The 122,746-nt window shown below is 40.2% G+C and overlaps 1 protein-coding gene across 2 annotated transcripts; it reads right to left on the bottom strand.

The window, feature by feature from the left end:
* Positions 1-8,717: 8,717 nt before the first annotated feature.
* Positions 8,718-88,737, bottom strand: LOC139447299 (anosmin-1-like). 2 transcript variants are annotated; one of them, XM_071228595.1, is made up of 16 exons: positions 88,545-88,737; positions 37,768-37,839; positions 31,064-31,147; positions 29,650-29,866; positions 28,619-28,785; positions 28,185-28,305; positions 27,646-27,776; positions 27,245-27,322; positions 26,448-26,504; positions 25,296-25,392; positions 24,530-24,649; positions 22,862-22,965; positions 21,421-21,592; positions 19,588-19,796; positions 18,183-18,348; positions 8,718-16,618 (listed from the first exon to the last, which is right to left on the bottom strand). In XM_071228595.1, the coding sequence occupies exons 1-16, from the start codon at positions 88,671-88,673 to the stop codon at positions 16,443-16,445; spliced, it is 2,100 nt and encodes a 699-aa protein (XP_071084696.1). In that variant the 5' UTR covers positions 88,674-88,737; the 3' UTR covers positions 8,718-16,442. The 2 variants fall into 2 exon arrangements, with proteins under 2 accessions (XP_071084696.1, XP_071084697.1); XM_071228596.1 differs by having other exon boundaries at positions 31,076-31,147.
* Positions 88,738-122,746: the final 34,009 nt, after the last annotated feature.

The raw sequence follows: 122,746 nt of genomic DNA, 5'->3' as shown, positions 1-122,746 counted from the left end.
TTTGTTTGTTTTGTGTTTCGAGCGAGCTCATCGTGTGAGAAGTCAATATGACAGAAACCCAGAATTGTGAAGTTCCTGTCATACAATTGGTTTGTTTGTTGTTTAACGCCGCACTCGGCAATCTTCCAGCTATATGACGGCGGTCTGTGGATAATCGAGTCTGGACCAGACAATCCAGTGATTGATATCATGAGCATCGATCCACGCAATTGGGATCGATGACATGCATCAACCAATTCAGCGAGCCTGACCACCCGATCCTGTTAGTCGCCTTTTACGACAAGCATAGTCACCTTTTACGGCAAGCATGGGTTGCTGAAGATCTATTCTACCCCGGAATCTCACTGAACTGTAATTAATCGAATCTGTACCAGACAATCCAAGTTGTTACATGTAACGAACGATTATACAGAGAGAGTCAGAACGATAAGAACGGGGCTTATCTCTGATATGTTGGATGCACATAAAAATGCTTAGCTCTCCTCTAACAAGGTAGTGATAAATGGCGAAGTCTATATATGTCCTTGAAAACGATGACCTCAGAAATCTCAGTAATCGACTCCAGGAACAGATGCTTGTCGTGAGATGCGGCTAACGGGATCGGGTGGTCAGGCTCTTTGACTTGGTGGATTCCAATTTGCAGATCAATGCTCGTGATGTCAATCACCGGATTCTCTGGTCCAAATTGCTACGCACGCAACATCCAAGGAATACATTCCCATCTACAAGACTAAGCCTTCATGACTATTCCCAGAATGTCAAAATGGTGTATTTTTTAAAGTTAAGGATAATTTCATCATTGGGTTTCTACACATGCTCCCTGAAAAATCCCCCACATACGTGGACCCTGAAACTGATGGTATTGAAGAGTTGGATACTAAAATATCAGCCATTACGCTATGGTAGTGATACACCTATCCCATATTATTAGGGGATCTCAATGGCATAGTTGGGTCGAATGATGATTTTATGATTTTAGTAAGACGACCATGACTCTAATTACCTTCTACTAACCGATCTGTATGTAGCTGATGACTTTAGGCTTTAAAAAATACGAGAATTGGTTCTCGGGCAATGTTTTTTGAAAATATAGTGCGGGCGGGCAGTGTCTTTTTTTATTGTAGATCAAACAAGTATGTAACCAATAAACAGTTATCAATAAGCAATTGTGTACTATCAACCTGGGAAAGGGCCTCCCTACATAAATGTATTCTTTGATGAGTAAAATAATGGAATACAGTATTTGACCACCGTTGGACTTGGAATATTTGAGGATTTTTTTTTTGATTTTTTTAAATGGAAATAAAAACGAAACGTGCGGCGAACTTTCTGTTGATGCGAGCCCTGCCTGAGAACCAAGACTATTTTTTAGCCTTAACGAGAAGAGAGCAATACAAGACCTTGCAGTGAATAAGTATGGTTTAACACTCTCGTGGAATTATGCAAGTTGTGGTGATTACACATTGTAAGTGGTAAGAGAAAAGGTTCAGTCACGTGTATTTACTAGTAATGGTTCAAGCCTAGTTGAGTGTGTACCAGCAACTGCTAACTGTTTTCAATCTGTTTTTGATATCGTTGTACATTCCAGAACAGACTCAGACCATCTTACAGTATATTGTATTTTACAAGTTAAATTAAATTCAAGTGTTGTTAATGTTGTAAATGATGGCGGTGTGTGGAAATATAATTGGTTTAATGATAAATGATTTAGACAATTCAATGAAGCTAAAAATTCTGAAGAATCAAATATCATCGAATGATTTTCTGCTATTAGTACATTTCAATGTTAATGCTGCCACTGAGAAGCTAGTGGAGCTCTTGCAACATATGGGGAGTCATCTTAACAGTCGACAGTCTTAAAGGGGCACTGATCTAACGCAATTCCCCGGGACTGGTTGTTGCCTTTGTTATTGTTTTTTCCCAGTGAGTACCCGGATGTATAGCAGAAATCTGGACTAGTTCGCGACTTCTGCTGCGCCATTCGTAAGCGCATTAGTCACTTTTATGGGTAGTAATGAGGGCGTATGGTCACATTGATCAACAAAATGAAATACAGTTTTCGAGATAATAAGGAAATGTAGGTATCTTTGTGGGTAGCATCGGTAATGGTGACGAAGTTTTGATGTCACTTGCTTGGTAATTTTGCGATTTTCGTTTACACTATTTAGACTTGCAACACAAAGTAAATATTTCACCTGATCACTGCTTTTTATATAGTGTGTATATTTTTTTACTGTCAAAATGTGTAACAAATTTATTAAACGTCTAAATATTCAGTTATTTTACAAAGTGACTGAAATACATTTCCATCTGTATTATTATAATAACGAATTCCAAACATTTTGATGTTTAATGTCATCACCAAGAGACTGAAAATGTTACGTTGAAAAGTACATTTCTATGTTGTTTGGCTTCTAATCCTACATAATAATCTTTTGTGATGTTTGTAGGCCCTTTTGATCGTCTTAATCAATCCGGACAGATTATGTAGTCAAAATGACTGAAATATTTACACATTTTATAAATTGCCTGAGTGAATCCCACTTTACAAATTGACGGTGATATATACACCATGAAACCATGAAATATATCTTTCACCTGTTTTTTCCCCACCATAATGATATTTAAATAAGAGACCCCTATTTCTAATTTCGAGGGCGCCTGGGCGCTTATTACGTCGAATACGATCATCTCCTTTACAAGTGATCTAGGTCTAAGAATTGCTCGTGTTCAAATATTAGAAAACGTTTGAAAAACCCCTCTAAAATAAGACTTGTTGACGCAATGTGTCCTTATTAATGCACGGAGATTCGTACCCAACGAAAATAACTCGGGGATTTGCCCATTTTAAGTGACTTGACTGATTTCTTAATCTCATCTCTGGTAATACGTTCCTACAGATTATCCATACTGTTACAATAAGTATATTCATCATCACCATGTGTCATATAATCATTGACAGTTGCATCAAACCCATCGCTGCTGTCGGATTCAGTAAATCTTTAAAATATATAAACCACTTCTCTGACGAGATGTGCATCTTCTCATTACGTTCGCGATTGCATTGTTGAAATGTTGGCACGTCTCTTAGTCTGAATATACCCAGTCAAACTATGATGTGTTCGACATCTACCAAACGTATTAGACGACAATATTTGGTTCTTTTTTCGAGCTCACATTCATGATCAAACCGTTTAGGTTGTACACGCTTTAAACCCTGTCAACTGTTACAGTAAACTGTTAAAGGGGCACTGATCTAACGCCATTCCCCGGACTGGTTGTTGCCTTTGTTATTGTTTTTTGCCCCGTGAGTACCCGGATGATACGCAACGCATCTGAGCGTGACCAGAGACTGGGCTACCGTCTGCAAGGACAGCTAAATATACTTGGAGGCTGGAGGCAATATTTGTTTTACGCATTTTTGCATAAACACTGATTGGTTAAGTGTGATCTATAAAGATTTCGACAAAAGGCGCATGTTAATTAATTTCTTCTGCCTAAACAAACAGACAGAAAGAACGGCGGAGCTCATCGGAAGCGTTATTTGGAAATACCCCAAATGGTTATAGTTTAAAGGGGCACTGATCTAACGCAATTCCCCGGGACTGGTTGTTGCCTTTGTTATTGTTTTTTCCCAGTGAGTACCCAATTCGTAAGCGCATTAGTCACTTTTATGGATACCGGTAGTAATAAGAGCGTATGGTCACATTGATCAACAAAATGAAATACAGTTTTCGAGATAATAAGGAAATGTAGGTATCTTTGAGGGTAGCATCGGTAATGGTGACGAAGTTTTGATAAGTCACTTGCTTGGTAATTTTGCGATTTTCGTTTACACTATTTAGACTTGCAACACAAAGTAAATATTTCACCTGAGCATTGCTTTTTTTATAGTGTGTATATTTTTTTACTGTCAAAATGTGTAACATATTTATTAAACGTCTAAATATTCAGTTATTTTACAAAGTGACTGAAAAACATTTCCATCTGTATTATTATAATAACGAATTCCAAACATTTTGATGTTTAATGTCATCACCAAGAGACTGAAAATGTTACGTTGAAAAGTACATTTCTATGTTGTTTGGCTTCTAATCCTACATAATAATCTTTTGTGATGTTTGTAGGCCCTTTTGATCGTCTTAATCAATCCGGACAGATTATGTAGTCAAAATGACTGAAATATTTACACATTTTATAAATTGCCTGAGTGAATCCCACTTTACAAATTGACGGTGATATATACACGCTTACAAAGGAAAAGACCCGTGAAAACAATGTCTATCGCGCATTGAAGAATTTCCCAACCAAGACGTAGAGAAACAAGAACGAATCGGTTCAAATGAAGGAAAACAAAATGCAAATACCATAATTACAACTTACCAAATTTATGTGTATAAATTTTAGGCAGCTTCCTTGTTCGAGGAATGTATCCGTGAATATCCACACAAAGGAACAATATCCCACTCGTCTGCAGCTGTACAAAGAAACTTATTCGATGTCACGTATCTCTGTAACAATCAAATATTTTAAAAGATATATATCGTTTCGGGATATTCTAACCAGCGTTCGTTTCTCAACTGATCACTTGGATTGTTTCAGGTGTTTCACATAGGTGTCAAGTCTCAAAGGTCGGCTGAGAAAGCCCCTGTGACAACTATTTTCATAACGTCCACGGTTCCTAAAAAATCCATTGAGTTTGATAACAATGATCAACCAATCAACGTATTATCAGTTAACCCTTTGAACAAAGTATGTTGTTTTTACATCGGCACTTCACGCCATGATATGAGTGTATTCCCTTTGTTTTAGTAAACCTAGACATGTAAACACTCACTTTTGACATATCCACTGTGCAAGATAACAGTAATTGATCAATCAACGTATTTTCTGTTAATCCTTTGAAGACTAGGAACGATCCGTTGATTTACAAAAAAAGTAAATCAACTGATCATTCATCTCTTGCTGGGCTGCCACGTGCATATTACATAACACACATTTCACCTCACTTGAAATCTGGATTTAGATTGAATAATTACCCCAGACACAATAAATGCCAAATGGGAACCTTTGTCAGGTAATCTAAGTGGTGCTACCACTAATTGTACCTGTAATAAATTCATTAACTGAGCATCAAGTGAATGACGACAAATACACAAGTGTAGGGTTATACGAGAAAACGTGGATGACAACAAGGGAGTATTAATTGTATTATCGACGCAATCCGAAATCCGAAAATGCTTTCACTGCATGGATACTTTTTTTAGTATTAAAGGGGCACTGATCTAACGCAATTCCCCGGACTGGTTGTTGCCTTTGTTATTGTTTTTTCCCCCGTGAGTACCCGGATGATACGCAACGCATCTGAGCGTGACCAGAGACTGGGCTACCGTCTGCAAGGACAGCTAAATATACTTGGAGGCTGGAGGCAATATTTGTTTTACGCATTTTTGCATAAACACTGATTGGTTAACTGTGATCTATAAAGATTCGACAAAGGGCGCATGTTAAGTAATTTCTTCAGCCTAAACAAACAGACAAAAAGAACGGCGGAGCTCATCGGAAGTCGTCATTTGGAAATACCCCAGATGGTTATAGTTTAATACTAAAAAAAGTATCCATGCAGTGAAAGCATTTTCGGATTTCGGATTGTGTAATACGATTACTACTCCCTTGTTGTCATCCACGTTTTCTGGTATAACCCTACACTTGTGTATTTGTCGTAATTCACTTGATGCTCAGTTAATGAATTTATTACAGGTACAATTAGTGGTAGCACCACTTAGATTACCTGACAAAGGTTCTCTTTTGGGATTTATTGTGTTTGGGGTAATTATTCAATCTAATTCCAGGTTTGAAGTGAGGTGAAATGTGCCTTATGTAATATGCACGTGGCAGCCCAGCAAGAGATGAATGATCAGTTGATTTACTTTTTTTTGTTGTAAATCAACGGATCGTTTCTAGTCATCAAAGGATTAACAGAAAATACGTTGATTGATTAATCACTGTTATCTTGCACAGTTGATATGTCAAGAGTGAGTGTTTACATGTCTAGGTTTACTAAAACAAAGGGAATACACTCATATCATGGCGTGAAGTGCCGATGTAAAAACAACATACTTTGTTCAAAGGGTTAACTGATAATACGTTGATTGGTTGCTCATTGTTATCAAACTCAATGGATTTTTTAGGAACCGTGGACGTAATGAAAATAGTTGTCACGTGGCCTTTCTCAGCCGACCCTTGAGACTTGACACCTATGTGAAACACTTGAAACAATCCAAGTGATCAGTTGAGAAACGAACACTGGTTATAATATATCCCGAAACGATATATATCTTTTAGAATATTTGATAGTTACAGAGACACGTGACATCGAATAAGTTATTTTGTATAGCTGCAGACGAGTGGGATATTATTCCTTTGTGTGGATATTCACGGATACATTCCTCGAATAAGGAAGCTGCCTATTTATACACATAAATTTGGTAAGTTGTAATTATGGTATTTGCATTTTGTTTTCCTTCATTTGAACCGATTCGTTCTTGTTTCTCTACGTCTTGGTTGGGAAATTCTTCAATGTGCGATAGACGTTGTTTTCACAGGTCATTTCCTTTGTAAGCGTGTATAGATTACCGTCAATTTGTAAAATGTGATTCTCTCAGGCAATTTATAAAATGTGTAAATATTTCAGTCATTTTGACTCAAAAATCTGTCCAGATTGATTAAGACGATCAAAAGGGCCTACAAACATCACAAAAGATTATTATGTAGGATTAGAAGCCAAACAACATAGAAATGTACTTTTCAACGTAACATTTTCAGTCTCTTGGTGATGACATTAAACATCAAAATGTTTGGAATTCGTTATTATAATAATACAGATGGAAATGTTTTTCAGTCACTTTGTAAAATAACTGAATATTTAGACGTTTAATAAATATGTTACACATTTTGACAGTAAAAAAATATACACACTATAAAAAAAGCAATGCTCAGGTGAAATATTTACTTTGTGTTGCAAGTCAAAATAGTGTAAACGAAAATCGCAAAATTACCAAGCAAGTGACTTATCAAAACTTCGTCACCATTACCGATGCTACCCTCAAAGATACCTACATTTCCTTATTATCTCGAAAACTGTATTTCATTTTGTTGATCAATGTGACCATACGCTCTTATTACTACCGGTATCCATAAAAGTGACTAATGCGCTTACGAATTGGGTACTCACTGGGAAAAAACAATAACAAAGGCAACAACCAGTCCCGGGGAATTGCGTTAGATCAGTGCCCCTTTAAACTATAACCATTTGGGGTATTTCCAAATAACGCTTCCGATGAGCTCCGCCGTTCTTTCTGTCTGTTTGTTTAGGCAGAAGAAATTAATTAACATGCGCCTTTTGTCGAAATCTTTATAGATCACACTTAACCAATCAGTGTTTATGCAAAAATGCGTAAAACAAATATTGCCTCCAGCCTCCAAGTATATTTAGCTGTCCTTGCAGACGGTAGCCCAGTCTCTGGTCACGCTCAGATGCGTTGCGTATCATCCGGGTACTCACGGGGCAAAAAACAATAACAAAGGCAACAACCAGTCCGGGGAAAGGCGTTAGATCAGTGCCCCTTTAACAGTTTACTGTAACAGTTGACAGGGTTTAAAGCGTGTACAACCTAAACGGTTTGATCATGAATGTGAGCTCGAAAAAAGAACCAAATATTGTCGTCTAATACGTTTGGTAGATGTCGAACACATCATAGTTTGACTGGGTATATTCAGACTAAGAGACGTGCCAACATTTCAACAATGCAATCGCGAACGTAATGAGAAGATGCACATCTCGTCAGAGAAGTGGTTTATATATTTTAAAGATTTACTGAATCCGACAGCAGCGATGGGTTTGATGCAACTGTCAATGATTATATGACACATGGTGATGATGAATATACTTATTGTAACAGTATGGATAATCTGTAGGAACGTATTACCAGAGATGAGATTAAGAAATCAGTCAAGTCACTTAAAATGGGCAAATCCCCGAGTTATTTTCGTTGGGTACGAATCTCCGTGCATTAATAAGGACACATTGCGTCAACAAGTCTTATTTTAGAGGGGTTTTTCAAACGTTTTCTAATATTTGAACACGAGCAATTCTTAGACCTAGATCACTTGTAAAGGAGATGATCGTATTCGACGTAATAAGCGCCCAGGCGCCCTCGAAATTAGAAATAGGGGTCTCTTATTTAAATATCATTATGGTGGGGAAAAAACAGGTGAAAGATATATTTCATGGTTTATGCTAACAGCCTGAAATGTTTATGTAGGACAAATATATTTTTCCAGCATTTGATTGCCCATAATTAAGGGTGCATATAACACACGAGTGCGTATTATACGCGAATAAATGTCTTTTGTACATTGATCAAACGGAAGGCGTGCTAATTGGATATGTTCACTAGCCAATGTATTAGCAAATATCGCCGTGGGCGCTTATTAGAGAGGGGCGTTCATTACGTTGAATACGGTAACACAGTTCAAATATATGATAAAACATCATGCTTGGTTACGGACTTGCGTGTACATGTACTTAGAATTCCATTTGAAAAATCGGCCTTTTCAATCATTCTAGATATACATATGTATTTGATCACGTCAGATATGTGTGTGCGTGCGCACGGGCGCGTTTCATAAACAAAAAACAACTGTTTTCTGCTTAAAGCTTTCTTTTATTTCATGTACAAAATATTAACATATTAACAACAATATTATTATTTACAGAGCACTTGATTTGAATGATATCAACATATGAGGATGGAGACTAAGTCATTCATGTGATATGAGTGATGTTACCATGACAACAGTTACACAATGTCACCATGGTAACCAACTTTGTAGTCATAGTAACAAAGTGTTACTTTCTTCACTGCCATTAACAGGGTTAAAGAGCAGCTCTGTAAATGAAAAGCCTGGCTCTGAGTAGTAAACACCTCCTCCTAAAAGCATTTGTGAAGTTAATCTCGTAAACTGAATTCCTATTTTCCTATCAGTGAAACTACAACCGTAACAGAATAATAACAATGATGGAAAAGCAACCCTGAGATACTAAATCAGCAAAATACATAAACATCACATAATATTCTCAATTAAACAACCACACAAAAAGTTTTAAAACAATCACAATTTTAAGATTCAGTTTCAATACTGTTCATATTTGAGCTTGATTCCTTTTAAGTCCTTGTACACTCTGTCATTGAGCTTATTAATTACTAGTATTTGATATTTTCTTTTCTCAGATTCCAATTGAGGTTGGTACATTACAAAAATACTGTTACATCATATTGGTTTGAATTTTTTGCATGGTTAATTAAAGCAAATTGTAAAATAAAATATGTGACCTTAAACTCTTCTTCCCAAAGTTGGCTATTTTAAAGAGCAATGTCTCCCTTGAAGACATCCTTTAGGTAAAGCTCACAAATCGCTGGGCAAAAGAAGGTATCCACCCATATTTAATGGTGGCTAAATAGGAAATAAACAAAAAATAGTTATTTGATGGTGATTATTTGACACTGGAAACATAGTTGTGTATTGGACCCTAGACTTGCAGTGTTTTGGCAACTGTTTTCAGCCATGAAACATGTTTATAAGGTTTGTAATATTTGGTCAAATCCAATTTCCAAGTCCATACCTTTTTTGTCCAGCAGTCAATTAAGTAACACATATACGAGTAATCTTGTTAATAAGGTTGTCAACACTGTGGAAATCATACACATATGACACACTCTGCTTGGGTAATGATCCCTTCTCAAATTCTACAGCAAGGGACCGACTATTTGACATTCTGTTGGGAGGCCTGGGACTTTGTATTGAGATAAGATATTTTTTTAGCTACAGCTACAAAACCAGATACATGTATGTTTTCATCTAAAACTATCAGCTTGAATTCCATTAAACAAATATACCTTGCAACGATGTAATTTTTGTGGCAGGCAATTTTATTTATCAACAATCTGAAGCATAAATCTTTTAAAGAATTTTCGGGGATAATTTATGTTTTCCGATAAAATCCCAGGCCTCTCTCCAGAATATGCAATGGTCAGTGCCTAACACTGGGCAAACACAAACAATAACATCCCAGACAGACATCAATGTAGTACAAACATGATGTAAGACATGGCTTTATCTCAATCTCATTAAAATCAGATCTTAGTTCTCGCTCTCGCTAATTCTCGGTAGCGAAAACTAAGATCTGATTTTTATGAGATTGGGCTTTATCTAGGTTACCAAACCACGTGTCCTTGACACTAATATCATCACTTTCTTCAAAATTGAGTTTTAAATACAAGCCATTAGTTAGCTGGAAAATAGTTTTATCTAGTTTGCAAATCTTAACTGATATTTGCTGCAGATATGGGTGCAGACTATAGGCCTCAGAGCAGGCCTAGGTATAAATCCCTGTTTGAGATTAGCAGTTTTGTGTCTCATGAAAAATACCACACTGTGAAGCAAAGATGATGAATTGGTTCAGTGGTGCCTGTTGGCACAAATCACAAACTGTATAAGAAAATAAGAAATGACTAGCATAGCATCAGAAAATAAACACACATTTATCATGTTGTTTATCAATACAGGTATGTATTATATTACTAAGCATAAAACATGAAAATTGGAGGACAACCATATTTCGCATGAGTTGATCACACTCACACCTCCAGTTGTTAAAATCTCATCGATCAACCAGATCGGTGAAGATTACTGTGTGCTACTACATACAGCATGAAGACCAGTGAATAAGTTATGGGTAATGGACGGCACCAATACTTAATTGACAGCAATATGTGTTAGTAGCTCCTTGTCAACTTGTATGGTCAGCTGCAATATACAATGTAATGTACATCTATGTACATGCGTATACTATAATGTTAAAATGCCATTTGTAATTATTAAAGCTACATAATGTTCATGATGTACTTGTAATTTTATGACAGACATCATACTTGGTATTGTGTACAACACTAGGTAAAATAAATACACCTTTTTGTCCTATTAAGCCTTAATGAGTATGTACATTGATGTAAATATATATATTTATTTTGATTGTTTGTGAAAATATGAATGAAACAGTTTTATCATACAATTATCTAACATTTTGTTATAGTTATAAAGGGAATATCATGAAAAGTACAGTACAGGATGAAAGGAAGACATTTTACCTTTAAAAAAAAATATCAGAAAATAACGTAATTTCATTTTAATTACCTATTCATATTTTCATCATTGAATTGAATGTAAATTAATTGTTTCAGTTTCATAATTGTGGTAAACTGTAACCAAATCCTCCTGCAATTAACAGTCACAGATATGTTGGAAGTATTTCTTTTACGTGTTGCGAGTTTCCGGAGTGCAGTAAAACCTCCTTAATCTTGTACCTATCCCGGTGACTTTGTCCGCACTAAAACATTCCAGGTTGGCAAATCATGAGTGCAGGAAATGTTGCTGTAAACACATACTGACATTCTCATCAATATCCACTGGAATGTGCGGTTTTCCATAGTAACGTTTTTTCACTGAATGGAAAGAAAACACCCTGCCTTTGTGGCCGGGGTGGGTGAGACTATGGCTGAAATTCATCTAAAAAACTCATGAAACCTGTTTAGCTGAAATTCATCTAAAAAACTCATGAGACCTGTTTAGCTGAAATTCATCTAAAAAACACATGAGACCTGTTTAGCTGAAATTCATCTAAAAAACTCATGAGACCTGTTTAGCTGAAATTCATCTAAAAAACTCATGAAACCAGTTTAGCTGAAATTCATCTAAAAAAAACATGAAACCAGTTTAGCTGAAATTCATCTAAAAAACTCATGAAACCAATTTAGCTGAAATTCATCTAAAAAACTCATGAAACCAGTTTTGCTGAAATTCATCAAAACAACTCATGAAATCAATTTAGCTGAAATTTATCTTAAAAAGCTCATGAAATCAGTTTAGCTGAAATTCATCTAAAAAACTCATGAAACCAGTTTAGCTGAAATTTATCTTAAAAAGCTCATGAAATCAGTTTAACTGAAATTGATCTTTAAAAATTCATGAAACCAATTTAGCTGAAATTCACCTTTAAAAAGTTCATGAAATCAGTTTAGCTGAAGTTCATCTTAAAAAACTCATGATGTTCTTTATATTCTAAATATGAAACACACAGCGGGAAACCATTTTTGGAATGGAAAATGAAAAGACATTTTGGAAAAGCCTTCAGTTGGAAACAACTTTGTCAGTCAATCAATGTCGGGTCTAAACTAATCAGATACGAAACTACTTCATAGCGGTACAAAACCTTGTCAGCAGACCACGCCTATCTACGTTCCAAGCTCTTGCTTACCCTGAAGTGCAGGTAGGTTATAGCTAATTTAATCATATTTAGGTTTCACATCAAACAATTACAGAGTCAGGGAATGAATCTGTTAAGGTGACAGCTGTCTCAATTATTGTATCTTAGAGTAAGAAGCCAATCAAGGCGAGTCATTCTGGTACGAACAGAGGTAGATGTATCTACAGATATAAAATATTAAAACATTTCAAATGCAGTTTGTAGAGTCATAATTGTCAGAAACCTGGGGAAAACATCACGATTTTCAATCTGTTTATTGCTTACAATCCTACCCTTATATATAGTTCGAAAGAATAGTCAACCTTATTTGTAGAAAGATATTCTGTTTCGTATTCTTGTTTTTTGTATGCATCTGCTCTCACTATGGCAAAGCTTATATTTGTTTCTCTTAAAATCAAGGAATTTCAAGGTTAACTTCACATTTTGATGAATAATCAACAGAGCTTTTCAAAATGAAATCAATCTTAGAATTAGTCTTTGCAAAAAAAATTTTTTTCAGTCTTTCAATAACTATACCTTCTGTATGTTGTCAGAGTCGCTGGAATAACCACGATCCAAGACCTAAACATGACCTAGCCTTATGATGAAAACATTGATGTTGGTGATAATTGGTTATGTCCTATTCTCCTCTTTGGACATAACAAACTCAGATACCGTATTTCCTCTATTAGACGCCGGGCCTCTAATAGAAGCCGGTTCAATTGTTCAGTGCAAAAAATAGAAGCCAGGCCTCTTATAGATGCCGGGTCGATCAATTGATACAATGGGGGTATTAATGGGGGCATTAATAGAAGCCGGGCATCCAATAGACGCCGGGCCTCTAATTGATGCCGGGTCAAAGGCTTGTCTGAAATAAATAGAAGCCTGAGCGTCTAATAGAGGAAATATGGTACCTTGCACAATATCCAACAGTCTGTTACGAAAGGCGAATTATCACGTTGTGGAACAACATGGCTTCATACCTTTTTAAGGCATTTTGCAAGGCAATGATCACATTTATTAAGGGTAAACTTAAGAACCAAGTGTGCTCCAAACAGCTGATTTGGAAATTCTTACTTTATTTCATTGTCAGAACAGCTCCATTCATAAATACCCTTTAAACGATTTTGGTTCACACACAAGTGATATTAATTTTTCAATTACAGACTAATCTTATGCTACATGATATCATCCCATATTATAAGAGATAAAGATAAGTGCAAAAACAGATCTCAGTTAACCATGATCCCCAAATTCAAGTCCTTCTCAAGGTATTGTATAAAAGTATAAGGCCTCTTCAATGCAGATTAAAATGTAAGGCCTTTCTCAGACCCAACTGCCAATTGAACACCTTTTTAGGTGTGTGCGCATCTAGAAGAATAAGATACAACAGTATCTTTGTCATTTGTAGTATCCAGTCATGATAACATACCCTACCATATTTCCCCCAATAAAAACTGCATCTTGTATTGAAAAAGTAAAACGTATTTAGATGATATTAAAATATTGAAACTTCAAACTGCAAATTGGAATTAACCTGATAAGATAGACATAAATAGATGCTATTACTCAATTATGTACTTATTCTTAAGGAATAACAAACCCTGAATAAACAAGCCTGAGAGGGGGTTGAAAAAAGTCAGCACATGGGGGCAATTATTAGTTGAAATAAGGTACTTGTACTTTCATGTCCAGATTTGTACCTACATTATTAGTGAGTGAGTTGGGTTTAACGCCTCTTTTAACAGTATTCCAGTTATATCTCGGCCAACCTACATTATTGGGTGATGATGAACACTATATACATGATGGCACATGATTAATGATTCTTACATTCACTCTGGGATGTTGAAGGGTCAACTTTCATTCATAACCTGGTAGAAATATAAGAGTATTGTCAATCTCAAAGAGCTCTCCCTCCATTGGAGCTACAGTTGTGATACCCATTGCATTGGTAGGTCAAGTCAGTGGGAAAACTAACACTGCGTCAACATTCACAATGTGTCAACGTTGGCCACATTGGCCACAACAAATTACTTTCTGAGTGAGTGAGTGAGTTTGATTTTACACTGCTTTTAGCAATATTACAGCAATATCACGGTGGGGGACACCAGAAATGGACATAACACATTGTACCCATGTCGGGAATCGAACCCGGGTTTTCAGTGCGAAGAGCGAACACTTTAACCACTAGGCTACCGACCGCCCCTCTTATTCTTTGAATTTTTTTTTTTTTCTGAAATGTTTCATTTCATCCCGAACAGGTAAATATACATCTGAAGGTATTTACCTATCTTGTCAATGGTCGAATAAAAATCTCTGCTTAGGTACAGAAGACGTACAAAATATCCAAACCTAAAACAATAGTCACTCATCCATTTCATTTCATATAAACTGCAAAAACAAGTCAAATTTTGTACAAGAATTCCAAAAAAATAACAAAAGTTTTTGTGGCCTTATCAGAAGGGCTGATCTCTGATCTGCAGTTAATATAGATGTACTGACATTAAGTGTCAATATGACTTGACACTAGTTCAGTACCACAGCATGTATTGCAGTGATGTTGTGTACCCGTACACATATGGACAGACCACTCAACATTACTGAGTATCTGTAAGAAAGTTGCATTGTAAAAGCTTCAGTCAGACTTACCGTATTTGACGTAATAAGCGCCCAGGGCGCTCTCAAAATTAGAAATGGGGGCTCTTATTAGAATATAATTTTTGTGAAAGAGTCGAAAGATTGTAAATTTTATGGTTTCTGCTGACAGCCGGAAATGATACAAAAGAAAAGTCTGTGCGTATTATACACGACAGATATATTTTTCCAGAATTTAATTGCCCGTAATTAAGGGTGCATATAACACACGAGTGCGTATTATACACGAATAAATGTACACAAATTCTGTACATTGATCAGTCGGAAGGGTGCTATTTGGGATTGTTCACTAGCCAATATATTGGCAAAAATCGCCGTGGGCGCTTATTAGAGCAGGGCGCTTATTACATCGAATATGGTATTTGTTATTATTTCAGTGAATCACTCGAATATTTTTTGTTTGGGGAAGCAGGTGTGAGTTCAGTTCATCTATACATTATATTCTATCTTGCAATATATTAATGTTTATACTAGTATACTTATGTTGTACTGTAATATATTGCAATACAAAACATTTGTTATGGGTTTCCACTTATCTTCAGCAGAAATGCTTGATTAGATTCACTGTCATAAGGTAGAATTTATGTGAAAATGTCATTTACTGATATTATATGTGTTCAGTGAATCAGGAACCGATGCAAACATCTTGATGATGTTACACAAAAAACCTCACACAGAAAAATCACAATGTCGAAAGAGAATTGAAAACTTATTTGGAATTTCCAGACATGGTCCTTCATGATACAAACATAATGTGGTTATTGCTGATGATCATCAATAGTTATCGTCACACACTACGACATTTCCCCAACAGTCTGTGATCAGCCCTCCAAATACTACTTTCCATAAAACTGTTTTTATGTTATTATGTGAAATAAGTTGCTGCCATTGGCACATTGTGACATATTCCAGTGTTAGGTACTCCTGTATATCTATATCTGTCTGTGTTAAGTCTTTGGCAAGTGAGATGAGGTGAGGCAATTTAACCTGATTATGTCATTCAATGACATTCATTTCACGAAATACAGGGACTTTTGTACGAGGCAAATTGTTCACATCATATTACATTCTAATACTTGTAAACAATTCAACATTTTTTCAAAACATTAATTGTGTTAATGTTCTAGTTTTGTCCAACTAATGCTCATTTTACCTAATACCGAATTTCAATTCCATGAAAACACTAAATCCCCCTATATTGAACAGAACAATGGCACAAAAATGGCATCATCAGGTTGTACATAAATATCTAATGAACAGCAGCACCAGTGGCAATAATGGCAAATGTTTATCCTGCTTTGTTGCTATGGAAACATCCCTAAAGACATATGAAATTGAAAATATTATAAATCATCCTTTGAAACCTTCTGATGTTATTACATAACAAATGAAGAGGACGTTTCCATAACAACAGTTGTATTTATAGCAGCATAAATGACAAGATCAGTGACAGGACAAAGCTCCAGCCAATGAGAGCCCTGCTTCCAGAGCATGTTGGAAGCGATGACTCTCTTGCTGTCGTTCCCGCTGGACGACAGGCTACTGCTGCATGTGTGGGATTTTTGGTTTCTCTGCTGGGTACTGTAGTAGTGGAGTCTGTGAAAACAAGAAAACATTCAATATAATGAAAACTCTAAAATATTCTAAAGTCGTACAATACAACTTTTTACTCCACCTTTAGCATGAAGAAGCAAATTTTGTTTGTTTGCTTCCTTGTTGTTTAACGCCCAATTCCAGCTATATGATGGCTGTCTGTACATAATCTAGTCCGAACCAGACAATCTACGAGCAGTGATATGCACAATGGGATACCATGACATGCATCAACCAAGTTTGCGAGCCTGGACACTCGATCCTGCTAGTTGCCTCTTACAAGGGTGGGTTGCTGAAGACAAGTTCTAGCCCAGATCTTTACTGGTTTAAAGGGCAAGTAAAGTCAGATTTTAATACTTCAGGAAAAAGCACAAATCACACAATAAAAAACCCAAAATCGTCCCCCAATTGAAAACCTCCAAGACTGGGAATCTCCCTACTGGAGATTAAAACGGGTTCTCAATGTTGGACGCTCTGTGCAATTTCAAGGCTCATGATGATCGGTCCGACGAACAGTCTGACTGTTTCTACCTCGGATTTTTGTGTCTTTTTTTCTGTCTGCTCATGCATTCGATTACCTTTCCACAACTTATGTCACCCTCGTAACAACACTTAAGATGCCTTCAGTTGTTTACTCAGGGGATTAATCCCTGACAGGCATGTATTGCGTAGAATAGGGAAGAAGGCAGCTGGTGTTTTATTACCCAACAGGATGTTAGAAATAAAACTCTTATTACTGATCTTTAATTATCTTACTTATTCACAATGTCAAGATCGAGGGTTGTTTCATTTCAAACATTCAACAATGTAGGCAATTTTGTTATTGTTGTAGGATGAACAGAAATAGTAGAACAGTATGTATGTATAACGGCTACAAATCACAAGATAGATAAACGCGGCAAACAGCCATTGAAACCAGTTGTCACCGCTGCACGGGAAGCTTTAGGCCACGCACCGAACATGTGATTTCAGCACTTTCACTTGGACAATGAAATACTCTCTACGAATATTATAAATGTCCGAGACCTGCATCACTTCGAGCTTTCCTCCCACATTAAGCTGACATGCCGCGATATAACTGGAATACTGTAAAAAGCGGCGTTAAACTCATCTCACTCACTCACTCTACCAATGTTATGAATTTTTGCCTCCCAGACATTGACTAAATTTATCTTGGAAAATTCATTCGTTTCACTTAACTTGCCCTTTAAGAGCCAAATAACTGGGTGGTTACAATGTGTGATCTGACTGACTTTGAGTGAGTGAGTGAGTGAGTTTGGTTTAACACCGCTTTTAACAGTATTCCAGTTATATAACGCCGTGTCAGCTTAATGTGGAAGGAAAGCCTGAAGTGATGCAGGTCTCAGACGTTTACCACTTCGGTGAAACCCACAAGCATGGGTATGGTGCTGACAAACCTAGAAACATAATCGGGGCGAACCGGGATTCGAACCCACAATCATAGGTTTCTGGCGTGCCCAAGGGACGCAACTCTGCACAGCGAATCGCGGCGCTTTAGACGACTGGGCCACCCGTGCCCCCTGACTGACTTTGATGTCCAACTGACCTGTGTGTGTAGCTTGTGTTGATGTGTGCATGCAGTATTCGTCTTTGCGTAGTGTAGTGAAGTGCTTGACAGATTTATCCCCCTCCTTGCTGCTGCTGCGGGCGCTGATCTGAACACTGTAGTGTCTCTCCTCATTCAGGCCAGTCAATATCAACTCTGTTATATTCTGAAACACACAACATTAGAACTACTTAGCATTGAAATCAAGACCTTTCAGAAAGTCTTATCAGCCTCTTTCTCAACTAAGGATGCTGGGTGAGTGTTTTGGTGCTCATACCGAAGACCAAGGTCTAGAATCCCCTCATGGTACAAAGTGTCAAGCCTCTTCTTGGTGTCCCCAGCCATATACATGCTGTAAATCTTAAAGGAGGGTAAAACCATTCGCTCACTCACTCACACACTTCCTGTCTCACTCACTCACTGACACTCACTCACTCACTCTCTATTCTCTGTTTCGTTTGTTGTTTAACACCGCACTCAGCAATATTCCAGCTATATGACGGCGGTCTGTAAATAAACAAGTCTGGACCAGGCAATCATGAACATCCATCCACGCAATTGGAATCGATGACATGCATCAACCAAGTCAGCGAGCCTGACCACCCGATCCTGTTAGTCGCCTCTTACGACAAGCATAGTTGCCTTTTACGGCAAGCATAGGCTGCTGAAGACCTATTCCACCCCGGATCTTCTCTCTCACTAGATCTGAAGAAAACATATAAGGGTTTCTTTGATTCACTATGAACAGATTCAGGGATTCAACATAACACATGATCTGGAAAACAAGAACACCAGAATCATGGGCTTCACACACTGTACCAACATATGGAATCACCCCAGACCTTTGGCATGACATGCAAATACTTCCGCCATTAGGCTACTCCACAGCCACCATTATTACATTGATAACATTGATTGATTATGACCTTAAAACAAAATTTCACAAAACCAGGCATACCCAAACCAGTTGAATCTTAAACATTTGTTAACATAATTTTCCATTCTTCAGTACTTTTTCAAGACTTTGAAGTTTGAACTATTGTTAATGCCACTGATGATTAAACAGCCTCCTTCAACAGGGGTTTATCTAGACTTGCTCAAAGGCCATTATTCCGCCCCAAGTCTGGGGCTGAGTTCCTGATACTTTGGTATGTTATATGATAAGAGGTAACTTGAGGATCAGTGACAAAAGGACTTAATTTTACATATCGCACAGGGGGAAATGTTAAATTACCTTGGAATTTAAGAAAGAATATTTTTTCAATGCAATATTTTAACAAAATAATGATTTTTTCCCCAATTTGCTTGCCTAGAATCCTAGATAAATCCCTGTTCAAGCAGGTGGAAGACGCACAGAGAGTGTGAAGAGCTGACTATGTTTGCTGACATGAAGACATTAGCTTACCCCTGAGATGATTCTTTCCTCTGGATTTTTGCTATATACAACTTGTCGTGATGTCGGGGGAACAACCTGACTCTTCCCCCACAACACTGTGTACCCCGTGGTGACCCCACTCCACACCGGCTGCTGCCACACAATCTCAACATCTACGCTGCAGCGGTAAACAAGGTGATGGATCTGGATGTCTGGCGGCCGGCCAGGCAGTATGGTAACTGAAATAAACAAACATCACACAATGTCTAGAAGATTGTTCATCCCAGGGCTCCAGAAATTAGGTACAGTAAACTACGGTTATAACGAACTAGAAGGGACCACAAATTTTAGTTCGTAATAACCGTAGTTCGTTATAGGCATATATACAGCATTTATACAACAAATGGCCGGGACTAAAAAATAAGTTTGTTATATCGGTCAGTTCATTATAAGCGTGTTCATTATAAACGTAGTTTACTGTATTTAGTTTCGGGTACAACATTCGCACAGGTGGTGAAGTCCTCTAAGGACATCCAATTCACTGTCACAGAGTGTTATTGTAACTCACTTACTCCAGCTCCAGCGTTATTCGCAGGACTATTCTAGCCTGCATGTAAAATGCCAAAATCAAGCTGAAAACGGTAGTCTACTTTAGGCTAAAAAAAAAAATAATCTTGGTTCTCAGGCACCACCCGCATCATCAGAAAGTCTGCTGCCCGTTTTGTTTTTATTTCCATTTAAAAAAATTTAAAAAATCCTTATATATTCCAGGCCCAACAGAAGTAAATTCTGTATTCCCAGGTTGATTGTACACAGCTTTATATTTGGTTACGCAACTGTTTATTTGGTTACATACTTGTTTGAACAACCCCCAAAAAAGAAGACACCGCCCGCCCACACTATATTTTCAAAAACCATTGCCTGAAAACCAATTCTTTCATTTTATTAAGCCTTATCTCTAACAAAATTCCACCCCCCCACCCCCAGTATTCAATGTTCTGTCCTTAGGCCTTAATGTTTTGTCCTTAGGCCTTAATGTTTTGTCCTTAGGCCTTAATGTTTTGTCCTTAGGCCTTAATGTTTTGTCCTTAGGCCTTAATGTTCTGTCCTTAGGCCTTAATGTTTTGTCCTTAATAAGTACTACCATATTCGCTGCACCCTGAGTGTTTAGAAAATTTATAAAGTTTAATTTTCTGTTGGAGCTTCTGCAATAGAGGACAAACTTGGCTCAAATATCGATGAAACCCAACATTTTTGTAATATAGTTGTTACATGTTGTTTCTGTAAAACCTGTGCAATATAAACACGAAAATATGGACTGTTATGTAAATAAACGAGCTCAGTGCCGGGTGCTTAAAAAGATTACTTACAGATTGATGTAGACATTTATCAGGGGTGTTTATTGGAAAGAAGTGCTCAATACAGTGATACTGTACCCCCAACATTGTGGGACCACCTCCGTGGTCTAGTGGTAGAGCGTCCGACGGAATGTCCCGGGTTTGATCCCGGCCGCGTCATACCAAAAGACGTAAAAAGATGGTACTTGTTGTTACCCTGTCTGGCGCTCGGCATTAAGGGGCTAAAACAAGGACTGGTCAGCTCGGAGTCAGTATACTGTGTCTGAGTGGGGTATTCATGTTAAACTGCGGCATGGTATCTCAGTGTGCTAGCACTATAAATCGGCATCAGTCCGATTGTACAAGCAGCGACACACAGACACACGTGCATGCACGTCGCTATATAAGTGCAATAATCTTGGACGCGACGTTAAATCCAATTTCACCTCACCTCACCCAACATTGTGATACTCTAGCATAAGCACCCTTATCTGAGATGCCACAACACTGTGTGATTAGAATGTACCTTTCCTGGGGCACTCCGGCCTGATCTTGCCCCTGACTTTGATATCTACACAGTGAGGGGTAGAGAAGCTGGCAACTGATGCAGCAAGCTCCTCCCCGAAAGCGTTGATGGGCCGGACTTGGACGGTGTAGTTGCAGCTGTAGTGAAGGTTGTACAGGTTGAACTCCTGATCCTGGAAACACACAGCATGACTGTACTGGGGTATCACCAGATTGAAAAATGGCCGCGACATAATGAATCTAATGTAGCTCTACATCTGAAATTAAGTAATACAGTCTAGGCTACGTCCGCACCAAATTTCATGCTTCTATCACTAACAGCCCAATTTTGATATAATATATTGAACACATCCACTGGATTATTTATAGTAGCATCTTTAAGTATTTTAGTTGATAGGTAAACAGCTCCTTGTCCCTCAAATATATTTTTTAGATCGTAATTTTTAACAAGTCTAAGGTATGAGGAGTGTAAATTTGCAATATGAGTCCTACTGTCCCCAAATATCAGTGAATGAAACATTATTATTTGTTGGATCACGAATCAACAGACCATTTCTCTTCTTGTTCTTCTGCTTCTTCTTATTATTACTTAATTATTTTAGCCAACACATCACAAATGGAATAAGAGGACAAAGTCATTGATTTCCCCCTGCGATGTTAAATACTTATCGTGAATATGCCAACCAGTTATAAAAATATATAGAAAATTTTGTTGCGAAGGAAACTCGAAAGATTAATTTTTCAAAAGTCTCAAACCATCAAAAGGCACCTATCTGTATGCCAATTTAGGTGAAGAAACATTGTATGGTTTTCAAGATCTACTCCGGATCTACTACCCATCAAGTCAAAGTCGTTGCCATGGAAACTCCAAAGCAAAATTCAAAAAAATCCCAAATTATCAAAAGGCACCAGTTTACCACTGGACCTTACTATGTGCTAAGTTCGGTGACGAAATCTTAATTTCCATAGAAAAGCCAACATTGTGCATGTGCATACAGTTCACAAATCAAAGGTACAGGAAAGTCTGGTACCTTTTCCCCAATTGGGTGGATCGATGCTCATGATATTAATCACTGAATTGTCTGGTCCAGACTCTATTAATCACAGACTGCCATCATATAGCTGGAATATTGCTGAGTGTGGCATTAAACAACAAACAAACCAACCCCTCTCCAGAGACTTCTGACTTAGGCTGAAAAAATCTGTGATCCAACAAATGAAAACCTAATGTCCATTCAGTGAGTGAGTGAGTGAGTATGGTTTTACGCCGCTTTTAGCAATATTCCAGCAATATCACGGCAGGGGACACCAGAAATGGGCTTCACACATTTTACCCATGTCAGGATTCGAACTCGGATCTTCGGCGTGACGAGCGAACGCTTTAACCACTAGGCCACCCGACCGCCCCTGTCCATGTCAGACATCAAGTACCAGGTACATACATGTGTGGTAGCACTCAACTCGGCAGGGCGGAACTTCCTCCTGTCTCCAACATGGTCACAGCTCACGGCCCGCCAAAACACTATGTACTTCTCCAGTCTCTCCTCTGAAAACCAAATACTCATTTACAGGCAGGGAAATGTTTAGTCTGTCTTACAGACCCTGATACAAATATATATCAAATACAGCCCATGCAAGTCTATAATGTTTGGCTAGTCTAGATCACTGCAGTATCTGAAAATAAAGAGAGTCACTGGGCTCCTTTTTATTATATTTTTATTAAGATAACTGAACAACTGTTTTTTTATGTACGATATGTTCATTTCAGAGACTAGATGTTAGTCTAGGAAATGTTAGCCCTATACTACGCTGTGTTGTGAGCATACAGTGTGAGTACCACCAAGTCATACCAATGGACTTATTCTAGTCTATACAATAGCTACGGGATAAATCACAAAGAACAACAAAGAACACAGTATAGTTTATTTCAGGATAAAACATTATTCTACCATGACATCATTTCTGGAGATTCGAACATGTCCTTGCAACTTGGTGATGTATATAAGACAATGTTATTTTTGAGTGTCTCGTGATTTATATCAAACAATTTGTCTAGTGAGTTTTTTCCCATAGATGTAACTGGGCAATTTGAAACTGAGCAACGCAGATAAACGCGATAGCCCGAATGATCGCATTCAAAAGCGGGAGAGATGTGACCTTTGGTATTTGGAGAAAACATACAGGTAATCGATGTGAGCATTGTGATAATATGCAGGAAATAGCCAACTTAACCCCCTGTTCATAAAATGGACTTGTCCGACACTACTGAGGTTGGATTCTGTTCAGGGAGTCATCATTATTTAAATACGGGTAAATATTTTTAAAGCTTGTACATTTTATCAACATCCTTAAAGAGGCTGTACATAATGTTGATACCTCATGTAAGAAATATTCGCCTCATGGTCGTTGTTTATCGTACAAGAAAAAACTGCAGGGGAATAAACAACTCGAGGATGCATCCCTCATGGTTTATTCTCCCTTCAGTGTTTTATTATACGATAAACAATTCCCACTCATGCTTTATTTCTTAATTATTAATACCAACACCATTCCCCTCAGTAGTATTGAGTGTTATTCTTTAGTGTGTAAGAAGCAATACTTTTTTACCTAATATTTTTTTTGTCTTCATTCAACACTGTTTCTCTTGATATATTGACTGGAAATGATTTTCTTGATTGTGAATGACAGTGCTGTATGTATTTTGAACTAATGTATACCATTAATACCCACATACCATTTTTTTATATAAAATTTTGGTTAATTAGGATAACCATATTTTTAGCAATAAAGCAATAGCAATAGCAATACTTTTTTACCTAATATTTTTTTTGTCTTCATTCAACACTGTTTCTCTTGATATATTGACTGGAAATGATTTTCTTGATTGTGAATGACAGTGCTGTATTTATTTTGAACTAATGTATACCATTAATACCCACATACCATTTTTTTATATAAAATTTTGGTTAATTAGGATAACCATATTTTTTCTATCAAAGATGTTAGATATTTGAGTTCTGATAGAGGGTTTGAAAGATGCATCTCCTGATGGTTGGTAAAGGTCAGCCCTGACTGAGATGCTCTTTGTGAAGATGAAGCTTCAGACCCACCTGTGACAGTCCTCCACTCGATCCTGGTCTTCAGGACACCGCTGTGGTAGAAACTCTGGTCCACTGTGATGTTGTATACAACAGAGTTGTCAGATATCCACGGCTTCTGTGTCACATGGTCTGCCAGAAGAGAACATTGCTTAGCAATTATGATATCACACACACATCAGTTTATTGTTACTACATAATAACTTGCAAGGAATGTGTCCCAAAGAAATATTTGTATTTTCTGTTTGTTAAGGAATCGACTGACCAGATCAGAAAATAAAAGATACTTGAATAATATGTTAATATTCCTGACTGCTCTATCCATAAATGATAAGACAATAATACATCTACCAGTTCAAAATCTAACAATAAGCAACTTTTGGGGGGGCAGTCGGGTAGCTTTGTGGTTAAAGCGTTCGCTCGTCACACCGAAGACCCGGGTTCGATTCCCAACATTGTGTGAAGCCCATCTCTGCTGCCCCCCGCCGTTATATTGCTGGAATATTGCTAAAAGTGGCGTAAAACCATACTCACTCACTCACTCAACTTGTTGGACAACACACCAAAGGTCATATGAAGTCAACATTGCAAGGGGAACAAAACCTTCTCCAACAGAAGTAAATAAAAATATAAACATCTTGCACTTTAAACAGAATTAACATTATTTTCCCCCACGAAACCAACCACCCCACACAACCTAATGATACATGAAAACAAACAGTAAGAGTAATGTAACTTCATTTCGACCTAACAAAGCAAAGTTATGAAATCTACTGACCACAACATGCTTGCGTTGGGGGAGAGTATGTGACGATGTACATGGAGGCCATTCTTCCCTTCTGTATCCTGTTGCGCCAGCGCACAGTGGCGTATACCTGCAACAGAGTGTAGATTGACAGAAAACAATGGGATGATGCGTCTTAAGGGTTCTCATGAAGCACTGTATCATGAGGCGAGGTGAGGTGAAATGGGGTTTAATGTCGCGTCCAAGATTATTGCACTTATATAGCCTTCTCAATCTCCAGGGGGGCACGGGTGGCCCAGTCGTCTCAGGCGCCGCGATTCGCTGTGCAGAGTTGCGTCCCTTGGGCACGCCAGAAACCTATGATTGTGGGTTCGAACCCCGGTTCGCCCGATTATGTTTCTAGGTTTGTCAGCACCATACCCGTGCTCGTGGGTTTCACCGAAGTGGTATACGTCTTAGACCTGCATCACTTCGGGCTTTCCTCCCACATTAAGCTGTCAGGCCGTGATATAACTGGAATACTGTTAAAAGCGGCGTTAAACCCAACTCACTCTCAATCTCCACTTACGTCTATTTTCAACTGCCATTTTTCTTTGAATAAAAACTTAAGTTACCATGCAGGCTAACTTTGAGAAGTTAGCATTTTGCAGAGTTTTCTCAAATTTGAGTAAGAACTCAGACTCAAGTCAGCTTCTGAACTTAAGTTTGTTTCGAGAAATTGGGGCCAGGTTACAGGTAGGAATTGTGAATCAAATCAGCATGAATCAGCCAAATCAAGTACATACCTATTGCTAATCACCCATGAGCGCCAATCATCTGTTGGCTTCCCTTGTTAGTTTCTACCCCTTGTTATTTCCACCTCTTGTTATTTTTTTAATTTGGTTGTCCTTACATGTACATATATATGCTCTCTGCCTCATGGCATTCATTCACCTGATGAAGGAGTATGCATATATAATATCCATATATTCTCTTCCTTATGTGTATCACTTCTAAATGCCTTTCAAAGTCGTCAGCACCATACCCGTGCTCGTGGGTTTCACTGAAGTGGTAAATGTCTGAGACCTGCATCACTTCAGGCTCTCCTCCCACATTAAGCTGACACACCGTGATATAACTGGAAATATTGTTAAAAGCAGCGTTAAACCCAACTCACTCACTCACCTTTCAAAGACAAGTACCTACCTGTACAAAGTATCTACTTCCTGGTTGGAGGTTTCTCAGCACAAACTTGTGTTTATTCTGCAAGAACATCATTGCACATTGATGAAACGCTGAAATCTTCATTAAAAAAAATACACATTATCTGTCATAGACGAAATGGATGATGAAAAGAATTTTAAAAATTCCACCAAAGTTACCTGTATTGCTAAACTCATATCAGGTGATATATTGTTTAATATAAACCTTCCACTCCTAAACAAATGTACAATATATGCATGCATTTTGTGAGTTCACATAATTATTGTCTGTTCCCAGTTTCGGGCATCTATTCCATACAATGTCTCAAGGTAGGACAGATGTACATAAGCATGATAGCATACTGAATTCAGAATGACAAACATTTCCACACTGTATTGCCATGACAACATAGGATGTCGGTTCTGTCTACTACTGTCAACAGCTTCATAGTTGCTAATTTCAATGGATGCTTGCTAATTTTACTTGCTACATGACCCATGAAGATCCGGGGTAGAATAGGTTTTCAGCAACCCATGCTTACCGTAAAAGGCGACTATGCTTGTCGTAAGAGGCGACTAAAGGGATCAGGTGGTCAGGCTCGCTGACTTGGTTAATGCATGTCATCGATCCCAATTGCGTGGATCGATGCTCATGTCAATCACTGGATTGTCTGGTCCAGACTCGATTATTTACAGAACGCCGTCATATAGCTGGAATAATGCTGAGTGCGGCGTAAAACAACAAACCAACCAACAACAAACTTGCTAAATATTGCACGAGGTCAAATCAGTCCAACTTACCGATTGTAACTTGTATTTTAACATATTAACTCTTTGATAATTAGCACTGTATTGGGGCAGTCCTTCACTACGCATCACCTGAGGGAAGAAAGAAATAGTGAATCAGCCCTTACCAATACATTTCTGAAACTTTAATTTTTGCAACATTAAAAAAAATATATAGCTGTGTTTCCTTGCAAATGTTGTGAATATTTTTTTGAGACTTTAGATCCAACCTCAAAGAACCCTGATAAATGTTTACTTTTTTTTGCCTGCTGCCTGTTAGCATATTGAACAAGTCAACTCCTGAAACATGACATTTTGGGCCCTGTGGCCAAATGACTTCAAGGCATTGTTGAAAGGTTTGTACCTTGTGACTTCAAGCAGAGTGAGCTAGCTGTACAGTGGTGAGGTCAACTTACAATATATCTGTCGACAGGAAGTCCATCCAGCTGACGGGGTGGCTGCCACATTATCTCGACATCTACCTTTCCATCGTGCACGGTGGAAGATCCTTCCTCAAAATTGGCTGGAGGGGAAGGCTTCATAAATTCTGTTAAATAATATTTGGCACATTCATTACACTAATCATTTCGCATGATCTAAAAATTCTTTTAGAATTTATTATCTTGTTATCTTACCTTCAGTATAAAAGAAACCTGACTATACATAGTGAAGAGAAACATTAAATGAAAGGGAGGTAACTCAGATAAGACTAACACAGAGTGGTTTCAGCTCAATGGTGTTTCAAACAAGGCATACCATAGTTCAAATCAAACACATTTAAAAAAAAAAAAATCTGACATTTAATATTTTAATATGTGACAGTAGACTATGACAGTCCATATTTTCACAACTTGGACATTTTCTAAATTATGCACATAGACGCACAGGAGAAAACTCATAGCATTGTAATGTAGATGCAGGCCACATATGAATGGTGGTTACGTTCTTGTCTTACCTTTGGTATGTTTGGAAACTGAAGTGAACCCCTTGGAGCCATGTATGTTGACTGCTGCTACTATGACATTCAGTGTACTGGCAGGGACGATTCCACGCAGCTTCAGGAACTTCCTGTCAGTCTGGATAAAAAGGGCAGGAGTGAGTGAGGGAGGTTTTTGTTTTTAGCGTTAATCCATATCCCAGCAAAACAAGTTTGAAACACAAACAAGAAAAGGACTCAACACATTGTGGGGAATTGAACTTGTATGTTTTAACCTCAAGGTTATGTGAATGCCAAACAAAGCATCTCATTTGTGTTTCTCGCATCAATCATAAGATTGCAAGATCGCTTTGGTTGAACAGAACAAAGTACAGAAGCTGTCTGCTCGGCATCGACCACAGAGACATGCTATAGAAGCTCAACATCCCTGACATCGTGCCGACTGGACTCACCACTTTGAAGTTGACTCCTTTGCCTGACAGAGTCCGCCACCGAACCACATAGACAAAGGGGCGAGCAGCATGTCGCATCCATTTGCCTCCGGGCAGATCCCAGCTGATCACAACTCCACCATCTTTCCGGGTTTCAAATGTGATGTTGCTTGGCTTCTTGGGCAAACCTGCAATATGTATTCACATAGTCACAACCTTGTTTAGAGGCATACTTTCTGACCAGGACTAAGAATGTTATGATGTCAATTATGAGTACTTCCTTTGACCTGAACAAAACATGCTTGTCCAATAATTCGTACTGTTTACGCCAGACTATGCTTCCTCAATTTCTGAAACACCTAATCATTGCATAATACTTCAGTAACAATAAATCAATGATGCCCTGAAACCTATCTAATTAATGAAAGAGGTACCAAACCTCGGCCTCGAAAATTGTATCAGACAGGAATAACAACCAACCCTCTGCAAGATGAGCGGAGGGATGAACCACTGAGATATCCTTATCCTTGGAAATATATTGTGGGGTGGATCCAGGATTAAAAAAAAGGGGAGCTTCCACAGGGTTTGGGGGAGGAGAAGACTAACATCTAGTCTGTGAAATGAACATATTTTCCAGAAAATACAGTTGTCAAGTTATAGTTATGAATTACAATAAAAAGGAGCCCAGAGACTTTCTTCATATTCAGATACTGCAGTAATCTAGACTTGCCAAACATTATAGACTTGCATGTGCTGTATTGGATATATTTGTTTCTGTATGACAGACTAGGGGAGGAGGGGTCCACCCGAAAAATCACAAGATATGTAAACCATTATTAATTTTAGTTAAACAACCAAGTCAATATGTTATCATGGTCGGTAACATTTTTGGGTGGTGGTGGGTGAGATTTTTTTTTTATGTTTAAAAAAGGGTGTGTGGCTTTCAATGCCCAGACCACCACCACCCCCTCCCGGATCCGCAACTGATATTCCATGCATTGCTTCACACTAGGCCACCATCTTTCAACGGCAAACAGCACGATAACACTGACCTCGATCATTTCTGGGTCCCTGACAGGTGAAGCCGCATCCATTGTCACAGCACTTGTTGCTGCCAGCACAGTCGGCGTCGTGGGTGCACTCCGGTACACATGCTGCCTTGAAGCCTGACATGGTCTTCTTGCTGGGGCATGTCCCCACCTTGGACTGGGCTGCCCTGGCCAGGAACCTACAGCTCCTCCTGCAGCTGGCATAGTTGGGGTACTTCTCCTGAAACACCACATTCCAGCTCTTACGAAAATCATTTATCCAGAGTTTTACAGTTTATTAAATAAAATGGCATGCTTATATTTCAGAACATCAAGTGAAGGAGTGCTTTGTCAGAAAATTACAAGAGCATGGTTCAATTAAAACCTTTGTTGTGTGACTGTCAACTCACATTTTATGATGCTCATTAATATATCATTTATGCTATATTACATAGAGACATTATGTTTAAGTTTGCCTCAGGTCACTAATGAGAATATCTAGTTTTGACTGGAAATATACCCCAGATCATGAAGGTGAGATGAGGTGAAATGGGGTTTAAGGTCGCGTACAATATTATTGCACTTATAAAGCGACGTGCAGGTGTGTGTGCCTGCTTGTACTCGTCCGGACTGATGCCGATTTTATACTGCTAGCCCACTGAGATACCATGCCACAGTTTAACATGAATACCCCACTCAGACATAGTATACTGACTCCGGGCTGACCAGTCCTTGTTTTAGCCCTTTAATGCCGAGCGCCAAATAGGGTAACAACAAGTGCCATCTTTTAACGTCTTTTGGTATGACGCGGCTGGGGATCGAACCCTGGACCTTCCGCTCTACCACTAGAACACAGAGGCGGTCAGATCATGAAGGATAGCCCCCCTTTAAAGCTGGTATACACAAATTCCATTACTGTAGTGAAAACATTGATCTAACTTGAGTGTGATACCTCTATTTGTAGTAGACAGAAACATATTGAACTTATCCATATTTAGGTTACGATAATATTACATTGTTTTTCAGGGTAGCTTTAAGAGATTACGTAATTTCAAAACACATGTTTCATCACATAACATCCAAACTTCTTAAAATTGTGTATCAATAGAAATACTTCTACGAGAGTCAAGGAGAAAAAACAGCCAAAAAAATCAAAACGACATAAAGGCCAAATGTGAACAGAGCTTGTAAATCATGGAAAAGAGGAATGCTACAAAATGTGCAAGGTTGCACAATATAGTGCTGGTTGTGGTTTTAAGAATAACTCAACATGCAATCTGCCGAAAAGGAACAAATGATGTGTCTGTTCCACACACTACTTAATTGCTATGATGACTTATACCCATCAATCACTGACCAGTAGAAGGTTCAACATAAACAAGAGCACAAGGTTGAAACTGAAACTCTAAAGAAGGAAAGCTGTGGGTGGAATACTTACTCCAATACTTACATCACAGTCATGTCTACAGCTCTCATTGGAGGTGTAATTGTTGCCAGGTGATCGATCACATACAAACAGACACTGAAACATACACAACAACACTACATAAGACACCAGTTACAACAACAATGTTGCCTTCTGCATCATGAGTGAGTGAGTGAGTTTGGTTTTACGCCGCTTTTAGCAATATTCCAGCAATATCACAGCGGGGGACACCAGAAATGGGCTTCACACATTGTACCCATGTCGGGAATCAAACCCGGGTCTTCGGCGTGATGAGCGAACACTTTAACCACTAGGCTACCCGACCGCCCCTCTGAAGTTCCTACCAACATGATAACATGGAAATAAGGAGAAAGCAGGCTGAAACTTTCAATAAATGATGAAAACTATATTTGTTAAATTCAAACACTGCACTAAGTTCAATTTCATTTTCAATATAGTTTGCTCAAATTGCTTTAAGATTACCAAATAATGATACTGTAGTTTTTTCTAAGATTATAAAAAAACATACAGCTAAAGGAGATGGAATGAAGACAAATTACATATAGGTACACGCAGTCACATCTTCTCGAGGCAAGGGAGTTAACTGACTGTAAAAGTCCAGTTTCCACCCTTGCCGAATTAGGATGGAATTCTAGAGTTACATTTAGGCTGGACTAACGAGTCTATACATATTTCAATCAAAATCGAGCAACGAGGTAGACATCTGGTTAAAAAGCAACATTGATTTCAAGGTGCAGATTTCGATTGACTGCAGGATTTGCAAAGCATGTGTATCGTTAACTGGGCGTTAACAGATATTTTACAAATCTTTTCATGTTCTTAATCAAGGTGCTCAAATCATTTGATGCACTTCACAAAGGTAAGACCCAATTATTACAACATAGATCTTGATTATCGATGATGGAGACTCCGTATGTGGATACCAGATCCTAGTCATGTTTCAACACATGCACTATTTCCCTTGCCATGGGCAGAGATACGCCAAGGTCCACTGTCAAGTCAAGTCAAAGAAGTTTATTGTACAAAAGGCCACCGGCCCATATACAAGAAGGAGTTACGCATGTAGATACAATTATATATGTTACACATTGGGATATACACGTTGTTTGATTAATTCATTTCTTTTGGCTAATGCAAGCTTAATATAAAGAGAAAGATTTAATATATTTGATTCGTCCTTTGTCGTCAGCATAACTACAAAGGCGTTTATCGGTGACATTGCTATTAAATAATCTTTTATATATTTCTTTCGGAGATCATTGTAAAATGGACAGACAAACACAAAATTAATTTCATTTTCTATCTCTAGATTACACAATGGACAAATTCTTTTCATTTTTTCAATGGACAGTTTTCTTCCTTCATTTACAAATAGGTCTAGCAAACCAAGTCGATATCTAATTAACTGTTTTCTTAAGTTTTCCGTAGTGAGTACTGATAAATATATTTCTGGTTGAAGTAAAGTCTTGAAAGTTTTGTAATATTCATAACGTGAACTATGCTCTAAAGTGGAGTGACATTCTTGGTAGAACATATTAATATTAATGTGTACAAATAAACCCTTGGTCCTTCTCTCCATGACTACAGAAATCTGGGGGTATACAGTTTTCACCAATATGAATCACTGTCATTAAAATTCCACAAATAGAAAAGACATGTGGTGTGCCATGAGTGATTCAATTTATCATTCCTACAAGGATAGACACTATGAGCTAGTCAACTGCTCATTTGAGACTACAGTGATCCCTCGCTACAACGCTACCTTTGGGGTCAAAATTATTGATGAGCGTTATAGATGATCAGCGGTTTAACGAAGGTCGAGTCGTAGGTGGTAGATGACGAACAAAACAGTGCATGCTCTGCTTACCTAACACGATCTATGTTGCACGTTTCAGAGTTTAAAAAAAAGATTAAAATAGAAGTTGTTTATGATTCATAGTGTAAAAAAAGATTTATCGAGTATTAATATGGTCTTTCAAAGAAACACATCGTATTCCTTCAGCGAATTCAGGGGAATAAACAGGTATAACAATCTTGGTCAATAAAAGTATGAAATTTGATATAAAACATCACTAGACATAATGATTTACCATTTAAAATGTATTTCCTGCTCTCCAAGGCATTGTTTTATATGCAGAGATTAAGATTAAGATGTAGTAATTAATGTATCTGTATTTGGGGAGAAAACTAGTTGGCTCACGACTAACCAACTAGCGATGGGGTCTATGGGGTCATCAATGTAAACACTACAGGATACCCACAATCCTGCATCCTTGGTGCATCGCTGAAAGGGAGGTATTCTATCACATGCACTTGAGTACATTTGCAAACATAAAAACTTCTCAGCAAGGGACTTCACAACATTTTTTCGGGCGGTGTTCTTGCTTGATAACAATGGTATTCCAAGTGATCATGTTTAATCTACAGATACAGCAAGCTATAATGTTCTGACTGTTTGAAAAAAATCTAAATATTCAAGGTTTCGGGTGGTGTTCTTGCTTGATAACAATGGTATTCCAAGTGATCATGTTTAATCTACAGATACAGCAAGCTATCATGTTCTGACTATTTGAAAAAAATCTTAATATTCAAGGACAACTGTTTTATCAAATACCTGTAGCATTGCACGTAAGAAATGTAGCAATGGGTCCGAGAGACAGGCACTCAAATCATGGGGTTTGGGAATTTATTGAGCGCATATTATACTACTGACCAATATCTGTTAATGACAGTTTAAAACAATTATTGTAAATTTTACTTTCATATGGTCTTGAAATAAGCACAATTTAGGCATAATATTACTCTCTTGTTTACTATATTAACTATGTTGCATTACAGGTTTGAATTATGTGTTTGAGTAATTCGGGAAATTTATTCTCAGTTTGAATTATTTTTATATTTGTATTAACAACATAGTTTTGATTTATTGTGAATGTAGTTGATTTCTTCTGTATTTTTGGTCCAAAATGGCAGGCACATACAAAGCTTTTTATGCTATTATATTGACAACCTTTTAACATTAGTCAAAATAATTTATCTTAAAGTACTGAACAGTTCACGATTTAAAAAATCTTCAAATTCTTTCATGGGTTAATACTCTCCTAATGATCCCAAATATTGCTGGCTATGTGGATTGATTGAGCTCAGTGACAGGTCAAAGCTGTTCAGGAAAGACTTAAATGACACAACATTGGATTTAATACACGGTTTGTGAGAGTGATTAACATTACTTATATTTTTGAACCCCTGAAGAAAAGTTTAGACAAACTTACTACCAGAAAAGGGACCTAATAGCCATTACATTAATAGATATACATTAATTTGACCTGACATGCTACCATTTGCTCTTGAAGAACAATTTTGAACAATCTTGATCAGTCTCATATGCTAAGGTCTTTAGTACTCAATGACCCTGGAGGGGCAGTCGGGTAGCCTAGTGGTTAAAGCGTTTGCTCGTCATGCCGAAGACCCGTGTTCGATTCCCGACATGGGTACAATGTGTGAAGCCCATTTCTGGTGTCCCCCGCCGTGATATTGCTGGAATATTGCTAAAAGCGGCTTAAAACCTAACTCACTCACTCACTCAATGCCCCTGGACCAAGTTGGCGTGTCAGCCCCTGGACTCCTACCCCAAGCAGGTGCTAAAGTACATCCTAAGTCATAAATGTTAAGTATCTTTATTTACACCCACAATTTATTGTTATTTTGTCTGAGCTGTTCTTTGTTTCAGAAGAGAAAAACCTGACTCATCTACTAACGACCATCCATAAATCTATTCCAGCTTCTATCACGACTGGGGTGAATCATCTGAGAAAATATGCATAAATCTCCAGGCCAAGATCCTGGCTCCTGTACAGTTTCAAATATAGGCCCATTGTAGAAAAACTTGGATGAGACAGGTATGCCATAATACACCTAACATACAAGACTGACATAACATGTGATACATATTGTCATATTTGAGTCAAGATATGATACATATTGCAACACTGATTTTGCCTGCTGACAAGAGGTCATTGCTATCAACAAGTTTGTTAAAGTCCTACAACTGGTAAATTTTTGCTTGTTCTAATTCAATTGTCCGATCAGATTTAGCATACATTTTCATGACAGGCGGAAAGCAAACATTAGTCTTAGCAGTTATCGGGCCGGTTATTGCAAAACATGAAAAACATCCTTTTAGAAAAGTGATAGTAAACTAAAACCAGGACTGATACATGAGTTTCCCAATCTCATTAAAATCAGATCTTAGTCCTCGATATCGCTAAACAAAGATCTGAGGACATCCCATTATGGGTCACGTCAGAACGACCTTTCATCCAACCAATCAGGGCGTTGCTCACCAGATCATGAAAGTGACAGTCGGAATGTGTTTTCTCATCATGCAACCATGGGGTATTCCGAACAACAGTTACGGGTTTTATGATTATATCCATACAATCTAGGCCATCTATAAGCCATTCCAGAATGTTCTTCTTATCAGTTTTAATTTTTTTAATCGAGAATACGTCAAAATATGTTTGGAAGTGTAGCCGCCAGTTTGAAACTAGTGTCGCAAAGCTCGAGAAAGCTGCCTTCTGATTGGCTAATGTCGATTTCTTGTCAGTCATTTCATTGGTCGGTAAAAAAATTCGCGAAAGGTCGTTGACTTGACCCGTAATGGGATGTCCTCAGATCTTTGTTTAGTGGTAGCGAAAACTGAGATCTGATTTTAATGAGATTGTAGGCATGCCATGTATGATATCTTCAGGCATTGATTGGTAATGCAACGATACATCATTAATAAACACCAAGAAACTTAAGCATTAGTTTCTTGTAGGCTTACCAGGTATTGTGAATCCACTGCAAACAGGAATGTTACTGACAGATTGTCAGGCTTAGTAAGTTTGATTCAATTCAAATGAACACCAGTTTCAGTGTTTGTATGCTATACAAAAGTTATGATGTATCACATTATGTACTAGGGCTGGGACGGGTAATTCGGGTACTTCAGGTACTTCGGTCGGGTGGATACTGAGTTGGACTCGGGTACCCAGAGGACTACCCTGACCCGTGGTAAGTCACGTGATATATTGTTTAATAACAAAAATTATCTAGAACTGTATGTTTAAACTACAATTAAGGCACGAAAGTTCGCAGTTCTTTCTGACTATGCACCCATTTCTTCTGACTTTTATATGTTTGAATAAAAATAAAACTTCAGTCAACTTCAGTGTATGCATGACCAGACCGTTTTATACGTGTATCTAAATACATTTTGCCAGGGCTACGGTCGAACTTTTCCGAATCAGACAGTTTGTACCTATCTCTTGAGACCTACAGTTGGTTCCCCGTAGGGGTTGGGCAATAGGGGGATGGGTACCAGGGTAGTAACTTTGGTCTTGTCCCAGCCCTATTATGTACATCAGATTACCCTAGGAATTGTTTCAATGTTACACATGGTACATGTGAAGACATCTAGTCGGAGACTGGAGGCATCAGAACATGGGGCATCGTATACCTTTAACAATAATGTGTATGTCTCCCTGAGTGGGGATAGAACAGATGAACATTTCTAGACCTCATTATCCTGAAGAATCACAAACAGCCAAATGTTGCTGTTATTGCATGTTTGTAGCAAGAAACAAATAATATTCAGGAGAGATTTCTTAAAATGTTCTCCATAAAAGGCCAGATATCCAATCCCATGTCACTGCCATTGTAAATGTAAGTGACAAAACCATTTCCATTATAATAAGAAATCTCTGCCCAAAACAGAGTCCATTACACGATTCCAACTATATCCCGTGTTGATGAATCACTATCAAATAGTGATGACACAAGGTGTTCGGGAAAAGCTGAGCATATCTTGTCTCACCAGAAGTACCCACCACAAACACATGCAAGTGAAATACGGATGGCATTTATATTTTGTTTTTGTCGCTAAACACTTCAATTCCGTAGGACACTCAACCAGAGACCTACACTATCAAATCATACAACAGCTCAAAACAGACCCTGAGTCAGCTCAGAGCACGGCCAGACGCCGGTCCATTGAACTAAAATGGATATTTGATCTGAAAACCATCCATCCGCTAGGCATGAATGACAAGATCTAATCCTGGAATTCCCAAACCCACTTACCTATATTCAGGCATGGTATAGTAATTTCAGTGAATATGGAAGATACTGTTTTGTAAAGAAAACAAAATTATTACGAATATCAAGTTCTTGTTTAAACAATCTTTCATAATGCTTATTGGGGATATGCACAAACTAAGTATGTGGAATTAACTGTTTTGAAAGAAAACAAACTCCAATTACTGATGTGAGGTACATGCTGCGCTAGACTGAATCACTTCCCAATTCAAAAATGGATGATACTGTATTGTTTTGTCTTATTTCTTTCATTCCAAAAGCACGGGGTACTGCCAAGAGTTCTCCATTTGTGTCTTACTATGAACTCCATGCTTCGGTACTGAAGAGTAAGACATAATGAAAATATGGTTGTTTTTGCTTTTGCACATTGATCATGTTTCTGCAGTCATTCCTTGCAGCCTGATTCTGTCAGGTACAAAACAGTGTTACACAAACCATTCCCTCCATAACTTGAATGCTGGCAAGGACATCTAGTATAGGACCACAGGCACCATCTAGCATCAAGAACCTTGTTAAGCACAGGGTCTACTGTCTCTATTGTTGATAGCATCACTTACTGTTTTGCAGTCTCTGATTTTCTGACATTTTCTTATCAAATTGAAAGATCCATCCTTTGCAGTGTCTGAAGACTGAAACAGAAATTAAAACACTTAAAAACGTCAAAGTCAACACATTAAATAAAAAACCCTGTAAAGGTACATGTTCAGCAAGTCAAATTAGCAAAAGATGTCAAGGACTTTAAGAGCATGGATAGGTTTGAATTCATAAGAAAAAGGAAATAATAGTGCAGTCTATAAAATGGTCAGATTGACCAAAGATATTGAAAAGATATTCAATTGTATGATTGCAAAGCAATGATCCTTACATAGTAAAGATTTGGATGACTGGTTGTCAATGAAACAATATATGTGAGAAAAGGACCTTACTGGTGCAAGGATACAATTGTGCTATAACGTCATAAGACATTTAACGTCAACTTTCTTCAGTCAAGATCATCGCCATGGACTGGACAAAAAATATCTTATAATAAAAGCATTATTTCAAAACCTTTCAGCATACATGTCTACTTTCAATTCATCAGACGTACATTATGTCTAAATACTGCTAATATGACATCAACAGTTATAAGTCGGAAAATGAGTCCAAATGTTTGATGTAATGTATCTCTGTAATAAATATGAATTGACGCTTGTGAATTGTATTTTTGTGTTCTGAAGATGCTGCAGTTTTAAAATATAATGAAAAGTCAAAATGTGAAGTTTCCCCCATAAGATTCCTTATCTCATAGTTGGTCACATATATATACTTACACACTAAATAACTACATAGAAAAAACATGAAAACTCAATTGACAACAAGGCTGCCTAAAATTGACCACAGATAAAATGAAGGAATCTATTTCAAATGGTGTTAAAATGACCATCAAAAACCATTGACACTGATATTCACAAAACCGTCACTTTTATTCCCAGTTCAGCAGTGTTAACTGACTTCAAGTCAATCAGCTTATATCTACACATATGTGGAATGTACATTCAACACACAAAAAAGATAAAAAGATGAAAGATAACCCATCTCCTAGCCATATTGCCTGTACCTTATAACTATTCAAATGGCTATGTTTGAAAAAGTAAACTAGATCATGTCAAGAACACACTTTGCAAAGAGCCTTCTGAAATCCCTAAATACACCACCAATCTGCCACAAGCATAACCTCAAGTGCTTGTAATCAAAAATCTATGACACTTGTGCATTAGCAAAGAAAAAAATCTGTATGTTTGTAGTGCATAAAGACGAAGTATACACTGGTGTGTTGTCCTGATTGTATATTTGACAGAGCTGTGGCAAACAACGCTAGAAGTGTCACCAACAACCTCCTCTAGATACAAACAAGACTCTCACCCTTACGTCTCCTGCCGAGTAACAGATGGATGACACACACATGCAGTAATCACTGGACAGCTTCCTAAAGTTCTTGGACACTCTTTCTTCAAGTTGTTATGATATACAGGACACTATACACAGTTTGTTCTAGAACTTCAAGAAGTATGTATGAAAACCCTAGTCATTTAGTTGTAGTTTACAAAGTTATTCTCAAAACTGAGTGAGTGTTTCGTTATGTGTCAGGCAGCAGGGAAAATGGCCACTATTGGAGCTGACATATGGGCATTTTGTTCTAGAACTTCAAGAAGTATGTATGAAAACCCTAGTGATTTAGTTGAAGGAACGTTTACAAAGTTATTCTCAAAACTGAGTGAGTGTTTCATTATGTGTCAGGCAGCAGGGAAAATGGCCAGTATTGCAGCTGATATATGGGCATTTTAAACAGGCTTCATTGATCACTGAAACATTTGGTGTTGAAGCCTGTGGTTGGGCAGAATACTCTCACTGGCAAGGATTCCTCCCACAGTGAATCCTCTGAGAGAAACTCAAACAGTGTAGATATTACTCAACCTGTTTGTCATAACCACAATAGAATCAAACCTTGAATATTGTACCAGAATGATAATATTATCATGATCTATCACTGCACGATACAGTTACTATTTCTAAGTGAGCTACAGGACACTCACTAAGATGCTAAGGTATATGTTTTTGGATGCAAGCATGCCAACAAGAATGATACTTTTCAATGAAACAAAGAAATCAGTTATTCAAAACTCATTAAGCATGACAAAGTAGAGATAATTTATGGACAACAACTTCTTTATTTACTGTTGTCATGCATAAATTATCTCTACTTTGTCATCCATAAACTTCTAAGTAATGCTATCAAACAACTTATTAAGCATGTACATCATTTACCACTTGTGTTCCTGTGCACATGCAAGTACTTTTACCATGTGTTGTCCAGTGTACATGTGCACATGCAAGTGTTTTTACCATGTGTTGTCCAGTGTACATGTGTACATGCAAGTGTTTTTACCATGTGTTGTCCAGTGTACATGTGTACATGCAAGTATTTTTACCATGTGTTGTCCAGTGTACATGTGTACATGCAAGTACTTTTACCATGTGTTGTCCAGTGTACATGTGCACATGCAAGTATTTTTACCATGTGTTGTCCAGTGTACATGTGCACATGCAAGTACTTTTACCATGTGTTGTCCAGTGTACATGTGCACATGCAAGTGTTTTTACCATGTGTTGTCCAGTGTACATGTGTACATGCAAGTGTTTTTACCATGTGTTGTCCAGTGTACATGTGCACATGCAAGAACATTCATCCCTTGCTTCACATAAAAAACAACATCACAAAGACAAAAAGTATTCGTATTACAAAATGTTACTTCTGAGGTCGCCGTAAATAAGGCACCAGGAACTTATTTAAACCATGCCATCATGATTTCAAACATGTCATTGGCATTATATCATACTGTTCCCGTAAGAGCACATATCTGAGATGAAGTTGAGCCTCCAATACAAGACAACATGACAGACTGAAGCTATAAATGCCAGAGCTGCTTACACAACCTGCACCACAATATGGACAAGGGGAAGTGATTTCCTTTTTCTATTTTCATACCAACAGTGCATAAAAGAGGTAACAAAGTGATAAATCTGCCTCTAATAGCTGCTAAATGTCAATTAAACCAGGGATGAACACGTGAAATCTAGCATTGTGGATCTCTGGCAAAGGAAATATCCTCTTCCATGAAACACTTCACAAACAAGGCGTTTAAAAATCTGCATACAAAGAGAGGCAATGACTGGCAGATTTTTGAACAAAACACAATAAATTCTTTCTTTTCACTGCATTTTCACCAGATAAACATGCAACCATACATCACTGTACCTGAAGAAGAATGTGAAGGCGTCCCGATTATGATCTATCATAGGGGTTTATTGTGTCTTCTCTATGGTCCATATACCAAGCACACTGAACACAGAGCGTAACTGACACCTAAGAAGTTAAGAAGAAAGTTCTATTTATTCAACAAAATTGGGAAACAGGTGAAAGCGTTTTCCACCACCTTCATAAATTTACATTAAAGAGTTACAGTGAAATGGACAAGCTTATTCACATGACAACACCCAGAGAGTTACACTGTAGTTGAATGCAACTGCAAACTGCAAGTCATCTCATCGCATTGTGTTGTTTTAAGTACATATTTTCCGAAATCTTACACCATCACCAATCACCCTCCCTATACATTCCTAGACTGTGCAGCTTCTGACGCAAAACACATTAACTCTTCTGACAGTTGGATATGATTTATCTCTTAGCTATTTACGCACATGAATATAAACACAATTTGTAAATCCCTCTCATCTTCAATCAATATTTATTTAAAGCGTGTCTCTGTTGCCACAAGCCCCGGGCATATCAAGGATGGTACATACTCGCGATAAACACTGCAGTTGTGAAGCGATACTTGAGCAGTTCACTGACACGGACAAGTGTTCCATGACGAGGCAAATATGGCAGGCTGATGAAGTGTGAATGTTGCCCTTTACCTCATCACATCCAGCAGGTGTCAGGGGTAGAAAAGGTCCGAGGAACACATGTATGATGCCCTCTGCCCCCATTACACCCTGCAGGTGTCAAGATACATGTAGATAGATTCTGTGATAGAATACTTCCAAGGAACCCATGTATGTTGCCCTCTACTCATCACATCCAGCAAGTGTTGGGGTCAGGATAGATTCTAGGAACCCATTACGTTGCCCTCTACTCATCACATCCAGCAAGTGTTGGGGTCAGGATAGATTCTAGGAACCCATGTATGTTGCCCTCTACTCATCACATCCAGCAGGTGTTGGGGTCAGGATAGATTCTAGGAACCCATTACGTTGCCCTCTACTCATCACATCCAGCAAGTGTTGGGGTCAGGATAGATTCTAGGAACTCATTACGTTGCCCTCTACTCATCACATCCAGCAAGTGTTGGGGTCAGGATAGATTCTAGGAACTCATTACGTTGCCCTCTACTCATCACATTCAGCAAGTGTTGGGGTCAGGATAGATTCTAGGAACTCATTACGTTGCCCTCTACTCATCACATCCAGCAAGTGTTGGGGTCAGGATAGGTTCTAGGAACTCATTACGTTGCCCTCTACTCATCACATCCAGCAAGTGTTGGGGTCAGGATAGATTCTAGGAACTCATAACGTTGCCCTCTACTCATCACATCCAGAAGGTGTTGGGGTCAGGATAGATTCTAGGAACCCATGTATGTTGCCCTCTACTCATCACATCCAGCAAGTGTTGGGGTCAGGATAGATTCTAGGAACTCATAACGTTGCCCTCTACTCATCACATCCAGAAGGTGTTGGGGTCAGGATAGATTCTAGGAACCCATGTATGTTGCCCTCTACTCATCACATCCAGCAAGTGTTGGGGTCAGGATAGATTCTAGGAACCCATGTATGTTGCCCTCTTCTCATCACATCCAGCAAGTGTTGGGGTCAGGATAGGTTCTAGGAACCCATGTATGTTGCTCTCTACTCATCACATCCAGCAAGTGTTGGGGTCAGGATAGATTCTAGGAACCCATTACGTTGCCCTCTACTCATCACATCCAGCAAGTGTTGGGGTCAGGATAGATTCTAGGAACTCATTACGTTGCCCTCTACTCATCACATCCAGCAAGTGTTGGGGTCAGGATAGATTCTAGGAACTCATTACGTTGCCCTCTACTCATCACATCCAGCAAGTGTTGGGGTCAGGATAGATTCTAGGAACTCATTACGTTGCCCTCTACTCATCACATCCAGCAAGTGTTGGGGTCAGGATAGGTTCTAGGAACTCATTACGTTGCCCTCTACTCATCACATCCAGCAAGTGTTGGGGTCAGGATAGATTCTAGGAACTCATAACGTTGCCCTCTACTCATCACATCCAGAAGGTGTTGGGGTCAGGATAGATTCTAGGAACCCATGTATGTTGCCCTCTACTCATCACATCCAGCAAGTGTTGGGGTCAGGATAGATTCTAGGAACTCATAACGTTGCCCTCTACTCATCACATCCAGAAGGTGTTGGGGTCAGGATAGATTCTAGGAACCCATGTATGTTGCCCTCTACTCATCACATCCAGCAAGTGTTGGGGTCAGGATAGATTCTAGGAACCCATGTATGTTGCCCTCTTCTCATCACATCCAGCAAGTGTTGGGGTCAGGATAGGTTCTAGGAACCCATGTATGTTGCTCTCTACTCATCACATCCAGCAAGTGTTGGGGTCAGGATAGATTCTAGGAACTCATTACGTTGCCCTCTACTCATCACATCCAGCAAGTGTTGGGGTCAGGATAGATTCTAGGAACTCATTACGTTGCCCTCTACTCATCACATCCAGCATGTGTTGGGGTCAGGATAGATTCTAGGAACTCATTACGTTGCCCTCTACTCATCACATCCAGCAAGTGTTGGGGTCAGGATAGGTTCTAGGAACTCATTACGTTGCCCTCTACTCATCACATCCAGCAAGTGTTGGGGTCAGGATAGATTCTAGGAACTCATAACGTTGCCCTCTACTCATCACATCCAGAAGGTGTTGGGGTCAGGATAGATTCTAGGAACCCATGTATGTTGCCCTCTACTCATCACATCCAGCAAGTGTTGGGGTCAGGATAGATTCTAGGAACTCATAACGTTGCCCTCTACTCATCACATCCAGAAGGTGTTGGGGTCAGGATAGATTCTAGGAACCCATGTATGTTGCCCTCTACTCATCACATCCAGCAAGTGTTGGGGTCAGGATAGATTCTAGGAACCCATGTATGTTGCCCTCTTCTCATCACATCCAGCAAGTGTTGGGGTCAGGATAGGTTCTAGGAACCCATGTATGTTGCTCTCTACTCATCACATCCAGCAAGTGTTGGGGTCAGGATAGATTCTAGGAACCCATGTATGTTGCTCTCTACTCATCACATCCAGCAAGTGTTGGGGTCAGGATAGATTCTAGGAACCCATGTATGTTGCCCTCTACTCATCACATCCAGCAAGTGTTGGGGTCAGGATAGATTCTAGGAACCCATGTATGTTGCCCTCTACTCATCACATCCAGCAAGTGTTGGGGTCAGGATAGGTTCTAGGAACCCATGTATGTTGCTCTCTACTCATCACATCAAGCAGGTTTCGGGATAGGTGTGAAGATCAAGGATATAATAGGTCTTCAGCAACCCATGCTTGTCATAAAAGGTGACTATGGTTGTCGACTAACAGGACCGGGTGGTCAGGCTCGCTGACTTGGTTGATGCATGTCATCTTATCCCAATTGCTAGGATCGATGCTCATGATTTCAATCACTGGATTGTCTGGTCCAGATTCCATTATTTTCAGACCACCGTCATATAGCTGGAATATTGCTGAGTCTTGTGTTATACAACAAACCAAATAAAAAAAACCCCTGATGAATGGGCACGGAACAGTGCCAGTATGCTATCACTGCTTCAAAGTCCTCAAGGGGCGGTCGGGTAGCCTAGTGGTTAAAGCGTTCGCTTGTCACGCCGAAGACCCGGGTTCGATTCCCGACATGGGTACAATGTGTGAAGCCCATTTCTGGTGTCCCCAGCCGTGATATTGCTGGAATATTGCTAAAAGCGGCGTAAAACCTCACTCACTCACTCACTCACTCACTCAAAGTCCTCAATTTCTTTCTGTGAAAGGAGGAGACAAACAACTTTAGTTTTTTCACATCACATTTACTGTATTTGACGTAATAAGCACCCAGGGCTTTCTCAAAATTAGAAATAGGGGGCTCTTATTAGAATATTGTTTTGGTGAAAAAAAACAGAGTTAAAAGATAAATTTTGTGGTTTATGCTGACAGCCTGAAATGTTTATATACCACAGATATATTTTTTCCAGAATTTAATTGCCCATAATTAAAGGTGCATATAACACACGAGTGCGTATTATACACGAATAAATAAGTCTTGTGTACATTGATCAATCGGAAGGGGTGCTGATTGGGATTGTTCACTTGCCAATATATTAGCAAATATCACTGTGGGCGCTTATTAGAGCGGGGTACTTATTACGTCGAATACGGTACTTTGTTTTGGTAAAACCAGATGGCAAATTTATTTTATCTAGTTTTCACTGCGAAACAAAAGTCCCAGGCCCAGGCCCCCATAATATCAAATCTTAAACAATTTCCCTTACTTCCCACAACGAATTTGCTCAAACCTCCCCACTGTATCCCTAGTTCATCAGAGAAAAGAAATAGTTACATACAAGACAAACTCAAGCACATACAAGACAAACTCAAGCACATACAAGACAAACTCAAGCACATACAAGACAAACTCAAGCACATACAAGACAAACTCAAGCACATACAAGACAAACTCAAGCACATACAAGACAAACTCAAGCACATACAAGACAAACTCAAGCACATACACCTACTCATTTCACCTATCCCTTTCATGCCTACACTCTTCACAAAAAATAAATAAATTATAAATGGATTTAGAATTTGTATTTTCTTTTGCTGTTCCTGTTGAGAAAAAACTTTTCTTTGATACAGTTTCCACATTGCCTTGACCCCAATATATTACCACTTGTAAAATCAATCATGTTATCAGCTTCAACATGTTCTGGTCATTTGCGCTGCAGAATTCCTGCAAGTATTCAAAATAGTTTAAAAAAACTTGAGACTTTTCTGCTTGCACAGTTCAGAATCAATATAAATGTTGTCAATATTGACAAAGCAATTCATGAACTATAATTAAAGCATGAAAGTTAAACATTTAGCCTGCTAATACAGAAGGATTTCCATGAATCACCAAGGGCTTTAGGCCCACAACACGATGCACAATATTTCTTTGCTTGTATCGATACAGTCTCAAGAATCAATATGTATAGAAGTGAAAGCCGATATGACAGGTTTGTGTTGATCAAACACAAGAGCGAAACTGCACCATTGCAAAAAGGTCAGCTTAAGTCTTGTGTCAGGGTATTGATTATTTTCATTTAGATGTCCATACAAGATCAGAGTAGCAACAACTGTAGAACTTACTCACAGAAATAAATAGTATAGTCTCTGACACTTGACATCAATGGATTTATGGTTAGATGATGCAGCATACCTATTGACATTTCTCTAAGTTAACATGTGTGTTTTCACAAAACATATACCTATTGACATTTCTCAAAGTTATCATGTGTGTTTTCACAAAACATATACCTATTGACATTTCTCAAAGTTATCATGTGTGTTTTCACAAAACATATACCTATTGACATTTCTCTAAGTTAATATGTGTGTTTTCACAAAACATATACCTACTGACATTTCTCAAAGTTTATATGTGTATTTTTACAAAACATATACATATTGACATTTCTCGAAGTTAAAATGTGTATTTTCACAAACACATACCTATTGACATTTCTCAAAGTTAATATGTGTTTTTTCACAAAACATATATCTATTGACATTTCTCACAGTTACTATGTGTATTTTCACAAAACATAATTCATACTGACATTACTCACAGTTTATATGTGTATTTTCACAAAACATAAATATAAAAAATGGAACGGAAATGACTTTAATCAAAGTTTGTATGAATAATTCTTTCAAATTTTGTAATATTCAGTTGAGGACTTTCTGTATGTCATATAGATAGCCAAGTGATCAAGGGCACCGAGTTGCTTCCCTTTAACAGTACCAGGATCTCCTGAAAGTGAATTTGAATCCCTGATTTTTCCTGATGATTCTCAATGACTATACTTGTTTTACCAAGTGGTAAACATTTATGGCCTGCTTATATTTAGGGCTTCTGCTCACATTAACATGAAACCCCTTGCAAGAACTGAAATACTGTTCAAAGCTACCCTTAACTAAACACTCACTCACTCTTGTAGATGTGTACCTACAAAATCCCCTCAAAAAGAAAATGAAATGGCCCTTTTTATTCTTTTGAATTCATGTCCAAAATATTTATAATACACCCTCATATGTGGTAGTGATTTCAAAAATCTGATACAAATCATATTGTTAGGTAAGGGGGCGGTCTGGTAGCCTAGTGGTTAAAGCGTTCGCTTGTCACGCCGAAAACCCGGGTTTGATTCCCGACATGGGTACAATGTGTGAAGCCCATTTCTGGTGTCCCCCGCAGTGATATTGATGGAATATTGCTAAAAGCGGCATAAAACCAAATTCACTCACTCACTCAATCACTGTTAGGTAAGGTCACTACAATAGACACCTATAAACAACATTGCCTCACATGTTGTGTCTCCTTGTACAAGGCCACAGATGAAGCACATCACCAGCAACCTCCCATACCCTGCACCAAGCATTCACTACACAAACATGACTAATGTGGTACACAATGTTTACTATACAGCTTCCAGAGGGTAATGATCACCAACAAAACCTCTCTTTCCATCAGTGTGTGGTGACAGACTCACTGCAACATCAAGTCCACTCAATGGAGTCAGCTAGTGGAACTAAGTTTATGTCCCGGCCTCAACCTCATGCATATCATTCATAATGTCCAACATTTTTTTAGAAGCACATTGTCATGTCGTAAGTCCTCTAGATGTTAGGTTTCCAAGTCTCATGCATCTTGTTTAAATGTACTTTGACGTTAAAATCACATTTTAAAGCAAATGAGTCAGTATAACAGAGCTAACAGGTGTTCATCAAGTAGCCTGAGGCCAATATTTGGCATCAAATGTTTGCTAAAGCCACATCAGATTACACAACGGTCTACTATTTCAACACCAAAAAACACATATGTCCCCCTATCATATAGGGGCCAATATTCCGGAGGTAGCCCCTATATACGACAAGCATGGGTTGCTGAAGACCTTTTCTACCCCCAATATTCCGAACTTAGCCCCTATATACGACAAGCATGGGTTGCTGAAGATCAATTTTAACCCTCTTCAAAGGGTTCTTGGTTTATAAACACCATACTCATTGAAAGTGGGTTTCACCTAAGTGTCCAATGTATAAGACCAGCGAAATCTCGGCTTTCCTATAAGACAAAGGTTGAAATATCTTCACACAATGGAAACACTGTTAAGCATTGAAACAAACCCACATATTCACACTCACACAAACGTGTGTTCCCCATTTGGGAGGTCTTGTTAAATCCACTCAAATCACTGGCAGAGTTGCATCCCTTAGGCATGCCAGAATCCTGTGATCAAGGGTTTGAATCTAGATTCACCCTGATTATGATTCTTGTTTTGTCAACACCCTACTCATGGACTACATTTCAGATTTTCCTCCCACATCAAGCTGTCATGTTGTGGTACAACAGAATACTGTTCAAAGTCATGTAAAACCCATGTCAATCACTCACTACTTCAGATCGTAGTATTATACAATTTGAATTAACCGTATTCGACATAAAAAGCGCCCCTCTGTGATAAGTGCCCACGGTGATATTTGCCATTATATTGGCTAGTGAACAATCCCAATTAGCACCCCTTCCGTTTGATCAATGTTCACAAGACTTATTTATTCATGTATAATACGCTCTCGTGTGTTATATGCATTCTTTTTCATGGGAAATTATATTCTGAAAAAATATAAACATTTCAGGCTGTCAGCATAAACCACAAAATCTACAATCTTTCAACTCTGTTTTTTTCTCTCACCAAAATAACATTCTAATAAGAGCACCCTATTTCTAATTTTGAGAGCACTTGTTACGGCGAATACGGTAGTACAGACTCACATATACAGAAGACACAAAAAGATATGTCATTAATCCTCAGTAAAACCTTACAACGCCCTGTCTGAGATTCAAGCTCAACAGTATTTGATAACACAACTGGTCTGCATGGGGCAGTTGGTTCCTATTGGTAAGGGGGCGGTCGGGTAGCCTAGTAGTTAAAGCGTTCGCTCGTCACGCCGAAGACCCGGGTTCGAATCCTGACATGGGTACAATGTGTGAAGCCCATTTCTGGTGTCCCCCGCCATGATATTGCTGGAATATTGCTAAAAGCGGCGTAAAACCAAACTCACTCACTCACTCACTCACTCCTATTGGTAAGTGCACTGATTCAAACCCAACAATTCAATCTGAGCAATTTCTAAAGCCTGTTCTTGGTGCCCCCCAACACAATATTACTGCAATACTGTGTAAAATCTATGACCAGACAGACATGCTGCACTACAGACTACTGGACTCATGGCTAGGCAACACTTTTTTTATTTCTTTGTTTACGGATGCACCGCTCTTTCAAAGACCAAATGTTAAAAAATAAAATAAATGAAAACTACCCTTTTTTTATTACGCCGATATTTTCGTCAAGAAGTTCAAACAAAAAAAAAGGTTTCATTTCCTCGTCGAGCGTAAATAAAATCTTACATCATAAAGAGCAAATTCTTACATTTCGAATGTAAAATTCTGTCAGTGCTTTATATTTCTTCATGTTTTAATATGCCAAGATGTCTAAATACAATGTAGGCAACCTTGTTTTTATTACTTGGATAATGCATCCAGCTCCTACTCTAATGTGTGGACTGTTGTGTTTAATTTTACACCCTGTTCAAAGTAATTTGTTCACTAGCAACTTCCACACTTCACAAAAAGAAAGGCCTAAGAAATTGATGGAACATTTTGCATATTTTTCGTTTCAGTACAAATTAACACATCCTCTTGGCTCGCACTTGGGTAAACCTATACCAACCCCTGGATCCATTCCTGTGGTTCTCGTAATCTCAAATTAATGGCCCTTGATATTCATTAACCCATTTGATTTGCTACGCTACTCAGACTAACAAACCAATCAGAATGCGAGTTACAAACCAGCCTCAAAGTTGGATTGACGATATCAACAACATGGCGGCCAGTCCCATCTGATTATGATAGAGTTGTGAGAAATTCAACACTGAAGAACTGATTGATATGAAAAAGAATGCCCTCAAGCATTCCTTTTAATGGGAAGGACGTCTTCATGTCCATTCAAACTGGCCATGGCAAGTCTTTTCACCTATTTCCTGTTTCCTTATCTCGACATTTGATTGGTCGGTTAAATGTTGAACGAAATTCAAGGGTGGATAATTTGAGTTTAAGAGAGCCACAAGAGTGAGTGAGTATGGTTTTACGCCGCTTTTAGCAATATTCCAGCAATATCATGGCGGGGGACACCAGAAATGGGCTTCACACATTTTACCCATGTCGGGAATCGAACCCGGGTCTTCGGCGTGATGAACGAATGCTTTAACCACTAGGCTACCGGAGCCACAAGAATGGATCCAGGCGTTAGAGTAAGTTTCCCAATGTGCGAGCCCTGGAGATTTAGAGGTCTATATGTTTGGTCCAAATCCATAATAATACAACTGTAAATACACATTTATAGCTGACGGGGGAAAACAAACTAGATAGTTATTCCACCTATATCTATCCTGTATGAAATCAAAGAAAATTGCGGTTTGTATGCTTCAAATGTAGTTCCAACAGTTCAGCAACTTGAGCATGGAACACAATAACAATAATAACAATAATAATAAATAATCGAAATAATAAATAACAAGAAATGTACCTTAAAAGTTAGCTGGGTACATATAAAATATTAGAATTGGTCTCAGTCAATCGGAATCCGACATTCATGTGGAAGGTAAGATAAATGCTCTTTTCACTTTGAAGTCGATTTTATTAATATTTTTATCAATTTCATATACAGGGTTCTCCTGAATATGTCTGTTATCCAAGTAGAAAGAAAGTTGTCCTTCTCATGATATTGAATTTTGCAAGATAATTGTGTAACTTTGAATGACCGGCACCTCCCACATCTTTCATCTTACAATTACGTAGACCTTTATCACGCTGGCATTTTACGTAGAGATATGAGGAAAGAAATAATGCATTAATATGTTGAGCACAAGTTATCGAGATGACACGCCCACTGCAGTCTAACATAGTGCCCCAACAATACATATGCTTCTTAAAGCCTCCTTTATCCCTAGAATACCATCAAATCATATACTATAGAGTGTCTACAAGAACAAGTATTAAACTACGCCTCTCAACCTTGAAGTCAACCAAGTATGACTGGCCATGGGTATTCTTGCCAACCTTTTAAACTGTTACAAACTTGTCATCACACAATCGGGAACAGAACAGAGCAAACTATTATATGAAATCAAATTCCGCAAACTTGTTTACGGTTTCTCACAAACGTAAATTATTGAAAAATCCAACTCAACGTTGTATGAAACTTAAACATTATAATAGTGTCACATTTATACAACATCACATGACAACAGTTTCGATTGTGTGTGAAACTTAATGTCCCCCTGGCATATGTAAATCTTTAAATGTTACCAACATTTTACAGAATTACAGCTTTGCATTTGAACATGACTTGCAAATTTTCCCCTCCACCGAGTCAGTACACTTGATACTCAGCCATTACGATCAGCCGCGGTTGCCCAGCATGTGGACTCAGGCTCCCATGTTCAATGAGAGGAAAGTATGTTCCCATGAACTGTGTACACGATTTCAAATACCTTAATAACTACTTCCAAGGATTTGATTCAGATGTGGTGAAAGAGTCTGAAAGACTGCTGGATGATTACGCATCTTTCAGTTATCTGGGTAACAATGATTGATATAGGCCATGTTTTCATACACAATAAGAAGAGGGCATAACTATCAATTCACCATTCAACAATTGTCAGTCCCTTTCCATTAGACGACTTTCTAATGTTGTACTCAGTTTCTTGATGTTGTCCCCAGAGGAATTTGAGGACATACTTGTGTATATCATAATGGACTGTGATATTGATGCGATAAACTAATTCAATAAACAGGATATCACAATCTGATATATATACGACCGCCTCCGTGGTCTAGTGGTAGAGTGTCCGCCCGGAGAGCGGAAGGTCTGGGGTTCGATCCCCGGCCGTGTCATACCAAAAGACGTTAAAAGATGGTACTTGTTATTACCCTGTCTGGTGCTCGGCATTAAGGGGCTAAAACAAGGACTGGTCGGCTCGGAGTCAGTATACTGTGTCTGAGTGGAGTATCCATGTTAAACTGAGGCATGGTATCTAAGTGGGCTAGCACTATAAATCGGCATCAGTCTGGACTAGTACAAGCAGCCACACACACACACGTGCATGAGCGATGCTATATAAGTGAAATAATCTTGGACGCGACATTAAACCCCATTTCACCTCACCTGATAAATATACAAATGAGGTACCCAAGCATGATGTAGTTTAATTCAGTTCTAGGCCACAATCCGCTGTCTGCTTGCTAAAAAAAACATTGCCTAAAATCCTCCAAAGTACAGATATCATTCTTGTGGGTGTTTTATACACAAACGTGGCTTCAAATTATTTGGTACAAATGTTCTCCTTCATGTACATATTTTAGAATATTGTGGCTTGAAATGTATACAACTAACTCTAACATATATATCAGGATGGGACGAGTCCAAACATTTACTACCCAGGTACCCGACACCCTATTACCCGAACTTACCTGGGTGCCCCCTGTTGGGCGCAAGAGTTGGGGGGACAGAATGTCTGATTGGGAACTGTTTTATCAGAGCCCTGGCAAAAAATATTCAGTGATAAATAAAATGATCTGGTCATGAATACACTGAAGTTGTCTGAAGCTTTATCTTTACTCAAACCTGTAAAAGTCAGAAAGGATGTGTGCATAGTCAGAAAGAAAGCGACAAAACCATTTCCAAATCCGATAGAAATCCCTGCATAAAGCAGAGTTGATTGTACAATTCCGACTATATCATGAGCATGTGTTTATGAATCACTATCAAATAGTTATGATACCAGGTGTTTGCGAAAAGGTGAGCATATACTGCCCGACCTGTGGCACACATCACAAACACATGCAAAGGCAAGTCAATTGTTCACCTGAAAAAACCACACATAAACACACACACACACACACACACATACATTTGTAATATCTCCAGTCTTTTAAGAAAAATGAAGTAAAAGCTGCTGGCCAAATTATTAGAAGTTGTGTGGTCCTCAGTATAGCCCAACTACAATGAGTCAAAGTGACACTGAACGGCCAATCAATGGATAGATAGACACAGTGTGTTAAAGTACACATTTCAAATGTAAAGGAATGAGTACAGGACTGTCCCAGTGATCTGATTGTGGTTGAATTGATGGGAAACAGGAACCTCCTGTGACATAAATAGCCAACATCAAAGGAAATGATCCAAACTTTGTTGTCAGCTACTAACTTATGTGTGCTGATAGTAAAAGTATGTCTATTGACACCATCAAAGCCCAAAATACAAAACCAAGCTTTGACAAAGATTGAAAAAGTCTGATATCTTGGTGATAAAAGAATTTTTTAAACCATCACGTCTGAAAATAGCCCTCTACTCATATTTTCTAAACCACTGACATCTCTACTATAAAATTGTGAAGAAAAAGCCACGTTCAGCACTTCTGTAGCTTCGAATGTCCGCTTTCAACAGCGTTTCAAGGACCTGTTTACAAAAGAAATTAATGGGCAATGTCCTATCTGGGTTGCTAGAAATAGAACCACAGGTCGTCTGCTATATATAGAATCAGTGAACTTTAGTCTCATCAACTTTGGAGATTTATGCAATTCACAATCCATCTTTTAAAGGTTGCTCATGTCAAAACTGAAATTATGAAATGGATTGATAACATCCTGTGTTTTCTGCTGACCTAACTTGGGAGGGAGGAGGGAGGAGGGGGGCTGGATTTGTCCTGTGCTGAGGGAGAGTTTAATAAAAGCTAGGGATCAGGAATATTTTGGGGAAATGTTTAAGAAATTGTGTGCTAAATAACATCCCCTAAGATATTCATTCTCCCCAACTTATTTTGTTCAGTATATATCATTTTGATTAAGTGAACGTTGTTTTACTCTGTTTTAGTGATGATCCCAAAGTTGTCAAGATTGAAATATTTTTGTCTCTAGGCATGCTACAGGGCACACCATTAAGATGTTCCCTTGGAATGTAAGAGTGCCAACAAGAAAAATACTCTTGATCCATCTTCAAATTGGTAAATCTCATTTAACCATGAGCTAAAAAAGCTGACTGGATTGTCTGGTCCAGACTCGATTACTTACAGTCCGGTGCCATATAGCTGGAATATTGCTGAGTGCGGCGTTAAACAATAGACAAACATTGTATCTAAAAGTACAATCTGGTAACCCAAACTTGATATGGAGTTATTACATGACTCCCTGACAAAGTGACAGCCTCCGCGGCCTAGTGCAGGAGTGTCTGCCCTGAGAGTGGATGGTTGGGGTTCGATCCCCAGGCGCATCAAACCAAAATATGTTAAAAGATGGTACTTGTTGTTACCCTGCCTTGGAGTTGGCTGTAGTGGGGTATTTATGGCATTAAACAACAAAACAAAAAAACATATGTTCATTCACCATGTACTTCCAGAAATTTATACAAATATATAATTGCTATAACAGAGGCACAAGGGTCATATTCTAACCATGCCATTATTATTTTACCACATCCTTGCCACTTTAATACAAGGAGTTCCGAGCCCTCTCTATAATTAAATGTTATAAGGAAGTAATGCAACATTTCAACAGTTGTAATAAACATTTTGCTATTTAACATGAGAAACTTGTTTGAAATATTCCAAAGAAACATTTATAACAATTAATTATCCTCTTTTTATATTCCTATGGAAACCACACAAATGCCACATTGCTGAAATGACTCATAACAGAAAGTGGCATTTAAAATGTCAAAGTGAGAATTCCTCTCAGAAAGAATGCTTAGAATTTCAATAAGTTGGAGCTGCAGCATATGCCACATATATACCAACAGAGGAATTTTAATCAGGTCAGAGAGGGTGACAGAGCAGTTAAATTAAAACCTGTCACACTCCAGAGTTGGACTTTCATATATGCATAGTCTGGTATCCTAGCATGCTCTGTGTATGTAACTATCTGCACTGGATGGTATGCTTGTGGGCATTCCTGCTTTGGCTTGAAAAAGACAAAAATACAGATATAACTAAAACTTGACCACAAATATTCCACATCCAAAATTCATTGACACCGAAAAAAACTAATGTTCTGTTCAAGGGGACATTTAAAATTCTACAATTCAAAACACTGTGCTATCCTTGAAATAGGTATACGTAATACAATATTTTATTGCCGCAATGAAGCTAATAGCGAAATAATCCCATGACTGTTAATGGGTACAATGTGACACTAAGACAGCCAGGCTATGCCATCATGATCACTTATACACTAGTCATGATGTATTATCCAGTGTATCAATCGTCATTCTATTATGATAATACCCTAGGCCCAACTGGCACTGCAGCTACATTTAGGACGTCACTATCTCCATCTTGCCATATCTAACTTACAACCAAATTTCTCTTGCTCAGGAAAGAAATTTGATGTGACAGCTATTTTAAAAATGAATCAGGAGACTAAAAATAAGCTGTTGTTGCAAATGGGTCCTGTGTAATTATTAATACAGAGATATATTATATTGGATAATCGAAGACTAGGGTTCCTTATGAGAGAGACCTGTGAAGATTCCTGGGTAGAATAGGTCTTCAGCAACCCATGCCTGCCATAAAAGGCGACTATGCTTGTCGTAAAAGGCGACTAACAGGATCGGGTGGTCAGGCTCGCTGACTTGGTTGATGCATGTCATCGATCCCAATTGCGTGGATCGATGCTCATGATATCAATCTCTGGATTGTCTGGTCCAGACTCGATTATTTTACAGACCGCCATCATATAGCTGGAATATTGTTGAGTGCGGCGTAAAACAACAAACACCCAAACCCAAACAAACTTATGAGAGAATAAGTCTTTGTTTTGTTTCTCATCACCGAGTAACCCTAATAACCATGGCAACCGTGAAGTTTTATATATCTTATTGCATGCTCAATATCTTATTGTCCATGAGTTTGTAAATCAGAAGGTTGCATGGACTTGAATCCTTCCATTGGTGTTGTGTTTCAGTTGTGATTTTCGGTTTGCCCAGGAAATCGAAATTAAAAAATTAACATGTAATTTCAACCTACATACCCAATTCATTTTTTTTAAAAAGTGATGAGAAAAAAATCTTTTTTAGTATGGTCTTAGTGAGTGTATGGTTTTCCCCCAGCAGTATCACGGCAGGGCACACCAGAATAGGCTTCACACATTGCATCAGTGTTGGGAACTGAACCCAAGCCTTTATATGGTCTGACCCATTCTTGCTGTTAAAGACGACTTATGGCTTGTCGTAAGAGGCGACTATGCTTGTCGTAAGAGGTGACTATGCTTGTCGTAAGTGGTGACTATGCTTGTCGTAAGAGGTGACTATGCTTGTCGTAAGAGGTGACTATGCTTGTCGTAAGAGGCGACTATGCTTGTCGTAAGAGGTGACTATGCTTGTCGTAAGAGGCGACTATGCTTGTCGTAAGAGGTGACTAACGGGATCGGGTGGTCATGCTCGCTGACTTGGCTGATGAATGTTGCGTGGATCGATGCTCATGATGTCAATCACTGGATTGTCTGTTTCAGACTCGATTATTTACAGATTGCCGTCATATAGCTAGAATATTGCTGAGTGCAGCGTTAAACAACAAACAAAAAAACTTTATATGGTCTGAACAGAATTAGAGCAATATGAGGACAATTCCAGGACTTGAAGACTAAGCCCCACATGTAGTACAAGTGTGGTGAATAAAATCTGTCTCCACGGCCTGAACAGCTAACACTTCACCACAACACCACTCCCATGAAAGAATATTTCCACCCCATATCAATCATAGTCTATAAACAACAGTTGAGACACTTTCATTCCTTCTCCTGAATGTACTGGTACTGTCATTCACAACACACCATAGGTACTCAACCACAAACCCAATTACCATAGTCATAGAATATCCTGAAATAAAAATTACCCCTTTGCACGCAACATTTTGCAAGTACCTACCCCCTTTGTAACAGACCTTGAATACTTAAGATCATGTCAAGGTTCTATATATAGCCTGGTCTATTCAAGGTATTTTGAGGTCAACAAACAGCTGTATTGTTCTGCGGTCACAGAGCCAGGTTTGACAGGGGTAGCGGTCAACTACACATGGATCCTATTTCACCTACACGTTTTTAGATCTTGTGGTTTTGAAACCTGACAACCAGAAATGTTTGAAGTGCAGTGTACACAGTGATAGATATAACTTGTTGGAAGTATCTTCCATGATATACTGATTGTGTCATGCTGTGTGCGTGTCTCTCTTCCTGAGTGACAAAGGAAATATAGGACACTTCTTGCGGCACCTTTTTTCACATCTTGGAAAGAGGAATATTTTTTCGGAATATATATTTTTTTTATCTTCCTGTAAATTACTGTGTTTCATAAAATGATGTGAAAATCTTTTGAACTATAATTGAACTTTTACCTCTGGAGATTTCTGATACTCATTAGATTTTGAGGTGAGGTGAGATGAAATTGGGTTTCACGTCGCGTCCAAGATTATTGCACTTATATAGCGACGTGCATGTACGTGTGTGTGTTTGTGTGGCTGCTCGTTCTAGTCCGGACTGATGCTGATATATAGTGCTAGCTCACTGAGATACCATGCCACAGTTTAACATGAATACACCACTCAGACACAAAATACTGACTCAGAGCCAACCAGTCCTTGTTTTAGCCCCATAATGCCGAGCGCCAGACAGGGTAACAACAAGTACCATCTTTTAAATTCTTTTGGTATGACGTGGCCCGGGATCGAACCTCGAACCTTCTGCTGTCCGGGCAGATGCCTCTACCAGAGGCGGTCATTAGATTTTGAAGCTTACAATAAACCTGTGTTAATGTGGATGGAAAGATTTACATTTCAATACAATTATAACTAACTGGCGGATATAAAAAAATGTTTTTTTGGTCCCTGCCATTTGCTGTATATTTTATCATATAAACTTGATGGACATAACGAACACACTTATAACGAAATAGCAGATGTAGCAAACTCCCTTTGTGGTTCTGTGCGTACTCTGTGAATAACAATGTTTAGTTTTATAACAAACTGTTAATCTCTAAGCTGCTCATGTTTCACCAATCAACCTATTAGAAACATACTCTGTCATGCGCGGCGGTTCAAATAAATAAACAGGTGATTAAACGGATTCAGTACTGACACCATGCCCTCCATATACACCCTCAATTAACTATAGTAAACCAGTGATTAGGTTAAACCATTTGAAGTCAAAATATTCTGTCTAAAAAAATGTGGCGACTAAAGTACACACTTTTGTTATTTGTCGAGTAGCATTATGTGGTCATGTGACAGTTAAAACGCTTATAATGAACTACATTTAGGGGCCCCTTTGAGTTCATCATAACTGTAGTTTACTGTACTCCAGTTTGACAAATTAACGAAATCATGTCATGGAGAAGAGTTACTTTGTGTAGCAGGGCGTGGAGTCATCCCACAGATGACATCCTTACCTTGTCAGCTTGCTGACGGGGTTAACCTCTTTGGTCATGTGGACAAGGCGTCCGACCTCGGTTCAGAAGGTCCGTGGTTCGAATCCCATCACGGGACTCGGAAATTTTATGGCCGCTACATTGGCGCCCAACGTGGGGCTGAGCACGTTCATATCAAATTTGAGCAAAATAAGCCTCAGTACCCTACTATGCGGCCCGGGACGTGCCTTCTGTTGACGGGGGAGTATGTAGCAGGGCGTGGAGTCATCCCACAGATGACATCCTTACCTTGTCAGCTTGCTGACGGGGTTAACCTCTTTGGTCATGTGGACAAGGCGTCCGACCTCGGTTCAGAAGGTCCGTGGTTCGAATCCCATCACGGGACTCGGAAATTTTATGGCCGCTACATTTGTATGCATGGAAGCATTCCGATTAACAGCATTGACTAATGGGGTTACATGTATATTGATTTTGCGCATAATTAACATTATATCCAATTAGTTGTGAGAACAGTTTGAATACATGCATATTATTTTGGCACCTTAGTGTATTTTCCACATTGTCATTTATGTAGCAGGTCAAGGCGAGACCATTTCAAAGGAATGTCATTTAGGACAAAAATATTTCACCTTCAAACCTATCCTTGTTTCAATCAAATCTGTGTTTATTGTAATTACAGCCCCAGAAGAAATCCCAAACAATACATCAGGAAGTACTGAATTATTTAATAGGTACTTGTAACAACAGGGAAATTGTTGTCAATATTGATTAATCTCTAGCAACACAATCAAGGCATTCATTCACTACAGAATTATGGAAGTTGTATTAACTTTGCTTAATCAATAATCTCCAATCTGCATCAGACAGCCTCACTGAATACAACTGTTGACAACACAGTGCACCTGCAGCAATAGCTTATGATGCAGACTGTCAGGGAGCGAAGTGGTTAGATCGTTGGTTCAGCTTGCCTGAAAACCAGTTTGATTTGCTAGATGGATACCTAATGTCAGCTATTTGTGTACACAGCACCATATAGCGGGAATAATGCCAACAACAATCCAACTCACTCACTCACTCACTCACTCACTCACTTATTAATGCAAGTGGGACTATTCAGGCATTTATGCTTGTCATAAAAGGCAACTAATGGGATCGGGTGGTCAGCCTCCCTGACTTGGTTGATACATGTCATTGATCCCAATTGCGTGGATCAATGCTCATGATGTCAATCAGTGGATCATCTTGCACAGACTCGATTATTTACAGACCGCCGTCATATAACTGGGATATTGCTGAATGCGGCATTAAACAACAAACAAACAAACAAACACACAAAATTCAGGCATTCACACTAGTGAAATCAAAACTGACTTCAGGAAGTTAAGGAAACTTACCTAATAAATTCTATATACCTGATATCCTATTTTAGCACTTGAACCCATTCCGTTCCTTTAAGCACACAGACAACTTGCTCAGTTGTAACCTGTTTTACTGGAAAACTTGCTTTGAGAAAAAGTTAGAAACTGGTAGTGGACATATCTAGAGGCATGTGGTTGATTTGTGGTTGCCACAAATCAATCCTAAACTATGTACCATACACAGTTGGTTTCAAGAGCGACGTTCATATGCTATCATCATATATATTGGGTGGCAGCAGACAAGAACTTCAACTTACTATGTATCACCCATAGAACAATGACCCCATCCACCATCCACCTGTTACCCCCCACCAGTAGATATGTTACTCTACCACCAGTAGACATGTTATCCCCTACCAGTAGATATGTTACTTTACCACCAGTAACCTGTAACTCTACCACCAGTAGACCTGTTACTCTACCACCAGTAGACCTGTTACCCCCCACCAGTAGACCTGTTACTCTACCACCAGTAGACCTGTTACTCTACCACCAGTAGACCTGTTACCCCCCACCAGTAGACCTGTTACTCTACCACCAGTAGACCTGTTACTCTACCACCAGTAGACCTGTTACTCTACCACCAGTAGACCTGTTACCCCCCACCAGTAGACCTGTTACTCTACCACCAGTAGACCTGTTACTCTACCACCAGTAGACCTGTTACCCCCCACCAGTAGACCTGTTACTCTACAACCAGTAGACCTGTTACTCTACCACCAGTAGACCTGTTACTCTACAACCAGTAGACCTGTTACTCTACCACCAGTAGACCTGTTACTCTACCACCAGTAGACCTGTTACCCCCCACCAGTAGACCTGTTACTCTACCACCAGTAGACCTGTTACCTCCCACCAGTAGATATGTTACTCTACCACCAGTAGACCTGTTACTCTACCACCAGTAGACCTGTTACTCTACAACCAGTAGACCTGTTACTCTACCACCAGTAGACCTGTTACTCTACCACCAGTAGACCTGTTACCCCCCACCAGTAGACCTGTTACCCTCCCACCAGTAGATATGTTACTCTCCCACCAGTAGATCCGTAACCCTCCCACCATTAGGCATGTTACCCACCCACCAGTAGACCTGTTACCTCCCACCAGTAGATATGTTACTCTACCACCAGTAGACCTGTTACTCTACCACCAGTAGACCTGTTACCTCCCACCAGTAGATATGTTACTCTCCCACCAGTAGATCCGTAACCCTCCCACCATTAGGCATGTTACCCACCCACCAGTAGACCTGTTACCTCCCACCAGTAGATATGTTACTCTCCCACCAGTAGATCCGTAACCCTCCCACCATTAGGCATGTTACCCACCCACCAGTAGACCTGTTACCTCCCACCAGTAGATATGTTACTCTCCCACCAGTAGACCTGTTACTCTACCACCAGTAGATATGTTACTCTCCCACCAGTAGATCCGTAACCCTCCCACCATTAGGCATGTTACCCACCCACCAGTAGACCTGTTACCTCCCACCAGTAGATATGTTACTCTCCCACCAGTAGACCTGTTACTCTACCACCAGTAGATATGTTACTCTCCCACCAGTAGATCCGTAACCCTCCCACCATTAGGCATGTTACCCACCCACCAGTAGACCTGTTACCTCCCACCAGTAGATATGTTACTCTCCCACCAGTAGATCCGTAACCCTCCCACCATTAGGCATGTTACCCACCCACCAGTAGACCTGTTACCTCCCACCAGTAGATATGTTACTCTCCCACCAGTAGACCTGTTACTCTACCACCAGTAGATATGTTACTCTCCCACCAGTAGATCCGTAACCCTCCCACCATTAGGCATGTTACCCACCCACCAGTAGACCTGTTACCTCCCACCAGTAGATATGTTACTCTCCCACCAGTAGACCTGTTACTCTACCACCAGTAGATATGTTACTCTCCCACCAGTAGATCCGTAACCCTCCCACCATTAGGCATGTTACCCACCCACCAGTAGACCTGTTACCTCCCACCAGTAGATATGTTACTCTCCCACCAGTAGATCCGTAACCCTCCCACCATTAGGCATGTTACCCACCCACCAGTAGACCTGTTACCTCCCACCAGTAGATATGTTACTCTCCCACCAGTAGATCCGTAACCCTCCCACCATTAGGCATGTTACCCACCCACCAGTAGACCTGTTACCTCCCACCAGTAGATATGTTACTCTCCCACCAGTAGACCTGTTACTCTACCACCAGTAGATATGTTACTCTCCCACCAGTAGATCCGTAACCCTCCCACCATTAGGCATGTTACCCACCCACCAGTAGACCTGTTACCTCCCACCAGTAGATATGTTACTCTCCCACCAGTAGACCTGTTACTCTACCACCAGTAGATATGTTACTCTCCCACCAGTAGATCCGTAACCCTCCCACCATTAGGCATGTTACCCACCCACCAGTAGACCTGTTACCTCCCACCAGTAGATATGTTACTCTCCCACCAGTAGATTCGTAACCCTCCCACCATTAGGCATGTTACCCACCCACCAGTAGACCTGTTACTCTACCACCAGTAGATATATTACTCTCCCACCAGTAGATCCGTAACCCTCCCACCATTAGGCATGTTACCCACCCACCAGTAGACCTGTTACACTCAAGCCAGTAGACCTCTGCATGTTTGCCTGCGACCCCACCCTGACCCTATACACCAATAGACTGTCAGATTGACAGCGACCCCACTAATCAGTAGACCTGGGTCTGTTTGCCTGTTTTCCAACCTCCAGTAGACCTGAGACTCCACCCACCAGTAGACCTGGGCCTGTTTGCCTGTTTCCCAACTTCCAGTAGACCTGAGACTCCACCCACCAGTAGACCTGGGTCTGTTTGCCTGTTTCCCAACCTCCAGTAGACCTGAGACTCCACCCACCAGTAGACATGGGCCTGTTTGCCTGTTTCCCAACTTCCAGTAGACCTGTGACTCCACCCACCAGTAGACCTGGGCCTGTTTGCCTGTGACCCTGGATCACCTTTATGTCTTTGTGACAATCAACTCATTCAAGCAGAGCGTGTCACCTGTCACTGGGCCTGAATCAGGTCATGAGGTCACTGCTGGAGGATCTGGCAATCTCAGGTTGTGTTTATGGGGAAACTTAGGTGAGACCTGCTTTCATCAGAAGTTTTACGAGAAAACTTTAAACAGATTATTTTCCTACTTTGTTTTAAAGTCGACAAGAGATTTACCCAAAAAACAAAAGGATATTTAAGACCAAAGTTAAAGTATATATGGTAACACATACCCAAGTTTCAGATATCATCTCAAAGACTGTTGTTTTAGAAATTACACTTGGACAAAGATCGAAGAATACATGTACCGTATACGACGTAATAAGCGCCCAGGGCGCTCTCAAAATTAGAAATAGGGGGCTCTTATTAGAATATATTTTGGTGAGATTAAAAACGAGGTTGAAAGATTGTAAATTTTGTGGTTTATGCTGACAGCCTGAAATGATATAAAAGAAGAATCTGTGCGTATTATACACGAATAAATAAGTCTTGCTAACTGGTGCTAACTGGGATTGTTCACCTATCAATATATTTGCAAATAACGCCGTGGGGGCTTATTAGGGCGGGGCGCTTATTACGTCGAATACGGTATTTTATCAGATATGAGTAACAGTGCCATCGGTGGGGCAGGATAAACTCATCTTTGCCCAAACACCAGTATCATCACTATTTTTCACACAGGCTTATGACATAGTTCAAATTGTACAATAGACTCTGCTTTAAGCAGAAAGTTCCTCTGATTATGGAAAGGGTTTTGTTGCTTTTATTTAAATAGGCAATACTTGTATAGTCCATACTATAGTTCTTTTATATTGCATAAAGCCCCTGGTAACAGTCAGTGAGTGAGTTGGGTTTAATGCAGCTTTTAGCATTATACCAGTTATATCGCGGCGTGTCAGCTTAATTTGGGAGGAAAGCCCGATGTGATGCAGGTCTCAAACGTTTACCATTTCGGTGAAACCCACGAGCACGGGTATGGTGCTGACAAACCTAGAAACATAATCAGGCCGAACCAGGATTCGAACCCACAATCATAGGTTTCTGGCGTGCCTATGGGATGCAACTCTGCACAGCGAATCGTGGCGATTTAGATGACTCCAGCCACTCCAGACTATTAAAACATTGTTCTATATATGTCTTTGTTGTCAAAATGTTACATGGGATTAAAAGACTTCTTTTCTAAAATGGACATTCAAGCACCCATTCCTACGTACCAGGAAGCCTGTTGTGGCTTCACATAAGAGAAGCCTTTTACAGGGGGTCAAACCAAACCTATTGATAAACAGACACAGACATTTAGTCTGTGAGTGAGTGAATGATTGAGTTGTGTTTAAGGCCTCTTTTCACTGTATTCCTTCAGTCCATTATTATCAATATTTCCTTTTCAAACACTGGCGGATTTTGATCTATGATCAAAGGTAAGAAATATGATTGTTCTTATAATTTACAGCCTTGAGTTCTATTTGATATGGTTTCATGATTTAGTACTCAACCCTGAGTAAAGATATCAGGCATTATAAACGCAAGGGCAATCATGGCTGTTTGGCTAAAGAAATATAGAGGGGAGGGGCGGGGGGGATGAAAATATGTAATATAAACTAAGGGGAGGGGTCAGCCAAATATGATACAGTCCACAGAGCAATCCCACTAGCCCCATCCCCCACCCTATAATAAATGACCCAAACCCTTCAGTGAACCAGTCTCTGCACATCGTAAAGGTAGTACAACACAAAAGCACTCTGGAAGACTGACTGACTGAGTATGGTTTTACGCCGATTTTAGCAATATTCCAACAATATCACAGCGAGGGACACCAGAAATGGGCTTCACACATTGTACCCATGTGGGGAATTGAAACCCGGTTTTTCGGCACGATGAGCAAACGCTTTAACCACTAGGCTAACCCACCACCCCCACTCTGAAAGAAGTCACTACCAGTGACTTCATTGCAGCGTGTAATACAGTCATTATGCATAGAGCTTGGGGAATTACTTGCACACAAAGAAGTCCGTGGCATGATTGTTGTCATGGGGATGAAATGAGAAATTATAAATACAGTGCAGGAAGAAAACAAGGTGAGGTGAAATGGGGTTTAACGTCGCGTCCAAGATTATTGCACTTACATAGCGACGTGCATGCACGTGTGCGTGTGTGTGTGGCTGCTTGTACTAGTTCGGACTGATGCCGATTTATAGTGGTAGCTCACTGAGATACCATGCCGCAGTTTAACATGAATACCCCACTCAGACACAGTATACTGACTCCCGAGCCGACCAGTCCTTGTTTTAGCCCCTTAATGCCGAGCGCCAGACAGGGTAACAACAAGTACCATCTTTTAACGTCTGTGGGTATGATGCGGCTGGTGATCGAACTCTGGACCTTCCGCTCTCGGGGCGGACGCTCTACCACTAGACCATGGAGGCGGTAGAAAACAAGGCATAGAAAATAAAATGACATAATTTCATAGCAACCTGATTCGTAAACCTTTAATCCCAAATGCCAATGCTATCCGCAGTCACTTTGACTTTTCTAACTATGCACACAGATCCTCAACTCACTAAGCTGGCCTATCGGCATGCTCTCAACCTCAAACATTTGATCTAGTTTATCAGCTGTGGGAGGCACAAATCAGCCAAGCGTTGCAGTATTGAGAGAGATTTGCTGTATTCAGAGTGTCACATTGCAAACAGATACAAAGACAGTGGCCCTACACTTTGCTGAATCATGATCGGGAGAATTACCTTCTCCATAGCAGGAATGGATGAAAAACACACACTTACTTGGTGGTATGACTGTGAATGTAAAATAAGCCAATCCAATGGTTAATAGTTTTCACTCCTGCTGTACCATAGTGAGTGAGTGAGTGAGTATGGTTTTACGCCGCTTTTATTAGCAATATTCCAGCAAGATTCCAGCAATATCATGGCGGGGGACACCAGAAATGGGCTTCACACATTGTACCCATGTCGGTAATCGAACCCAGGTCTTCAGCGTGGCATGCGAACGCTTTAACCACTAGGCTACCCGACTGCCCCCATTGCATGATGAGGACCACGTGTGTGGTAAGGGGAATTTCATGATTGTGAATGTCCTGGAATAATCCTGTTTTAATTAAAATTTTCAATAAATTTTGCATGGCGGTGAGAGGATTTGGATTAGGATTTGGACTGAATTGTATGATTGTGTGTGACATGGTAGTAAGGGACATGTGGTGCTGGGTAAAACATCACTGGCAATGTGTTAAGTCTGTGTCCCTGTTGTAACACATTCACACTCCATGTTGTCTCAATGATTAGGGGGCCATGGGTGGCCCAGTCGTCTAAGGCGCCACGATTCGATGTGCAGAGTTGCGTCCCTTGGGCAAGCCAGTAACCTATGATTGGGGGTTCGAATCCCGGTTCGCCCCGATTATGTTTCTAGGGTTGTTAGCACCATACCCGTGCTCGTGGGTTTCACCAAAGTGGTAAACGTCTGAGACCTGCAGCACTTCAGGCCTTCCTCTCGACACGCCGTGATATAACTGGAATACTGTTAAAAGCTGTGTTAAACCCAACTCACTCACACTCAAAATACATATATTCATAATTGTTGATTTCTTTTTTCTGACTTTTTCTTGTTGAGTTTCATTCCAGTGAAATTCAAATACATACATGTATGCCATAGGAAAAATAAATCGTGCAATTCTTTATTTATGTCCACCTTGGAATAACTTACCACTTCCTGCACAGATTGAAATATGTGATTTAATAATATGATAAAGTGTATCCGGGATAAGTTCACATTCAGAAATGTAAAGACATCATTTTCCAAAATATGAAGCCCTAAGAACCATAGATGTATTGTATTATCTACTGTCAGAGACAAGCAGATTTGTTTGTTTGTTTGCTTGTTGTTTAATGCTGCACTCAGCAATATGCTAGCTATATGTCGGCGGTCTGTAAATAATCAAGGCTGGACCAGACATTCCAGTGATTCACATCATGAGCATTGATCCATGCAGTTGGGATACGATGACATGCATCAACTAAGTCAGCCAGTCTGACCACCCGATCATGTTAGTCACCTCATACGACAAACTTAGTCGCCTCATGCAGCAAGCATGGGTTTCTGAAGACATATTCTCTATCCAGATGTGGATAATAGTGATGTGGATTCTGACAGATCAAAAAGTTATTCTATATCAAGTTTAAATAATGAAATTTAAGTTAATATAACTTCACTGTTCATAACACATCACACACCCACATGGAACAGTTATTTTATGTACATCACTTGACAACTAACATTTCAAAATAACTACGGGGCGGTCGGGTAGCCTAGTGGTTAAAGTGTTCGCTCGTCACACCGAAGACCCGGGCTCGATTCCCAACATGGGTACAATGTGTGAAGCCCATTGCTGGTGTCCCCCGCTGTGATATTGCTGAAATATTGCTAAAAGTGGCCTAAAACCGTACTCACTCACTCACTCAAAATAGCTACTGATATTTTTATAAGGATTATGTATATTGTGAATCTCCACCCTAACTATTCTGCCAAGACAGATGATATCATGTATCTGAAGCCATTCTCCACCCTTTGGGATCAACACATATGTGCAAGCTCGGCTATAAACAAGCAAAACCTCCACGTTATGGATGATTGTCGTGATAGATAACCTGTATGCCATCAGTGTCACATCCCACACCATCAATCAATGTATAATACTACTGAACTTTACATAAGCTGGATAACATCAGAAATCCCACAAGAAGGTGTAACTCAATCAAATCCTCATTTCATCATTATTATGCAAATGTTACATCCATTACCATATTTATTCCATACCATAAAGCCCCGACCACCTTAAAGATAGGTCGCTTTAATTCAGACATGCCTGCCGTGTGACTCATCGATATTAAAGATAAGCTGTGAATGAAGTGACAGTAAGATTCTTATCTCACCAAATAGGATGTATATCATCAATAGGAAGAACGCCACCTTCTTAAGAAAAAAGTATCAAGTATTTGTAGCATATTTTATCTTTAAGTGTCGAGCCGAGATGAATCAGCGCGAGATGGGGCACCTGCCTGTTTTCTTAACACTATTTGTACATGGTTCAAGGTTAGCCTGTTGTTTATATCTACAAAAACACTTTATACATACACTGCGTGGAGACACCATCAGGCTGATGTGATAATCACAGGTACTTTTAAGAAAATCATTTGATGTTGAATTTAAATGTGCCGGAGCTTGTACACCTAAATATATGATGCTCTGAAGTGGATATTAATAGCAATGATATATAATTTGAATAAACACCACCAGCATATATTATTTTTAAATCCTTGGTATTTTAAGAAGCTGGTGATTATTTACACATATTTTATCTTTAATATACTAAGTGCCCATGAGGTGCAGATATGGTTTTCAGGTGGATGATTAATAAGACCACTTATTCTATTTCACTCTTAGCAATGGCATGTTATTTTCAGGAAACTTATTAAAGATATTAAAATTAGAATACTAAATGAAGGAAATGTTTATGTCTTATCTTGCCCTCATCAATATTTCAGCTATATGACGGCAGTCTGTAAATAATCGAGTCAGGACCAGACAATCCAGTGATCAACATCATGAGCATCGATCCATGCAGTTGGGATATGATCAAATGCATCAACCAAATCACTTAGACTGACCACCCAATCCCAATAGTCGCCTCTTACGACAAGCATAGTCGCCTTTTATGGCAAGCATGGGTTGCTGTAGACCTATTTTTTTGGGGGGTACAGTAAACTACAGTTACAACGAACATGCTTATAATGAACTGACAGATATAACAATCTGTATAGTTTGGTCCCGCACATTTGTTGTGTATGTGCTGTATATATGCTTATAACAAACTACGGTTATTACGAACTAAAATAAGTGGTCCCTTTGAGTTCGTTATAACTGTAGTTTACTGTTTAGGAAACATAACTGCAAAAACAAATGCTTGTAAGCCCATCAAATGCCACGTTATCAGTTGCAATTTTTTCATATACCTTCACACAATAGGATCAGTGTTCAAATCAACTCAAACATGTAACAGTGTAATGGGTCAGCAGGACTAATATAGCTGTTCTATCCCACAGCATGAATCCCTAGCCAACAATGACATGTAACCTATTTATGCTAGGACTTGTGAGTGAATGAGCTGGGTTTAACACTGCTTTGAACAATATTTCAGTTTTATCATAGTGGGAGGAAAGCCCAAAGTGATGCTGGTCTAACACGTTAACCAGTTGTAGAGTATGGCTCTGGCAAACCAAGAATCATAACGAGGAAAAATCTGGGATTCGAACCCATAACAAAGAAACAAGGTGATACAAACACAATCTCATTAAAATCAGATCTTAGTTCTCGCTATCGCTTAACAAAGATCTGAGGACATCCCATTACAGGTCACGTCAGACCGACCTTGCTCGAACTTTGACCGACCAATGGAATGACCAATCAGAAGGCAGCTTTCTCGTGCTTTACGGCACTAATTTCAAATTGGCGACTACGCTTCGAAACATATTTTGACAAATTCTTGATTACAAATTTGAAACCTGAACAAAAGAACATTCTGGAATGGCTAATAGATGGTCTAGATTGTATGGATACAGTCGTTAAACCCGTAACTATCGTTCGGAGTTAAATTTTTCGAGGTCTGATTTTAATGAGATTGATACAAACATGAATTGCATGCAATACTGCTAATGGCTTGGAATTTTTGAAACCATCTTATATCCTGCTGTTGCATTGCACAATCTCACATTCAAATGACCAGTGTGAACATTTATGTCTGTATTTTGAGAACAAAACAAGTATCATCAAAACCAATATGTGTATGTGAAATAAACTTGAAATATTTTACCAGATATTTGAGAGAGTCGACAAAAGTGATTACAGACTGTTTAAAATACATAAATAAGATATGGCGTGCATTTCTTTTGCCATACACCACCCAGTCCCAAACCGAACGATACATACGAAATAGAGGAGAATCTTCAAAATGGTCTTATACAATGTTTTGAATCTTATTTTCATGTGATTTGATCAAACATTTCAAATCATAATTATATCTTTAGAGGTATCCTTTCTTTTGTAAAAGCATGTTATTGATAATTATGATGATACACTTAAAGATTCAAACATTTGAGATTTTAAAGTAAACTCTTACCCTTGTATATGAATGGGGAACAAAAAGAGTACAATGATCTCTTTATCTTATAAACACTATAAATATCTTTCAGTAAAGTTCCTATACAAAGACTATGAATGCACAGAGAAGACAGAAGGGTGAAAGTCCCCAAACTGTTTAACCCCCAAGTGAGTTTGCACTGTATTCCAAGGTCCCGAGGGCTGATTTCTGCTGTAGTTTCTATAGGAAGAGAAGCCTTTCAGGTGTTAACAGGTATAAAATTACTGAATTTGGCAGGTAATAAGTAATATTGTGTAGTTGAGGGGACTAGCTGACAATGGCTTTGGTCTTGCCTTCTGGTCTTGCTCATCAGTGAAGTCATAAGTGTTTGCCCTGGTCGAGGTCCCTGGGAAGATAAGCTGACAAACCCGTAAGTGTGCAAATAGGAGAACAAGAAGGCTTAAAATGTGCTTTAAAAGGACAAATTATGTCTGAATATTTGTTACATGGTGCTTTTATGTAGGGGACTGCTTTTACATACAATTACTGGGATTGTGGAAGAGGATTGTTTGATTCAGGAAGGTGATGGCTGCTTGGGGAAGATTCAATTTCACCTTCACTGAGAAGTCTATTATGTAGTAAGATAGGGGGCAGGTAGGTTGATGGGTATCAGGTTAGCTGTCATTTGGATGGGGGACACACTTCAACCTTAGCTTTCACTCAGGGCCTTTGCCTACCCATGATGTAGGAAGATTTCCAGATGACAATTTATACAATTTCCATAAGCTCAATGTTCTTATTTTATTTTCCTGCAAAAGTAATCTCCCCGATGACATTTTTGACAAAAATAGTTTTGCTGTCATGAAAAGAAAAATATATTGGTGAAATGAGTATGTAAATTACACAAATAAAAGAAAGTAGGGGATATACAGATCTGACAAACAATTCTGCAGATGTAGGAACAATAAAAATACGTAGACGTATCAATGTTGATGATAAGTGGATCCCAACAATGAAAGATTTGGCAAATCATGATCAAGGCACAAAGGGTTCATTCTGAAAACGACCTCCTCTGTGGTGTAGTGGTAGAGGGTCCGCCCGGAGAGTGGAAGGTCCGTGGTTCGATCCCCGTCAGCATCATACCAAGAGATGTTAAAAGATAATACTTGTTGTTACCCTGTCTGGCGCTCGGCATTAAGGGGCTAAAACAAGGACTGGTCGGCTCGGAGTCAGTATACTGTGTCTGAGTGGGGTATTCATGTTAAACTGCGGCATGGTATCTCAGTGAGCTAGCACTATAAATCGGCATCAGTCCGGACTAGTACAAGCAGCCAAACAAACACACACACGTACATGCACGTCGCTATGTAAGTGCAATAATCTCGGACGCGATGTTAAACCCCATTTCACCTCACTCATTCTGAAAAATGCATGTTGCATGTGTGTTCTTTGGTAATTAGCACACCAACTAATGATTCAGTTGGGGTATCGTGTCTCAAGGCCTAGTTCATGGCTCAGGGCTGTTCACAGCAATACAGACATCTGCCAAAGATGTCCCAACATGCTCAGGCTCAGTGTCTGCCATACCAATGTGGTGATGTTCTGCTTCTGCCAGTGTGCAGTGACAATCTGACTGTGGACATACTTTGTCTTCTTGAAAGACAAACCATTGACCAGAGGTGCATGATGGGATAGCATGACAGATGCCAGTATCTTGTCATGGAGGTACTGTCCTCGGACCCTGCCATGGACAACAAACTCTATCACGCCAATCAAGGAAGTTTGAGGTGAATCATTAGGGAACATAACACATTGTCTATTCCCCCAGTGCCTGTGTTGGTATTGGACTGCAATGTGGCACTCAGTCAAACACTGAATTACTCTTGGCCCTTGAGCATGCAGATGAGCAGCATAAACTCAAGTTCAAATGCTCAACCTCAAACTACAGTAGCCCTGAGTGGGTGGTTTGCAATTTGAGTGGTTGTTTGTCCTAAAATCGCTTTGGTCTTGATAAGATGATACTTGATAGACATTGTAGATCTCAATAATCCACATTGTGACACATTGAGCAAAGTAGCTACAATGTGGCCCAATATGATGTATGCCTGAAACATTTCTCATGCTGCAGAAGTTGACTTGTTATTTATTTGGACACCAACTGATTTGCAGATGGTACAGTGTGTGTTTTAAAGATATCTTAGTCATTAAGGTTGGCTGTAGTCATGACTGTATCATTCACTTTCAAGAAAAGTCTTTCTAATCTTACATGTACCTCCAACACATGCAAAGGATCATCACCTGATATAGGTCCAGCCACCACTAAATGGCAATACATCCAGTGGTTGAAGTCCCAATCTCATTAAAATCAGATCTTAGTTCTCGCTACCAGTGTTGGGCTGGGACGGGTAACTCAGGTACCCGGGTCGTGTGGGTACTGAGTAGGACCCAGGTACCCACAGGACTACCCGGACCCGTGGTTAGTCACGTTATATATAGTTTCATGACAAAAATTATCTAGAACTCTATAGTTGCACTAATGTCACTAATGTTCGCATTTCTTTCTGACTAAGCACCCATTCCTTCTGATTTTTCATATGGTTGAATAAAGATATAACTTAATTCAACTTCAGTGTATGAATAACCAGATTGATTAATGCATGTATCTAAATACGTTTTGCCAGGGCTATGCTAAAAATGTTCTCGATCAGACATTTTGAGACATCTCCTGAGACCTACAGTAGGTACCCGGGTAGGGTCGGGTAATAGGGTGGTGGGTACCCGGGTAGTAAATTTGGACTCGTCCCAGCCCTAATCCAGTGGTTGAAGTCCTATTATGGACAGAAGTATTGCAAACCATCAGTGTTACTATGGTGATCTCAAACGGGGATAATCTGGCTTGTAGGATACATTTCATAAAACCAAGCTCCAGAGCAAGTTTATTCATTTTCACACACCTGTTTGTACATTCATGCTCAGGCTTAAGCCCCTATAGTCCATCTTATACCACATGGTGATCCCTCTGTGATGTTTTAACAAAGATTATTCCTCTACAGAGCCAGCATGGCAGTCACGCTCTGATTTTATGATGAGTACTTGGTGCATATTTTATGAATAATTTCTATAGAGAAAGGAATGTGAAACTACAAACTACATTTCTTATCCTTTTCAAGCATATCTTGACAGTTATGTCATGCGCAAGTACATTCAAACAATGCTGAGGTGCCACAAGTGAGTTTTCAACTCTGTGTTATTCTCATGAGAAAAGCCATTATATGTCCAAGAGCTTTTCACACACCCTGGCATTTAAACCACATCCAATGGCAGTTGAAGTTTAAAAAACTCTAGTTTATGCATTCAACCATGTGGTACTGATATTACTTTTAGGTAATTCATGAATAAATGAAATGAGGAGAGTTGTTCACCTTGTCATACACCCCCTGCAGTGATGTTTGAAGGAAGGGATTGCAATCATGGATCACCATTATTTTCATACTTAAGGGTAAAATCATTCCACTCATAGCTAATATCTGTCAAATTTATTCATCACCAAAACCAACCTTAGTTCTGTATCAGTCAGCCCACGAACATAATTCTCAATTTATGTGCATAATTTCTCCTATTTGCCAAAATCCAAATAATGTGAATAAGTTTTATAAAAACCTTTTAACCAGAGTTTCATTACCACATTTTATGACACACTAATGTTATACAGGTCACTGTGATGTCTCCAGGTGTGCATTACCCATGCTGGATACATAATGACAATTTAAAATATAAAGGGGCTGGGGCTACGAATATTGATATAATGTTTTTGAAAAGAACAAAAGAAATAATATCTTAAATATGTACATCTGAGCGTATTAGCCAGAAGTTTTTGTTAAGTCAATGGTGACCACAAAGATGATTTGCTGGTGATGTACTCTTTAAATATACTGCCCTGCAAGAGAAACTATTCCCCTATGCTTGATGGTGGCTACAAATGAAACAAATAGGAAATAGTTATTCAATGGTGATGTATTTGATATGGTATCGCAAGCGATATTATATGTCTCATATCAACCAATGTCTCACAACATGACAGCCTGGTAACGTTATGATGACGTTTGTACGTTTTTTGTCAAATCCCATTTTTTTTTACACTTTCCTTTGCCAGGCAGTTTAGTAACGAATTATGAAAACAGGGGTGCAAACAGGATTATCTGTTTCAAAAATCTTCAAACGAATTTCTAGATACAACTCATGGTTTGAATCCAGTATACACCAAGGTAAAGCACCCTGACACACACTTTGAATAGCGAAGTCTCCCCCATAGCATTTCTGCTGGGCTTTAATCCTTTACATGTTCGACTGCCATACATACTCCTGATGACAAATAACCCCAGTCCGTCCTTTATGTTATATATGAATAATTCATCTCAATAAAGTTTAAACGCGACGTGTGCAACGCCACCATACCGCGCATACCACGTTGGGGAGTTGACAACGTGAACCCTACCCCTCTATGCAACACCCAAACGACACCCCTCTTCAATCCCAAAACGAGTCAAAGTTCTCCCTTTTTTTCCCGTCATCAAATTAAACTTTACACCGGCGTTCCTATCGACATAGGAATGTGTCTACAAAATACACCAAAACATGCGCAACTGGTAACTTGTGCGTTCTTTTAATATTGTTTTTTTAAAGATATATTTCTATCAGTTTATAGATTAGGAAAGTAAGTGTCGTACGACATAATCATTCCTATATTTGCCCGTGTTAAATCTTAACACAAACTATAAGCAGAACTGAAAGGTATATCACTGCAATATACCCATATCGCTGTGTGATAAATATAATCATCTTACTAATTTTAAGTTTAAAAAAACTATGCATGTCATCGTATCCCAAATGCATGGATCGATGCTCATGATATCAATCACTAGATTGTCTGGTCTAGACTCGATTATTCACAGATCGCCATCATATATCGGGAATATTGCTGACTGCAGCGTTAAACAATAAACAAACAAAACCAACTATGACATATGAACAGAATGATATACAAGAAACGCTCCCACATTCCCTAAACATTTTGAAAAGTCTGAATGTTCCGTGTTATGTAAGATATGAGTCGTGTTGTTATGAGATGCCTACATAAATGGAGACATATACACGACTTTGATGACATTGTGTAGTTTAAGAGACAGCTAAATCAACCTGGCTCCCACCATGCAACCTATGTAGACCCGCCTCGGACTGAACTCACAGTACAATGAAATATGCCCACGCTTTTCATACAACCATGTTCTTGTATTCGCATTAGAATGATTTTATTATGCAATGGTTATCAGCTTGAATGTACACACACACCCCGCCCATCCTTCAAAGAAAAGAAGAATACATCGGCACAACACTACATTGTCATCACCAAATCAGCCGTGACAGCACATACCGTCATACCCTAGCATGGCCCCCTCTACATTAATAAATATGAAAGCAATATGAAGCATAGACCTGAGCTGATTTGTATTTATGTAATTTTGCCACGACTTATTGGAACGAAAGCCTCGGACTTTTCACAGATGACCCTACAGAGGTTGGTACAATGCCACACTGTGTAAGTGATCAAGAAATCAAGTCCAAAAGAATTACGTCTGGTAAGGTTTCCTGACCTTTCAATAAGTTTGTTTCCTTAAGTCGCTGCGGGGGTCGACGATACAGATCTATTGGTGCCTTGTTTTCATACACCACATTTGTTCCCGAGGCCACAGTCAGCAAATTGAACGGTTTCAAAGACAAAGATAAACAACAGAAGGGCCCCCTGATCAGTCCATGTGGGGTGAGAACTTAAACCGCAAGATTACCTTCAAAAATTCCAAGTGAACCTAATCTAGAGAGTTCGACCCCACGGCAAATCTGTACAAGATCTGTAATCTATGTTGTGGCCACCTTGGTGTAATCAACAAGGCCTCAGAACACATCCCTGTATCGCCCCAGTCCCCCGTTCGCCGATAGCATGAATTTATCAAATTGTATCTTGGTTTGGCTTTGGCTTATCAGGAGACGAGACCCTTAAGAGCAACAGGAGGGGGCGAAATTCCGGGTTGCTATTACCCAGGAAGATTGGAGTGGATTTATTCAAAAGTTGTACGAAGTGTTTTGAAATCTTCAAGTGTGATGACTCATAGGCCATGCTTAGACATATTTACAACGGCAATGTCGAGCAGGGAGCTAAGAACAAACGCTATGGCGTAGAGACGCGTGCCGTATATTACTTTTATCGACGCGTGGACAAAAAACAGTGATAAAACTTCAAGGAATTTATCTCAAGAGACGTAACCTACGTGGCCACTGCAAAGGCTTGCTAAACAGATGACGAAGCATTTTTTCCTGAAATCCGGTTCAAAGGGCACGCAGATAGCAAATTAGGAGCGCACCTGGAAGGATTAAGTGAGAACTAACATTCTTCTCCATTTAGTTAAGAGATGATTTTGAAAGGTTACACTTCCATCCGTACAGTGTTTCAGAGTAGGTTCTCATTGCACTTCTTCAACGTGAGTGAGTGAGTTGAGTTTAACGCCGCTTTGTACATTCGTCAACATGAGTGAGTGAGTGAGTGAGTATGGTTTTACGCCGCTTTTAGCAATATTCCAGCTATATCACGGCGGGGTACACCACAAATGGGCTTCACACATTGTACCCATGTCGGGAATCGAACCCGGGTCTTCGGCGTGACGAGCGAACGCTTTAACCACTAGGCTACCCGACCGCCCCTCGTCAACATGAACATACGTGTGATAACACTAATATTAGAACAGAAATAGACATCTAAAATATGCTCAATATACAAATAATTGCAATGACAAAAGGAAATGTGTTCATATACAAGGTACAATGTACATCTGTCATCGTAAACATATTTTCTTCAAAAAATACCTTTTTCGGATAAAAACCGTAGCACTTGGGGGCCCCGGTTCAATTCTACACACACCTTCAACGTGTGATACACGTTCCTGGTGTCCACCGTCTCTCCACTGTACTCAATCCTTATCAAAATCAAGACAATACGCAAAATATATTCGACCACACGTCAGATCAAATAGAATCGCGTTCATTTGGAGTTAGTTTGAGATACCGTGAGTAATATCGGCCAAATGGAAATTGGGAAGGTGAGGAACAATATTACATCAAATAATGACACTGGGAAAATCAAAGGTAACACACATTCATGTATTCATTGGCAAGCAGCCCTCGTTTATATAACCTTCCTGCTCTCGTTGACATATCAGTGTAACTAACTTACAATAGTGTATTCACGGTCAGTGCCACTTATATAGTGCAACACACAAATGTGTATTCACCAGCAAATCTTTCCAGTTTGTAAATGTGTCTCACAGGAATGTGTATTCACGAGCAAATCGTTCTCGTTTGTATATCAGTGTCACACACAAATGTGTATTTGTGAGCGATGAATTAGTCCTAGGTATAAATATTCACGAGGAATAAAAATTCATATGTAGAAATTGACCGAGGGAAGGAAGTACAGTCCTCATACTCATGTACTCTCACATATTCACCAACGTGTTGTTCTCGTGTGTATATCAGTGTCACACACAAATGTGTATTCACCAACGTGTTGTTCTCGCGTGTATATCAGTGTCACACACAAATGTGTATTCACCAACGTGTTGTTCTCGCGTGTATATCAGTGTCACACACAAATGTGTATTCACCAACGTGTTGTTCTCGCGTGTATATCAGTGTCACACACAAATGTGTATTCACCAACGTGTTGTTCTCGCGTGTATATCAGTGTCACACACAAATGTGTATTCACCAACGTGTTGTTCTCGCGTGTATATCATTGTCACACACAAATGTGTATTCACCAACGTGTTGTTCTCGTGTGTATATCAGTGTCCCCCACAAAAGTGTATTCGCCAGCAAGTTGTTCTCGAGTGTATATCAGTGTCACACACGAAAGTGTATTCACCAACAATTTGTTCTCGTGTGTATATCAGTGTCACACACAAATGTGTATTCACCAACAAGTTGTTCTCGTGTGTATATCAGTGTCACACACAAATGTGTATTCACCAACGTGTTGTTCTCGCGTGTATATCAGTGTCACACACAAATGTGTATTCACCAACGTGTTGTTCTCGCGTGTATTTCAGTGTCACTCACAAATGTGCATTCACCAACAATATGTTCTCGTGTGTATATCAGTGTCACACACAAAAGTGTATTCACCAACAAGATGTTCTCGCGTGTATATCAGTGTCACTCACAAATGTGCATTCACCAACAAGATGTTCTCGTGTGTATATCAGTGTCACACACAAAAGTGTATTCACCAACAAGATGTTCTCGTGTGTATATCAGTGTCACTCACAAATGTGCATTCACCAACAAGATGTTCTCGTGTGTATATCAGTGTCACACACAAATGTGCATTCACCAACAATATGTTCTCGTGTGTATATCAGTGTCACACACAAAAGTGTATTCACCAACAAGATGTTCTCGTGTGTATATCAGTGTCACACACAAATGTGTATTCGCCAGCAAGTTGTTCTTGTGTGTTTATCAGTGTCACACACAAATGTGTATTCGCCAGCAAGTTGTTCTTGTGTGTTTATCAGTGTCACACACAAATGTGTATTCGCCAGCAAGTTGTTCTTGTGTGTTTATCAGTGTCACACACAAATGTGTATTCGCCAGCAAGTTGTTCTTGTGTGTACATCAGTGTAACACACAAACGTGTATGCACAAGGCTCGCGCGGCTATGGACTGTACATCAATGTGGTACAATCATGTCTTCACACATATACACATGTCCATGAAGTGTCCTTTCTGGCCTCATTTGCATATGTCTGCAACACAGAAAACATGTAGCTGCCCTTCTGCTGTGCATACAGGTGAAGCAAGTCATGTAGTAACCACATCGTTTTCATGTCAGTGCAACACGACCGTGCATTCTCTAAAACGGTGCTCTCGTTTGTAGTCCGGTGCAACACACCCGCGGGTATTCACAATAAGGTTGTTCTCGCTGTCACATCAGTGTAGCATACAACCATGTATTCTCTCGTATCATTTCGGGGTAAATATAAAACCTTAACGTGTCACACACAGCGATATGATGTTGCTGTTTGCTTATTAATGTAACACACAACTGTACTCTATGGCTATCATTGTAAAACACACATCTTCAACGTGACATTCTCGAATGTATGTAAGCATGACACCCACAGCTCAACAGCACATCTGAAGGCGTTTGTATCTATGTTAACATCATCTGTCACTAGTTTTAATATTCATGAAGGTGAAGATGCGGCGAAGTGGTTAGAGGGGTCATAATGTTCTTTCCTGGATGGGAACGACGACACTAAAGAGTTGACACCTGCACGAACGTTATATGTTCTCCACTAACGTCGTGCTACGTATGTATCTATACCAAGTTGATTCTGTCGCCTGTATGATTAATGCCAGTCCTAGATCAGACTGCTAGTGATGTATTGCTAGGCGGGAACTGTATAGGCTTCATATGCCCTTGGGTGATGCTGGGGACAGTGTCAATATCAAAATGTTCCATATTATTGAACCTGCAATATTGAGAGAAACCAAAAAGAACATGACAAAGCTAACACTAAACTAGCTGATTACACAACTTCGAGTCTGTCATGGCGTTTTCACCTGGATTTCATCAGTGTTTCCAGTAATTGTTTCCAAAGTTAAAACACCTTTTTTGATACAGCCCCTCATTTCTGTTGAAGTTCAAGTGGAACAAAAAACGCTTTAAACTGACAGCAACCTCCACGTATACCCTGTTGTTGGGCAGGTTTGTTTGTAGTGGATCCACATTTCCCCTTATATAACCTAGGAGTTGCAGTGTGATGGGTCAAGTATAATGCTAACAGCATGCAACAATGACTAACTATAGGCCAATGCCCGAAAACCACTAAACTGTTAAGGACAGAACTTCAGGATGACCAGCACCAGCCGTCCTTTCTCATGGCCAGATGATGCAGCACGAGAAGCATTTACTGTTTCATTAAAATCATTTCTCCAGAATTGCAGAAGACATTGAACTTCATATTCATTGTCTTGCCTGCATTACCTAGTGTCCCAAATCTAATATTAATGACTGTTTTAAGTGAAACACTATAACCGTACAAAGGCTGGCAAAATACCTAAATGAAGCCAAAGACTTTTCAAGTAACTTCAGAATAGTCATTAGATAATGTCACCACTTTTAATACGTTCTCATTCAGCCGTATGAGCAATGTTGCAGTTACATTGGACGTTGCCCTGACTTAGCACCGGTTGAGGTTGCTTTGAGACAAGTAATCTATAACTTTAGGCACGTGGACGACATCGTGAGATGTATTGGATGGTAACTTGAGTCTGTTTTGAGTCCTCGAATTGGGGTACCGTCTTCATAAATATTACAGACCCGTGAAGATCCGGGGTAGAATAGGTCTTCAGCAGCCCATGCTTGTCGTAAGAGGCGACTAACGGGATCGGGTGGTCAGGCTCGCTGACTTGGTTGATGCATGTCATCGAGCCCAATTGCGTGGATCGATGCTCATGATATTAATCACTGGATTTTCTGGTCCAGACTCGATTATTTACAGACTGCCGTCATATAGCCGGAATATTGCTGAGTGCGGCCTTAAACAACAAACCAACCAACCAACATAAATATTACAGAAACCTGGTTATGCCATATTATAGTTAATTGCGACAATTCTTGTGGTCTGAAATATGTAATAGTCAACATCCATGGCGTGGTATAGGGCCAAGAACAAAATCCAAGAGTTACTTCCGTTACAATTCAATTACTGAGGTACACTGACACATAACACATATTAGTTTACACTTATATCTTTACACAATTGTTCTTAAATTTAAAATATCATTCTGTCAAACCATGAATGTAACGATACTCTTCCTGCAGGCACAAGAGTCTTTTCGAAGGCCAATAAGCATATTCTGTATCTCTTCTAGACATACAATCATAATAGGGTACTTGTCGAGGTATTGTACAAAATGATTTGACACAAATAACACACACGCATATAAAAACATACGCTCAAAATGTGTGTATATATAATACGACAAAGAACAGTCGCTCCACCAGAAAGTCCTTTCATCTTTCCCGAGGGTAACGCCTATACATTATGGAAAAACGCGGGCTCAGCGAAAAACAAGTACACAGTTTCTCTTCCCTCCAAATTAGTTAGACCATAGCTGTGAATGAATCCCGAAAGATAGACAATGTTTTAAATATCTGTGGTTCTTTTGTGAAAAAAGTCTTGTGAGGAGATCAGGCATAATAATGGCAGAGCCAGACCCCAAGCTGAATGAGGGTCAGAAATAAAAGGCACCCATTCCCTTGTACCTACGCGGGATCAAGTTCGAAACAATTATCTACGAACGAGGTGTGCTTTTGTCCCTAGAACTGCGGGTAAAACAAATACACGCAACGTGCTTGACAAAGGAAATAAACGCAAAGAGGCCCATGATTGATCGGTAGCACGTAAGGGATGAATGAACAAAGGGGAGGTTTGAGATTTCCATATAAAAAAACAAAGGTTAAGGTTGGGCTGAAAGGGGAGGGACAAAACTCAACCTGTCGGGCGATTCACTTTCTAGGTTTGGTATCCTACTGAATCAGACGAGGTACGGCAGGGGGATTTGGATTAGGACGACTGAGAATCTGAGAATGATTCGCCTTTAATCAACTATCTGCAACTCATTTCCTACTCACACAAGTTGCACCGGCTAAAAGATGGCTTCATAATCTGCACGATCATTTTGAGCCTAGAGGCCGTCCATTTGATATCCAGCTGCACCTGGACTCATCACTGATTTTCAGTGATCCATTCATATGGTTTTCACCGCTGTTTTCCCTTTGCGCGCAATGGATTCTGTTTCCGTGGCTGATCGAGAATGATTGTTCTTGGCGTTATATATTTTTAACAGACGACCCTACATACATTGTATATCTTGAAAAGAGGGGATATAGGATTGTCTTCAATGGTTTCGATTACAAATCTCTTCAGATACCAAACACACGTATGAGTAGGTAAAATATCGCCAGGTATTTTGGGAAATCACTTGGCTTTGCCTCCGATTAGGATTGTTGAACGATTTCTTGTATTTAGAGATCTTTCTTCTAATCCAATATTTTGTTTCTCTGACAACGGTCTGTGTAGTGAAATGGAACGCACTATGTGTTCACATACGTGTATTGTCATACCGGGACTGGCACAGACAAACCATCGGTCGGAATAAAACCTTGTAAAATCGCTTCTCCTCGGCAACATCATCCGTTCAATTAAACCTCTATCTGTCCCGCACAACACATGTGACACAACTGTTCTGCCAAGCGTGTGACATATGTTTGAATGGTGATTTAATGGGTGTGGCTGAGGGTTGATCTGAAAGCAATGATTTTCATCTGAATAATTTGCGGATATTAAATAACTTTAATAGGCAGTATACAGCCGCAACCAAGATGTATCATACGAATATCTCATGTAAACTAAAATACGCCAGTTATGCACTGAAAGCAGATTTTCTTTCAAATGTAGAAACAGAAAGTAAAATTGAGAGGTCTTTTTGGACATCATTCAAATGGACAAAAACTATTAATGGACCCTAAGAAGCCTTCCTCCTCCACGTATGCAGATAGATTACGGATTGAATATGAAAGCTCACGCAATGATAAGCATTTATGGAAATACGACTACCAAAGGAATTATATGCGTGTAACTGCAGGTGGTGGTAGCTTTCACCTTTTCATGTTTATCTTAGGAAGAAACACACCCCTATTTAAATGAGGATTTCATAACGAGAGAAATGTGGTTTTAACTAGGGGGTCCCAGTCAGTGAATAGTCTCTGTCGCTGTTAGGCGACTGTGGTCTCCTTGGCCATGCTGTCAAACGTTTCAAGTGTCGACAGGGACTCTCAGTTACCAATGTTTTAGTATAAAGGACATCTAAAGAATGCATAACTTGGAAGGCACAGGGTGCATGCCAGGCAGTCAATAGGCGCCCAGCACTAGTTGCCGCGGAGTCAGGGGCGAGGGGTGCGGGGCGGAGCGTGTTAGGGTACCGACTCCCTGACAATGAAGGGTCTAGACCCCAAACTACTGGGGAAAGGAGCCTAAAAGCCATTGAGACAAGGTTGGTTTATTGAGATACTAATTGTTGAGGCGAATGAGGAGAATTAATATTGAAATGCTGATGGTGCATAATGCATTCTTCAATAGACGCTGTAAACACTCGCGTTGGGTAAACTTTATCTTAACCGTAAACATCAAAGGTGAAACACGCAGGGAAATCCTTATTGCGGTAAACTGTGACATAGGAATTTAAAGTAATACACCACCGCTTCGCGCACCAGGCCATGGACGGCAACACGAAATATTATTTGAAGCTTTTTGGTGTGTTTGATAAACTCTGATTATGGACAAGAACCATAAAAGAACCAAGAAATATTTTTGAATTTGACGAATAAAATGTTCAGCAACTAGTAACGAGAGACCAAAAATCTTTCTGAATGGCTATTTGATAGCCAAATAGGTTTTTGATGAATACATTGTCTACCATCGGCAACCAGCATAGGTCACGTAGTGACAACATAGCATGGGAACACAGAGGTGTTGCCTCATATTACTGTCATTATCCCAGGTTCAAGAATCACAAGAGCCTCCACGTTTAACAGGCGACTGACTTTCAGTTGTGAGAAAACAAAACTACACCAATTCTTTGATATGCTCTCCTGTCTCAGATGAATGGAATAACTAATACCAGAAAGTCTTTTTTGTTCCTTCTTTGGTTCCATCAGTTGTACTTGTCTCGACAGAACCAAATGAGGCAAATACATTATTCAAAACATTCTCAACAGTCTTTCATCCATTATACGCTGTCATCAGTGCTAAAAATCAGCCAAATCCTGATAGTATTGTTCTAGAGTTAAGATCAAATAGCGCCCACTAGTGCAAACCCAGCAAGCGTTTGTGTCATTCTATTGTGGTCTCTCAGACAATGACAAACAGAACCTAGTGTGTCTGTAGCTTAAATAATTACGTATTCTGGGCTCGTAACGAAAATGGACTAAGATATAATGGAGTAAATATTTTATAATGCTGGGCGGCCATTGAGAGACATAACCACAAAGATCTCTCTCTTTTTCTCAAGTCAAGCGTGGGAATTCTTGCGCATCAGCAACTTTCAGACGAAACGTAAGGTCAAGCCTTCTGAACTCCAACAGAACGCTCCCGCCCAAATATATTATATTAATGTATTTTTACAATGCGCACAACCAATTAAAACCTTATCCCCAACGTTAGTGTCATGACTGCTCTTCTGTCACCTGCAAAGCGAGGAATGTTCATACTCGTGTTATCTACTAATGTATCATGTGTAAAAGATGTTAACTTACTTATATTGTTATGGCATTGTAATGAAGTATACTTTAAACATAGAGAGTCAATTCACGGAAATTTCAGCAACATTCCAGCAATATCACGGCGGGGGACACCAGGAATGGGCTTCACACATTGTACCCATGTCGGGAATCGAACCCGGGTCTTCGGCGTGACGAGCGAACGCTTTAACCACTAGGCTACCCGACCGCCCCCATTGAAGTAAGAATATGTCCACAGTTGCCTTTAAATTTGATCCGTTTCATAGAGACGTGTTGAGATACCTTGATGTTGAAAAAATGGCTTGTGACGCCGAACATTTGGGCTCGTGAACATTGGCTCTCCTTTCGAAGCCAATTTAGGTGTCCCCGGGGCATTATATGGCTGTAACAATGCCAAGGAGGCGGTAAAACATTACACACTCACTCACTCTGCACATTATGAACTTTGTATGCCTCGTTCATGTCAATATTCACATATATGAAACAATTAAATTGTTTACCCAATGTCACATATATCTCAAAACAAATCACGGAGGTGTCTTTGACTAGGAACGAGGTACTAATATCATTGTTAACTGAGTTGATATGTAACCGCTTACGCTTCAAGTATTAACCGAAAAGCGAATTAGCATGTTATATTTCCTCAATCGGCCAACGGTCCTAAAGATACGTGTTGTAATCACCAGTATGATTGTGACGAGACAGTTTACACGGATTGATGAGTAACAACTCGAGATTATACTTGGCAGGATTTAAACTCAGCCACTTTCTCATAAAAGTCTTTGATAAAACACCTCTGCATTAGTAAATCGACGATTAAGCGAATTCTTTGATTAATCACTGACAGTTTATGCAACACATTAACCCTCAAAACAGTTACAGGAGAATTGAAGTCATGTCAGGGGCATTTAAAAGAAAATTGAAATCAATTCGAAAATATTACTTATAGGTATATACTACAACGTACGCGTTCCATATTGATATGACTTTCTTAACATAATATGAAATATTTCATAAATGCATGATATGTTACATACGTATTCTCTAATTTTACAATATATTCATAGTAGGACAAAAGACGGGACATTTTCAGAATACTTAAACACTATGTTCATATCTTTTAAAGGTACAGCCAATACCAAAATTCAGTGTTCGGGATAGGATTTACATGGTGAGTGCAGTGCGCCTTTAAGATCTCACTGATTATTCCTATCATACACACCAGTGTCGCCAAGCAAGGTCATTCAATTCGCTGACCTGGCAACAAACTACACCAAACCTTCACAATTTATCATGTATGAGATTTGTTTATATATGCCAAACAATAACGGGCAATCGCATTAGGCACAAACCGCAAACGTGTCAATAGAGACACGCTTTATACTAATGCCTTGGGGTAATACGGACGATGTCCAACTCTCCATGTTATAGAGTTCGTACACGCACAACCACATTCCCAAATCATTCAGGCGGGTGGAAATATGTGGAGCAGGTACTTAGGAATCGTGCAACCCTATTCTCATGCATGTATCGGTATCCTCAGGGAGCTATCTATAAATTGGTTACAGTTAGTTGGCCGTACAGTTCTGTTGAAATGGTTAGATCTATGTTCAATGTGAGGAAGAAGCACCTGTATACATTACGGGTGGGGACCGAAAACACGTCATTTGATCACCAGTGTGTGTTAACGATCTGAGGAACCATTGCAGTAAGACATGCTGTAGTCAATGTAATCCGTGAGGGGAAGTTTGTTAGGACTATGGGAAAAGTGTGAACGTCCTCACGTTATGTGCATGACAGTGGCAGTTAGAAATTTTGATCCACAAAACTAGGGTCCATGTGTTATTTTAGTCGAAGTGTTTAAATAGAACCAAACACAACTAATAATTGTCACTGGGTATATGTTGAGAAATATTTGTCACATAAAACTGTAATCTCTACATCATTATAACCTTATTTTAGGATGTAAGCAATTGCTCTAAGCACGTAATTGTCAAATACACTATTATTTAAAAATCTTAGCCAACTAAAACAACAATATTACCATAATCATAACAAATATTAATAATAACCCTAATATTTAAATAAAATAGGGATATTATCAAAAACGGGTAAGAGCATCTACTGATTTGCGATAATACAATTCTATATTTTTGAAGTAATGATTCATCAGACAAAACATAGCAAAACAAGATAAGAATTCTTGATTCCAAATTCATTCAAACTTATCTCAAACCAGATTACTGTGAAAAGTTCCACACCTGTCTTGAATACCAAAACAACCAAAATGACTGCTTAATTAATACTTACATCAACTGTTAAAATGTTCATCGAAGTTTCAATACCGGGCATTAATTGAATAGCTCCTATATATCATACAACTATTGGTTTAAAAGGTTAATCATCTTGTAATATTAAGTATAGAAACAACTGAAATAGCAGTTTTATCTCATACTCACTTAATTATTCTATATATAGATGATATGACATTACATAGACAAAATGTCATGGCAAACTTCTAAAGTTTCTTTATATAATGAATCCCGAGCATTCAACCAAATATCTATATCTCCCAGTATGGTTGCAGCTTGTGCTAATGATATACATGTCACTGTTCCTAACTTTACTTGGGTCTTGCAGGGTTGTAGCCCATAGGTATCTCGCCGACTGCACAGGGCTGGCACTGGTATAACTGCGATGTAGCCGTGGCCTACTATCAATGGTAATCACACCTCTCAGGGATTAGACTCTGTCCTGGAGATGACGATAGTGATGATCGATAATACAGTTTCGCGGGAATAGGTGTGTTAATATCATCTGCGTTGTCAGCTAGATTTTCAAATAATTATCTATATCTTTAATTACATCAGCGGTACATTTAGATTGTCTCTCCCGATAACAACATGTGGTTCTGTGGCACGCCAGGGGTCACAGGGTCAACACTAAATTCCGCCTAAGGAAAAGACAGTCAGGCTGAAGTGTTTGTTCTGTATGAGTGATCAACTGGAGATCTCGCCAGATGGGTTTTCAGCACAATGTGATATTCTTTTGTAACAATTTACGGCTTGTGTGAAGAGATGCAAGTCATGGCAACAAGAGAAACATTATTTCTGGGAAGGAACGCATACGATACATATAAATGTACGGGTGACAATCGAAAATTGCTTGATTCTTGAAATTTTACACCACCTAAGCATGCTTGGCGACATCCGTGCTGCGGCACTATTACGATTTGGGCAATGTCCATGCGTGCTCTACCGTGGCGTGTTGCTCGTCTGACAGAATGTGATTAGATGCCAAATTGAAAATGTCACATACATACAAAATACTGGATAATATGAGACCCAACGATGTTAAGGCTAGACATTTGATGGGAGATTGTATCCAATTTTTTTAAAATAAAAAATTAATCTTAGATAAGGGTAGAGACAGGGTCCCGTGCGTGAAAAAAAAGTAATTAATCCCACATAGATTCTTGTGGAAGTGTTAGTGTAGATACTCAATTTGAATTAAAATGTGAAAATATTCCATTCACGACTGTCTCCATAACCTCGACTTTGGGCAAGTTACTAACACACTGTCAAAAGCAAAATGTTAATTTTGTTGCAATAAAACAAAATTCAGTCGACTGTAGATGATATTTGATGCTTAATACGCTACGGTTTCTCTCGTGTCATTTTACAGCCAACCTCCCGGACGGAGCTTGTCAACAGGCCATTTCACAGCACGCTAGCAGACGCTTGTCCACAATAAACAGTTTTAGGACAGGAAGTACTACCAAAGCGAGATCAACTCGCAAAGTTTATGTAGTGCTGTCAAACCTTTTTGACAATACCAGCACAGTCAAGTAACCGTGTTTTGAAAACACAACACATACAGACGTCGATAGCCCCAAAACACGTGGTTGGAGGCAGAAAGTTTGACTCGATCGGGCGTTTGTGATAAGCGAATGTACTGGCGACCTACCTGAGCGATATCCAAATGTCGGGTTAGACAGTTGGAGTAACACTGGCCCCAGAGAATATGTTGACTGTCCGAAATTACTCCAATAACGCCCAGAACAAGGGTAATTCCGCCAAAGCAGCTCCCCTTCATAGCTACATGGGTAATCGGTCAGCTTGCTTCCTCCACAGGTAAAGCTGCGAACCGAACGACTACCTGTTTGATATCTCAAGTCGTCTGCATTAGCTTGCGGTTGTGCAAAGTAATTGCCTCAAGCTGATTGGCTGCTATTTCTGGCATCGTCGTTTCATTGGCTGAGTTGCTACATTCACAAATCTGATCAGACGCTTCAATGCCAACCAGGTGAATGAAAATACGATCAAACATAACTGAGCTGTCGTGCAACGGTTAAATTTCACGCGATGATTACGCAATTTTCAGCTAGATAAATATTCAAATCGTTGCAGCCGATTAGATAGAGGATACTATGAAACATGGACTGTTTGCCGATGAGATAAACTGTTTATGCTGCATGATGTTCATACTAGGCCTTGGCTAATCGAGTAACATATAACTATATGTGTCTATGTTGAAACATGTTTAATCAACTAGTCGCAGCAGTAATACGATAGTAGATGCACATAACACAAGTACTATCCTTTTCGTTGACGATTTCGAACGTTCTGGTTTATTATTTGTTTTAATAGAAAAATGTGGATTTAGAAAATTCAAAATTGTAAATTAAGCTTTGCCTGGGATTATTTTCGATACACATATCATGATGTATTGTCTGCTTATTTTCATTCCAAAAAGAACATCAAGTATCCCTGGTCTGCCGTGACATGTTTTCATAGTCAGAAGTTCAATACATCTGTGAGCAATGGAGTCGGTGCCACCATGATTAAATTGGTAAAAGCAGTTTCAGTTTTCAGTCAGTTCATATGATTACCATTACGTTTGCCTTTAAGAACAGTATATGTTAATATTTTCAGTATATTACATTTGAAAAAATGTATACCCATTTTACTGTATGTTGTAATGCACTGCAACACTGCAGGCCTTCAATGTAAGTATGTGGGCGGTACCCGCTCTTATTTGTCCAGCAGTTGCGTGCAACATTAAACATTTTAAAAATGTTTGGGTGAACACACGTTTTCTTAAATAAATAACAAGTTGTCATTTACATATATCGAATGTCTAAGTCAACAATTCGTTGCGAGAAAAAGTAATTTTTAGGATCTCCTGGAGGTGACGAGGGGAGAAGGGGAGGGAGGGTGTGATGGTGTTGTCATGGTTAAGCTGAGGTAATGAGGTAAATAAGGTTATGAAAACCCCAACAACTGGGATGTCTGATTCCTTTGAAACACAGAATAGTGGGAAGTATGACACTGAAAAATGAGCATTTATTCTGGGAGGTTCTCATCGTGTACATGGATGAAATCATTGCGACCGCCTGAAAATAACGGTATCGTCGAATGTCGATATGGCCATAAAGACTAGCTTCCTAGTTCTGCTGTGCCTGCCCCAAAGCACAGATCTAAGATTTAATCAGAAAACTGACGTTACAGTGTATGAAATAGGTTTTCAGAGCACAGATATGTCAGGGTACTTTCGCCATGCATCTGTAAGTACGCCCATAACGCTGGTTGCTTGTCCACTTAGTGAGTGAGTTGGGTTTAGCGCCGCTTTTAACAGTATTCCAGTTATATCACGGCGTGTCAGCTTAATGTGGGAGGAAAGCCCGAAGTGATGCAGGTCTCAGACGTTTACCACTTTGGTGAAACCCACGAGCACGGGTATGGTGCTGACAAACCTAGAAACATAATCGGGGTGAACCGGGATTCGAACCCACAATTATAGGTTTCTGGCGTGCCCAAGGGACGCAACTCTGCACAGCGAATCGCGGCGCCTCAGACGACTGGGCCGCCCGTGCCCCCTTGTCCTCTTAGAACGTGACCTGACCATCTTTTATAATATTCTTTGGGACCAAAAAAACAACGGAAGTGGACTTACAGTGCCATGGTATTATTTACCAAACACATTGTCAACATGGTAATATTGTTTCTTTGTATTTGTTATTGTGTTGTTCAACCAGAACCTCATTTCTCAGTAGAAGTTTCCTATTTAAATAAATATAATATTCATGTGAAATTGTACGTGAATATCATAAAAATATATTGTTTCATTTTAATAAAGTGATAACTGTTTTGTCGGTGCCAATGTCTGAATAATTATTTTAAGGTAATTGATGTGTCACGGGAAATCACAGGTCCGGTGTTGAGCTGTCGCGTGGGTGGTCGCTTGTAGACAGCTTACGGAACGCTGGTTCACTATTCCGTCGTATATGACATGTTTATGAATTGAAATAATATTTGATGTCATTGAAACTTATCCCACGAATTCATGTTCATCTGAACTGTTTAGATAACACATCCAGTCGTTTTACATTTTTGATGACACTGCACAACCTTCCACTATATTCCGTTTTCGTGTGAAAGCCAGTCCTGTTTTGTGTAGTCACTCATAAGGCTCATGCTGTTTGACATGTGTCAATCAAGAGACATGGAGTGTAACCGACATGGCTTTTACTGCAAATAACAAACACGCCGATTCAAGTGTGTGCGTTTAGTTGTATATTTGTGAATGATGAAACGGGCACTTGTAGATACGTGTATATCGGAGGAACATGCCGAGAAGAATATACCTCACAAAAGGTGATCACTTTTTTTGTGGAAGTTTGTGAATTAGGTTTTGCAAGTATATCAAATCTACGATACATTTCATTTACGCCGCCGTCAGCAATACATAAACTATATCACGACGGACTGTAAATAATCAAGTTTGGGACAGGCAAACCAGTGATTAAAATTATTAGCAGTGAGTGAGTTGGGTTTAACGCAGCTTTCAACAGTATTCCAGTTATATCACGATGAAAAAATATGTCAATGTGTGGAGCTTGGAGTAAATCTACGGACGCGCATTACAGCGCCTTGGTTACTCGTCAAAGAATGATGGTCTATCGTCAGTGTTGGAGTATGCGTGCTCGCAGTTGTATGAACACGTATGTGAGGTTGTTTGTAAAGACGTTATATTTCATTGGAAGGTAAAATAAACACAGACCAGAGAAGAACAGTGCACATTTATCTTTCACTATTACTTCGTCAAGAGCTCGAACTCCTAACGAGGCTTTTTGTCCAGGAGCAGGGGCATCCATAACGGGCTGGGGTAGCCAAGTGTTGAGAGCGTTCGATCGTCACACCAGGTTCGATTCCCCCACATGGGTAAAATGTGTGAAGCCCATATCTTGTGTCGCTAAGGATATCGGCGACGTTTTGGAATGGCCATTGGTGATTTGATAAAGACAGATACCCGTGATCACTAATATACTATGTGCGTGATGTATGTGTGCGTGATGTATGTTGAATTTTTTTTCGATTTCAAAGTGAGGGTTGAAGAGGAGGGACATATATGTCCAAATGGCATCCAGGTGGTTAACTCTCGTTAGTTTCCGGAATACGAGTAGCTTTTAACGTTTTTGTGACAAATATTGCCTCCAATACAAAGTGAGTGAGGGAGTGAGGACACCACAAACGGAATCGAACCCGGGTTTCGGCGTGACGAGCGAACGCTGTAACTGCTGTCGCTTGTAAAGATGAATGGACGTCTTTCTGCGAACGTTGTCAAATTTCACTGATAAAACTAAAGTGTGTTTATGACATTTAGGCTACATTTGACCCCCTCTAAGATAATAATATCAGGCTGGCTTCACGTGCAGCGTGGGGGTGGCGGAATGTCATGCATAACATCTCTATCAGTAATAACCTACCCCACTTGTCTTTTAACCCCATAGGAATAGTAAGATATCATTGATAAATTTACTGTTATAAAAATAAGATAAATCATTGATAGCTTTACTGTTACAGTGAGTGAGTGACGTTTAACGCCGCTTTTAGCAATATTCCAGCAATATCACGGCGGGGGACACCAGAAATGGGCTTCACACATTGTACCCATTTCGGGAATCGAACCCGGGTCTTCGCCGTGACGAGCGAACTCTTTAACCACTAGGCTACCCGACCGCCCCTACTGTTACAAAAATATTGATATTATTATGATGAAAGTGACTATCTGCACTTTCAGACTGAACACTATTCTAACTGTGTACAAAACGCTTGTCTCCCAAAACAAGTACATGATGTGGTTTTTGTATTTGTATGGGGGGCACGGGTGGCCCAGTCGTCTAAGGCGCCGCGATTCGCTGTCCCTTGGGCACGCCAGAAACCTACGATTGTGGGTTCGAATCCCGGTTCGCCCCGATTATGTTTCTAGGTTTGTCAGCACCATACCCGTGCTCGTGGGTTTCACCGAAGTGGTAAACGTCTGAGACCTGCATCACTTCAGGCTTTCCTCCCACATTAAGCTGACACGCCGCGATATAACTGGAATACTGTTAAAAGCGGCGTTAAACCAAACTCACTCACTCACTCACTTGTATTTGTATGATGTAAGACTGTTCCACATGGGGATAATGGCGGGGCTTTAGCTGCCCACTGGACCATTAAGTTTGTTGTTTTGGGCTGTAGTGATTTTGGTATTTAGTTGTTTTATTTTATTTTTTTTAATATATTTTCTTAAAATGTTTTTTTGGGGGGATATCTATACATCACAGCCGGTCAAATAGGGACTGAATGACAGAATGAACATAGCAGACATTTCTTTTTAACTTAAATAACCTCATAAATGCTTAGTAGAGTCAGAGTATGAAATATTGAAATATTATAAGTATTCAGTTTGAATTTTGCTTTCGAATTCACGGGGCCTTTATACACCCCTAAAATCAACTAAAATGTTTAACGAAACATTTAGGAGTTCTGAGATAAGTGCTTAAAAACATAATTGGACAATTAGATAAAAGTGAACATTTCTGTGATCATAAGAAATCCCTACGAAAAACAGCCCATTGCAATATTTCTACTATATGATGGACATGAGTTAATGTATCACTATCAAATAGTGATGATATCCCGTGTTCGCGATAAGGTGAGCTTATCCTGTCCACAGGTGGCAGATGCAAAGTCAAGTCAATTGTTCACCTGAACCAAACACCTGGGGAACATATGTTACAAGTCAAGATAGCGACTTGCAGCGAACATCAATTTGGTCACCGATGAGTCAAAATAGGAAATGTCCTCCACATGTCTGCTATAAAACGTTTTGAAAGCTTTGCTGAGGCCTTGCACATTGTAACCTTGATTAAACAACTTTTAATTTCAGCAAGAATCGTATCTCTTTGAAATCTTCATAGAAAGAGCACGTGTACCTCAAAAGTTGTGAAATGTAGACACCAAAGGCTAGAGCTGCTGGAATATTGCTCGCCTTAAAGGGACAGTTGGCTGTTGGAAAGTCATCCCTCTTGTCATACAGTCTTGTGGAGAGTTTTTGTCACTCTGAATTGTTATGCATAGATCTGAGTGAGTGTGAGTGAGTTGGGTTTAACGCCGCTTTTAACAGTATTCCAGTTATATCACTGCGTGTCAGCTTAATGTGGGAGGAAAGCCCGAAGTGATGCAGGTCTCAGACGTTTACCATTTCGGTGAAACCCACGAGCACGGGTATGGTGCTGACAAACCTAGAAACATAATCGGGCTAACCGGGATTCGAACCCACAATCATAGGTTTCTGGCGTATCCAAGGGACGCAACTCTGCACAACGAAACGCGGCGCCTTAGACGACTTGGCCACCCGAGCCCCCGCTCTGAATATCAAACAGGTAAGGCAGTTTCATTGAACTCTTTTATATCTAGTTCAGATGGGTAAATCAGTGGAAGGGAACTGGCTATTTTACCATTATTGTATGATATCATGTCATGGATATACCTGAAGTTTAAGTTAAACTTCTTGGCCAAATTCCCATGTGTTGATTTTCCCAAAGCGATCTGAAATTCCTATTCAGATGCACAAAGAAACAGATCGGCATGAAGGGCAGAACAGTTGTAACATGCCCATGGGGTGCCTACTTCTTCTAATTCATGGGGCGGTGGGGCAGCCGGGTGGTTAAAGTGTTCGCTCGTCACGCCGAAAACCCGGGTTCGATTCCCCACATGGGCACAATGTGTGAAGCCAATTTCTGGTGTCCCACGCCATGATATTTCTGGAATATTGCTAAAACGGTGTAAAACCAGACCCACTCACTCTTCTAATACATACTCTATCTGAGAAAATCCAGCATTTCACATATTGTTTTCAAAGTAAGCGTGAAATGACAGTTGCCTTACTTTAACTACGGTCACCACGTTTAGTGATAAATGTCCCAAGGATCACGGACAAGATATGGACAAAAGCAGTTGTACGAGCTTATGACGTGTGGCTGTACCCCCGTAAACTGTGTGGCTGAAACGTGTGTGTATGTGTTTGTGTGTTTGTGTGTTAGTGTTAGCGTGTGTAGTTTTTGTAAGTTTAGCACCCATCCCCAAATATTATTGAGAAATATTTCTACCATATTTCCTCCACCTCAACAATAATATACTCACCGACAAGAGAAACGCGAGAACCATACATGTTGGTTAATATATGAATAATTACTCATATTCAAGAGATATTAGATTGGTTCGAATCACAAACGAACGTACTGGTATGTTGTGTGAATCGACGTTCATGAACGCATCACATATGACGTCATGGACCCATGACTCGAGATGCACAATTTGTCTCGTGAAGGATTAGCGTGTAAAGTTTGGAAAACACGTGCAGCATAACGCGACAAGAATAAAGACACTGTGGTGACACTTGATTGATTTTTAGTTTTGTCATTAAGTGATACACATTGGAAACATCTATTGTTAACGTACATACTTCTCTATATGTTTCTATATTTCGCGTTTCTTTTGGCGGTGAGTATAGTGTATCTTCTTTTTGACACAGGAATCATATACATTTGGACGGTTACACCAAATACTACTATGTGTATAATGGCTCTGGGATTACATTTTCTTTGCGAAGTACAAATTCTAGTACTTTTTTGTTCGAATCCCAAATATAATATGTTACACGATACATGTCAATATTGTTTAGTATCAAATCTGCATCACAAGAGACCTGTGAAGATCGGGTCAGAGAATAAGTCTTCAGCAACCCATGCTTGCCGTAACAGGCGACTATGCTTGTCACAAGAGGCGACTAACGGGATCGGGTGGTCAGGATCGCTGACTTGGTTATTTTGCCTGTCGGAACTGCTAAGCATCTCCCAGAGTTGCTGACTTTTACTCTTCAGCGCTGTGCCACAGCGAGGTGTTGTATAGCGCAGCAATGGCCAACGATGGATAGCGCTGGGCCTATGCAACACGATAACGGTTGTTTGCGTGTCATCAGACGCCGGGTTAGAATTGGTATTCAGCAACCCATGGTTGTCATAGGCGACTAACGGGATCGGGTGGTCAGGCTCGCTGACTTGGTTGATGCATGTCATCGTATCCCAATTGCGAGGATCGATGCCCATGATGTCAATCACTGGATTGCCTGGTCCGGATTCGATTATTTACAGACCGCAGTCATATAGCTGGAATATTGCTGAGTGCGGCGTTAAACAACAAACAAACAAACAAAGCATTCCAAGAATTTTCTACAAATCCTCATGTGAGTATCAAATATTAACAGGAAACTGTCACTGGATGCAGGTATGTTCTAATTAAGGGTTGGTTTCTTATCTGGGCTAAATTTCCCAAATCCCACGCGTGATATTAGTGACAGGGAAATAAACACGTTAGACACATATCCTGTGCTAGCACCCTGATCTTTACCCCCGCGTTAATGTTTGAACGCCGGGACCCTCAATGGGGGACCTACAGCCCAATCCGTCATACTACAAAGTAAGACCAAGGTGTTGAAATAACAAGGTTTAAATCGCTGTTCCATTTTAAAACACTCGTTCTGTGTACATGTTTGCTTAACGGCTTATCACCTGTCAAATAAGAAAGAATCAAAGAGATTATGAACACATGAATCAGCAATCTACAGTTAGAAAAAAAGATCAAAATATGTTCTTCCATTTCGCGCTGATCCCGTCAAAGTAGCCAGGCAGTCCTAAGGGTCCCGAGTAGGCGCGCGTTTGACATTGCCCCTTTAATCTGCTCCCCCCCCCCCCCCTTCGGCATGTTACCCCACGAACATGATAGCTGTCGGTGCTTGGCGTTAACTGGTAGAACAAGTAGATTACAGTGTCTTAGTGAGTGAATATTGTTATACGCCTTGTCATCAATATTGTAACTGTATTAGTGAGCGTGTTCTGGATTGTGTCCATTAACACAGAAGCCTATGGTAACGGGTTCCAATTCTAGATTCGCCGTGATGATGGTTGCAGGTTTTTCAGCCCCAACCCGTGCTCGTGAGTTTCCCCAAACTAGTACAAGCGGCATCATTGCGGATTTCACCATGGTATTACCGCAATACTGCCCAAGACAGCGTTGCACCAAACACATTCACTAATGTTACAAGACCCGTGAAGATCCAGGGTAGAATAGGTCTTCAGCAATCCATGCTGGCCGTAAAAGGCGACTATGCTTGTCGTAAGAGGCGAGTAACGGAATCGGGTGGTCAGGCTCGCTGACCTTGTTGATGCATGTCATCGTATCCCCATTGCGAGGATCGATGATCATAATATCAATCACTGGATTGTCTGGTCCGGATTCAACGATGTACAGACCACCGCTGTATAGCTGGAATATTGCTGAGTGCGGCGTAAACAACAACAACAACAACAACACTAATGTTACAAAGGGATCCTGGTAGTTTTATCGTGTTTATCGGAATAAGGAACAAGAACGTGTACAGGTTTCTGCTAGTTAGAGAATGGAGCTATGGATGTACGTTACAACGGCTATTATAGGGTAACAGTTAAACCAGCAGGTGACTTACATTCTATTCCAAGAACAAAACACAGTAACACGACAATGAAGGAAAGGAGGCAATCGATGCTCAATGCAGATACCTCCAGTGACTCAGGGACACAGTACGTTTTATCCCTGGGCAAACCTAGCAGCAAGTAACATTTGAGGCCTCTATCGGTGATTTACATAGTTTTTCTGAACAGGTCCACCACAGCTGGAAGCAAGTAAAGAACGTTCCTCTTTAGCGTTTCTGAAGAGGTCCACCACAGCTGGTTGCAAGTAAAGAACCTCCCTCTGTAGCTTTCCTGAACAGGTCCACCACAGCTGGTTGCAAGTAAAGAACCTCCCTCTGTAGCTTTCCTGAACAGGTCCACCACAGCTGGGAGCAAGTAAAGAACGTTCCTCTTTAGCGTTTCTGAACAGGTCAACCACAGCAGATTGCAGGTAAAGAACTTTCCTCTTTAGCTTTTCTGAAGAGGTCCACCACAGCTGGTTGCAGATAAGGAACCTCCCTCTGGAACTTTTCTGAACAGGTCCACAACAGCAGATTGCAGGTAAAGAACTCTCCTCTTTAGCTTTTCTGAAGAGGTCCACCACAGCTGGTTGCAGATAAGGAACCTCCCTCTGTATTTTTTCTGAACAGGTCAACAACAGCTATTTGCAGGTAAAGAACTTTCCTCTTTAGCTTTTCTGAAGAGGTCCACCACAGCTGGTTGCAGATAAGGAACCTCCCTCTGTAATTTTTCTGAACAGGTCAACAACAGCTATTTGCAGGTAAAGAACTTTCCTCTTTAGCTTTTCTGAAGAGGTCCACCACAGCTGGTTGCAGATAAGGAACCTCCCTCTGTAATTTTTCTGAACAGGTCAACAACAGCTATTTGCAGGTAAAGAACTTTCCTCTTGAGCTTTTCTGAAGAGGTCCACCACAGCTGGTTGCAGGTAAGGAACTTCAACCTGTAGCTTTCCTGAACAGGTCCACCACAGCTGGTTGCAAGTAATGAACCTCCCTCTGTAGATTTTCTGAACAGGTCCACCACAGCTGGTTGCAGGTAAGGAACCTCCCTCTGAAGTTTTTCTGAACAGATCCACCACAGCTGGTTGCACGTAAGGAACCGCCCTCTGTAGATTTTCTGAACAGGTCCACCATAGCTGGTTGCACGTAAGGCACGTCGCCCACTCCCATTTTTGTCGAGATCCATCACGCCAAGTGTCACACGTCTTCCCGAGGCAAGAGAGTTAACTGACTTTAAAAGTCCAGTTTCCACCCTTGCCGAACTTGGCTGGAATTTCTGGGCTCGATCGTGGCCCCACCAGTGGCTATTACGAGTAATGTCCTTTCTGTGCCTCTCCTATTGACCAATCAGATTCAACCTCTAGTATCACTTGCATTTGCTTCAAACAAAACGGTGGCGCCCAGTCAAGACGATCTGATCGATAGTCAAGATCTATGTTGTGATAAAACGAGTCTTACATCGCGAAGTGCATCAAATCACATGAGCACCTTGATTAAGAACATGAAAAGATTTAGAAAATATCTGTTGACAACGAGTTAGCGGTGCACATGCTTTGCAAATCCTGCAGTCGACCGAAATCTGCATGACACTTTACGAACCGGATTTCGATTTCGGTGCGCGATTTTGATTGGACTATGCAGAGACTCGTTAGTCCAGCCAAAATGTAACTCCATAATACCAGCCTAGTTCGGCAAGGGTGGAAACTGGACTTTTATAGTCAGTTAACTCACTTGCCTCGGGAAGATGAGTGTCACACGATGGTAACTCTCATACTTTACCAGACACACAGGGCAACCGAAGCGCCAAGATCCCTTTCGTGTAACAGGACAATGCTTCACTGTATCTGTTTGCAGGCATGGCACTATATTCTGTAGCTTTCTATAACAGAGGAAGCACAGTTTTCATAGACATTTTACTAGTGTTTGTGCTCCAAATTGGAACCTTCAACACTGTCTACGGGGAAAACCTAAACGTGAACTGTGTCCAAAATCATCTGACCTTCATATGATTATATGATGTCAATAATGCATGCTATGTATTTGCAGATCACATTGAATCTAAAATCGTTCTTTTATGAACACAATACCCTGTCATATTGACCCCTCATTCATTTTGAGCAGATTGAAAGTAAATCAAACAAGACGGTCGAGTGTGTCAGCCACAAGGTACAACACGCCCACTGAGAGATATGATTGTGTCAAGTGTTACATTGCTGAATGAAACGTTTATCTTCAAGATCTGTGAATGGAAACCCCATGACTGTGAGTAGGGCTGATGTCTGCAGCTGTCTGGGAAGACTCTTTTGTCTTTATCAGGAAGGTCGCCCCCAGACACTGAATATCTACATGGACTTCCCATGACACTTATATGAATTTACTGATATACAGTTGGACCCTCGCTATCGGAAGTTGCGCACCTCGACATCAAGGTCTAACAATCCAACACTCAGCTCCACTCGGCTTATTCCGCCGCTTATATAATACCGAGTACAACAACCGCGTAATGATATAGTGCATTGGTTTACCGTAAACCTGGTATCGCATGATACCGCCGCAAATAGTTCGCATAACCTGACGGCCGTCATACCAAAACACGTCAAAAGATGGTACTTGTTGTTACCCTGTCTGGCACTCGGCATTAAGGGTTAAAACAAGGACTGGTCGGCTCAAACTCAGTGCACTGTGTCTGAGTGGGGTATTGATGTTAGACTGCGACATGGTATCTCAGTGAGCTACCACTATCAATCGGCATCAGTCTGGTCTAGTACACACACACACACACACACACACACACACACACACACACACACACACACACACACACACACACACACACACACACACACACACACACACACATGTGCATGCACGTCGCTATATAAGTGCAATACTCTTGGACTCGATTATTTACAGACCTCAGTCATATAGGTGGAATATTGCTGAGTGCGGCGTTAAACAACAAACAAACAAGCAAACAAAACTATCAAAAAGTGATGATAGGGGGACATATAGGGAACATATAGTACAAGTCAAGATAGCGACTTGCATCGAACATCATTTTGGTCACCGATGAGTCAAAATAGGAAATGTAGCTGCATTATTGCTGAGTGCGGCGTTGAACAGCAAACCGGCCAACCAACCAAGTTAAGGGTAAGGAACCATGAATACCGAAGGAAGTGTTGCACTTAAAACGTTTTTTCGGTGAGAAGTGGTTATGGTGTATACTACCAAGCATTATTCTGTTCCGCGTGGGTGGTCAATGGGGCTATAATGCAAGCTAACCTAAGAATACTATATACGTACGTTTGCTCTAGCTTTGAACCAAATGGACCAAACTGTATGACCATCACAATCAGATAATTTTCTTGAACAAGATCGGAGAGAAAAGCTCAGTCAAATGATAACCTCCACTTTCAAGAGCTGGAATATGAAGCTCGAAATTTAAGGTAATACCAGGATGGGCAGTATAGTCTTTAGACAGAATGCGCAGTCGGAATGAGCAGGGTATTTGGTACCAATCATTTTAGTCACATTACTTATCTCCATGTATATTTTGACAGAATTGAATTATTTATTGACCACGCAATGTCGATTCTTACTATCCTCCATCATCAAGATCAGTGTGCTCATCTCGGGCGCTCTCGGACATCGTCGGCTAATCTCGTTAATTCATAAACAGTGAATGCCAGATAGCGGAGAGCCTACATACATAAGCACTTGGTGTGAACCCGACACACAGCACACATCCATACCTTAAAACACCTGAAACATCATACGCTGTATAAAATGTTTAGAAAGTAAACGCAGACAAGACATGACATCACCTGCTCGATGACGGTGTAAGAATCTACACCAAAACGTCGCATCCATTGTAATAAAGTGAGAGAGTGAGTGAGTATGGTTTTACGCCGCTTTTAGCAATATTCCAGCAATATCAAGGCGGGGGACACCAGAAATGGGCTTCACACTGTGTACCCATGTCGGAAATCGAACCCGGGTCTTCGGCGTGACGAGCAAACGCTTTAACCACGAGGCTACCCGACCGCCCCCATTGAAATGAAGGAGTTGTATATCCACAGTACTCTCTCCCTTGTACAGACATGACATGTTAAGATCTAAACTTGATTATGAATGTGTTTAAATCCTAAACAGAATACACATTTGATGTGTTCTATCTAAAAGCATTAAGGTCTAAACAGATTAAATGAGCTATCGTCTTACAGCCTAAATATCCTGAATTTAAGATGTGCAAATCGTGTACACTTGCATAACACATATACCACCAGGACATTCAACGAACTTCATACACGATTAACATAAAAATGTAGCAATTAACCAAACTTTGTTAATGTTGACTAGGAAACTTGAGGCTTATGGCGATAACAGTGTCCGTAGAGCAGGTGGTGACGTGAAGGACTACTAGTCAAGAGGTATCAACACCCCCAAGACACACCTACTGTTGCGTTTCTTTCTTTGCAGAGCATATATCCTAATGTACTGTTTACAAGACGTAAGTCTATTGTGGTATATTGTAATTCATAGTTCATGTTCAAGTATACTGTATACAAGGTCCTAGCTATATTATATGAGTTTATTAAATTGCTAGTTTACATTATCACTTTGGACAGTACGTGACTGGATGATAGGCAGATCGTCTCGAGTCAACGTGACAATCTGACTACTAACAAGTGACATACTGGTCAAAGTGACGAGCTGCCTACCCACCAGTCAAGTTGGACAGTACGTCACTGGTTAGTAGCCAGATTGTCACGTTGACAAGTATGTCACTTGTTGGTAGTCAGATTGTCACGTTGACCAGTATGTCACTTGTTGGTAGTCAGATTGTCACGTTGACCAGTATGTCACTGTTGGTAGTCAGATTGTCACGTTGCTCAGTATGTCACTTGTTGGTAGTCAGATTGTCACGTTGCTCAGTATGTCACTTGTTGGTAGTCAGATTGTCACGTTGCTCAGTATGTCACTTGTTGGTAGCCAGATTGTCACCTTGACCAGTATGTCACTTGTTAGTAGCCAGATTGTCACGTTGGCAAGTATGTCACTTGTTAGTAGCCAGATTGTCACGTTGACAAGTATGTCACTTGTTGGTAGTCAGATTGTCACGTTGACCAGTATGTCACTGTTGGTAGTCAGATTGTCACGCTGCTCAGTATGTCACTTGTTGGCAGCCAGATTGTCACGTTGACCAGTATGTCACTTGTTGGTAGTCAGATTGTCACCTTGACCAGTATGTCACTGTTGGTAGTCAGATTGTCACCTTGACCAGTATGTCACTGGTTGGTAGTCAGATTGTCACGTTGACCAGTATGTCACTGTTGGAAGTCAGATTGTCACGTTGACCAGTATGTCACTGTTGGTAGCCAGATTGTTACGTTGCTAAGTATGTCACTTGTTGGTAGTCAGATTGTCACCTTGACCAGTATGTCACTTGTTGGTAGTCAGATTGTCACCTTGACCAGTATGTCACTGTTGGTAGCCAGATTGTCACCTTGACCAGTATGTCACTTGTTGGTAGTCAGATTGTCACGTTGACCAGTATGTCACTTGTTGGTAGTCAGATTGTCACGTTGCTCAGTATGTCACTGTTGGTAGTCAGATTGTCACGTTGTTCAGTATGTCACTTGTTGGTAGTCAGATTGTCATGTTGACCAGTATGTAACGTGTTGGTAGTCAGATTGTCACGTTGCTCAGTATGTAACTTGTTGGTAGTCAGATTGTCACGTTGACCTGTATGTCACTTGTTAGTAGCCAGATTGTCACGTTGCTCAGTATGTCACTTGTTGGTAGTCAGATTGTCACGTTGACCAGTGTGTCACTTGTTGGTAGCCAGATTGTCACGTTGCTCAGTATGTCACTTGTTGGTAGTCAGATTGTCACGTTGACCAGTATGTCACTGTTGGTAGTCAGATTGTCACCTTGACCAGTATGTCACTGGTTAGTAGCCAGATTGTCACCTTGACCAGTATGTCACTTGTTGGTAGCCAGATTGTCACGTTGACCAGTATGTCACTTGTTGGTAGTCAGATTGTCACGTTGACCAGTATGTCACTTGTTGGTAGCCAGATTGTCACGTTGCTCAGTATGTCACTTGTTGGTAGCCAGATTACCATGTTGCATCCTCTCAAGATTTTTTTTAATACGTCTCTGGTCATCAGGTAATCTTAGAAGTTACAATTGTTTCTCCCTGGGTAGCAGTGTTGTTCAGTTATGTTAAGTCACACCACGACGGCAGATCAGTTCCTGTGGCCACCTGAAAGCAGGTATGTCCATCCACATCGGACGTCCTGTCACACTCTGCCCTCAGCCTCGTGTGAACAAACTTTGAGCCATATATCCTTGCAACTGTAACATTATTTGTTTGTGTAGAAGACTCTAGTGACGTTCAGCTTTCATTTCAAAGACAGGTATAAGCCTTGTAATTCTCATGAAAAAATGAATAGGATATTACGAGAAAGACGAGCAAGTAATTGATTCATACTTCCAGGGTTCGTCGGATTTCCATTTGATGAAATAGGGTGTTTTTGACAGTATATAGTTACCGTGCAAGCACAACAATACTAATTTCGGATTTCAAATGTGAAGGACGCTGCGATATATTATCAGCTAAATCCGGGGGTGATCTTGAATTTAAATTGGACATTACCAAGCCAGGCAAGTGTGTCGGATAGGACACCATGGTGAGATTCCTCACATGCCTATCATTGGCCTTAAAATAGCTAACTCGATAAGTTGTTCCGAATTAAACCCGCGTTCATATGTGCATATCACGTGGGTCAGTGTAGGAGGGTATTCCTTTTATTTAGGAACTTCGGTTAACTCGATGCTCCTGTTAGTCACATAACTTCCACCTAAATAGCGTTGAATGAACAGAAGAAACAGGAAAAGTCCTTTCAATCGGACTTTTTCATCACAGTGGCTACTGGAAAACGTTTCAAGAGCGAATGCAACGCAAACAGTATTGCAGATGTGATTGAGTAATCTGGTCGGGAGTCAATTTTATCATTTTATATGTATGGGTTTCTTTAACAAAGGACCGCCTCCGTGGACTAGTGGTAGAGCGTCCGCCCGGAGAGCGGAAGGTCCGAGGTTCGATCCCCGACCGCGTCATACCAAAAGACGTTAAGTGATGGTACTTGTTGTGACCCTGTCTGGCGCTCGGCATTAAGGGGCTAAAACAAGGACTGGTCGGCTCAGAGTCAGTATACTGTGTCTGAGTGGGGTATTCATGTTAAACTGCGGCATGGTATCTCAGTGAGCTAACACTATAAATTGGCATCAGTCCGGACTAGTACAAGCACACACACACACACACACACACACACACACACACACACACACACACACACACACGTGCATGCACGTCGCTATATAAGTGCAATAATCTTGGACGCGACGTTCAACCCAATTTCACCTCACCTTTAACAAAGCGAGGTGCGAGAAGCCAAGTTGTCTCAAGTACCGCAGTGAACATGAAATGCCACGTGATATAAACAAAGACAGTTCTACTTGGTATTAATACCAAGTCCTATCTTGCACAAAGCAATCAAAATGATTGGGGGGATTTTGTACCGAGGTTTGATATTTTTTTCAGCTACACGTACAAAACCAGATTGTGCCTGATGTTTTAAAACAGTGTTGTGTTTGCTGCAGGCAATATTTGTTTCAACAGTCTGAGAATATTTTTTTTCTAGAAGTTTCGGAGACAATATAGTTTTTCGATAAAAACAATGGTCGGTCCCTAAGTACCGATTATGAGCGTCGGGTGGTTGCGATGTAATACTTATGTCAGCGAGTCTCGACAGTGTCGTTTTTTGTTCATGCTATCAGCTAGTATTATTCTTGACAGATTATTGGGGGCACGGGTGGCCCAGTCGTCTAAGGCGCCAAACCCGTGCTCGTGGGTTTCACCGAAGTGGTAAACGTCTGAGACCTGCATCACTTCGGGCTTTCCTCCCACATTAAGCTGACACACCGTGATATAACTGGAATACTGTTAAAAGTGGCGTTAAACCCAACTCACTCACTCACTTGACAGATTACTTATAATACGGCAGGGTACAGCTGGACTTTTGCTAGCCGAGTCGTAAAACAACATTAATTCCCCCATGCCAACTTTATGTGCACACAATAGACGTGCTGTTGAAGTTTGTGTTGGCCCGGTGATAAACATAGACGATACTCTTAACAAGGAGGACATTTCCTTTTATGTTCTCTCGAACAACTTGTGCCTCTGTTAATCATATATTTCCCTGTACAATCTCCTTCGCCGTATTTGCACACAATGCATAACAAATGACTTTCAAAATCTTGCGGGTATGAAGACTGTTTGTTCTCTCGAAGCCAACCCCCGAAAAACCCTCCGGGACTTTATCGTCCTACATGTTTAATGCACACAAAACATTTAATTTCAATGTCTCACAACAAGTGCAGATGAAGGGAGGCTTTGATTATCACGTTGATCTACACAATGTCCTTCTATTTGCAATAAACGTTTAAATTTCACTTTAGAGGTTTATATCCATTTTAGGTAAGGGAATAATGTATCTTAATTGCCTTTTAAAGGTTTTCAAGATCTGTATTCAAATAAACAGCGTCGGGACTCGGAGGAAAACAAGTACTTGATTTTTATATCCTGAGCCAAATTTTGTATGTTCAAAAATAGGTGGGTGAATTGATATTGTGTCCATAGGGGTATAACTGCCTCCTTAGTGTCTGGGTATACTTTCGTGGCTATCTAAAATGTGCAATTTGTTTCGTTGTGTTGTGCTGCGGGAGGGTTGTGTTTGATATACACGCAGGCCTCCTCGTTTGAAATCAATTATCTTATAACACATAGTTATGTTGCTTAATGTTGGAGGAAGAAGGTGAGGTGAAATGGGGTTTAACGTCGGGTCCAGGATTTTCGCACTTATATAGTGACGTGCATGCACGTATGGGTGTGTATGTGGCTGCTTGTACTAGTCCGGACTGATGCCGATTTGTAGTGCTGGCACACTGAGATACCATGCCACAGTTTAACATGAAAACCCCACTCAGACACAGTATACTGACTCCGAGCCGACCAGTCCTTGTTTTAGCCCCTTAATGCCGAGCGCCAGACAGGGTCACAACAAGTACCATCACTTAACGTCTTTTGGTATGACGCGGTCGGGGATCGAACCTCGGACCTTCCGCTCTTCCGCTCTCCGGGCAGACGCTCTACCACCAGACCATCGAGGCGTTGTTAGGGGAAAAAAATGTTGTATAAAAATGTAATATTGCCAAATAAAGCCTCATCCAATTTAACTTTCGTAGCTCGGTAGATCGCGTTAGATAATATTCCCTCCTTTACCCTGTTAGAATTTTAGTGAACCCGTATTTGTCCTGGGACCCATTACTATATATCGTGTTATCAGAATTCAGAAACATTCGAAGGTCTCAAAATACAACATTGCCCGATAAGAATCTGGCTCCGTAAGAGAACCATACAAAGATAAAACGGAGTTCGACATAACGAGGTTTTCCCAGTCGGACCAAGAACCTTTCTAAGTTTATGAAGGTTTCCCAACATACTGCATACTTCTGCATCACCCTTATTGTCAAAGGTTTTGCATTCTCGGCAACCCTGGCGATCTCCTGAACTGTGCTAAGATATCAGGAGGTACCAAGCCTAAGGCACGGTGGACAATGGTGAGTCGGACATCTTCATTCTTGGGATGCAGGCGCGTTTTCACATACATGAGCTCCGCAAATTTGCCATTTATTCCCTGAATCTTGCTAATCACACTGCTGTCAAAAGGAATTGAAACTTAATAATATATATATTTATCCATTTACTCAATTTGCAGTTATCAAACAGGACAAGATAACATTTATTGGCTTGAATTTGTCTCAGGTTGTATTTGAGCCTAAAATTATGTAATTATGTAATTGTCATTTTCCATGACGCCTTGTATCAAAATACACGAAGACAAAGACACAAAATAACCGAGCCATGCAACCATGTCTTTAAAGTAACAGGTTTGAACCAAAGCAGCGCATCCACTGACAGTTTCACTAAATTCATCACATAATCTACTTTTGATATTAACAATATCATTTTGTGCTTATATGCAATGCTTATAGTGTTTTAAGAGCTGAATATATTCCTCCTAAATATTTTACAACCCCTTCTGAAAATAAATTTAATGCTCTTATGTCATCCACTAACTTTAAAATCATACGAAATCTAGCAGTCTACGTTTACAAAGCTTTTCGACTTCGTTCATTGCATACAGTCTAAATATTTATTTGTATATATGCATGTGTATGTGTATGAATGCGTATGGGGATAAACATGTAAACTAGTGGTAATTCTTTTTTCTCCCTCTCTCTGTAAATAGTTCTGTGTAATAGCCCTACGGCCTAACACTTTTCGTGAATAAACAATATATATGTTGCTATAAAATCTCATTTTGACGTTTTCGAGTTGGAAGTGACTGGTCTGTGCGGCAAACAGAAATCCCTGTTTCGACTTTTATTCCTGTAGTCTTCATCTAAACAAAAGAGTCACTTGATCTGGCACTGTGCTAGGTTGACACCTGTAAGGTCAAAACAAGTTTATCGTACAAAAGGCATCCGGTCCATAAACAAGAGGAGTACGCATTTAAACACAGTTATAAATGTTACACATTGGATATACACGTTATTTGATTAATTAATTTCTTTTGGCAAATGCATACTTAATATATAGAGACAAATTAAATATATTAGATTCTTTCTTTGTCATCGTTTATTGGTGACATTACTATTAATTAATCTTTGATATATTTCTTTCGAATATTATTGTAAAATGGACAAATTCGTTTCAATTTTTCAATCGACAGTTTTCTGCCTTCATTTACAAATTAGTATAGTAAACCAAGTCGATGTTTTATTAAATGTTTCCTTAAGTTTTCCGTAGTGAGTACTGATAAATATATTTCTGGTTGAAGTCAAGTCTTGAAACTTTTTTAATATTCATAACGTGAACTATCGTCTTAAGTAGAATGTCATTCTTGGTAGAACATATTTATAGACTGCAGTACAGACCCCTCAACAAAATTGACATCAACATTTAGAGACCGACCAACAACGTTTGCACGTTTGAAGTAAGCGTAGAATGCCGTGCTTTCCTGGGGAGTCTTGAGTTGGCAAACCAGAAGATCATCGGACATATAAATATGTGCAAATGTGCAAGTATAATTTGGTCATGTAGGGCTTCCAGATTAGCCAAACTGCGTCCTCCAGAATTGATTCACACATATAAACGATTTAGTGAAGAATGGTGGAGAGCTCCATTGTCTGACATGACCCTTCTTTTAAGGTGGCCTTGACCCCGGATGTCTTCGTTTTGTCCAATCAGTCACTCCAAATGAACAGGACTAAACAGGCACTGCATATGCATTTGTGGCTTTGTTTTTTAAGAGCGTTGAACTCTGAGCTCAAAGTTTTCTTTTACCTTCCTCTGTGTGATATTTTGTAATGTCATTGCGGAACCCTCGTCCTGTTTACCCTGTGTTGTATTGCCATCATTCTCGCCATCACATGAGCGGAACAATACGCGCGTAACTATCACCACTTTCTTCCCCTACTGTGTGCAAAAAGTATCGAGTGTCTAGAAGACCGTGTTGGGAGAGAACATGTCCAAAGCACTTAGAGTTAACGAGAGTTCAGTGTATGTTGAATATGTGGACATTTAACATGTAAACCAACTCAAGGTTGCTCTCAAACTGCTGTGTATACCAATGCACCGTTTAAACATGAAATATTACCATGGCTCGACCCTACTTATGTTGTGTAACACGCCCAGGGTTTACGAGAAAGCTACTTAGCATTACAATTAGAAACACAGCTATGTGTCCACCCGTCCAACCTTTCTCAAAATTGATTCATATTTATATAGGCAATTATTCGCCTTAATGTGGATACATATGGCATAGGGATTCATTCTCGTTATTTAAACTGAAAGACACAGTCATTGTCTGTGAGGTAAAACACGTGTAACTTTGTGCAGGTGTTTGGATGTAAATGTTAACATGTAGAAATGATATTATGAGCAACGATTTACGCCGTCGGGGTACTCGCCATCAACCAAGTTATTCGGCCTAACCACAACATCACAATCCCTTTTTTTTGAACACCATATAAATAAACAGTTTACAAGCTTAACTCATAATAATTTTAAAATTCTATATGTCGTTTACTTACGGACAATATAAAATGAAATTCATCTTCAGTGTAATTACAATCTTTAATTCAGAGTAAAGGCAATACCTTAAATGGTATGGTTCATTCTTCTTATATCTGCCAGTTTCAGTCACAAAGTTTGCATCTGGAATTTTTTTTGTAAATAAACATGTCCTTAAATATGGAGAAATATGAACTCAAGGAGAAGTGTCAACACGTAGAAGTGATTTGTAAAACGGATTATAGGGTGAGCTAATTATTGATGAATATAAATGTTATCAATATTCAACACACTGATAGATCACAATTGTTACCAGCATTTTGGGAACGCTCGATAGATCTGGAATTGTAATAATATGCGTTATGTGAGAGACCCCTGCAGAACCACCACCACCCATTCAGTATAAAGTAACCCCACACGTAAGAGCATGTCCACGACAGCTCGACCACAAGGACAGAGTACCTATGCTCCACCAAACACTCAGCCTACACATGTGAGTCTGTCCACAACCACTCCGACCTCAAGGACAGAGTACATATGTTCCACCAACACTCAGCCTACAAATGTGAGTCTGTCCACAACCACACCGACCACAAGGACAGAATACATATGTTCCACCAACACTCAGCCTACACATGTGAGTCTGTCCACAACCAGCCCGACCACAAGGACAGAGTACATATGTTCCACCAACACTCAGCCTACACACGAGAGTCTGTCCACAACCAGCCCGATCACAAGGACAGACTACATATGTTCCACCAACACTCAGCCTACATATGAGAGCCTGTCCACAACCAGCTCGACCACAAGGACAAACTATATATGTTTACCAACACTCAGCCTACACATGTGTTCCACCAACACTCAGTCACACATGAGAGCCTGTCCACAACCAGCTCGACCACAAGGACAAACTATATATGTTTACCAACACTCAGCCTACACATGTGTTCCACCAACACTCAGTCACACATGAGAGTCTGTCCACAACCAGCTCGACCACAAGGACAAACTATATATGTTTACCAACACTCAGCCTACACATGTGTTCCACCAACACTCAGTCACACATGAGAGTCTGTCCACAACCAGCTCGACCACAAGGACAAACTACATATGTTTACCAACACTCAGCCTACACATGTGTTCCACCAACACTCAATCACACATGAGAGTCTGTCCACAACCAGCCCGACCACAAGGACAGAGTACATATGTTCCACCAACACTCAGTCACACATGAGAGTCTGTCCACAACCAGCTCGACCACAAGGACAAACTACATATGTTTACCAACACTCAGCCTACACATGTGTTCCACCAACACTCAGTCACACATGAGAGTCTGTCCACAACCAGCTCGACCACAAGGACAAACTACATATGTTCCACCAACACTCAGTCACACATGAGAGTCTGTCCACAACCAGCCCGACCACAAGGACAGAGTACATATGTTCCACCAACACTCAGTCACACATGAGAGTCTGTCCACAACCAGCCCGACCACAAGGACAGAGTACATATGTTCCACCAACACTCAGTCACACATGAGAGTCTGTCCACAACCAGCCCGACCACAAGGACAGAGTACATATGTTCCACCAACACTCAGCCTACACATGAGCGTCTGTCCACAACCAGCCCGACCACAAGGACAGACTACATAAGTTCCACCAACACTCAGCCTACATATGAGAGCATGTGTGTGCGTGTGTGTGTGTGTGGCGGGGGGATGTTTTTGATTTCCAATGAATTTAAAAAAGAAGGGGTAATTCCACTTCCAATTCAAAAACATTGCAGAAACTATAACAAAAAAAGTTAACGTGTACCGCAATACATATAGAGAGAGTGAGAGATTGGGGGCAACAATTATATCGTGTGGATTACATATGCCAATGTCATTGTAATGAGGATTAATGCTAAGGTAAGGGTCTACCGACAAATCGTTAATTGATTGTAGAATCATAGTACGCGAATAGAATATAAATGCACTCGTTTCATAATGACTGTGTAATAGGAGTAAGACGGAGTACCAGTGACAGTTCAAAATGAGGACATAAACGGTTCTGCCTCATGAGACATACTCGCACCACTTTATGGACCTGTCCTGATGGTACATTGACACTCATGCTCTAGTTCATACCATTGAAGGCGATACCTGCCTACCGCCCGCCCAAGCAACAAACGTTTCTGATTGTGACTATTAGCCATATGTACACAAACAGCAATGATATACATGGCCTATACTTAAAATCACATGTAACGTTCACAACAAAAACAAACAAATATAAGCATGGCTTATCACAAGGCACAAGAAGTGTAACAGTAAACATCGATGGTTTTAATGTAATAAAACATATTTTTACCTCAACTATAAAGATTTATTTACGAAACATTGGGAATAACGGCGTCTTATGTCTTTGACAGGCATTTAGAAGTTGGAGTGAGTGAGTGAGTGAGTGAGTGAGTATGGTTTTACGCCGCTTTTAGCAATATTCCAGCAACAACACGGCGGGGAACACCAGAAATGGGCTTCACACATTGTACCCATGTCGGTAATCGAACCCGAGTCTTCAGCGTGACGAGCTATCGCTTTAACCACTAGGCTACCCGACCGCCCCTTTAGAAGTTGGAGGAACAAGAAGTGAATTATAAGGAAGGATGGTGTTTCAGCTTTTATGTAATTCAAATAGCACTTTGCAAAGAGACCAACACTTCACGACCGTTTTTGGATAGCTACAGTTCGAGCTATGTATTTATTTTCCTACTTGTTATTTATTCATTATTTCTTGCTTGAGGTGGTAAAGGTTGTTTGGTGCTTGCCATTCTCGAATTGACAATTATGCATTTTGTAACTGTAATAATGCCATTTCAAACGGCATTTCGTGTTTCCCTTGATATACTAGTAAATTATTTGGTTTGACATTTTTATTGTGGAAACAATTTTGCTTTTAATATATTCTCTTATTTTTGTCAGGGAGCAAGATGTCTTGTACGGCTTCTCGTCACATGCTGTTATATGGCAGTGTAATATACTGAACCGCAAAAGAAACGTCACCCCAAGTAACATTGCATGAAAAGTTGTCATTTAAATATCTGGGTAATTTTTATCAAAGTTTCTAAAATGTAACATTACCTTGTCCGGAAAAACGAAATTGACGATTGACGAGCAGACACCTCCACTGTAACAGGCCACACCGAGGCCCCATTCTGACACCACTTCATCGCCAGGACCGTCTTCAGTGGGCAACACAGCACCAGCATTGACGCCACCAGCAGTGGAGAAGACTCCTCTTCTCAGACAAGAGACGTTACTGTATCTCACAGCATATGGCAGAGAGAGAGAGAGTCTGGCGACGCCTTGGGATACGTTATTCGGATGCTTGTGTTGTTGAGAGAGACTCGTGGGATGGTCCGAGCATCATGGTGTGGGGTGGAATTGGTCTTGTGCAGAGGATCGGCCCTGTGGTCTTCCAGAACATCGGTCCAGGGAGAGGCAGTGGTGTCACAGCAGCTCGGTCTTGAGACCACACGCCATACTTCATTTGGCACGTCGCCGCAACCACGAGTTTCAGCATGATAACGCCCGTGCCCACACTGCGAGAGGAACAAGACACTCCCTCCAGCAAAATGGCATCAGAACCATGCAGTGCCCTGCCGTCAGTTCCGATTTAAATCCTACTGAGCACCCGTGGGACGAGATTCAAAGACGACTGAATGACGTCCGACCAAGGCCAACAACTGCAGCTGAACTACGTCAGGCGTTCCTCAGAGTGTCGACTCAAGTGCCTATGACCTTCATCAACCGCCTCATCCATTCCATGTGTCGACGTTGCACGGCAGTCATCAATGCACATGGCGGAAACACCAGATACTGACTTGTGATGCCATTTTCATAGAGACTAGTTGCTGTGTTTCACTTTAAGAACTTTTGACACTTTAATTTCAACCTTGATGATCAGTTTGGGCAAGTTTCATCTTTTTAATATGTCTCAAAGTACGTTTACAGTGTTTGGACAAATAAGGTTTCTCATATATCTATCCATGGTGACGTTTCTTTTGCGGTTCAGTATATATTGTTAAACAATGTTTGGTACTGTGTTCCATTGTTTCTGTTGAGATTCAGTGGAGGTTCATTGCATTGTGTTTGGACAGTGATTGGTTGTCAGGAGAGTAGTGCTGTTTGATGTAAGCAGTGGTGAGGAAGTTATTATATTTAGATGCTCGAATTATCTGGAATAGCATGGATGGATGTCAAGCGTTAAAAACATGTGGAATGTTTAGTGATGTTCTTGTGACACTGGACTGGTCAAGCACTGCGTGGAAAGTGTTGGAAGCGCGTTTGACTATAAAAGTGGAGCGAGCACGTGCCTGTCATCTCACATCTCATCTCTCATTTCATCTGACATTACATGACACCACAACAGCTCTATCAATCTGCACATACCACAAAGTCTCCATGACAGTGGAAATACCACACCGTCTTTATTACTGTGTACATACCAACATCTCCACTACAGTGGACATACCAACATCTCCATCACAGTGGACATGCCAACATCTCTATGACAGTGAACATACCAACATCTCCATCACAGTGGACATGCCAACATCTCTATGACAGTGAACATACCAACATCTCCATCACAGTGAACATACCAACATCTCCATCACAGTGAACATACCAACATCTCCATCACAGTGAATATACCAACATCTCTATGACAGGGAATATCCCGAACCATCTCTATGACAGTGGACATACCAACATCTCCATCACAGTGGACATGCCAACATCTCCACCACAGTGGACATACCAACATCTCCATCACAGGGAATATCCCGAACCATCTCTATGACAGTGAACATACCAACATCTCCATCACAGTGGACATGCCAACATCTCCACCACAGTGGACATACCAACATCTCCATCACAGTGGACATGCCAACATCTCCATCACAGTGAACATACCAACATCTCCATCACAGTGGACATGCCAACAACTCTATGACAGTGAACATACCAACATCTCCATCACAGTGAACATACCAACATCTCCATCACAGTGAACATACCAACATCTCCATCACAGTCAACATACCAACATCTCCATCACAGTGGATGCCAACATCTCTATGACAGGGAATATCCCGAACCATCTCTATGACAGTGGACACACCACAACATCGTTATAACAACGGGTATACCACACCATCTCTATCACAGTGGACACACCACAACATCTCCCTCACAGTGGACATACCACACCATCTCTATCACAGTGGACACACCACACCATCTCTATCACAGTGGACACACCACACCATCTCCCTCATAGTAGACATACCACACCATCTCCCTCACAGTGGACACATCACACCATCTCCCTCACAGTGGACATACCACACCATCTCCCTCACAGTGGACACACCACATCATCTCCCTCACAGTGGACACACCACACCATCTTTTCTCACAGTGGACATACCACACCATCTCTATCACAGTGAACATACCACACCATCTCTATCACAGTGGACATACCACACCATCTCTATCACAGTGGACATACCACACCATCTCCCTCACAGTGGACATACCACACCATCTCCCTCACAGTGGACACACCACACCATCTCCCTCACAGTGGACATACCACACCATCTCCCTCACAGTGGACATACCATACCATCTCCCTCACAGTGGACACACCACATCATCTCCCTCACAGTGGACATACCACACCATCTCTATCACAGTGGACACACCACACCATCTCTATCACAGTGGACATACCACACCATCTCCCTCACAGTGGACACACCACATCATCTCCCTCACAGTGGACATACCACACCATCTCTATCACAGTGGACACACCACATCATCTCCCTCACAGTGGACACACCACATCATCTCCCTCACAGTGGACATACCACACCATCTCCCTCACAGTGGACACACCACATCATCTCCCTCACAGTGGACATACCATACCATCTCCCTCACAGTGGACATACCACATCATCTCCCTCACAGTGGACATACCACACCATCTCTATCACAGTGGACATACCACACCATCTCTATCACAGTGGACACACCACACCATCTCTATCACAGTGGACATACCACACCATCTCTATCACAGTGGACACACCACATCATCTCCCTCACAGTGGACACACCACACTATCTCTATCACAGTGGACACACCACACCATCTCTATCACAGTGGACACACCACACCATCTCCCTCACAGTGGACACACCACATCATCTCCCTCACAGTGGACATACCATACCATCTCCCTCACAGTGGACATACCACATCATCTCCCTCACAGTGGACATACCACACCATCTCTATCACAGTGGACATACCACACCATCTCTATCACAGTGGACACACCACACCATCTCTATCACAGTGGACATACCACACCATCTCTATCACAGTGGACACACCACATCATCTCCCTCACAGTGGACACACCACACTATCTCTATCACAGTGGACACACCACACCATCTCTATCACAGTGGACACACCACACCATCTCCCTCACAGTGGACACACCACATCATCTCCCTCACAGTGGACACACCACACCATCTCTATCACAGTGGACACACCACACCATCTCTATCACAGTGGACACACCACATCATCTCCCTCACAGTGGACACACCACAACATCGTTATAACAACGGGTATACCACACCATCTCCCTCACAGTGGACACACCACATCATCTCTATGACTGTTGACATACCATGTCTTTATTACATAAAAATACTTCTTTATTGTGTAAAGAGGAAGAAAGGGGTCGTGAGATGTTTAGTAGGAAAACACATCTGGCCCAGTATGTTATAATAATGTCAAGGCTGTTTACCAACTGTTTCGACTCCAAATTGAAAGAACTTACCAACGCACATTTTTCTACCAAGGTTTAAAGTAACCTTATCCGAATCCCCATCGACCACCCCGAAACATAAATGGTGAGATAAGTCTAATGAAGAGGTAATCATGTGTTTGTAGCCTAATAATAAACTATTTTAATTACGACAATACATCCCCATAAAACTGTAACATACATATTCTATGCCAAGACATATGCCTGATTAATCTTTCGTAATGGCCCACATTTTAAGAAGCAATGTACATTATAATATCCTTAGGACATCCGAGTTAAGATAGCTTGGCATTGTGTGCACAGATAATGTGAAGTAGGCTGTATGAATAATATACCGATCACATTACGTGGACGTGGTCTATATTTCATTTTAATGTTGCGCTGCTATTAAGATGATCGGATATGCAGTGTGGGATATCAGGCGAGTAATTCAATTCTTTTCATGTGTGTATCCGATTCTGACTTTGAATACTGCTCTGCATTGAGGACATTCCCACAGGATTCACCAAGACATTGTTAATTGAGTAACTGTATTAGGGGTTAGATTAAACTCCCATGAATTGAGAAAACATGCTGACTTAGGGATTTAGTAAAGGTGTTTTTAATTGTTGGCCACACTCCTCGTCGGGTTGACGTTTGCATGGTTTATGAAAAAATAATGATTCAGAAAATCTCTTAAAATGAATCTACATTTTCCGCTTGATATAAGCCCTCTCTATTAAATAAATAATTACATATATCGAACGTGTACAGAATGAAATACATCCTAAATACAAACCTAAACAGATTAATGACTGCCTCTATTTCAGATGTACATTTAATATATATTTTTCTTGTGGTTATAGTTCCTTTGAATTAAACGAAAATGATAAATACTTTGTTTTAATTAATAATGGCAGTTCTAAATTTGAAATACAACAACATCAGAATTTGTCTCTTGTATTTCATTATTATGGCCAACACAAGATTAAGCGTTGATTACTTGAGTGAAAACCTGTATGAGGCGCAGCATTGTGTTTTATTTGTCTTTTTTTTGTTTAAAGCCGCGCTCAGCAATATCCCAGCTATATGACGACATTCTGTAAATAATCCAGTCTGGACTAGACAATCCAGTGATTACATCATAAGCATCGATCCACGCAGCTGGATACGATGACAGGCATCAACCAAGTCAGCGAGCCTGACCACCTGATCCCGTTAGTCGCTTCTTACGACAAACAGAGTCGCCTTTTATGACAAGCATGGGTTGCTGAAGACATATTCTCGCCCGGATCTTCACGGGTGCACAACGTTGTGTACGACCAAAGGTAGCATGAACGTTACTAGTAAGGCCTCACGACAACCAACAAATTGTATTATAAAATCGGGTCCTGTTCTGCATTTATTTTCTGAGATATTGTCTATTTCAAGTCTCACTTTTTTAATGCATCAACGATTCTAAATATGAGACGACGCTGTGGGGTTTTGAAGCTTATAAGGTCGTTTTGGTGCAAACTTCAACTTAAAATTGGTGTATTTTTAAAATACATGTATGAAAAAATATACATTTGACAAAAATTCAGAGTCGACAAACAAGAATACTTCCCACATTAATGCTGTTTGCCGTTGTCAGTCCGAGTTACTGTCTAAAAGGGGGCGGCGGGGTAGGATTACGGCGATCGCTCTTCACGACGAAGACCCCGGTTCGATCCCCCATATGGTTAAAACTGTGTTTGTTTGTTTGTTGTTTAACGCTGCACTCAGCAATATTCCAGCTATATAACGGCGGTCTGGAAATAATCGAGTCTGGACCAGACAGTCCAGTTATTGACATCATGAGCATCGATCCACGCAATTGGGATTGATGACATGCATCAACCAAGTCAGCGAGCCTGACCACCCGATCCCGTTAGTCTCCTCTCACGACAAGCATAGTCGCCTTTTACGACAAGCATGGGTTGCTGAAGAGCTATTCTACCCGGGATCGTCACGGGTAGGTAAAACTATGAATTAACTGATAACTGTTAAACAAATTGTTCAACTGCTCCTCACACGCGTTGACAAGACACTGAATTTGAAATAATATAAACTTGAAATATTCTTAATATCACTGGAGGTTTAAAATTGATAATATAGAATGCAGGAGAAAGGAAACACGTTCGAAAAAAACCCTTTGACATTTTATCAAAACGCCCATATCAACCATACAGGTGTCGTGTACGCCTTTATCCCGCTTCATTCACAGAAATTCGTGGTTATGACAGATTAACTCTTCACTAACAATAAACTCAATTGCTATCGAACTGTTTAACTGAAGAGAGAGGACACGCCTGACTTAAAATAGATATGTTATTGTAAGCTGTATAATATGTCTTTGTGATCAGCAAAAAAAACATTCAAAGGGAAAGGTGTGCATAAAATGTTTCCCATTTTTACTCTTGTTGCGCATGACAACACAATTGTTATTGCCACGTGATCCGCACGCGCCGACAAATAATACGCATATTGCACTGCGGGGTTTTCACAAAAGCAATATCGCCATACTGTGGGTCCATTGCATAATCCAGGCAGACATAGACCCAACACAGTCATATAGCCCCGTGTCAGTAGCTGTCAATCAAATGTATATCTCTGTACATAGGTCACCCCGCAACCCGTCATACCGGTCCCATGTTGACCTGATTAATACTACACTGCTGGTCAGGGCACAGACGTCCCCTGGGGAGGGGGTGGCAGTGGGAGGGGTGGGGAGATACTTGGGATGGGTTAGCGTTTATTTGATCAGATAAGGTCTGAAACAAGCCGAACTGCATGTACTCTTCGGAGTTGTTTTTTCAATTTTTTAAATTATGATAAATTAACAAGGGTTTCATTGTATGCTTTGTACTGCATGACTGTACAGTTCTGAAAGCAATTTTATCTTCTATTGTGATATCTGGTAGGCAACGCCAAGTGCAGTTTTAAATATGTTTTTGGAAAGCAATAAAAAGAATACTCTTGGTTAAAATATTTTACTTTTGGGCAAAGTTTGTTTGGATTCCCTATCCTTTTTTTATGCTCTGTGACGCTTTGGAACCGATGTCACTAACATGTATTACGTGCGCTGACGATAACCACTATATGGCGCTTATTTAGACCAAACCACGCCCTTTAACACGTTAAGCATGTACAGTGCTGGGCAAAACAAAGTATACACACATGTTTGATGGCTGAAATGAAACATACAAGAAATGGATGCAGATGAAGTTGATACGGGTATCATAGTAATGTTTTGGACTTTAAGCTTGTAGTTTTTCGGCGACTGTTTTGAAACGTTTGTAATTTGGGGGGCATATCAAATTTTCAAGTGTATACTTTCTTTTGCCCGTCAGTTTTAGTTTACTTCTATCGATGAATAGGCATGCGTTTTGTTCTTGCAATCCCCCTCAACCGTCGAATTTCCCACTATAATCACTTACAATATGACGGCCTATGCCTTCTTCAGCTGGGGACGTTCTTTCGTCCCTTAGGCGTGCCAGAAGCCTATGATTGTGAGTTCGAAATCGACCTGATGATATTCTGGGGTTTTCAAAACAATCCCCGTGCGCGGGTTTCACCAAACTGGTAAACAACACCTAAGGTCTGCACCACAACAAGATGACAGGCCGTGACATAACTGATACACTGGTCAAAGCGACGTTAAACAAAACTCACCTTCTCAACTGGACCACATGTTATTTGCCTATATTTGAGCGTACTTCTTCAATTGTCGACCAACAACAATTTTGCATAATACACACACTCATGCTATAAACGCACACACACACACACACGCGCGCGCGCGCATGCACAGACACATATACACACGCTTGCACACACGCATGTACGCACGCACACGCACACACACACTCATGCGCACGCACCCATACACACGCAAGTACGCACGCATGCACACACGTACGCACGCACGCACGCACGCACGCACGCACGCACGCACACACACACACGCACACCTCACGATGCACCCTTCTTCCCGTTGATAGCAGGAGCACTTTCAGAGTAACCAATCTTATAAACTGTGAAAAAGTGACATTTGAAACACATGTTCGATACGTCGTTTTAAGTGCACTGCGGTGATGACATTGGTCTGTTTTTATGTTCACGCTATCGACCACTTTCTTACTGTACGACAGATTAACTGTACATCAAACATGTGATAAAGATCCAACACATTACAGTCACCGCATATGCCATATCCAACCTCTCAACAAATTTCCATCCAAGAATTTCACAGAACACTTTTAAATTGTCTATCATGGTGCAGATGTTCTCTATATAGGTTCCATGTTATTATTTTCTTTATTCAACTTATTCTCGTGTAGTTTAAGCACACGAAACTAAACAATCTACTTTACACATGTAACGTTTAGGATATGACGTCAGTTTTACGATATATGAGTGAGTGAGTGAGTATGGTTTTACGCCGCTTTTAGCAATATTCCAGCAATATCAAGGCGGGGGACACCAGAAATGGGCTTCACACATTGTACCCATGTCTGGAATCGAACCCAGGTCTTCGGCGTGACGAGCAAACGCTTTAACCACTAGGCTACCCGACCGCCCCTTACGATATATGAAATAACTTGAGTGTAAAGATGGTGCCTGCATGTTAATTCCATGGTCTAAAACGTTAGCTTCAAGATATATTGAATAAATCCGACAAAATGATAGTTTCGTCAGTTTCTTCTTAAAAGTCGTTAAGTTACATAAAACGCGGATTAACTGTCATTCGGTTGTGAAAACCTGACTAATGCTTCTCTACGATTGGATGTCAAGAGACACAACCTAATTATAAATCCACACAACATGTAATTATACCAGCAACACATGTTTCATCCTGGACCAATCGTCATTCAAATAGTTCTATAAATACCTCCTAGTCAAGGGCTACCTGTCAGTGAATGTCACTGATAACACGATTACTGTCACAATTTTCGAATGTTTCCCATTTACTAAGCATATCCCAGCTGGGCGAGTATAAGTATTTTCGGTTACAAGACTGTCCAAAGATTTCAAGACGATACGACGTGTCTCCAAATAAACGCTTATTTCAAGACCACACGACAAAGCTTTTAAATCTTCACCCAAATATGCTTTGTCAAACATCAATTTATGTATTGAGTAAACCAACACAAGTCCTTGTTCGCCTGCTTTTATCTAAACGGATATTGTCTGCCCGGGCAAGTGTCAAGTGGTGGAGTACTCCGTTGCCCGTAGCAACCAGCGCGTGTCGGACGGCGATCTCCGCCATGTTGAATTCACGAATCTCATTCATAAATAGCTGTCTGAAAATAGGTATGCGTGTTGGTACAAGCCTGATATGGCCAGAGATAGGCGTATTCAATACTCATTCATGTTTACCGTCCCAATGTGTGATACACATGCGCGTATTTCGATGAATACTTGCTCAAACAGACAGACGTCACTGATCTGCACGGTAATGTTGGACGACGTCGCCTTGTATATTGATGAGAATTTGATAAGCCAAATGACGGAGACCGGACTATAGATAGGTCCCTCCACTAAGACGCTATTAAAGGATGTTCTCTTTAACTCGTGATCAATTGCTTGTTGATAGCAATCAGTATACAAATCCCCTGCGACCTATCGTTTGCATTCTGTTGTCAAGAGATGTGCTATATCATGTACGTATCGCTCTACTCGTGCACTGTCAATATCTGCACGTTAGATAACTTTATTTGTGAAATATTACAGTGATCATTTTCATGTTTATGCAGTGGCTTAATATATAGTCAAGAAAATGATCGTGTTATCCGAGTTCAGATCTACAACACGATAGTTACTAAAGAGCTCCTAATGCACATAATTGGCGCTGCGGGAAGACTTCTACTTCTACTTCATGTACTGCCAGTGTATTATTGTGTGTTCTGGAACATTTTGTATCACGCAACCTCTTGAGATGTTGAAACACAGGGGCCAGACATTCGAAAGATGAGGTGAGGTGAGGTGAAATGGGGTTTAACGTTGCGTCTAAGATTATTGCACTTATGTAGCGACGTGCATGCACGTGTATGTGTGTGTGGCTGCTTGTACTAGTCCGGACTGATGCCGATTTATAGTGCTAGCACACTGAGATACCATGCCGCAGTTTAACATGAATACCCCACTCAGGCACAGTATACTGACTCCGAGCCGAAAAGTCCTTGTTTTAGCCCCTTAA

This window comes from Haliotis cracherodii, unplaced genomic scaffold (assembly GCF_022045235.1).
Source record: "Haliotis cracherodii isolate W230 unplaced genomic scaffold, xgHalCrac1.p SCAF_7, whole genome shotgun sequence".
Taxonomy (NCBI): domain Eukaryota; kingdom Metazoa; phylum Mollusca; class Gastropoda; order Lepetellida; family Haliotidae; genus Haliotis; species Haliotis cracherodii.
The sequence above is the reverse complement of the archived record's forward strand: the minus strand, read 5'-3'. Positions and strand labels throughout refer to the sequence as shown.

Excerpts from the sequence above, each read along its gene's own strand:
- LOC139447299 (XM_071228595.1), bottom strand. The coding sequence starts at position 88,673 with ATGAAGGGGAGCTGCTTTGGCGGAATTACCCTTGTTCTGGGCGTTATT. Across the intron at positions 28,306-28,618 it reads AAGGAGTCAACTTCAAAGTG|ACTGACAGGAAGTTCCTGAA; the intron begins GTGAGTCCAGTC and ends CTTTTTATCCAG. Across the intron at positions 27,777-28,184 it reads AGTTTCCAAACATACCAAAG|AATTTATGAAGCCTTCCCCT; the intron begins GTAAGACAAGAA and ends ATTATTTAACAG.